The sequence below is a fragment of the Sceloporus occidentalis genome, unplaced genomic scaffold, assembly GCF_023333645.1.
Source record: "Sceloporus occidentalis isolate IW3139 unplaced genomic scaffold, rSceOcc1.0.p SCAF_66, whole genome shotgun sequence".
In the NCBI taxonomy this organism is placed as follows: domain Eukaryota; kingdom Metazoa; phylum Chordata; class Lepidosauria; order Squamata; family Phrynosomatidae; genus Sceloporus; species Sceloporus occidentalis.
Genome location: NW_028317046.1, coordinates 4,212,651 through 4,337,735, shown reverse-complemented (window position 1 = coordinate 4,337,735; position 125,085 = coordinate 4,212,651). Strand labels below are relative to the sequence as shown.

At 43.6% G+C, this 125,085-nt stretch overlaps 1 protein-coding gene across 1 annotated transcript; it reads right to left on the bottom strand.

The window, feature by feature from the left end:
* Nucleotides 1–4,361: 4,361 nt before the first annotated feature.
* On the bottom strand, nt 4,362–86,908 carry LOC149286926 (opioid-binding protein/cell adhesion molecule homolog). Its single transcript, XM_089493615.1, has 9 exons — nt 86,899–86,908; nt 85,457–85,541; nt 23,219–23,451; nt 14,034–14,159; nt 9,778–9,912; nt 8,262–8,382; nt 5,413–5,564; nt 4,508–4,510; nt 4,362–4,459 (listed from the first exon to the last, which is right to left on the bottom strand). The coding sequence occupies exons 2-9, from the start codon at nt 85,498–85,500 to the stop codon at nt 4,362–4,364; spliced, it is 912 nt and encodes a 303-aa protein (XP_089349741.1). The 5' UTR covers nt 85,501–85,541; nt 86,899–86,908.
* Nucleotides 86,909–125,085: the final 38,177 nt, after the last annotated feature.

Genomic DNA, 125,085 nt, shown 5'->3' with positions numbered 1-125,085 from the left:
GTGAAGAAACAAGAATTCTTTGTATATGAATCCCGTTATGGTGGTCGGTGGTCTGGATCGGGTTGGCTCTTCGAGGGTTTGAAGGATCTCACGCTATAAAGTGATTTGGTGTAGAACCCGACACATCTGTACCCAAAAATGAAATTGATTTGAGTCAGAGAAGGTAATTTATTTCTGTTATTGATATAATTTAATCAAACCCATTAACTCTCAGAGTTCCACATTGTACCTCAGGGTTTCCAATTCTAGTCGTTGAGGTTCACACACTCTGGTGTCCAGGACCAAGCTCAGCACTTTACTCACCGACACCCAACCTTATCGTTAACCTGTCATTTCCTAGAATTCTTTTTGGATTCCGGGTGTTGGGGCCGGAGCTTGACGTTCTTTGAGTGGACTCGGCCAAAACACTGAGGTCAGACCTGTAAGTGTCTTGTCTGAGCGGGTCCAGCATTATAAATTCTTAATAAAGGGTTAACCATACAACGATTCATCTCCCACTCATTGATTTGTGAAATAAACCCAAATTGTGAAAACCTGTTTTAGAAATATTTGGTAGAAAGCTTTATCTTCAGGACCCGCGATTCCGGGAACATTTTGATGCAGTCTATCCCCATGCAGTCGCGGACGTGGCCTACTTTGGGTCCATATTCTATGGTCTACTCTTCCCGTACGGCAGGGAGTCCTGGTGGCAGGGGGTAGCCACCGCTGGCTGAGTAGCTGCTGCTGAACTCCTATGACCCTCAGCCATAGTACAGCAACTGATAATTGTCAGATTTGATGTTTAACGGCTGGAGTCACAGGCGACCAGGAGGTCTTTCCTACAGCGAGATGGCGGGAAGCTTTTTACTTTGGTTCTCTGTCGTTCTGTAAAAGTTAATGGCCATATACACAGAGAGCGATTCTGGAACAGACGGCTATTTCTGGAGCATTCAACAGGAACGTTCAATTAGTTTCCATGGTGACTGATTCCCTTTTAGAACTTTGTCCCGAATTTTATCTTTATAAGGTTTTGTTGAATTGGGTGGGCCGGTCTCTGGGGTGAGGACCCCCAAAACATTCAAGCAACAGATTTAACTTAGCAAAGTTTACCCCGTCTGTGGAATTCCCTTCCTCGTTCCGTCGGATGTTCTCCCTCTTTTCTCCCTCTTTTCTCTCTCCGCTTTCCAAACCTCTCTGAAAACCCAACTTTTACGAGAAGCGTAAACCTTTGTCACCTTTTGTACCAGTTTGTTATTTTGTGTGATTTAAAATTATTCCACTGATTGTGGCAGCGCTACGGAATCTGCTGGCGCTATATAAATAAATATAATAAAAAAAACCCATTCTCTAGAATAATACCTCAAATGGAGAGAAAAGGCTACAGATTATCACGCATTAGTACATTTCCCAGCCGCAAAATACATCGGCCCCTGGCTTGCTGTCTTCAAACTCTCCATTAGCTTGGACTGAATAATTGTATTTATTGTTGGCGTTATATTTTAATAGTATTGTTTTTTTTAAACGAATTCGGTTTTACTCGGCTCCCGCAATGTTCCCATGGCGACAAATCCCAATTGTCATGTCAACTAAGACAGGGAGACATTCTAGAATGTAACCACCCTGCATGTTCTCCATCTCCCTCCATGATACTCCGGACCTGCTGCCCCCGAGCATCTGGGGGATCACTTGAGTTGAGTTCAGGCACTTTATGTTTTGGTGTTACCCGGAGGGGGGCTTCTTGCCCTAAGCTGGGCAGGCAGTTTAAATCTACATCTTTGCATAGAAGAAGGAGGCCTGTTTATTGCCCCCCTGATGCTTCGGTCCATGAGAGCGGTATAGCAGTTGTAGTCATCACAAAGAGCTGCGTCCAGAGAGCGTGGTACTCGATGGAGAACCCCAGAGATCTTTTTTTTTTTTACTCTTCCCGATCGCAGCTAAACCGATTCCTTTCTTGTTTAATTTAATAAGCGCAATAAAAATCTCCTTCAAATATCATCTGTTTTATTAACACGCGATGATCTTGTTAAGTACTTCCCCGAGAATTTCTTAATTTAATCTTCTAATCTAAACTTTATGAATTTTCTTCTCCTAAAGTGACGTTTGTGTAATGTGGCAAAGAGAGACACTCTGCCTGCCGCAGGGCCCGAGCGCCACATCCACGCACGCAGCGCTGATCTGCAGCCCAACCGCGCATGCAACGCAGGAGAGTCACACGAGCCACGCATACAGTACGCTGCCCACCCATGCAGGGCATGCGACTGGAGTCCTTTCCACATGCGCAGAACTGGGAATTAGCGTCTGTTTCGCTTGCTTCTGTAATGCATTGCTTCTCACGTGGCTAGCGGGTTATGTATGTAAAGTGGTTCTAATGCAGTTTAAAAGCCCACCTGCTGATTGGACCACTCCATAGGTTGGTATGGAAACAGCACCGCTTCCAGCACTTTTATACGGAACGTCCTCTATTTCTAATCATAACCCACAGATATCCAGCCCGATACACAATGTGTTTTCACGAGTCATTTTGTAACGACCAGAAGTTTATTTTGTTCTCAAAGCAAACGGCCATGAGCGGTAATTACAAATATCCGATTTTATTGACACATCACAGGATTACAACCATCTCACTGTCCTGGCCTAGAAAACTTTACAAACTCTGTGTAACATGCAGCAATCTGGCTGTGGTTTCTAACACGGAAATCAACACGCCGGCCTTCTAGGATTCCGAACAGAACAAAGAAAATATTCCATAACTTAACTGCTTCACAAAAATTCAAACGTGCTTCCCCCTTTCAGAGCAGATCAAGGGTCCGAGGACTCGAAATCCTCGACAGAGACCCGCGGTAAACTTTTAACACCTCTTTGCACCGTTTACCCCCCGATTCTGTTGTATCTGGAAACGTCAGACCCCCGTCGGGAGACACAGACCCCTAACGTGATTTTCTTTGTTAACACAGAGCCATTCTCAGCCCACAATTCCCCCTTAAACGTTGTAACGTTCTGCAGGTTTCCTTTGGTGTAGGAGTCTGACTCATTCTGTACTTTCATCTCTAAAAAGGATACAATCAGAGGCAAAAACTCAAAGGGTAGGTGGGTTTCTGCGAAAACTTGGTACGCTTTTCAAAGCAGCAAAAAGCCTGAACCATCACACAATCTGCTCCTGGCTTGGGCGCCCAGCTGACATTCTCTGCGTTTGGTTGAATGTATCAACTCTTTAATTATACGGGACAAACCATATTGGATACTTTGTATGCGCTATACAATATATAGGTTCCGTAACGTTTCAGGATTACGGCATCATACACATTGACTTTCAGTCTCGAGCTGTGTGTTGGCTGCTGGATCATCGGTGACTTCACAAACCAAACTCTCCACTGGGTCTGTAGGCTTTAACCACCTTGAGCGACCCACCTACCTACATACCTACCACCATATTCATATCTCAGAAAGGACTACAGGAAAAAAAAATGACTTCCATTATTGTACAGCACACCGAACCAAAACATATGTGCATTCGATATTACGACTTTTATGAAGAATGATTCAACGGTGCTATAATATCCACAGGATCTAGAGGAAGGAGAGGGAAGGTCTGTAGAGAAGAGTAACCCGCTGGATAAACAGAAAATCCACAAGGTGTTGTAACTGGTTGAATGGAGGTCCACTGTTGGTTCCGTGAGTTGGAGACCAATGTTCTTTTGTAGGAATGAGTTGAAGATCACATGGTCATCTACTTAACAGAACGAAGGGACACCAGGCTGATAGATAAGCTGTGGAATTAGTACTCTTGCTATAAGCAGGTCATCTGCAAATTATTTTTGACCGGTTGAACATGAATCCATTGACTGTATTATGAGACAGGTTTTACTACATCCCGAAGATATCTTTTCTCATGTAAAAATCTCCCGGCTCCGTCTGGGCCATTAACTGTGCTTTCCCCCTTTATGGCTTCCACAGACGAGGTGAAGCCATTAAAAGGGGCTAAAATAATGTTCATTGTTTTCATCAATGGTGGTCACAATCCTGTTTAAAGGTCAGTTAGGCGTCCTCCCACCTTACCCTCTGGCATCCATAAAGACCTTCAGTGCATCACACAGGGAGTTACGAAGACACCAACACAAGAAACCAACCCCAGGGCTCCCCTGGGCTCTGCATTCGAGAACCAGACAGAAGATAATAGGGATAACCAGGGCGACCTTGTTTTCACCAATAAATGTTAAAATCCAGTAGAACGTCAAAGCCCAAGGGAGTGCGGGGTTATGGGAAGGAGACATCTCCTCCAGTTTTTGTGAAGTCGTTCCGGCAGAGGTGGGGAGATAGAGAATCCGTTGCATCCAAGCATTATTGAGCATCACCCAGCACCGCTACCACGGTCATCTGCTTCATCAAAACATGGTGAGTGAGTAAAGAATTGAACACCAGAGGCAAGTGGCAGCCAAGGCTGCCGACGCTGAGCTGCTTCTGTTATGTACGGCTCCGGGACCTGCCGAGAGAAAACGCTCATTAAAAACACAGCCCAGGAAAGCGCGACCGGCTCGTCAACAAACCAGAGCATCTTTTACAAAAGAAGACTCCTCCAAAAACAAGGGAATTGTAATTTAATGCCTCGGGGAGTAAAACAACTTCCAGCAGAGAAACATGTTTCTAAATTAAAATACATCTCTAAACAAAGGGATGCGGTCGAAAGCCGGAGGGATATCGAGTTTGGTGAAAAAGTTTTAATTTGCATAAAAATATACAAAAAGTAAGTTCCTAGTGACTGTAGGAAGACAAGAACTCAGATTATTGGGGGGGATCCAAAAAGCGGCCGAGAGATCGTTTATAATTACTGATGAGATTTATTAAGCCACGCGGTCAAAACGGTATAAATAATTTGCTGTATGCTTTAATAACTAAACTCTACACGGGAGACACGGACGCCATAATACTTTCATTAGAAAGTATAATTTCCCAAAAAGCACCTGACTGTCACATTCTGATTGGCTATCACTCTAATATCTTTTTAATACATTGCAACTTTTTTAAACTGGTGCTGGAATAAGAAGCAAAGAGCGAGAAGGGTCATTCGATCTCTGCCACGGAAGCCACGCTAGTAACCAGGCAGGAAGAAATACTCCATTTAAAAGGGAACGTCTGATCTCAGCGCTGAAAACCCTTAATCTATTTACGCTATTTCTATGAGTTTTGATTTTTTTTTAGGTTATTCAGCTTCCTGGTTTCCGGCTCCGATATCAAATCTGCCGCCAAATCTGGGCTATTGTATGCAAATTCCCCCTTCATTTCCCATGATCCCCCTGTACAGATTACTCTGGAGTTGTAGCCCGTTTCCTGGACCGCGCATGAGCCTATATCATATTTTTTTTGTTTATATTGTCAGTTGAAGTATTTTTTCTGATGGTAAATAATTTTAACATCATCTAAAGTTTCATCGCCCACCGTATAATATGACGCTGGCGTTACTGTTTCCCAGTTTGTTTGAGGCGACACAGGTGTAATTTCCATAATCTTTCTCCGATACATTGAAGAAGGTCAGGATGGACATGTGCTCTTTGCTCTCGATCCGCACCCCGTCCAACCCATTGGCCAACCTGAAAAAAGGAAAAAAGTAAGACAACCAATCAGAAATCCCACATAAAAGCAAAGGATTAACCCTGCCAGGTCAGAGTTATATTACTGAAGGATTTTAATAACTAAAAACAAGTTGATTTGCCTCCTTCTGGCTAGAGGCAGAGACATGCGCCATCTACTACATTAAGAGGCATCTGTCGGCGTGTCCGTCCCTCGGGTGGGACTCGCTAGCACTTTTAACAAACGGGAAGGTGGCTTTGTGGTGACAGCCAATTCCCTAACAGATGTGGACAGAGGTGCTTTTCACTTAGAGCAACAAATATATCATCAAACCTTCAGTATCCGTCAGACGCCGGGGACCGCGAGCAGACAGCGGACCTCTAAGGAACATTCAGCTTACCTTCTGAAGCACAAACTTTAATTCTCGTCCCGTGTATAACTCTCAATCAAAGCTACGTTTATATTTGCTACTGAAGGGTTACTCAGAAAATAGCAGCCAGGCTATCCACTAACACTTCCGCTGGGAGGCCGTTCCATATGCCTACCTTATGCATGTTTAATTCTACTAAAAAAATTACATTATACCAAAAAAATAACAAACGGAAAATGAGACACATTCAAGATGTCCAATATACGAGAAAGAAAAGGCTAAGGGAAGCAGACAATAACCGCCGCCAAGTCCTGGACCGGTTTATCGGACTGACGGGTTCACTCGCACCGGTATATTACTATCTATTAACCGGGGAGGGCAGCCTGGTTACGCCATGAATAATATTAGTTAATATGTTACTCAGGCAGAGTAAATAAAGACCAGAGAATGATTCAGATGGAAGGCTGGTGGGACTAGAAGATGGAGATGTGTCAATCACAGCATAAAGGGGTTATTTCGGGCGTTTAGAATATGGACTTGTCACCATGGAAGGTTGGTGGACCAGAGCAAGCTAGTCAACTAAGCAGAAGAGCAAGTCAGAGCCAAGTCCTGGCTTAGCGAATAACCCCTGAATGCGATCGCTCCGCTGTCATTGTCCTAACAAAGTGCAAATGTTAAAAACACAATCCTATCCAATAAAAAGATAAAATGCACATCGGCCTGTGTGCTGTAGAAATGCAAACGTTCTAAAAATGTTTACAAAGTTATCTTTTGAATGCAAATTAGCTGCAGAGACCAAAAATAAAGCTATAAATCTACTATTTATATCCCACCCGGCTCTGGTCACGAACCGATTTAGTGTTAAACTTTAATTTCCCCTTCCTTACAACTCCAACACAAAGATGGAAATTCACAGAGCGCGGCAGCTACAAAGTGAACATACTGAAATGTGTAATTATACTCCCTGCATTAGTGTCAGAAAATAGCAGGGAACTAGAATCGGGTGGTATAGAAATATTAGCGGAAGGAGCAGCTCACTGTGCACCCAAAACAACCCCAAGGAGCACTCAAAGGAATAATGGGCTACGGGAAAGGCAGGTGTGTCTCAAATGACCTCGATACAAAGTAACTAGAAATGTATAAAATATACCGTATTGGCTCGAATATAGGCCGCACTTTTTTCCCCCACTTTAAGTCTTTAAAGTGGGGGTGCGGCCTATATTCGGGGTCTAGCGCCCGACGCCCGGGACATGCAGTCCCGGGCGCCGGGCAGGCAGCGGGGTTAGGATACAGATCCCCCGCAGCGGTGCAGGGGACCCGCATCCTACTCCCCGATACGCTCAGACAGCCTCCCCTGCCAGCACTTCCCACGGGGGGGGGGTGCCGGCACAGGAGGTTGTCTAAGTGCATCGTGCGGATGGTCCCCGGCTGCGGAGGTTGTTTACCCGCATCGCCGCAGCCGGTGACCGTCCGCACGATGCGTTTTACCTCTGCGCCCAAGACTTACCAGAGGAGACTCCCGGGTGTCTTGCGGGGCCGGCGGGGGACATCTACGCAATACGTGTACACAACTTCCGGTGGCGGCACATCAGCTGAGTGCTGGCAACGGAAGTTGTATACGCGTATTGCGTAGATGTCTACGCCGGCCCCGCAAGACACCCGGGAGTCTCCTCTGGTAAGTCGGGGGGGGGGCAGAGTGGCAGCATATCTCGGGGGGGGAGGGGGACAGTGGTAGCATATCTCGGGGGGGGAGGACAGTGGCAGCATATCTCGGGGGGGGACAGTGGCAGCATATCTCGGGGGGGGACAGAGTGGCAGCATATCTCGGTGGGGAGAGTGGCAGCATATCTCGGGGGGGAGGACAGTGGCAGCATATCTCGGGGGGGGACAGTGGCAGCATATCTCGGGGGGGAGGACAGTGGCAGCATATCTCGGGGGGGGACAGTGGCAGCATATCTCGGGGGGGGACAGAGTGGCAGCATATCTCGGGGGGGGACAGTGGCAGCATATCTCGGGGGGGACAGTGGCAGCATATCTCGGGGGGGAGGACAGTGGCAGCATGTCTTCGGGGGGGAGACAGAGTGGCAGCATGTTTTTTTGGTGCTTTTTTAAAGAAAAAAACTTTTTCTTTAAAAAAGCACCAAACTTTTAGGGTGCGGCCTATATACGGGGGCGGCCTATATCCGAGCCAATCCGGTAATATCTTTTCAAAAATAATTGGCGTTGTTTAATTACCACCACAAATTAGGGTAAAGAATGCATAATAAATTTAGCCAACTGAGAGCAAATAAAAAGAGAGCGTTTCCCAACGAGATATCACGGATATCCTAGGAAGTTTATTCCCTACCTGGTGTCTTCTTTGTACCATTGGAACTCCGCCAATGGAACGGCCAACGCCGAACAGCGCAGAGTCCCCTTCTGTCCTACAGAAGCTCCGGTGTTTCTAGTATCAGAGATGTATGGAGGATCTAAAAGGAGGGGAAGAAAAGCTAAGAATGAGCAGCGAGACTAAAGTATTATCTAAACGAACTGAATAAATGGTTAGAAGACATGGAAGACATAAAGACTTGGAGGCAGAATGTTCTTAATAAAAATAATATTAATCTGTGCATGGACGAGATGGATAATTGTCTGGTCGTGTTATACCCCGTCAGACTGTCTGCATGTTTTACGTATCAATATCTCTTCTTTAAGATATTATGAAGGTTTGTGTTTATAGATTAAGGTGTTTTGAGCACCCAGCAGGTGGAAGGCGAACGTCTCGCACATACAAGTCTTTGGACAGCCAGGTGTCCACCTTCCAAACATAAGATCGTCTGAAGAGACGCAAAGACATCCTTCAGATTTCCAGGCAGAGATGGGAGAGACAGACGTATTTAACACCCCGTCAACTGCACGGAAATAGAAACCTTTCAAAGTCTGAGTTTCTGAAGATTTTTACTAAATATAAACCCTCAGATTATAACACGTCTGGAATCTGTTAAATTTGCCGCACGGATCCCGACATCTGATATTCCTGCTATTTGCATAATTTCATTATTTGAAGAGTGGTGGGGAAGTCTGTGGCCATAAACTGCACGGCCTTGTTTTGCCCCCTTAGTGTTTGAGAGGCGTCTCTGAAAGGTTGGTTTATTCCTGTTACGCCATCGTATTGTCCTATACTAAGACTTGGCAAACCAAGCGGTTTATGAACAGCCCGGTAACAGAAGGTACGGATATCAAAGGGCTGTGTTTCTCTTTGAAAAAGTCGCTTTTTGGGTAAAGTTTAAAGCTTTGGAAGCTGGTGGAACATCTGAGATTGTGTCAGCGTTCCGCGGAGATGTTGAAGATTCTGATTCATCTTCTGTTAATAAGAGGTCACTGGTTGTGGCAAGGCCTCCTCTAAAGCCCTTCTGAAAGCAGCTGGGATTGTGGGGAGACCGGGGGGGTAAAAAAGGAGGCTGAAGCTATAACACGCTGCAGATACCCATTTAACTACCTGAGAGAAGCCTAGGGGGTTTTTAATTATTTTTATAGGATGCAACATCCTCAGCCAAACACAGAACATCCTCCTCAATATTATTTTCCCAAAATGCGGGGAGATTAAGGCAGACAAATCATTTTCTTCGACAGAATCAAACTTTGTGTATAGAACAGAGAAGAACAGGCAAGAAGGAAGCCTTTCCGTCAAAGATTTCCCACCGAAGGTCTGGAAATCCTCTTGCTTCATTAAGTGCTACCAGGGACCTGTTGATCTACTCATTCCCTTGTCACCATCCATCACATGCGCAGAACCCGACGTAAATGAGAGATCCTTAGCTTAGGTTTGTGATAAATCCTGGACCTCGAGTCCAAAAACACACACAGATCTCAAGGGTTCTTACAGTTGACGGTAACTTTGACTCTTCTGACGTCTGGGGTCGATACATCGTTGGCAGCGCTGCATTCATATTCCCCCGACTGTTCCTTGGTGATCTTTGTAATTTCCAAATATTCATCTTCGCTGACTACTCTGTGAGCTGAAACAAAGTAACAAGTTCAGGATCCGTTTCACAGAGCGACGGGAACATGATGTTAATTTAATCTTAATCAACAAACTAATATTATTACTGAAGATTTGCCCCCAATCAGCCCTGGCGCGGAAGAGAGCCTCTGAAACAATACTTTGCATAAACGAGGTGACCACTTACTCAGATCAAGAGGATCATAAACACAACAGAAATGCCAAATTTATTCCCAGCGATTTCACAAGCGATGGGGAGAGACGTGAAGGTTCATTAGAAAACATTTCATTAGGATATTCCCTTTTTTATAAACCCAACACCTCCTCCTCAATATTCACTTTTTTAACAATTCAAACTATAACACAAACCTCAGAAGTGCCATAAATCATAATTATTATTATTATTGTTATTAATAATAACAACAATGACAATATTAATATTAATTAGCAGTAATTCCAAAGACATGTTTATAACTATAATAGTGCACTTTATATCTATTGGCTGTTAATTCTCTTAAGCAGTAAACTCCTTATTTAAATAATATTTTTAAATGTTCATTGCTTTATTATTATATCATTACATAGCGGGGTTAACATACACACAAATACATAAGAAGCTCCTATAATGTATTTGGTGATGTGCCCATGCAGGTCTGCACTACAGCGCCCTAGCGATCGCCGCGGTTGTATGGAGATAGCTCCTTTTTTTTTGCGAAAATAACCCTTTATTCTAAATGTTAGCAGCCAGAGATATATTTTTACATTTCCCGGAGTTTGCATGTTGCTTTTTCAGAGAAAAACAGTTAATTTTCTTGGTAACGTTTTGTTGGCACCGTGTTAACTTTTCGCATTATCTCAGTATCTGCGGCGTACGAAGTCAGTCACGGTGCCTGTAATGTGTGTCTGAGACGCACTAAATGTCGGTAAAAAGCTTAACGCTTTAGTGCCGCTTGTCTGCTTTCTGCCTTTATATATAAATAGCGCCGTGGCTTTGTTCAGGAATCGCAGTAATGCCGGGCGTAAGCGCGATGAGGAGGGCGACGCGCAGTCACGCGGTTCTGGAGCGGGGTCATAACCAAAGAATCCTACGAATGGGTTCGGTTTCCAAGGCTTTCCACTATCCGGTGTACGGGAGAGAACGTTATCCGCATCGGACAGTATGGAATACAATTCATTCTCTGCAAACCGTTGGAAAGTGGTTTTGTTACCATGCCAACCAATGGAATAATCCCATCAACAAAAACATTCCATTGGTTACTACTATGATAACATTACTTCTTGAACTCTGATATATAATAATATAAGTAATAAAAAAGCTACAAAACATATAATACAAATAAAATATGTATAGAAATTCAAGTCTCATAAAAAAAGAATTTTGTTAAACACATTTTAGGGCGCTTGAGCTTAAAGAGCGAGATGATAGAAACATTTATATAAATAAAGGGATTTAACAAAGAACGGGAGAGAAGACCAGAATAGGTGAACCCGTTCATTTTGGACGGACGCCGCTGTGTGTTATTGATCTGTTTTTTTAAGGGTGTGAGTCGGGGGCTCTCTGAATTCATTTCACGTGCGGTCGCCGCGTCTAACACTGTTCTTCATTACTAATTATTTATTAATTAAAGAATCGTTGTTCATGTCGCTGCAGAGTCTAGCATTACATGTGACCTTAACATCCAATATAAAATCTTTGCGGTGTTTTCTTATAACAGGGAGTCTTAATGATTAATAAAGGTGCCGGCGCCAACGCAGAATGTCTCCGGTACCGGCTGCCTGCCCTCCCCAATGGCCGTACGGACGTAACGCACCCCGGCTGAGCTGCTCGGTCTTGGTGTTTGTTCTCGGAGCAGCTGTGCGCCTCTGGCCTGTTATTCCAGCATCAAACAGCCGCCTGTCTCTCTAAATAATGCACCGAAGACGGCAGCGGAGAGGTGCGAAGGTTTTCACAGCTTCCAAGCCGCTCCGCAGCGATTCGTGGCCCCCATGGAGCTGCGAATGCTGAGCTGGGAATACATCTCTAGAACAATTATCTGCATATAAATAGCTCCCTCGTTCCTTGGAGGAATCCAGCGCACGGACCGGGGGACGCTCCCCCATTTCCTTGGGGGCTGCTTGTTTGGTGCAGCATCGAGGCGTCTCCTTCACATCTATCTCAGGGCTCATTAGCGACCACAGTCGCTCCAACCTGACCATTGCGGGGGGCTCTGGGGGTCTGAATTCTTTCTCCATCCTCCCTTCCCCACCTCCTTGACTTCAGAAACATGTCATTTTTTTAAATACTTTTTTAATTCCTTCGCTCTCCTCTTTCTTACTTCTAATACCACATTTCTGTTTTTAGTTCTTTATCTCCTTGTCTCTCCTCTTCATGCCTGTTTGAGTTTAACCTCCTAGCTGTCGGTTTCTCTCCTGTTCACAGAGGCTGCTGGGAATGTTGTAAAATAAAATATGTAGATTTTTGTTTTCTCGGATATTTTGTACTCAGAACCTCTCGTACAACACCCTCCCCTCCTTTACATTTTGGCCAGGGTCTCTCCACTCCTTCCTCCTTAAACCTCTCGTCTTTTTTGCTTTCCTCCTGACTTGAGCAAGTGACAGAATGGGGACAACAGACACAGTTTTTTTTTTTTTTAATGCCAGCCGCTCAAGGGAACTTGCGGAGAAAAGATTGGGAAGTAGAACTGTGTAGAGTTTTAATTAGATCTTACACTTAATATGCAAATGTGCGTGTCCTTTTCAGGTTGTGTAAAATGAGAGTTTTATTTAAATGTGAGCCGGGTTTAGAGGAGCTAATTAAGCAGCAGATCAGAGACAGAAAGTGCAGCCTTGAAATCCTTTTAGAGTATTGTGTTACAACCCACATGTTCTTTCTTTTTTTATCCACGACTCCGACGCTCTATAAAACATACGCGATGCTGACTTTGGGACAATATTTCAAGATGGGATTATATCAGACCTTTTACAAATGCCTGATGCATGTAAAAGCAAAGCTTGACATTCACAGGAGTAAAGAACAAAAACCAACAAGTACGAGTGAAAAGCTCTAGATCGCTTCTAAATACTGGGAGTGAAATGTGAAAAGCCAACGAGCCACGGATGTTGGGCTTTGAATTCTATTCACAAACATTAACGATGGATACAATGTTTCCCATAAATATTTTTTGGGAGAGGGTCTCAAAGATCCTTCACCCCAATATCTTAGCTGTGAGGGTGTGGGGAGACTCGCTTCTTACTTGGAATCATTTTTTCTTTCTTTGGAATGACAACCCCCATAGCTCCGCTCTCCCTCTACGACTCGGTCTCTTGTTAGCTGACCTTGCTGTGAAGTTTCCTTGGCATAATTACCAAGATTAAATATTATGCTCCAATTAAAACCTGCCACCAAGGGAGACCGGAGAGAAGTACGTGTGAATCTTCACACGGAGTCAGTTCTTTATCAAATCAACCCTTTTATATCTCTTCTCCCACCAGCAGAGCCGTCGGGGGCACAGACTCACCTCCCTCCTGCGCAGGCCCTTTGGGGATATAATGCTCTCCCCACTTTACCTTCTCTGCTCATGAACATTGGAAATCATAACGGTTTAACTATTCTAAAGACATCATTCACATATCTCAGCACAAGAAATGGGTGACCCAACGCCATTCTCTAGACTCGGCGTATGAGATGCAGACACATGCACTACAATCGGAGAGATTTAAAGCCCTCGATATGCGTGTCTTAATGCAGATAGATACACGGTTAATTAGTGTGGCACTAAATGCTCATCCTTTAAACCAGTGATCCTCTAACTATGGAGTCCACCAGGGGACCTTCATGGAGATACCTAACGCACATGTGCCTTTGGAAACATTTTTACCATTTCACTTGGATTTCCTGGGTTTTATTGGTTGATTATTGGAAATAAGACAGTGGGAGAGAAGTCAACAGGTTGAAAGAACTTTACAGAAATACATTTGGTAGCAGCCATTTAGCTCAAGGCACCCGGGACATGCATAATGTATGTGCCTGTCTGCCTATTCAGAAGAAGACTTCTTGACACGCTGATTGTATCACCTGCCAAGTGGCTCAGAATGAAACTCTCCGCACATCAGATTAAGAACCTTCCAGTTGTCGCTAGTCAGAAATAAAATACTTACACTTCCCAGACAAATGCTTCCATGTCACCGTTGGCTCGGGTCTGCCAATGGCCAAACACTGAAGGTCGACTGTGCTTCCTTCATTCACTGTCACATCGGATGAGATATTCAAGATCCTAGGAGGAACTGGAAACAGAACAATACAGAAACAGGTTAGGATGTCCACGGAAATCTAAAAGAACCCTAAGAAATAAGACACAAAAAGTACAAAACTGCTGTGAATAAAAGAAAATCACACTGTAACTAACGAGCTGTACCCCGGAATGTGTATATTTAAAATTTATAAATTTAATTAAACCAAAACTGGACTTAACAGCCAGATCATTACTATCCAGAAACGTTAAGCAACGCTTAATAGTACGGCTTAAGCTTCTTCAACTTCATTTATTTCACAAAAATAAGGAATACAAATGATTGATTTTGAATGACCTTGGATGTTGAATGTAATAAGCTCATACATGTCACAGCAGCTATTTCATTTCTGACCCTGCATTGACACTGGGAAGCTATTCTAGGTATCTACCACACTTTACACACATACTTTAGACTTACATGGCCCAGCGCCGAATATTTATCTGTTGACTTCAGCAAAACCATCACTCATCACTAGACGTCACCCATAGGCTTTTAATAAATGATTCCCGTTGTATATTATAATAAAGGCAGGAATCAGCGAGAAGGAAAAACATTGAATCTGCAGGGATTCCCTTGGAAGTGAAGAACTCAGAAACCAGTATGGAGTCTCATCCAGCAGGGAGGAAGATGGCTTCTATCACAACACGCAGAGATATAATGTATTACCCACCCTCGGCAGAGCTGTGGTGCAGGCTGTCCTATTAACATCTCGTTAGATGCTTTAATCAGAGTCCCGGGAGCATCATTAACTATCCCTGGGGTATTTGACAACCGACATCTAAGAACTATACAATTGTACCTGTCTCCAGGTAGAGGTGGCAAATCAGCCACGGTGTCTACAGAGCTGAATGGCCTGGAATTTATTGGACAACATGAACATTTCACTTAGGAGATCAGCGTTTGGTCTGGAAGTCTTATCTCCAGAAAGAAACGAGAGACATTTAGGGAAGTGCAAGATACAAAGTATCAGTGAAAAGACCTCAACATGTAACAAAGGGCGATTCCAGCTGGCAGATGACAAAATAGCACTCAGCAACAACTATGGGGTCAGTGAGATTCACTTTCACATGAAGGAGAAGATCCCAGGGGGTGAGTAAAAGCAGATGGACCCACCTGGGTGTAAAGATCTGCCTGATTCTGACTTCAAGCCATACTCAGATGCATGTAGCCATGAAGACCAACCTCACGGCGTCCATGTAGACATGGCAATTCCTAGCCCCATCCCATGGCATCTCAAATGTTATGAGGATTAAAAGACCCCTTTAGGCACCTAATACAAAACCTGGGTAACACACAACTTATCACCACGGCTAATGGAATTGACCAAAGACAAATAGGTCTTTCCAAACCAAGTGAGGACCACAGCAAATCAGTTAGCGGCTGCTTCATCATACAGCGCAGGTTTATAATCACAATTTAGGGCAGAATTATCAATATTAAACAGAACAGAATGCGCGGCACGAGCTGCTATTGTTAATTGTTCCAAATGAGTATTTGAAGAGGGCAGCTTCAGATAAGTTGAATTCAATTCCGTTTCCGCATAACGCCAGTCTCCTGTCTGCACCGCTAAACAGCGGGATCCGGTCTGATCTCAGGAGAGGTTACAGTGTCCTCTGGTCTAGGCTTTATATTTTATTTGTTTGCAACCATGCTGCAAAATGACAACTTCTACTTAAATATGAATTATTACAAGGCCAATGAGAGGGTGTATGTATATATATATATATATATATATATAATATACAATATATATAAAATCTTCGAATTGAACAGTTTGATTACCTGAACATCATGCTGACTCCCAACTGCTGCGTTTTCTGCAGGACAGTCCTGATGCTCAGCGCTGTACCGCTGTCCTTTTGCAGCTCCCTACCTATGTGAACCTGATTGCCGCTCTTCGGGGGAGGGTTGCCAGACAGTCCAGCCCCTGGCCCTGCCTCCAGCCTCACTCTGCCCGCCAACAGCCCCGCCCCTCTCCGCCTTCAGCCAACTCCTTTCCTTCCACAAAGATGTCTCAGTTCGGACACTGAAAATGTTGTGGGGTATAAGTTAGGCCATGGCTATGCTTGGCACTATAATAAATGCCTTTTTAATAAAAAAAATACATAAGTAATAAAAAAAAAAATGCACTAGGGCCTGATCATGTTAATGTGTTGCTTCTGTACCTGTTATTATTTTATTATTGTTTCTGTCATTATCACAATTATATTGTATTGTTGCAGCCCGCTGGCAGTTGTGCAGCTCGCCCCTGATCCCATAATATAATCCACTAAGTATTTTAGGAATTGAGTAAAATTCTAAACCCCTGATCCCATAATATAATCCACTAAGTATTTTAGGAATTGAGTAAAATTCTGTCTAAGATGATTTCAAACTGATTATAGCATCTAGTAATTTCCTGGAAATCATGGAATTCTAGGTTATTATTTTGTGCATTAATAGTTATTTGTTTAAAAAAACGTTTATTAAACCCCAGTGCCCAGGAAACTATAGCTCTGGAAGAAAAACTTAATTGATGAATCCTTTATGTAAAGGGTTAACTAATTGATGAATGCTTTACAAATAGAGTCGCCTTTAGTATCTTTTATTTTGATTTTAACCCCGTAGAGTGTGAATTTGGTCTCTTGATTGAAAGGCCAAGCAGGGTGTATGTTCCTGAGCGGGGTGATTATTTCACACACAGCCCGCTAGTCAATATATCGAGGGGCAGAATAATTCTGGCTAATTTCGTTCTCCTCGTGTAATTTAAAGGCACGGCGCCGTCCGCCGCGTTCTGCCAGCTTCCCATCATAAGAAATAAACAACAGGCTCAGAAAACAATTGGCAGAAACTATTGTCTGAATTCAATAGTGATCCGCGCGGCCGGGATAAACATGCCTTCATTTGTCACACTGATGTAGGCCCAAACTGTTGATCCCGAGACTCTGATGTCATTTTAATTTAAATTATAAAGAGAGCCAAACAATTTATTTTGCTGCTGCAGCTCTCCGTGAAAGCGGCTTGTAATTCGAAAAAGCATATTTCAAAGTGAATCCGGAAAAAACGGAGCGCCATGTAAAGCGACTTTTTTTTTGTGGTCAGCGTTGGGCCGGCACCACTGGAAACGGCGGAATCCTGACATTTCGGCAATTTAAAGGGAAAGTGTGCAGAAAAACTAAAAGGTGAAAGAAATGTCAAATCAGTCACTAATAATGTTGATGATGCAATTATGAGCCAGTAATGTGATAAACTTGTTTCAGTGGGAATCAGTAACTTTTTTTTTTTAAGGGTTAATCTGCATCTACAAAGCCAAAGCCAGTTGGTACCTTACTGAGAGAGTGGTAGATAAATGGAATGGCCACCCAGCAGAAGTGGTAGAGGGTAATACAGTGCGGGTATTAAACATGCATGGGATAGACATACGGCTCCTGAATCTAAGACGAGACCAACGACCGATTAAGGTTTAAATCTTAACTCGTATAAATCACGTATTCCCATTTCTTTGCTCCTTTTTCGGTAGGTAAGCAAAAGGCGGCATTTTCATTGCAAAAAAAGTGCATTCAATTAGCATCAGATAATCAATTGCTTTTAATTAGCATTATCCTGAGATCTTGGGGTCCGGGGTTTGGCCGTCCTTTAATAGCAGATGTTCCGCGCTGGGAATTATTTATTGTAAAATGAATAAGCAGCTTGTTTAAGATAAATAATGTATCACCTCCTCGGCGTCTTCATTAACCACGGATGTAAAGGCTAATTTCACCCAATTATTATTAAAGGGCCCCGTAAATCACCTTTCATGATTGCAGTCAGTGAGGTGTATGAGGTTGTGTTATCTCATGGCTACAAGCGCTACACGTAACTGAACGTATGACATCATCATGAAAGTGACTGCCGTTGTAAGCTGCAACTCACTAAAAACACAGCTTTCTTGTACCGTTTTTCACCAAAAACACATTTCTGCAAAAACAACCATCATTTTCTAATCATCTCTATGTATGTATCAGAATTCCACAGGTCAGTGGCTCAGAAAAGAAGAAAGCAAAACAAGGTTGTCTAAGTAATTAGAACAACAATTTTACTCAACAAAGTATCACCTTTTTTTAGATATTTCACAACAGCTTTAAATTAACAATTCTATCCCCAAAACAGAGATTCCTGTATAGCGCAAGGGGCGTACTTTCTGTTCTACGGACACATTCCTTATCTGCAAAATATTAAACTCCCCTCATCCTCTGCCAGCCTGTATGGCAATGATATAGTTAAATAATCCTGCAAATATCTCCCCAATCAGTTTCCATGCACACGGGTACAGCGAGCAGTAAGATAATAACACTAATTAGGTGGGCACAAAGCAGCAGGTGATTGCTATAATGAGCCATATTTAACCCTTTCTGATTAAGCAGTACCCGCGCAGTGCGTATCTTGCCTAAATTAGCAGAAGAAAGATGGCAATCACATTCTAGCTGCCCTCTTGTTACCCCTGTGAGGTTTGTTACCCCCAGTATTTGCGAGGATCTGATAACTAAAGATATACAGAGATTCTTTAATGTTTCACGTCAAAATTATATATTTTTATCAGTCAAAACTTCCTCCATTTTTTGGACAAACATGTCATTCGCTTGCAGTTTTTATAACACCCTATAAAGCAGACAATGATCGCAGGATTGGTTTTCTAGAATTTCTAAGTCGGTCTTCCTTATTAAGGGATGTCGGCAATTTTTTTTACGAAAAAAAAAACAGATTCAGCCAATAAGATGGAAATCCAGAAGATGCAAAACACCCCACATAGAAGTGATTTCAAATTGGGCCTCAAAAAGGAGTAAAATTCCTACTTGACTCAAAAATGGCTTCTGATTTCTCCCCAATAAACAAACTGTAACTAATCCCGTCCTTATAACCCGTTATACCCTGCATATTCCTCATATTACATATTATATACTCTCCGGCCGTATAACTAATCCCGTCCTTATAACCCGTTATATCCCTGTATATTCCTCATATTATATATTATATACTCTCCGGCCGTATAACTAATCCCGTCCTTATAACCCGTTATATCCTGTATATTCCTCATATTATATATTATATACTCTCCGGCCGTATAACTAATCCCATCCTTATAACCCGTTATATCCCTGTATATTCCTCATATTATATATTATATACTCTCCGGCCGTATAACTAATCCCGTCCTTATAACCCGTTGTATCCTGTATATTCCTCATATTATATGTTATATACTCTCCGGCTGTATAACTAATCCTGTCCTTATAACCCGTTATATCCCTGTATATTCCTCATATTATATATTATATACTCTCCGGCCGTATAACTAATCCTGTCCTTATAACCCGTTATATCCCTGTATATTCCTCATATTATATATTATATACTCTCCGGCCGTATAACTAATCCCGTCCTTATAACCCGTTATATCCTGTATATTCCTCATATTATATATTATATACTCTCCGGCCGTATAACTAATCCCGTCCTTATAACCTGTTATATCCTGTATATTCCTCATATTATATATTATATACTCTCCCCCCGTATATAACTAATCCCGTCCTTATAACCCGTTATATCCCTGTATATTCCTCATATTATATATTATATACTCTCCGGCCGTATAACTAATCCCGTCCTTATAACCCGTTATATCCTGTATATTCCTCATATTATATATTATATACTCTCCCCCCCGTATAACTAATCCTGTCCTTATAACCCGTTATATCCCTGTATATTCCTCATATTATATATTATATACTCTCCAGCCGTATAACTAATCCCGTCCTTATAACCCGTTATATCCTGTATATTCCTCATATTATATATTATATACTCTCCGGCCGTATAACTAATCCCATCCTTATAACCCGTTATATCCCTGTATATTCCTCATATTATATATTATATACTCTCCGGCCGTATAACTAATCCTGTCCTTATAACCCGTTATATCCCTGTATATTCCTCATATTATATATTATATACTCTCCCCCCGTATAACTAATCCCGTCCTTATAATCCGTTATATCCTGTATATTCCTCATATTATATATCATATACTCTCTGGCCGTATAACTAATCCCGTCCTTATTGGTTGGCATTTAAAGGCATCTATCGGATCTGACAGCGCAGTCTCTGTGGGGAGCAGATTTCACATCTTTACGGCTCTTACTGTAAAGAACTCTTTTTGCTTCTTTGAGTGAAATTCTTACATTCTGAATGGATGAGCTCTTGTTCTTTGTCATCTCAATGAGCAGGTCCTCAGAGAACGGCCGGTAATGTCCCCGTGTGACCCCCCCATGATCATTTATCATTTAGTTTTTTTTTTTATAACTCATACGGTGACCTCCTACTCTAGTGCCCTCCGTCACTCAGGTCCCGGGTTTATTTCTGTGCCGTCAGAGATCTATGGAGCGGGTTAATATTATTTGCTTTTATCCCATAGCCAGTAGGTCCCCTGCTGCAAAGAGACGCGCTTTGCCTGCTTGTGCCGCAGACAGACGTCTTGGTTTTAAATAGAACTTTGCTGATTGATGTATCCAAGCAGCAGGAATGAGGTCTTCTCTGACCATTCAGACGCTCATTAAATGAGAATTATCATCTTATTACAAGTTATGTTAATTAAATGGTGCATGCTAAGAAACTGACCGTGACGTGTCCCTGGGATGGAAATGAAATGTACGCCGGATACGGCATTTTCTTTGTTGTTGCTAGAAGCTGTAGGCGACTGCGGTCACAAGCAGGGCACCGGGAGCACAGCGACGCTTTACTGCTGCCGAAAAGGTGCAATGCGGCCCGCAGGCTCCCACCTGAAACTATGCAGGGTAAGGAGTGTAATCTCCTTGATTGTAGAGAGACTTTCATCATCTTGACATGTGCAGCATTAATACATTTACAGTTTTATGCTTTTCAATTAGTGGGGCCTCGCCAGCCACCATGTAACAAGTCCAACGCTCCACTGATACACGCAGCGGGATGGGGTGCTTAAACTGGCCTGGCCCTTTAAACTTCGACTACAATCCAGAAAGAAAGAAAAAGCAAGACTCCAGGAGCTGAGCCGCCCCATGACCTCTTACATCCACTCCAAGAAATGCCTAACGGCCTAAGATCCCCTCCCTGCGCTCAAACCTTAACTACGAAATCACACGGCCCCATGTCATTAACTTTGCTTTTCCTGTCGGTCTGACAATTAATAAAGGACAGGAGGGAATTTATTTCAGAGCAGGAGAAAAGTTACAACAAGAGACCGGAATCTAACACTACAGGGTCAGGGGCTGAGAGGGTGGTAGATAAGGGGTACAGCCTCCCAGCAGAAATAATAGCGGCCGGCTAATACAGTGAGGGAAGCCTGGACATCAGGTAACCCAGAATACTTTATCCAGATCATTCGGTTGAAAAGCAATAGAAAATCCTGTTTTTTAATGTGATTTCATTTTTAATTTTAACCCATTAATTCACCTTTTTCTGCCCTCTCTCCATCCAGCTCTCTCCATTCCTTTTTTTCCTTCATTCTCCGACCCGGAGAAATTTTATTGAAATTTTACCAAATTGACTCAATATTTCATTATTCCCGGCAGCATTTGCAGGAACACAAATCTATTTATTTTTCTACAAAAGCAGTCGTCGTACTTTTCTGGCTAATTGCTTTTTTTACAATAAGCTGATCTCTGACGTAAATTAACAGGGTTTTTTTGGTTTTTTTTTGCCGAAGACCCTCACATAAGATGAGCTTTGTGATCATACAGCGCTGCGCTTTTCAACAGCCTGGCGTTTGCTAAAAAGATCTCCTTTTTAAGATAATGCTCAGCTTCTCAGAATATATATATATATATATATATATATATATATATATACACTGAGCTGATGCTTTATGGCAATGCTAATGAAGTCCATTCCTCCATAGACTTTCATTAGTCAGAGAGTCCCACAGGTTGATTAAGACTAAGCCATACTATTGTTTACCACATGCAGTATGCTAATTGTCTAAGTACTAGTGGAAAATGGTAAATTTTCAGCAATCGGCCCACAACGTACATGTTACCCCTTACCTGTCCATGAATGGATTGTTGGATCCCTCCAATGAGAAAACATAAGCACATTTCTTGTGTTAGGCTGAAGATATTTTGTAAAGTCTGTTTTTTTAACCATGTTCTGCGTTTTTTATCGTGCAGGATGGTGAACCAACTAATCCATGAGCTCCCAGCCATGTTTTTATATTGGATTAAACACATCGCCTTCTTAGTGGGGAATGGTTTTGTTCTAACTTTCTCCTTCAATGAACTGGAGACTGCCGAGCCCCGTTTGTTCCATTTAAATCCCCAGAAAGTTAAGAGCAAAAATTAAATTACCACGGGATATTCACTACACCGCGTCTCAGCGGCTCAACCAAACAAATCTTTCCTGAGAGGATTAGAAAACTTTCATTACCTTCCTGCAAACCTGACCTGACCTCAGATCAAAAATTACCCAAGAACCTGGACAATGAAATCAGCGACAGAGAGAGAGAGAGAGAGAGAGAGAGAGAGAGAGAGAGAGAGACGTGCGGATGAAGGATGGCTAAGATCTCAGGAAGATGGGATATAGATTAAAACTTTATTTACGACACCCCGAGGATTTTTTTTTTTTGCCGCGGTGATTAAATTAGATGTATCCATCCCGCCGCGATCAGGTGAGCTGTTAAACCTGAAATGATGCCATGCGGAAATTCTGTTTGCAATGGGTAAATTGGCAGAAGTAACTGGAACTCTAAAAAAAAAGTCCCGCTTCACTCTACCACGTTAATCATGCGATAGAGACCACTTGACCATGAAAAGCCCACCAGTTTCTACCAACCTAACCCTCACTCCACCTGATCTCTATGGGAATAATCCAAGAGCATTCTCATTTATGGCGGCTGGTAATAAAGTATCAGGTTGGGGTAGATAACCTAAGGCTCTCCAGGTGTTGTTGAATTACCATCCTTGGAGAGACAGTGGAACGGATTGACAAAGTCCAGATAGACACAGCCTGAATTCAAAGACATCAAGATAAAAGCGTCCAGAAACGCAAAGCCTTACCCAGGACGATGAGATGTACGCGGGATGTTTTCGGCTGATTGTCCGTCTGCACAGAGCAGGTATAAGGTCCATCGTCGTAAATGTTGACATTCTGGATCTCGATGCTGTACTGGCTCTGTGTGTTGGCCAGAAGCACCACGCGAGGGTCTATTGACCACTTGTCGTTGCCGGTGTACAATATGGTGCTGCGGTTCAGCCAAGCCACCCGCGTCACTCTGCTGTCCACTGTGCATCTGCGGAGACAGAAAGGAGAAGAAATCCCAGTAAATTGGAGTTAGAAAGACAAACAAGGAACGAAGAACATCATTAAACATCTTGCATTCTTATCACATCCTCACCCATCCATCTGAGAACCTAAATAAGAGTCTGCAGAATGCCGGAGCTCTCAGCAGCTTCTTCTACCACCTCATATTCCTGAACCGATCGCTTCTCTACTCTCTTAGAGCCATTGCTGGGAATGTGATTATTCTTAGAATGTAGAATCATTCTGGGCAGTTTCTATGAGAGTCTTCAACACGCGTGAGAGAGGGACCTACATTGTTCCTTGGGTTCTACACAATCAAGTATAAGACTTGGCAAATCAAGTGGATTTCAGGCATTTTTTATATCAGAAATAGGCTTTTTTGTGCGGGTTAAGATTATCTTCCCCGTAGTCACCTGCCACCTGTTTTTAGAGGCAAAATGAGTGGATTAGAGGTTGGTCCGTGGACGAGCGGCAGGCTCCTAATCGTCTCCATAGATAAAGAACCTCGTTAGACCCAACAAACTAAATAGGATTTTCAGCACAGATAATTTCAGATATTAAATGCAATTACTAGAGTTATATTTAAACAAAGTAACGAGGGGATGAGCGGCATGTCCTTCAATCCCTTTAGATAAAAAAACAAAAACAAATTAAGAGATCGTAACCACCAAATCCGACGAAAGCTTTCAGTGACTTCGTCTATGGAGAAGAGGACGTTCTTTTCAGTGAGAATTCTAAGTTATTATTCGCGTTCTATTGCTATTTATGGCCAATTTATTAAAGGGATGTGATCATGAAAAGATGTTTCGTATCGTTAACCTGTTGCTGCTTGTTTGACCGGCTGACGGAATGGATCCGTTGGCATATTCTGGGTTTATCAGCAGGGTTATCAGGAATTCCCCTCCAGCTCCCGTGATTCCTGCACCAGTTCGGTTGGAAAGATTTTAAAAAGGTGCAAAGGGAGAAGCCAATCAGAAAGCGTGACAGGTGACAACATTGTAAATAAAATGTAAGTATCTCGCCTGTCCCCCGAGGGCCGTTAGGACATCTTTCCAATGAAGAGCACGACGCTGGGTTATGTGTATAAAAAGACCGTGAAGTTTTATCTTTTTTAGAAATTTCTCTGAGATTCCATTTCTCGCCATCAGGAACCGACGGAGAACAATAAGGTTTGACAAATCATCACATTTCCCAGATGGTGCAAAAAACTCCCGACAGCCAGAACAGTAACGGCAAGACGGCAACACAGGCAGGGCAGGCGGCAATGGAAACAGCGCAGGCGGCAACGGAATCAGCACAGGCGGCAACGCTAAATGACCCGGCTTTTTTCCTCTCAAATTAATTCGGAATTTGGGTTCAAAATATCTAGAATCGGTTCATGATTGGAATATTTTTTTTTAGACAAAACAAGAGAAAACAAAATCCGGAATTAAGCGTCGGCTCAAGGACTAATCAAACGACTCCGGGGATTGCGAGCGGCGCAGCAGGACGGCTGGTAGACAACTCGCTAAGTGCAACACCCCACGTGGGCGACTGATGGATCGCGGCCCCTCACAAGGATGAAAGAGATTGAGGTGAAATAATTACGGAATAATTGTGTTCTTTGTGTCCTGCTGGAGAGGCCAAGAAGTAACTTTGTATCCTTTTGGCACAAACGTGATTTCTGTGATTTCCGTAGTGCTCGACGAGGAGGAATAACAGCATATATATGTGGATACATCGTTACCGGGACAATATCATAGAAAGCTGTGTTTCTATATAATTTGTGTATATAATAGAAACCCAGAACCTGATCGGCCCCCATTCGGCCCCCGTCTAGTCGCCCGTTTCTCCTGCTGTAGAGACTCAAACCTTAATCAGTCGTTGGTCTCGTCTTAGATTCAGGAGCCGTATGTCTATCCCATGCATGTTTAATACCCTCACTGTATTACCCTCTACCATTTCTGCTGGGTGGCTGTTCCACTTATGTACCACTCTTTCAGTAAAGTCAACCCTTACATTCCATCTCAGCCTCTGACTTAAGTAAATTAATTTTAAGTAAAATCCTTGCAATTAAAATATATAAATTAATAACAAAACTCCGAATCTGCAGATGATGACGGGGTTAATAGGCAGCGCTCAAAATATGTCTCCATAATGAAGCATAAAAATGTTCTGGGCATCGATGAACATGTGAAGAGGAACACAATCCGGCTGATTACACGCTACACGTCACGGCGACACGCCACTAATTTCATTATGGGGGAGAGGGAGCTTTGGGCTTCATTCGGGGATTCGGGGCTGTTAGGTGTTGTGGCAGAGAGGGGCGGCAGGCGCTGGGTGCCAGGCGGCTAAATTACGGCTTGTGGCTGTCAATTCCCTGGGCAGGGAGCCAGCAACGGCCGCCTCTCACTCCGCATCAACAGCCACATCTGCTGGGATGACGGACCGGCGAGCGGCTGCCAACACCACGCAGAATCATCGTATTCATCATTTCAACAACACCTTCCGCTCCCCGCGCGCTCCGTCCGCCCGCACTAAGGCACCTCTTACCTCTCACGCCGGGGGTGGCAGCCGTCGGGGAAAAATGTGTTTTAACACCTGATTGAGCAGAAGGTTTCCGCATCACATAGACACTGGATCCATGTGAAGAAGAGACCTCTGAGGTTCTGAAAGCGTATGCATTTCTTCTAGGTTGGACCAATAAAAGGCATCATAAAGACTCGATGTTTTCTGGAGACGATTCAGCGATACCCACTTTCCCCAAACGAGAAGAAGAGGGTTATTGTTGCATTTTAATAAACGGATACAATTTATTACATTACAAAAGGTATCTTTCTTCCCTACTTTTTGTTGTCCCGTGATGCTGGGACTTGCTGCTGGGTAACAGGGTTACAGATCCAGGAGTCAGTGAACTCCCACATCAGAAAAAGGGGGTGCAATTACCAGAATGCCACAGAAATACCCCCCCCCAGTACCTCCTATACTCAGAGAGACATTTATATGCATAAAGGGTTAATAAAGGACGGGAGGGAGGGAATTTATTTCAAAGGAGGAGAAAAATTACAACAAGAGACCGGTATCTAACACTAGAGGGTCAGAGACTGAGATGGAACGGAAGGAAGTTTTACTTTTACTGAGGGGGTAGATAAGTGGAGCAGCCTCCCAGCAGAAGTGGTTGAGGGTAATACAGTGAGGGTATTAAACATGCATGGGATAGACATACGGCTCCTGAATCTAAGACGAGACCAACGACTGATTAAGGTTTGAGTCTTTACAGCAGGAGAAGTGGGCGACTAGACGGGGGCCGGATGGGGCCGATCTGCCGGCAGGTTCTGTGTTTCTAAACATCTCTCGGCATTAATATTCCTTTAAGGCTTATGTTTGCTTTAATGAAACACAATGCTGAACAGGCGCTGCAACATCTGGCGCGGCGATACAATTCTGTACATAGAAAAAAAAGAAGGGATTAATCTAAAGCCAATTAAAATAAAAAAGACATTTTTGAACCTTTTTGGCCATTTTTTAAATAACTAATATTCCTGCTGCAAACTGCTATTTTTGAAGATGTTACAAAGACTGTGTTTTGTACTTTAAGACCAGTCGTTGGTCTCGTCTTAGATTCAGGAGCCGTACGTCTGTCCCATGCATGTTTAATACCCTCACTGTATTACCCTCTACCACCTCTGCTGGGAGGCTGTTCCACTTATCTACCACCCTCTCAATAAAGTAAAAGTGCTGCTCTGAGCGAGAATCCAATTTGTTGCGTTTGGCGTCATCACCATAATTAATTACAGACCTAATCGTCAGCTGATTGTAAAGAACGTAAAGAATCCATTCCAGAGTATTCAAGCAGCGCTTCGTGTTAACGTTCTGCCATGTACCTGATGTAAAGCAGGTCACATTACACGGTGATGTTCAATCAGCTTCTGTGTCAATAATCAAGAGACCACACCTGTTCCTGGAACCCCATGTAACGGAGGATGCCGGCGATACATTCCCTGCCCCCCAGGATAGCGCACGCCACGGAGGGAGCGCGGGTGCCGTTGAGGATTGCGGAAGGCAGAGGGATTTGTGCTCAGATCGCAGCTCTGCTCACACGTCTCTGACACGCGTGTTTATTCAGTTGTTACACGTTTTGGGGAGATGAGTTTCTGATTAATTGCTTATAGGTTTTCTCTGTAATTTCCCCGGCATGCGCAGATGTCTGCCTACTGCAAGATCGCGGCGGCGGGCAGCTACCTGGGGCAGAGGAAAAGTCCCCCAAAATCAGGCGCATGCATCATTCCTTTCACTGCTTTTTGAAGGAATCTTTCAGTCTTAAAAAAATGACATTTTATAGCAAATGCTTCTTCTCCTTTTTTTTTTTCTTTTTTTTACAGAGATTGTGGTAGATAAGTAGAACATCCTCCCAGCAGAGGTGGTACAGGGTGATACAGTGAGGGGATTAAACATGCATGGGATAGACGTACAGCTCCTGAATCTTAGACGAGACCAACAACTGATTAAGGTTTGAGTCTTTACTGCAGGAGAAACGGGCGACTAGACGGGGGCCGAATGGGGCCGATCTGCCGGCAGGTTCTGTGTTAATTTTGTGAACAAAGGTAGATAAAAAAAAAGTCAAAGTAAAATCTCTGGCTTTATAGAATTAAAGAACACGCGTGTAAAGTCACCGTTATACCCGGCAACACGGAGCCATCTGGCGACTAAACTTGGACTCCAGGAGCTTATTATGAGGTCATAACCCAGAAAATCCGTCTCTAACAGAACGCAGATCCAATCAGAGGCACCTGCTACCAACTAATGTGTCGCGTCCTTCAAATCAGGATCTCGCCATCCGCTGCAAGCTGAGTGCCCCGGAATGGCAGGCAGAGGGCAGGAAGGCTCTGGGGATTACCCTCAGATTAGTCATTTAGCAGGTTGGCACCTAACCTACACACGATCAAAAGTTTGGGGTCACTCGGCTCTTTTAATGTAAAACAAGGACATTTCTGGCTGTAACATAATTACAAAAAATGTTTTCTAACCATCAATTATCCTTTAAAACCTAAACTTGGATCAGCGAACACAACGTGCCATTGGGACACAGGAGTGATGGGAGTGATAAAGGGCCATTGGAACACAGGAGTGATGGGAGTGATAAAGGGCCATTGGGACACAGGAGTGATGGGAGTGATAAAGGGCCATTGGAACACAGGAGTGGTGGGAGTGATAAAGGGCCATTGGGACACAGGAGTGATGGGAGTGATAAAGGGCCATTGGAACATGGAAGTGATGGGAGTGATAAAGGGCCATTGGGACACAGGAGTGATGGGAGTGATAAAGGGCCATTGGGACACAGGAGTGATGGGAGTGATAAAGGGCCATTGGAACACAGGAGTGATGGGAGTGATAAAGGGCCATTGGGACACAGGAGTGATGGGAGTGATAAAGGGCCATTGGAACACAGGAGTGATGGGAGTGATAAAGGGCCATTGGGACACAGGAGTGATGGGAGTGATAAAGGGCCATTGGAACACAGGAGTGATGGGAGTGATAAAGGGCCATTGGGACACAGGAGTGATGGGAGTGATAAAGGGCCATTGGAACATGGAAGTGATGGGAGTGATAAAGGGCCATTGGAACACAGGAGTGATGGGAGTGATAAAGGGCCATTGTAACACAGGAGTGATGGGAGTGATAAAGGGCCATTGGAACATGGAAGTGATGGGAGTGATAAAGGGCCATTGGAACACAGGAGTGATGGGAGTGATAAAGGGCCATTGGGACACAGGAGTGATGGGAGTGATAAAGGGCCATTGGAACACAGGAGTGATGGGAGTGATAAAGGGCCATTGGGACACAGGAGTGATGGGAGTGATAAAGGGCCATTGGAACACAGGAGTGATGGGAGTGATAAAGGGCCATTGGGACACAGGAGTGATGGGAGTGATAAAGGGCCATTGGAACATGGAAGTGATGGGAGTGATAAAGGGCCATTGGAACACAGGAGTGATGGGAGTGATAAAGGGCCATTGGGACACAGGAGTGATGGGAGTGATAAAGGGCCATTGGAACATGGAAGTGATGGGAGTGATAAAGGGCCATTGGAACACAGGAGTGATGGGAGTGATAAAGGGCCATTGGAACACAGGAGTGATGGGAGTGATAAAGGGCCATTGGAACATGGAAGTGATGGGAGTGATAAAGGGCCATTGGAACACAGGAGTGATGGGAGTGATAAAGGGCCATTGGGACACAGGAGTGATGGGAGTGATAAAGGGCCATTGGAACACAGGAGTGATGGGAGTGATAAAGGGCCATTGGGACACAGGAGTGATGGGAGTCATAAAGGGCCATTGGGACACAGGAGTGATGGGAGCGATAAAGGGCCATTGGGACACAGGAGTGATGGGAGTGATAAAGGGCCATTGGGACACAGGAGTGATGGGAGTGATAAAGGGCCATTGGAACACAGGAGTGATGGGAGTGATAAAGGGCCATTGGGACACAGGAGTGATAGGAGTGATAAAGGGCCATTGGGACACAGGAGTGATGGGAGTGATAAAGGGCCATTGGGACACAGGAGTGATGGGAGTGATAGAGCCCCCCAGAGCTCGATGGTACTCCGGCAGGGGCTTTGGGGGCTTCCCTTACATTACCCTGCATACGTAAGACTTCTCCCCCATATCTTTGGCTGGACTGGCACAGGCGCTGAGGCAGCAGCGATACCCTCCTACCCTCCACGGGGGTTATTCCTCAGAGGGGCCACCGAAGGCTCCAGGAGTAACTTAACGTAAATCATCGCATCCCCTCCAGAGACCGCGGCCGGCGAGGATTCACTTAATCATTCATCAAATTAATGTCACGAAGCTCGTTTAGTCCCCGGCTTTCTCGCCTCCTCCTGACACCCTCTTTTACCCTAAGAAAGGACGGCATTAACCCTTCTCCCGCTGGAGTCTTATGACTTCTTCGGTTGTTTCTTATTACAGGTGCATTGACTCTTTCAGTGCCAGAGTTAGCGTAATATGTTCCTACCCTTTTTCTTTTATATCTTATTTACCCAAAGAAGCCAGAACCTTTTATATTAAACCCATTGAGAGCCAAGAAGGATTCGCCCTTCGAATCGGAGGCATCTGTCAGGAAATAGTTAATTAAAGGCATCCGGATAAAACCCAAAGCGTTGCATTCTCTGCTCCGTCAGCTTTTAATGTAGATGAAAAAAGAAAAAGCCGTCAGGATCCCCCGCGCCTGATTTTAATAAGTTGGATTCCGAGTTGCGGTTTTAAATTGGGATGGGAGTTAAAAGCCCGGCCCGGCCGAGGCGTTGTTTTAAAGAGGAGGAATGTCACTGATCTGGCATTTTAATTCATTCGCAGAAACTCCATGCTGGGCGCGGGGCGAGTCACGGCTTTTTATGGGGCGCCAAGTGGCAGATTTAACAGATGTGACCAGGAGACATTTTCTGATACATTGGCAGGAATCGCAAGAACCACTAATCTCTGATTTATCTATACATTATACAGGGGGCCGGTCACTGATTTATCTATACATTATACAGGGGGCCGGCTCACTGATTTATCTATACATTATACAGGGGCCGGTCACTGATTTATCTATACATTATACAGGGGGCGGTCACTGATTTATCTATACATTATACAGGGGCCGGTCACTGATTTATCTATACATTATACAGGGGGCCGGTCACTGATTTATCTATACATTATACAGGGGGCCGGTCACTGATTTATCTATACATTATACAGGGGCCGGTCACTGATTTATCTATACATTATACAGGGGGCGGTCACTGATTTATCTATACATTATACAGGGGCCGGTCACTGATTTATCTATACATTATACACAGGGCTGGTCACTGATTTATCTATACATTATACAGGGGCCGGTCGCTGATTTATCTATACATTATACAGGGGCCGGTCACTGATTTATCTATACATTATACAGGGGGCGGTCACTGATTTATCTATACATTATACAGGGGCCGGTCACTGATTTATCTATACATTATACAGGGGCCGGTCACTGATTTATCTATACATTATACAGGGGGCCGGTCACTGATTTATCTATACATTATACAGGGGGCCGGCTCACTGATTTATCTATACATTATACGGGGGGCGGCTCACTGATTTAACTATACATTATACAGGGGCTGGCTCACTGATTTATCTATACATTATACAGGGGGCGGCTCACTGATTTAACTATACATTATACAGGGGGCCGGCTCACTGCTTTATCTATACATTATACAGGGGGCCGGCTCACTGCTTTATCTATACATTATACAGGGGGCCGGCTCACTGATTTATCTATACATTATACAGGGGGCGGCTCACTGATTTAACTATACATTATACACGGGGGCCGGCTCACTGCTTTATCTATACATTATACAGGGGGCGGCTCACTGATTTATCTATACATTATACAGGGCACCTCACTCATTCAGCTATACATGTTTAAGATACATTATACAGGGCTTACACTATATAATGGGAGTGTATCAGAGCAGGCGAATCTAAAAACAATCATCTGGCAACGAGCAGGATAATATATAGATTACGACATGCGGGTTATACCCAGGAACGCGCGCATCCAATCACGCAGCGTCTTTGCTGTTTTTTCAGAGAAAAAATGTTTTCTAAACCTGGCCTACTGTTGTATTAATTATCTGCAGAACAGCTGGACGGCGGGATAAAGTCGCAGCGCGGGGGATAAGCGCAGCCAATTAATGTTTGATTTCATGGAAACCGCATAGAAACAAAATGATCTGCCAGACCCCCCCCTTATGAGGGTAAATAACGATGGAGAGAGAAGATACGGAGACGGGGAAACGCGGGTCTCGCATCAACGCTCAACTCAGTGACTTCACCCAGAGAGTAGGAGACGTCATTCATACACCAGCAACTCATTTGCATATGGGGCCCTTTAATTACCATTCTTCTAAATGGGGTTGTTCTTTCTGCATGATTTACAAAAGAAGTAGAGATATATACGTTTTGAGGACCTCAGAGGTCTCTTCTTCAGTTAATTCCTTATCCATTAAATTATTACTCCATTGTGCAAATTATTTGGAGTTGTGGCCTTGAGAAGGGCAATTATTTATTCAATAATAATATTACCCCCAACCCTGCCCCTGTCCGATTATCCTGCCCCAGGAGTAATATGCAAAATGCACACCAAGAAAGGGTTAATAGCCTCGGGGACTCCTGCGCAGAGTTTCATCCAATTAGAACTTGATATTGGTTTGATTTATCCAGAGAGCGGCCCCCTCCCTGCGTCTGTCTGATTTACTCCCCGGCATATCGGAGCAATTAACCTCTCGCACAGCGAAGAACACGCGACTCGGTTACCCCCTCCGTAAAAAAAGAAACTACCCCCCCATTTAACTCTATTCCCGCTAGCAAGTCTGGAGTAACGTCTCCAAGCGAGATCTATGATGTCATAACGGCTTCAAGACTCAGCTTCATTCTCTTTTACATCCCAAATTAATATGATTTGAAATGATGTTGCGGCTTTAAGCAGAATTACCTTTTTTTGATAGGTAATATCGGGGTTACTTTGTTGACCGGTCAGGGGCTCAATCTACTGTAATCTATCAATTTTCTGTCCTGACTGTCTCGTTCTCGTCCCCCATCCTTACAAAGACTGCCTGCAACATAGGTGTGACTTTGTGCTCTATTGCGGGGTATTTGTGTAACCGAGTGGGGCATTCAGAAGAATAATGAGGTTTATTTACCCCGTTTAATTTATAAAGCCGTTCCCTGCTGTTTCTATACACATTATCGGGGCTTTTAGGGCTGTAGAACCCTGCGATACCCTCATACCCAGCAAACATTCTGACCTCCTAGAAAAGAGGGGGGGCATCAGGGGGGAGAGAGGGACTGGCCAAGCTTAAAAGGGACATTTGGCACAGGTGTCTGTATTGTGTTGATCACCTTTTTGGCATTCCGAAACTAGAATACGGATAATATTGTACCAAATAACATCATCCGATCCAAATACCATCAGGTTGATAACATTCCACGTAAGATCAGCAGCTGTTGGACTCCGAGAACAGATGGAAGCCCCTATATCCCTCCATCTACTTATAATGGGCGTTGGAAATAAGCTGTGAATGAGACTTTTGGCCGCTTGGCTCACCGCGCAGGTTTACTTTACGCTCAGCGGCTGGAACTCCCACCGGAATATCACATGTGCAAACATCCGCGCGCCCGTGAAAATAACAATTCCTGGTGGGAAATACCAAACGCTGCTGATTCTGCTCCCCGGCGGGTGACGTCTCTGCAAGCTGAGAAAATTCACGGCAAATGAAGACGCTGCTTTCTTAACGATCAGAAACAGCCATTTCTAAACTGCGCTGATTAAAGCCCAAAAAATAACCAAAAAGGGAAACGTAAAAAAGGTCATCCCAAAAAAATAGTATGGTATTTATTCTGTAAAACAATAAATAAATATAATAATAATATCGCCTCAGAGGCGGATTCTGCGCATGGACACCTTCTTATAACACGCGGCTCGCCTGAATCCCCTTCCCAGAATCCCCTTTGGCTGCGCAGGATTAGCAGCTAAAGCAGTTTTTTGGGGGGACACTAATTAGCTTTTTAAAACTCCAGAAATGAGAATAATTCTTCTGAAATATCAGGCAGCTAACCTTCTTCCAAACTCTGAAACTCTAAATAAAATCGTTCCATGACCCGGCTGCTAGAAGCGCCTGCAAACCACTAAATTAAAGGTTACTGGGGAGGAAAAAAAAGTACAAACTTAATTCACAATTCCTATTAAATGTGAGATTTTTATGTCCGTGCCCAATTATGTGAGAGAAATGAATGAAACTATTTCTCACAAAGCATCCTTTTTAACAAGTTTGTAATTTTGTATCTTTGTGACGTTTATCTGATTTGCATAGAATTATAGCGAATTTAAACACGCGCGGGACAGACATCCGGCTCCTGAATCTAAGACGAGACCAACGACTGATTAAGGTTTGAGTCGTTACAGCAGGAGAAACGGCGACTAGACGGGGGCCACATGGGGCCGATCTACAGGTTCTATGTTTATAAACTTCCTAGAAGCGTAATGAGTGAACTGTTTGCCCCCCGAGTTCTTGGGTTCCATGGATAGAATCTGTAAAATAGAAAATAGAATAAATCTGCCCATTAACGACAACTTCCCCGAGTTTCTGGAGTCATTCCCGCTGTAGCTGCCTGGACACCCACGGTTACTGCAAAGTCCTGCTATCTGAGCATCACAATGAAACTGATAACCGGCCACCCTGCGAAGTCTCAGCTCTAAGGCAGTAAGCGAGGGGGTCTTTCATCTGTCTGAAGAATTTATTTATCGGCCGCCAGAGGAAAGTCGAGCTGCTTAAATCCTGTTTGTATCTGGAAGCCGCCGGACGCGACTTTCACTTTTTGCTGGAGAAGAATGTGGCTTACGTTGTCTGCATCGTTTTAAGTCTGTTTGCTGGAAGACACGCGGTCCGCACGATGCACGATTATTCAGCAGATGAGTAAATCAGACATGGCGGTGAATGCGGGTTTTGCAGTCATTGGGCCGGTTATTTGTCTTATCTGCGGCTAACATGACTAACACAGGTTCTGGCCAAGAAGCCTCAAACGCTCCCAGTACCAGGACGTCTGGGACAGGAATACCCAACAATAACAAGAATCCAACTCTATAAAGGGAGTATTTATTAAAACTAGAATCGGATTAAAAATACATTTTTGGCCCCATAATATAATGTTCTCAGGCAGCTGCATATCAGCCGTTTGTATGATTCTCGCTCTGTTATCTGACCCCCGATCTACTAAACTCCTTATCATACTGCCTGTGGGGAACAATAGAATGACTCAGTCTCAGTCACCCAGTCAGACTCTCTGACTAATGAAAGTCTATGGAAGTCTATAACTGTATACAGCGCTGGGGGGTTATATTACTGTATACAGCGCTGGGGGTTATATTACTGTATACAGCGCTGGGGGTTATATTACTGTATACAGCGCTGGGGTTATATTACTGTATACAGCGCTGGGGGGTTATATTACTGTATACAGCGCTGGGGGTTATATTACTGTATACAGCGCTGGGGGTTATATTACTGTATACAGCGCTGGGGGTTATATTACTGTATACAGCACTGGGGTTATATTACTGTATACAGCGCTGGGGGTTATATTACTGTATACAGCGCTGGGGGTTATATTACTGTATACAGCGCTGGGGGTTATATTACTGTATACAGCGCTGGGGGTTATATTACTGTATACAGCGCTGGGGGGGTATATTACTGTATACAGCGCTGGGGGTTATATTACTGTATACAGCGCTGGGGGTTATATTACTGTATACAGCGCTGGGGGGGTATATTACTGTATACAGCGCTGGGGGTTATATTACTGTATACAGCGCTGGGGGGTTATATTACTGTATACAGTGCTGGGGTTATATTACTGTATACAGCGCTGGGGGTTATATTACTGTATACAGCGCTGGGGGTTATATTACTGTATACAGCGCTGGGGGTTATATTACTGTATACAGCACTGGGGTTATATTACTGTATACAGCGCTGGGGGTTATATTACTGTATACAGCGCTGGGGGGGTTATATTACTGTATACAGCGCTGGGGGTTATATTACTTTATACAGTGCTGGGGGTTATATTACCGTATACAGCGCTGGGGGTTATATTACCGTATACAGCGCTGGGGGGGTATATTACTGTATACAGCGCTGGGGGGTAATATTACTGTATACAGCGCTGGGGGTTATATTACTGTATACAGCGCTGGGGGTTATATTACTGTATACAGCACTGGGGGTTATATTACTGTATACAGCGCTGGGGGTTATATTACTGTATACAGTGCTGGGGTTATATTACTGTATACAGCGCTGGGGGGTTATATTACTGTATACAGCGCTGGTGGTTATATTACTGTATACAGCGCTGAGGGGTTATATTACTGTATACAGCACTGGGGTTATATTACTGTATACAGCGCTGGGGGTTATATTTCTGTATACAGCGCTGGGGGTTATATTACTGTATACAGCGCTGGGGGGGTTATATTACTGTATACAGCGCTGGGGGTTATATTACTGTATACAGCACTGGTGTTATATTACTGTATACAGCGCTGGGGGTTATATTACTGTATACAGCGCTGGGGGGGTTATATTACTGTATACAGCGCTGGGGGTTATATTACTTTATACAGTGCTGGGGGTTATATTACCGTATACAGCGCTGGGGGTTATATTACCGTATACAGCGCTGGGGGGTAATATTACTGTATATAGTGCTGGGGGGTAATATTACTGTATACAGCGCTGGGGGGTAATATTACTGTATACAGCGCTGGGGGTTATATTACTGTATACAGCGCTGGGGGTTATATTACTGTATACAGCACTGGGGGTTATATTACTGTATACAGCGCTGGGGGTTATATTACTGTATACAGTGCTGGGGTTATATTACTGTATACAGCGCTGGGGGGTTATATTACTGTATACAGCGCTGGGGGTTATATTACTGTATACAGCGCTGGGGGGTTATATTACTGTATACAACGCTGGGGGTTATATTACTGTATACAGCGCTGGGGGTTATATTACCGTATACAGCGCTGGGGGTTATATTACCGTATACAGCGCTGGGTGGTTATATTACTGTATACAGCGCTGGGGGGTTATATTACTGTATACAGTGCTGGGGGTTATATTACTGTATACAGCGCTGGGGGTTATATTACTTTATACAGCGCTGGGGGTTATATTACCGTATACAGCGCTGGGGGTTATATTACCGTATACAGCGCTGGGGGGTTATATTACTGTATACAGCGCTGGGGGGTTATATCACTGTATACAGCGCTGGGGGTTATATTACTGTATACAGCGCTGGGGGGTTATATTACTGTATACAGCGCTGGGGGTTATATTACTGTATACAGCGCTGGAGGTTATATTACTGTATACAGCGCTGGGGGTTTATATTACTGTATACAGCGCTGGGGGGTTATATCACTGTATACAGCGCTGGGGGTTCGTTTTTTTCGTGGGACTTTCCCTTTAGTCGCTGTTACGGGGCTGCTCTCCGTGGTGCTGAGAGTAACAGACATTATTATTTAGTGCAATCAGCTCATTAAGGTTTTAAAGGAAATAAGACAAAGAAGTCTTGTCAAAAATGAAAGAAACAAACGCTCTTTCACTGGATAGAAATGATGCGTTGTGAGTTACATTGTATAAAGCATTAGGTTTAATAGATTCAGCTGTCATGTTAGCAGATTAACCCTTCACATGCTACTCTTCTGTGCTTCACCAAACCCTCTATATTCCGTATATTCACATTTTTAAACATACAGGATGGTTTCATTTCACAAGAATGTTCCATAAACACCGAGAGATTTAAAGAGCTTTTAAAATAATGTTTGTCCTCTTTTACTGAAATGTTAGAAATGTTCTCAGCCTGTCTGGCCATCCTGAAAAACATGTATTTTCTTTTCTTCCAAAAAGTGTACCTTAAAAAATGTTTTTAATAATTAATATAAACTATTCAGATATAAGAAAAAGGCTTTTATTAAAAAAACAAGGCTTTGTGGCTCCCTACATTATTATTTCTTACATCTCCTCATCAATCGAGAATAATGCAGGATCTCGTATGGTCGGCGAATGTTGGGTTCTAAACACAGAACATGAGAAGCGTCGCTCCTACCAACTCTCCGCGCCATTCAAAGTCATTGTGATTGTCACATGTCATTGCTGGAAGAATGGCGGCGGGGGGGGGGTAATACATATTTATACGCTTCCCACTGCAGGGTACAGTTAGCACAAGATCTCCCTGACACAATGTATCAAAAACATCCAATTACGCTTTTTGTATTCCATTGGCTATTAAAAGGTTAATATCGTGGGCTGGTGGTAAGAGTGGGTATGAATATATATATATATATATATGCCCCTTCCTTGCCACATGTCAGTGTGAGTGGGTAGTCTCTGTAGGGGGCATTAGGGTCTCAGGCGGCTTGTTACCCCGGTGGGAAGTTTCTGCACAGAAAACATCGCAGACACCAAGAACAGCAAAGAAAAGAAGGTGAGAACCAGCAGAGATGACAGACAGCGCAGAGTTAATTTATAGCAAGGTGCAGACAATAGGAGTGTGAGCACAAATTGCTATAAAAATGCTATAATTAAACCAATTATATGCAATGTGATTTGTGAGCGACATCTGTGAGTGTGATGTAAGACTCGTGATCTCAGAAGGGGTGAAGCCGCAGTATGCGTGGAATACGGATCTAGTAACTGAACGCCGGACCTCTGGTACTCTCAGAGCTCCGGGCTTTCACTTTCTCTCCAGATCCTTTAATTGCAATTCGGAGGAAACCCCTCACCCATCGCAAAACATTTTATCAAGACTGCAGCGCCTGTGTCGACGCTCTGCAGATTTGGAGCTACAATGCTCTGCAGAATCTTCTCGTCGGGTTTCTGGCGCTAGGTGTTTTTCAATCTGCTCCTCGGCTGAGCGTGAAATTCAAACAAAATGAAAAAAAAGCCAATTTTGATCGGCTTTACTTCCAGATTCCGAACAAACGCAAGATTCCGAATCTCAAAACAAATTCCTCTTTTCTGCCGCCCCAAAAAAACATGTTTCTGTTTTAAGGGAAAAAATATATAAATATGAATCCGAGCGACTCAATAGTTCAAGCGAAACTAACTCCGTAACTCCGAATATACATTATGAAGGCGTTCGTAACATGAAATCAGATCCCGCGTGACCGCATTATTATTAGCTGCCAGCAGGACCCCCCATGGAAAGCCAGAGGAATCCGAGACCCCCTTCCCCTCTATGGACTTCGACCAAACCACCCCAACAGAGCAAATGCAAAACACTCTGATATCAACATTATTTCAAGGGAAAAATCCAACAGAAAACATTTGATTCATTTATAGCTGAAAATAAATCAAAAGGTTAAATACCGGTTATCACCGATATTTAAAGTTTTTTATTATTATTGGTGACATCACTATCTGCTTCGTATGCAAATGACCCGGTCCAGTCCGAGGATCCATTGAGGATGGGTGTTAGTTTTTATTGCCACTTTGGGCCGTGGGAACTAAGCAGCAGTTCTGTTGATATGAGTCTGCTGGTCATGTGACCGTCGTCGTATTTTTGGAAACCAAAGTATTATTAGATATATATTTGGAAAAACAAACATTTTGTCGCCAAGTATTCGCCAAGCAACCGAATTAACTCTGTTCCTGGAACAGCCGGGGGTCTCGCCACGAGATACCCGGGGATAAGACTGATTTATAATCTGTTGTGATTTTATTGTATGACTTTTGCTGGCCTTGTATATGGACGGAATGAAGTCATACAGTATTCCCTTCTTTAAGATATATCGCCGCGCATGTCCGGTATTCTGGGAGAAGACGTGTCCTCAGTGCCTTTGCGCAGAGTAATGAGAAACAGAATTAGTATATACAGGGCTCAGAGCTCATTCGTAATGAAATACTACAAGCACATGACGAAGGTGACAGATTCCGGGCGTTCTGTTATTACACGGAAGCGAATGGTGTCACTTTCATGTTCTGTCACTTGGAATCTCACGGTGAAGACGTTCGGCTCCGGAGCAGCTGCCTCGGAGTGTAATTCCCTTTCGAATATAACATGTAATAATGAAATCATTCCGCCAGATTCCATATAGAATCCTATAGGCTGTAGACTCCGGAGACGGACAGGGAATTAGAATCATATTTATTACTTTACAGTGATGGAAAAAAATGTATTCCGTTCATAATTTATAATTAATTATGTTACTCATTTATACTTAATAATGTTTCTGAATGCATGGTTTGGAGCTTTTTAACAATTCTAAACTTCCCATCATGCACTTGGCTTCTCCTTCCTGATTGGCTCCATTCTCAAACCTTTCTAACAAGCTCTATAAATGGTCCAACAAGGAGGTCTGATTAGCGGCACATGGGCCATTAGACAGGTTCATTGAGATATGATTTACTAATGATTATATTACACCGATCGAGCCATCGGGCACCCTGACCGCGAGCGGAATGCCGCGTATGTACAGAGTCCGCTGGCGGATTGGCGATAAGGCGGGAGCCCCCCCCTTCACCCTGTTACATTTTGTTTTAACGCAGGTTGCTTTCCAACAAAGGTTACAAAGTGACAATTCAGAAAAATTTTAATCTGTGCCAACTCCATGCTTGGACTCGTATTGATAAATAAGCCCTTCAGCCGCCTGCATTGAGTCTGCTGTCTTTTCTATATGTAAGAGAGCCTGTTGTGGCGGCGTTGGGCTCTACACGCATTTCCCATAGAGAGCGCAGGCAGCAGACATCGCAGAAGGATCACTTCCAGTCTCTTGGTGTCTTTTCATGCAGATGGTGACGGCACGACTCGATTCTGGACCTCTGGGCCGTTTGCCCCCTGCTGCTAAGCGCACGTTCCTATTCTCAGCTCAGCTGTATCTGATAAATGGCGAGGGATGGGGTAACAAGAGCCCGGCGTTTGTATAAAAATAGTCTCAGGGCACGTTTTAGCGCTAAGCGGCAGAAATAGTTTATTTATGCAGGAACGAGCGTGGGCTTTCAAGATTTCTGTCTCCTCTTGGGAACATTCAGCAGAAATAAAAGCCGATGGATGGGGACGGGGAGAGGATCTGGGTAGCGATTCTGTGCGCTCACACGAAGCGACCCCGTCAGTTTATTTACCGGCGAGCTCCGTGCCCCCCAAACACAAGAACTGCGCCTTTAAACTTAGAGGTCATTCCGAAAGATGAGCGAAAGGTCTCATAACATTGTACGGGTGTCAAGAAATGTCCTTTTGGGAGTGATGCTATTTCATTTCCGTTTCACAGATACATTGTAAGAATTTATTTTTTTACATAAATAATGTCTCATTGATAATGTTTCTTCTCCCAAATGTTCCTGTCTAGTTTAGCCAGTCCTTCTCTGGGCTCCCCCCCCCCAGTGACCATCTTCTTTCCTCCCCTGATACCCCACTTTCCTCCCAGATGTCCCTCTTTCCTCCCCTGTGGCCCCCCTTTTCTAGGAGGTCAGAATGTTTGCTGGGTATGAGAAGATCGTAGGGTTCTACAGCCCTAAAAGTAACAATAATTTGTTTATAAACGGCAGGAGATGTGTTTATAAATGAGATAAATATAAATATTAATAAATGCCTCACTCAGTTACATGAAGAAATATCCAAAAATACTAAATCCATTAAAAGACGGACCAGTAACGACACTCCTTACACAGAGTATCGCCCTTTGGGGGAAGTAATACGGTTTTGTTGGAGCTGTTTGTTGTAGCATTAAACACATAATTATTTTTGCGTATTTAATCACTGATGTGTTGGTGACGGACCCGGATTCCTGGGAATTTGTGATAAAAGACTCGCGTGTTCCTATATTTTGCCGAGTTGTAATTTTGTATCTTTCTATACCCTGCATCACGTTAAGGGGCAGTAATAGATGTATAATTTATTTAGTAACGTCATTAGGAAGCGATGCATGAATTTCCTTTAATGAGCTTGTAATTTATCGAGCAGCCGCCCCATGCATTCTCATATTAATCATTTCAGAGGTTTCTAGAAATATAGCCCGGAATAGCGAATACGATTGATTAAAATAGCATATTCCTTCACAGAATTATTAAGGCACAGTTTCTTAATACGGCTGGGACAATATCACGGTAATAGTTATACAGAAATGTGTGAGAAGCGGCATGTTCTATCAATTAACACAACCGCAGGGTGACATTCTAGCGGGTAATAATAAGAAAAAATAATAAAAACATAATAATAGATGCCTAAATATATTACAGAGAACAAGGGGACCCCCCCCCCCACACACTTCCCGTATGCCGGACCCCATAAAATACATTGGCAGTCCTCGATGAGATGATGCGGCCGGAATCTGACGGATAAACCTCTGAGGAACATTCAGCTGTAAAGACTCAAACCTTAATCAGTCGTTGGTCTCGTCTTAGATTCAGGAGCCGTATGTCTATCCCATGCATGTTTATTACCCTCTACCACTTCTGCTGGGAGGCTGTTCCACTTATCCACCACCCTCTCCGTAAAGTAAAACTTCCTTCCATTCCGTCTCAGCCTTTGACCCTCTAGTGTTAGATTCCGGTCTCTTGCAGAAACTTTTCTTCTCCTTTCCTTTGTTAAATCCCTTTTAATGTTTCTATCTCCCAGGACTGACTTTACATGACAGGGAAATGTTTGTACAGAACTATATATCGGTAATGATATAAATCGTATATCACACTCCGAATGGAGGTGGGGAGGATAACAAATAAGAGATCGTTTTTGTTACTCTAGAACATCAGGTATCCTCTAAGCTGCACCGAGCCAATAACCTTCTTCTACCCCGAAACTCATTCAATAATTTATATTTTTTCTTTATTGTAGCCAAAAGTCCAATAATTTTCCAATTCCCGACTCAGATCGTCCGGTCATTCCCGATTTATACGCCGTTACTTCAAGTGCTGAACCTTCTCTGGGATGCGACATTCCGGCAGCTCGACTTCCGACGTATAAACTCTCGTTTTTTTTGTTCCGCCCGAGATTTTGTTTCCAAGCAGGAGAAAGTTTCATGAAATCTGACAATGGTTTGGCTGCGTCTGCAGAGATTTACAGTCTGATTCAGGGTGAGATAAGGACAAGCATTGAATTTCTTCCGTAACCAAGAGCGACCAACAGCCTTCCAAATATTTTTTTTATCTGCGATGAAGGTTTGCATTCTGTCTATAGTTTTATCGAGAGGGACTTGATGGGAAATTTGCTGCCGCACGGACTCGGCTGTGAATTTAAGACTGGAAAAGTTATATAGCCTCAGAGCTCTGCTATTCCTGCATCTGGAATGATTAATAACGCTCTAGCGCAGAGTCCTGAGCCTTCTACGCAATCCTATTTCTGCATCTGCGCTGGTTGATGCAGCTCTACCACGGCCCCCGGGTCTTCCTCCAATGTCTCTACTATTCCTTTGCCTATACCCATAAACACAACTGTGCCAAGTGCAGAGGAGCCGGAGGTGAATCACCCCACCCGGGGTATCAAAAGATACTATTCCGGTGACTATACCAACATACAACTGCGCCTGCAACACGGCACTCGCCTAATTCACATTGAACCATAGAACCTGCCGGCAGATCGGCCCCATCCGGCCCCCGTCTAGTCGCCGTTTCTCCTGCTGTAAAAACTCAAACCTTAATCAGTCGTTGGTCTCGTCTTAGATTCAGGAGCCGTATGTCTATCCCATGCATGTTTAATACCCTCACTGTATTACCCTCTACCACCTCTGCTGGTACTCAGGAAAGCGCTCACTCAGCACAGCCTGCGTCTCATTGATCTCCCAATAAGTAAATGTGTTTTAGGATATTCACAGCGCTTTGTTACCGACACACAGGCTTCTCCTGGGCCTCCGCTTACCTCTGCATCATCCCGAGAGCTAATAAATAACTCCTCGGCGCTCTGGAAAGCTGCCAGGACTGTAATGGTACAATAAACTGCTCCTAATCACGGCGCAGCTTCAATGCACGGATCTGTCTGTGTCACTATGTCGCCTCGCAAGGACAGGGAGAGCGGGCAGGCACCTCTTGGCATGTCGCGTAAACTTAATTTAACAAATAAAAACCCCTACACGGGGCAGATGGGGGGTGAGAGACGCGTAGACCTTTACCAAAGGACTATAAGTGAAGACAAACGCAGGAGGCACACAACATTCCTGCATTAATAATCATGCACATACATGTCCCCCCCCCATCACACGTCAGTTGGGTGATGTCTGGATACCGTTGTTACTGTATCATTCTACAGGATGTGTCTGTGAAACGAGCTGTGAGACAGGATCATAAATCATTCCTCCTCACACACTTGGCGGCTCTGGGATCATGAGTGTCAGCTCTGTGACGAGTGCCTGACTCAGCTGAGACATGCTTAGGATGCAGAGAGTGACAGGCGGGGAAGGAATCAGAACTGGGGGTAGGAGGGACTCCTGAATTCATTAATCTTTTTATCCTTGAGAACATCATTTTACAGCAAAAGTGGATTTTGATATTTTTTTCCGCCCCTGGCGAGGTCTGCAATCGCCAGCCGTAATTATAGAAGCAAAAACTGAGCATTTCTGGAGCAAAGGGTTAAAATTTCTGTACAAACCAATAGAACATTCCTGAAAATAACTTCAGAATTCTCACCACTGGGGTTCATGATGTATAAAGGGGGGTTTTGGTGCAAAGGGAAGAAATGTTGAGCAGTTACTATGACAACAGGCTGTATGTCCTGCTAGAACAGGGGCATCCTTTCCTGCTTTGAAAAATAATAATAATAATAATAATAATAAATCACATATTTAGGGGACGTTGGCCAGGATGTATGAATGGAGGTTGGATTTGGACAGAGAGCGACACCACATTCCACGAATCCATATTGAAACCATAAGAGAATATGGCAATTAGGCTTTAGATCCTGTTCCAACGGGGGCTCGTTAAGGCGCCCGGTAACCGAGGTGCCCAGGGGGTCATGGAACACATTTTACATGACCCTGCAGTAGTAGGATAACAGCTCACATGAAGCACGGTTTAAACATGAGTGTGTGTTAATATGTGGTGTCAGCATGTGTGTACGGTGTTAGTGTGGGTGCGTCAGTGTACGGTGTTAATGTGGGTGTGTGTCAGCGCACGGTGTTAGTGTGGGTGTGTGTCAGCGTACGGTGTTAGTGTGGGTGTGTGTCAGCGCACGGTGTTAGTGTGAGTGTGTGTCAGTGTACGGTGTTAGTGTGAGTGTGTGTCAGTGTACGGTGTTAGTGTGAGTGTGTGTCAGCGCACGGTGTTAGTGTGGGTGTGTGTCAGCGCACGGTGTTAGTGTGAGTGTGTGTCAGTGCATGGTGTTAGTGTGAGTGTGTGTCAGTGCACGGTGTTAGTGTGAGTGTGTGTCAGTGTACGGTGTTAGTGTGAGTGTGTGTCAGTGTACGGTGTTAGTGTGAGTGTGTGTCAGCGCACGGTGTTAGTGTGAGTGTGTGTCAGCGCACGGTGTTAGTGTGAGTGTGTGTCAGCGCACGGTGTTAGTGTGGGTGTGTGTCAGCGCACGGTGTTAGTGTGGGTGTGTGTCAGCGCACGGTGTTAGTGTGAGTGTGTGTCAGTGTACGGTGTTATAGTGTCAGTGGTGAGCTTAAGGTTAGTGGTGCAGGGGAGATGAAGGAGAGAGATAATGTACGTGCTACATGTGTGGTGTGAGAGTGAGTTTGCGTGTTAGTATGTGTTTTAATTATAAGCTCGGAGGATGCTGAAGAAATACTGAACCAAGGAGCCACTAACACTAGGCTCACCGTTGCGTTCTGATGGCATAAAAGATGACCCTGAGTTTTACTTTAGAAATGTGATTGTCGCATGAAAGGGTTAAGTAGTAGAAGACGGCGGGCATATAAATCTGTTTGTTTGTTGGAGTTCGAGGAGCCGGAATCCAGGTGACGGTAAACGAGGTTATTCTGAACACTGCTTTGTGTTAAAATGGGAAGCAATCATCCAACGCTACAAACCGCACTCAATACTTCAGGGTCCTCTTCCATTTGAAATATAACCTGTGTGCTCAGAAATATCAAATCAGCCGCAAAGCAAACGTAAAATATGCATTTGACAAAAATAGCAGCTCTCAACGCATAAAAACGGAAAATTTGTGTTCTTCCGCCACTAGAAAACAATGCTTTATGAGACGACACGGATCGCTCTTCTGACCCGTGGGCAATTTTGCATAGACTGGCACACGTCTGATACATTTAAATGTGGATTTAAATCTGTGTAGTAAACTGTTTAGATGATGTGGCCCTACCACAGAGGGTGGTAGACAAATGGAACAGCCTCCCAGCAGAAGTGGTAGAGGGTAATACACTGAGGGTATTAAACATGCATGGGATAGACATACGGCTCCTGAATCTAAGACTGAGTCTTTACAGCAGGAGAAACAGGCGACTCGACGGGGGCCGTGACTTTCCGCAACATGAAAATAATAAATAAAAAAAGGGGGGGGTTTGCAAGCAGATTGAAAAAAACATAATTCCGGTAAAATTACTTCATTTAAAAGCCGACTTGCAGAAATATTTATTATTAAACCTATTGAAACCACTGCTGGGGGGTCTGGCTAATTCTTAAATATAATATTATAGTAAAAAAAGCAAATATTTTCCCCCAAAAACACTCCCTGTTTGCCAGTAAGAGTTGTTATGAAATAGCAGCAGCTTTCGTTCCTTTGTTATACAAAATGCAGGAATTCTCTTAATTATTTAATTTTACGCTCGTAATAAAGATCAATTTTTTAATTTATACATTGCTTTAAAATGCAAAGAAAAAGTCATTTGAAAAGCATTTATTGCTGACCTTTGACCCAGCGGAATGTACGTTAATCTCATTGTGAAAATTATATAATGTCATTAAATCTGTCAAATGACACATTTAGGTTTATATAAAAAATAAAAATCTACCTGCCCCCCCCCACACCTCTAAATGCCCCGGGGTATAGGAAGGGGTGAGGAGGGGCAAAAATAATTGGCTACACCATTAAGCTCTGGGACCAGGAGAAAAATGTTTATATTTATTTATCAAAAACACTGAAAACATAAAACAAAAATAAAATTAATTAATAAGGAGGAGAAGAATTCCAGATCTAAAACTGAAGTAGGATGGCAGTAGCAGTAAATATATTACAAATATAAATATATAGAGAATTTAGGATACTGTGTGCTTGGTTGATGATGATGATGATGATGATGATGATGTCATAGATTGCCTATGAGCTGCTTAGTCTAGTCAGCAAGTTCCTTCCTTCCTCAAATCTCTGGGGTTAGAAGGGGTTAAAAGTTACTGGGTTTTTTTCGCAGCTTTCCTTGCCGACCGTCGTGCCGGTGGGGCCGAGGCAGAAGAACGCGTCGGGGGCTGTAGGTGGATAAACGCTTCCCAGCTCAGCAGTCTGGTTCATTCTGGTGATTTATCCATTCCTGTCGGCTCCTTATTGGCTCCAACTCAAGATGAACTCACTTCTTTTAAATTTTATTCCAACTCAAATTGATTTTCTTTTTGTCCAGATCACTTCAAATGATCATCTCTACTTTTCGATAGATGGGGTTTTTTTTTTTTTAATTAAACTAGAAACGTTTTCTTCACTATTTTAAGAATTTTAACCCATTCACTGAAAAAGAAAAGCAACCCCCAAGGATAAAAAAAACAGAAAAACATTACATTAAAAAAAAATGAATAACTGTGTAATCCCCCCCCCCCCCCGATTCTTTGAAGTCTGTGCATGTGCGTGATTTCCGTACTTTTAATTCAGTAACAGCAGCAGAGCGACTGATTGGGTAACGCTCATCCATACCACGCCCAAAGAAGCCGCTAATGTTTTTTATGTATGGATCAAACATAAAAAATTTGCTTGCTGAGTTCATAATGTAAAACTAGAGGGTCAGAGATTTAGATGTACTATGCTAACAGGGTGTAAGATAAATGGAATGGCCTCCCAGCAAAAGTGGTAGAGGGTAATACAGTGAGGGGATTAAACATGCATGGGATAGGTATATGGCTCCTGAATCTAAGAAGGAGACCAACGACTGATTAAGGTTTGAGTCTTTACAGCAGGAGAAACGGGCGACTAGACGGGGGCCGGATGGGGCCGATCTGCCGGCAGGTTCTGTGTTTCTTCCACCACAATTATTTCTTTAAGCCCGACACCTTTCAGCACCTGTCGCCTTTGTCCCATTATAACCATCATCGCCTGACCTTCCATCCTAGAATAAAGAGCTCGGATCTTCCTCGCACCGTATTTATACCCTCGGGCCATCTGAGAATCTCCATCATGTCAGCCGTTACAAAACAAAGACAGAATGGAGGACAGAAGAAAAATGAGCCGGCCGGGCAATCCTTCGAACCTTTCCTGTTATAGCAGGAGTTACGCCTACAGCGACCTCTTGTGGCCGTTTCTCACGAGCAAGCGAGCGAAACGCGTGGGCCCTGCGCATACTTTGCATTATAAACGAACTCAACCACAGCAAGAGCTCCCGGGATGGAATCACTTATAAAATATAAATCAAGAAATGAAGCAAAATGTATTTAATGGGAAAAATGTAGTCGGGTTCTTGATTTCCACAGAATGTTTGATTGAGGGACAAACTGATCACTTCCATTGTTCTTAATTAGAATTCTTTTATATATCATTAGGAAACCACATGATCTCTGTGCGCAGGAAAAGCAATGTTTTATACGGCGCCCCCTGTAGCACTGGCTGACTGCTTACACGTATTGGAGGAACCGGGTCTCCTGGTGTAATAATACTGCATGATTATTATATATATGGAGTGGTGAATATTAAAAGTCTTGATATAAATTAGTATGTGGTTCTGGTCTATTAAGCAACTTTAAATATTATTTCTTATTTATTATCTTTGATATTAATTGTTTTTTATTATTTATTTTACTTAGAGTTTAATTTAGTCATTTTCTGCTGTTTTTATACATATTATCGGGGCTTTTAGGGCTGTAGAACCCTGCGATCCCCTCATACCCAGCAAACATTCTGACCTCCTAGAAAAGAGGGGCATCGGTATAGAAAAGGGGACACACGGGGACTTGAGGGACTGATCATCCTAATCAGGGATAGTTGGGTAGTATGAGTTAGGGTATTTCAAATTGGCAAATACATTCCAATATGCCATATGTGGGTATATGTTATAAACTGTAACCGGCAGAGGATTTGGGGCATTGTAGTTGCTGCCGCGCTGTACCCGGATCGTGGTGCGTAATGCATTTTCTATACACAATGCTAAAAAAGAACACGGATTATGACAGAATGGCTAAATTATTAACAATTTCACCCCCAGGCGAGTAAATGGAGTGGGTTTGAAGACTGGGGGCTGTCGCCTCTATTTAAAGATTCGAGGCAGATGGGTCTGTCTAGCTCTGCCCACAAATTTCTTTTCTAATATGTTTTCGGCGAGTAGTTGGGATAAGTGCGGTCATCTGATAAGTGGATTTTAGGGTAGGAGCCGTGCCGAGTCTCAGGAAATCGAACACCCAGCGGGGAGAAAAAAAGGCACAACTCGTTTAAGACTGAGAGCAACACGGCACTTAGCAAAGGTCAGAGCAGTGGGACGGCGCGCAAAACGCTCTACAGACGCAGAGCCTCGTCCCCCCCCAAACACCATACCTGACAAGGAGATAACATGACCGAAAAAAGCCTAAAATCACAAGAAAAAGGCAGTCTGAAACAGAAGTCATCTGCAGATAACTCTACAACTCCCAGTGTTCTCAGTCAGCCACATACTTTGCACCGGAGCCATGAAGGGTTCCCCCTTTTTGATGCACAGCTGGATTTGTGTTTTTTTTTTTTCCTTCTTCTGCATCAACAGCGGGGTGGAACTCAACGTAAATTACTATAATACTCCTGGATGAGCATAATGGGAGTTGTATCTCCACAACAGATGAAGCGTTTTGGGCTATTTGTGTATATTATGTAGTCCTGGTAAATAAGAAGGGTGTGAGGAATGGGGGGGGGGTTTAGCCAGTTTTAAAATGTTTTATAAACCGGAATGTTTTGGGGTTCTTAATAATTTTATTTCTGAACGGCGGGAGGCAGAGACGCCACTCTGGATATCACGTAACGCAAACTGGACGATGCTTTGGAGGGTGGAATCTTCAGGAGGGAATTAAAAAGAGGTTTTAAACGTCTCTGGTCGCATTCTCAGACCTTTAACATTATAACGGTACGAAGATTCGGTAACGCGGTTCTGGGCCGGCCAGCTGGAGGACAAATTCTTGCTTCTAATCTCAAAGGACGACATAAAGCAGCACAAAGCCCGGGGGGTGAAAGGTCCTTGGAGGAGGCGCTCACATCGATCGCAAACATCTTGGTCCAGTAACCTTATCTCCCCGTAGAAAAGAAATAATGGACCTTTCATCAAAGCGACCTTCTTATTATAGACAACTGTGTCTGTCGGCTACATGACATCATCACGAGCCGCTTTCCCGATCTTCTCTAGATTAATACAGAGAACTTTGTGCTAAATCTGTAGTGACTGCGATGATTCGTTTGGATTCAGCAAATGATCGTTCCGATGACGTTAAGAGCAAAACGACACAATTTGGAACGATTTCTACTGCAAAAAAATGCAGACAGCCCTAGAGCCCTACAGATCGGCCCCATTTCTGCCCCTTTTCTCCTGCTGTAAAGACTTAAACCTTAATCAGTCGTCGGTCTTGTCTTAGATTCAGGAGCCGTATGTCTATCCCATGCATGTTTAATACCCTCACTGTATTACCCTCTACCACTTCTGCTGGGAGGCTGTTCCACTTATCCACTACCTCTGAGTGAGACTATGGTTAGTGGCACCTGGGTTCCATATTTATTCAGCACCCACACAGGTACCTGCCCCCTCTGCAACACACAAACTGATACACACAATCTCCAACACCATCTACTCACACACTAACACCATACACCAACCATACACTTATACACACATTCATTCTAACACCATACACTTATACACACATTCATTCTAACACCATACACTTATACACACATTCATTCTAACACCATACAGTAACAGACACTCTAACACCATACACTTATATAACCCAATTATTCTAAGTCTCTCTCTCTCTCTACCTCCCTCCACTCAGCATTTCCGTTACCGTTGGGTTCCTGAGTACCTGCATGATCTTAACATTGTTAACTTTGTTCCAAAATCCTTTCTCCCGCAGGCGCACCGATAATAACACCCCATCTTCCTACATAACAGACTCACATTAGCTGAATTTGGCGCTCATTCCAACACGGGTCACATTCTGCCCCAAAGAAATTCTGTTCCGTGCACATAAATACACTAAATAAACCCATGTTTGTATGTTCAACCAAGCCATGTACTGTATACATGTATGAAAACCCATATATATATGTCGTATGAGCAGTCTCAAGATTGGAATGATTATTCCTCCCCATTAATTTGCTGTTGTTAGGTTGTTGCTTATTGCTGATTGTTTCAGGCAGCCATTGTAAGGGGGAGAGGAAGAGGACGGGAAATTTAGATAATTCACATAATTCTGGCCCTGCCACAGGTTGCCACAAATCTCACCTTTTCTAGGGTAGACTTTAACCTAAATATTTCCAAAATGATCCCAATTGACAAGCTTTTTTTCCTCTTAATCTATAAATTATGCCAAAAGCTGCGACGGAATTTTATGTAAAATGATCCCATCGCCAAGAATCGGGTTATTTAAAGCGACGGCGTCACGAAAGGCACGGCTGGATCAGTGTGAAGTATCAGGATCGTTACCGCGTAGAGATTTCTCTTTGGGCTGCGTTCTAACGAATCCCCCATTCATTGTTTCCGTCGGCGACCCTGCCTGACGGCGCTGAATGCAGCCGCGGAGATAGGAGTGTGATAAAGAAAGGCTTGATGCGCTGGAACTGTAAAGAGCGATTTGTACTGCGGAGAGCGGATCTGAGAGTAATAAATGTCATTTTTATGAACAACTCCGCTTTTCTATTCCCTAGTAAAATAGCTCTTCAAGGTCAAGGGAGCAAACCGTCCCTCCGGCTGCCTCGCGTCTGATGAGAGAAAACCAGCAAAATCTCCAGCTTCCCCAGCCTGGAGAGGGACGTGGGGTGCAGATAATTGGGGTCAACACATCCAGATACCTGGGGGGTAGGTGGGTGGAAACAGCAAACTCTCTGGACCCCAACAAAGTGTTTGCCTCGACCGCTAGAGAATACAGAGATCTTTCATCCCGACTCTCGGGACTTGCTGAAAAATCCCGCTGAATTAAGAAACCCTCATATATATATATATATATATATATATATATATATATATATATATATATCTATATCTATCTCACCCCACTGGCATTTGGACACATTTACAAGAGGGGATTCAGCACAGAAAGGATCCAGTTTTCATGTAAGGCTTCCTAACATCCTCACTTTAACCCCCTGGTGGCTGTCTGTGGAACTGACAGTAAAACACAAAGCAAAAGATTATAAGCACATCAGCACACTGGGGAAATCAGGAAGAAAGGGATGACTAGATGGACCAAATGGTTCTTATCTGCCAACAAATTCTATGTTTCTAGGAAATTGCCCCCCTGACCCCCTTGCACCCCCCCCCCCTGGGCACCTCTCTTGCGAAATGGCCATTAGTCGCTGAAAACGCTGGTCCCTAGAGCCCTGGTGGCTAAACAGTCCTAGAGGAATCGGGCACGGCGAAGGTACCTGCGGCCGTATATTTAAACGCACGCACAGGACTTCTGTATTATATATCTTTTTCCCTTTGAGTGAGGAGGTCAGACGGACAGACGGACGCTCGGCACGCGGCTTATCATCCGAGAGGCATCTGTAAAAGCCTAAGAGATTTGCAATGTAAGTGGCGCGGCATGTATGACCTTGAGCTAAAGAAGATGCGAGAAGGAGCTGATAATCCTGGACATGCATGGTCTGTGTACCTCGGCCAAAAGCACCGGGGCAAAGGAGCGAAACCAGATCTGCAGTAACGCTCCATCTGCTCCCGCCGCAGGCCGCCGTATAACCATTTACCGGGGGGGGGGGGGAACCCGAGTTATGCCATTTTAACGGTTTCATTACCACCTTAAGCCGTGTTATACGGGCGCCATCTGTTCTCCCTTCGCGCCACGTGAACCTCGCTTAAAACAAAGGCGACTCCGCCGCAGCGATGCATTTACCCCTCGCTGCTGGTGAGAATTGAACGGTTCTTTCGGTTTCTCTGTGCAGGAGAAGCGCGTTCAGCGGATTCTGTGAAGTCCTTTTCAGAGATTAATGCCGTTATCTCGCAGCCCATCCTGCAGCTGCGGAGCGGCTTCATATGTGTGAATTACTGGCTTTATTCAATTATTTGCAGCCAAAGGAACGCCAAAGCGCTTTCTCTCTGTAAAGTGAGCAGCACCAACAAAAGGCAACAGTAACTCTTCTGGACATGATGATGATGATGATGACGAAGAACGGTCCTCGTTGGCTGATGTGGAGGTGTCCAGCTGTACTCTTCCAGATGTTGCTAGACTCAAATTCCTTAAATTCGGAATGTTAGCCCAACAATAACCTGACGCCCCTCATTAAGCCTTCAGATTGTGCCTCTGCATAACCCTTCTGTGTGGTTTTGTCCATCCAGCAGGACAGTGTCAGGAAGCTGCTGATAAAGCCTGAGTTTCACATCATTCATGGAATACAGAATTTGCCCAGCTTGTTGCTCTTTCATTCTTAACAACACCACAAGAATACATGAAGAGTACATATAAACTAATACCCCATTTATCTACATGCACCAGTTCAAATGGTATCTCAGAAACATAGAATCTTTTGGAAAGTTGGCCCCATTCGGCCCCCATCTAGTCGCCCGTTTCAAACCTTAATCAGTTGTTGGTCTCATCTTAGATTCAGGAGCCATATGTCTATCCCATGCCTCTGCTGGGAGGCTGTTCCGCTTATCTATCACCCTGTTAGTAAAGTAGACGTTAGACTTACAGTAGATTTTTACTCTCTACATAAGAACTTGAATGAAGTAGCGTCTAGTTTTCGGACCCTCTTTACAAATAAAACAAGAGACACTTCTTTATTTCAAAAATTTTATTAAACGTCAGATATGGAATTATTTGTCCGCGGTGCGGACTAAAATAACTTCAGCACCGTGACACTCAACCTTTATTAATGTTACAAAGTGTCAAATATTATTAACACACAAATTTGACACAATATATATCAATAATTTATTGTAAAATGAAAGCAAACATAACCAATTGTAACCATTTAATAACCACTTAATAACCAAATTAGTAACCAAATAAGTAACCTGCTGGTATGGGCGTAACCACCTGTATCCCTGCTGGAACTGCCGGCATCCCCCAGCGCGGCAGTCACATGACCCTACGATTCACGGGGCGCCTGCCCCCGGAGTGTCCTGCACTTACACCTCTGTGCACCACAAGTAACCGCACCTAGAGGGTTAACCCCTGCACCGTACCAGCTTAAAAACCAGAGTGCCCGGCAAATGCCAAAATTAGGGGAGGGATGGGCGGGAACATTCTCTTTAAAATAATTGCCCCTATAGGACAAGACCCTTCCTTATATACCCCCCAGGGAGGGTAATTACCCCCTCCCCTCTGGCCCTGCACGTGCCACCAATACTTAACGCTTTCAGTGCCAAAAGTTCTGCTTAGTCATGCCTTAACCCCTTAAACAGGCTTGACCATGGGTACCTCGTCCGCACTACATTCATGGGGCCCCTCTGTCCAATTCTTTCCCTCCGGGGCTGTTCTGAAATGTAGGGGTTAGCCGGTCCCTGCGCCCGCTCTGCAGACTTGTAAACCGTTGCGGGCAATAAAAAGAAAGCGATCGGCTGTTCAGAAAGCCTAAACCTCTCGGATTACTAACCGTGTCTTCAAAAACACCAGAATATTCATTTATGTTGCAGTGTTTTGTAATTATTTTCTTGTGCTATTAGCGCTTTTACACAACATTAACTCCTTCAGTGTATCACTAAATTCTTTTCATCCTCGATGCAATTAATAACCCATAGCACACAGCATGGAACTATAAAATAAACCATTTTACCGATCGTAACGCTGCTTCTCCCTGTGCCTGCGCCTCCGTCTCGCCCTCCCTGCCAGCCGCTTACCTTCTCATCCTACCTTTCTTTGGGATATGTTGTCAAAAAAGAGAAGAAGAAGCCGGCGGGGAGACAGAATCGCCAGTTTCACCGCTCGAGATTCAGTCAATCAAACATAAAAAGTTCCAGAATATAGAAATCTCGCATTTTGTTTCAAACTAGACATTTTTGGTAGCTTAACAAGTGCCCCTCGGAACTGTGTGGGAACCTGGCACCAACCAGCTCATTCTTTCCGTTGGCACCAATTATCGGAGTATGTCGGCCCATAATTGCACCCATCCTTTTCGCTGCCCGAAAGGACAGGGCGCTCGAGTGATTTATCCGTAATATATAAAAAAAAAATATGCAAAGCGGCCAAAAGTGATTTACATCGAACGAGCCAAAGAAATTGGGCTCAATCTGTTCCCGGCTTATGCGATCAATTGGCGGAGATTGTTTAGAGTGACAGGACGGTCAGAATGCCATTTAGGTGTTTGCCAAAATTCTTTAACTGGTAACAGAGCTTCACAAGTTCCAGGGAATATTTTAAGCAGAATTATATGAATCTGCCTCACCCCTCTGTTCCATGGATAATATTTTAAAAGGTAAAAAATACCCCCCCCTCAAAACTTCAGGTATATTGGGATTGTGGCCAGAAGCAGGGAGGAGCAGTTTTTGGCATAGAAGTGGGTGGAGTCAAAGGTGTGGCTAATTAGCCACCTCCCCAGAGGAGCCACCTTGTGGCACATAGTCGCATACTATATATAGTATTATTTCAATAAAAACATTAAAAAGAAAACCATTATTTTTTCACACAAGTGCATTAAAACAAAACAGCACATTTTTTGTAATATTCACAGTTGATAGATTAATAATCAGATTATTATTAAATGGACATTTTAAACACGAATAAGAAAATCTTACGCTGAGTGTTTATTGATATGATCCGGAAGCGACTTATCGGCTAAAGGCAGACATTCTGGTTCAAATCTGAATTGGGCAACCATTCCAAATATATTATAGAGCCGGAAAAATTGTCAAGAACTAAACGGCTCTTTAATAGGTAATCATAGGCTTTTGAAGCGGCAGAAACCATGGGGAATTTCGAATGCATTTTATTGGCCTTCTGATAAATTAAATTAGTCTTATTGAGTGCATTGAATTTCTGAACACAAATGTAATCTTTAAAAGCCCCGGCGGACGCTTATAATACAATAATTAGATAATGCGATGCATGTGTGTGTTACGTGTTGGCTACAACCTAAACCGAGTTACATGGAGTATCCATACAAGTTAATTAAAGATAAGAGACACGGAACTGATGGACATGCAGGGACCGTCATTTGTTTAAATGAGTCATTTTAATGCGTTATTAGTTCAGGTATATAGCTCCAACATATACTGTGGCGCTGAGTTAAGGGGTTTTATTAACTGCAGAGGAGGTGCTAATTTATTATCATTTACACAGCACAGGCACATTCTGCTGTAGTCAGCGGACAATGATTACAGAGTATTCGACGGAAGGAATAAAAGGATATTCCATTAAATTTGGATTCGGAAAAAATGGGGGTTAATGCGATAAAGTGCCGAAGGGGTAACTGTCTTCCAGCAGAGCTGGCAAAACACTGCTTAGTGCCGAGAAAAAAAAATGTGTACGCGTGATACCCCCCAAAAATAAGCAATTATTCTTATTTAGTTCATTGTTTAGTTAATTAACTAAATTTTATTAGATATGATAAATAATCTGTACTGACAAAGCCTCGCGACAACCAATTTATCCATTTTAAAGCAAGAGACCTCCAATGGATCCTTCAGCATATCACCCAGGCATCCCTGTTCATAAAGGACAGTCCCTCTTTTAGATCCAAATCCTTCTTTCTTCTACTGATGAGTGTCTTTTTTTCCCTTTTTCCCCTGTGCCCCTCTCTCCTCCCCTGGTGCCCCTTTTTCCTCTCCTGATGCCCCTCTTTTCTAGGCGATGAGGATGTTTGCTGGGTATGAGGGTATCGCAGGGTTCTACAGCCCTAAAACCCTGATAACGTGTATAAAAACAGCAGAAAAGAGTTTTCTATTTGTCATGAGATTTGCGTGCAGGTCGAATGCCCCTCACTGGTCCATGTCCTGGAACCTTTAATGTTTAGGTTAAAGTGACATCGCTACAGTTGATGGAATATGAAGGTTATGCTTTAAAAGACCTAAATGACTTACATTTACTTAAATGACTTATTTCTGGAAATGTAGGCAATAAGTTAATCTCTCCTCATTAAATGATGACAAAGCATAAGATATACAGAATAGAGAAATTACATTAAAAAAAAAGGCTTGAAGAAAACTCAATCGAGGACCAGCAGCGACATAACAGCCTGGGGGGCCATATTATACCAAATGCATGCGATATGATAATGTGGAATGTATTTAATATAATTATCAATGAAAAACATCGACAGATGGAATCCATGTTTCTGGCCAATATCAGGGTCCCTGTTGGATTTATTCACAAATAAATGAATTATATTATTATATCATATTATATGTTATAAATAATATTATGTTATTATAATAAATTATATATAATTAAACAATTACCCTGGAGGCAGAGGGGCTTCCAAATTATAAGGCTGAGCTGATACTTTGTATTCTCCTCTATAAACTATTCCTTTTCTTTGGAAATGTTCTGCCTCTGAATAAAATATATTTTATGTCCTTATTTCACAGAATTATATCTCAAAGATGAGTCTGCTCCGTTAACCCTATCCCTGCACACCCAGCACCCACCCCTGCAATATCTGCCATTTCTTTTTATAGCTGCGTTCCAACTGCAGTCCAAAGTGTGAAAATCTAATTAAGAGGCAGAAATCTGAAGTTTGAGACATTTCTTCAACTAATAAACTGTATTTCGTGATGTAAGATCTTCGTATTACTTGGCCCTGCTGGTGAGAATGCTGATGGAGTCATGATACAAGCATTTTCTCGGGAAAAGCCTCATTAAATATAATTACACGAGGTAGCGGTGGTTTGCTTATTCCTCCCCTGAATGTAAATAATGGGGGTGGGGGGGTAGAACCTTAATAAAAAAAATCCTGACACCAAGGAAGATTCTCTCACCAGCTGTGACAAGTGTGTTCTGATTATGCGAAGAGATTACTCGTGATAATTATCATACATTTTTCATGAGCTGCTAACATGCGCTGTACACTGTAATAGAAGATGGGTATTCACAAGAGCTTGCAATCCAGGTACAAGGCGATGGTGTCAGATTTGTATAAGGAGGGATTGGGAAACTCTGACCCTCCAGCCAGGACGGGGTTACAATATCACGTACATGATGAGAGTTTTGAGTGCCATTAATTTACCTTTTAACATAAATGCCACTTAAGTGGTTTTTTTTTAAGTTGTGATTCTATACTTTTTTGTGTATTAATGCATTTATTTGAGTGAAAACGTTATATTTTTTTTCTGGCTGTGATATTTTTGGAAAAAAGCTGTTTGGTGGACGAGATAAGAATTCTCATGGAGGTTTCACAACAGTTAAGAAAAAGGGCGTCCTGGTACCCCGTCTGTTATGCCCCTTCCTGGAAATAGTTCTTTAGTCATTTAGAATTTCTGCTGGGAATGTTTAATTGTCATGTGACACAAAAAGCAGGCATTGATAGGCTGTTGCCATAGACTGAAAAAAGTTTCTTAAACATTTCTTATTGTAGTTTTTTTGGGGGGGTGATTACACCTCCAAAGTTATACATAAGTTTATGTTTACGATAGCAGCGTGGCGATTCCTTTTTTCTGCCTCAGGGGGGATTCTTAAATATGTTCTTAATCATTGGAGTCCCCTTTATTTAACGAAAAACATTTTGCCAGACCCAGGGCACCCCCTAACCAAGATATGGGAGAGGATAATGGGGCGATAGTATAGTGGGAGAGGATTATGGGTATCCGAAAAAAATCCTCCTTTTTCTTAGGTGGCAGAGGCCATCATGCTCCTTTAACATATTAAGATCGGTGAAATGAAAAGGTTATCCGTGGACAGGGATGTTCTGCGGCCACCATATCGGATTCTCCAGAAATGATAATTAATAAAGAATATTTGTGCAGTTGATGCTTATTACCGAAGCGTGGAAATGCCATCTACATCGCGATCACAGAACACAATTTGGTGGCTAATGAACACTGAAAAGCTCAATGATTTCATTAAATCAAAATTAGGAGGTTCGAAAAGGTTTGGGGACCTTGATCTGCAGAAGAGAGACTGTTATGTGTTGAGCGAGGCAATAATTAGTCCTGGGTCATCTGAAATATCCAATCATATCATTAGTCTATAATTAACCGCGCGTCTTATTTCCTGCGTGTGAATTATATAATGTCTGCTAAATTGTCCTTGTTGTAATGGGCACAAAAAAACTTAAATACTGGAGTTTCAGACGCAATCTAAAGAGAATTATGACCATGAATCACCTCCGGACCCAGCCGGCTACCTTTAATTGGAGTAGCTACATTTAATTACAGGTAAATAAAAACAGACAGCAATTTAGCCGATATAGCCCCATTTAACCAAATGCTCCGGAATGAGACTTGCTTGGTTCAAACGTGGCCCTTGAGATAGCAGACGGCCATCGAGACAGAAGTCCAGCTGTAGACACCGTCCAGAATGAATACGGACTTATAATGGCTGTAAAACGGCAAATGTATTTTCAGACAGACTGCAGGAACAAGATCATCCAAGCTGGGACCTCCAACTAAAATATATTTTTTAACAGAACATGAAGCTTTTGGCCATCAGACGTTGTGTTGGCCCCCATGACCGGTGCCAAAAGGTTGTCCTTGGACTATAAGCCAAAAGAGGTGAGATGGTTTGAGTTCTAAATGGAACTCCATGGTGGGATATGGACCTCGGAACCATCATGTTGCTACAATGTATTCTAAGAAGTTAATAGACCTATATATACCGTATAATCATGTATTTTATATAGCGATATATATATATATATATATATATATATATATATATATATATATATATGCTATATAAAATACATGATTTCTCAGGATTTACTAACATATACACAGGCATCCTATATTTTTTGCAAGGAATTATTATTAAGTAATACAGGTTCATATGTAACCATTTTGCAGCAAATTTGCCTCTCGGAAATAGGCAATTACAGCCTCCCAGGGCCAGTAACAGCAGATCCGCAGGCAAACATTCAGGTTTATTAGTATTATAAATTCTGCTAATTAAATGGAGAGTTGGGAGGGGGGGCATTTACCCCGATCTGCCACCGGAACCAAGGTCAAATTCACCAGAAGCCATCTTTTCTTGTGAAATTTTGAAAGCAATAACCTATTGTTTGTTTGTTTATTTATTTATTTTTTTTAAAAAGGGATTTTGTGCAGAAAACCAGATGAGGGAAACATACAAGTGATTGTGATCAGATAAACATATCTCATAATCGGCTGATCGCAAAGTGTTTCCGTCATAAGACCCCACGGCTGACGCTGCCACTCGGTGGGCACGGCTGAGCATATATGCTAGAGTACGGGCGCTCAACTCCCAGTAACATCATACAAAAGGAATTAGCCGGCTAGGCAGACATACCTCTCAGGTTTTATGTTTCTATGGTAACAAATATTTTCCAACATTCTGATTCTGGGCAATTAATCACTTGATTCCCTAACGGGGGTATGAGGAATTAGGTGTAAGAGTTATGTCTGTACCGTGCAGAGGGAATATAGATTTTAAACACAATATTAAAAAACACGGATAGACAAATGTTAACAGACGTTTACGAGCCAGCAAATATTTTTTTTCATATGCTACATTTCACAGCTCCATATACTGCTAAACTGTTTATATTTATATTTACAGATTAAAATAAGAACCAGATATAAGTTAGAAATCCAACTTCTCTGTAAAGCACAGGAGCAGTCAACTTAACTGCTCTAAAAAGTCTGCATGAAAGAAAAAAAAAAATATGTATAAAAAAATAAAATAAAAAGCAGAGGAAACGGGCAGAGCTTATGTAAAGTGGGTCATTAGCCCATATGCTTCAGTGACTCTCGCGCATGCATTTGATCTGCGTTTTAATTACCAATTTAAAGGCCACGCAAAGTGCTGTTTGAAGCCGATTCACTGTGATGGAGAAACCATCATCCCCGCAACACACTAACAGCTCATTTTTTGCTTCTCCTGGAACGCCGAGCGGCTGATTTACACGGTTCATTAGGTAATAATAAAGCTAAGAGCCATTTTAACTAATATAACGGAAAGTCAATATATAGACAGCAACAGGCAAACTATAAATATACATAGGATTGTCTGTAGAAAAGAAAACACGGTCTGGAGTTGTGTGCCGGTGTTCTAAATTAGAATGTCACTCAGCCAATAGGAGAGCAGCAGAGCAGAGATTCCATCTCTCATTGGCCGGATAGTGATCACTACACTTTATACCTAGTCAGTATGGTAAGGACCCCTATATCAGTGAAGACCCTCTGTAATTTAGTGAAGACCGAAGACCCCTGCAACATACTGAAGACCCCCTGTAACATACTGAAGACCCCCTGTAACATGGTAAATAAAGAGAAGTTATATATCAAAGCGATGCTTTCTAATAAGTTGGTGCAAATACTGATATCATACCTGAAAACTGGTATATGGCCAGGCATGGGTAGACCATCATTAAACCGCTAGGCATTAGCAGGCCCTGGTCTTCCCCAGTCTGGCCCTGGGCATTAGTCAGGCAAAATCTGCTTTATGTGTCAGATAATTAGCAACATTCATTACATTCTATTCATTTATATAGCGCCAGTAGATACCATAGTGCTGTTACAACAGGTGGCAGTGAAATTGTTAACAAAGAATTTAAATGTGAAAATAACTTTATTAGGGTGAGAAGCGCAGACAGTATTTTGTTTTTTGTATACATTGTACAGCCAACACACTGTATTTGCAGCGCTCACACTGTTTGGTAGGCCTCATATTATACATTTGTATTATTTGAGCCTGAGACTAGCTTAGCGCACCGACATTTTTTCTTTTCCCTGTTTGAAAATAACATTAACATACAGACAAGAGGGTCCTGTTCTTGTGAGCTTACAATCAAAGCGTTAAATGTTTTCCGAGCCAATCTCAAAAGAAACAACAACACCCCCCCCCCCCCCCAGTCGCAAGCCCCTCTCCTCCAATCCACAGAGATTTCACATTTGAGATATAAATTCCAGGAAAGGGATAACATTTAAGAACCAGCAAACATGTTTGTTTATCACTAATGATATTTGCATAATTAATCTGTCAACATTATGATACATAAACATTAATAATGGATTCCGTAAATCCTTCTGCAAGTGGGAAAGGGAGTCACAGTCCCAGCTCGGAAATCCAGCGCAGACGGGGTTAATGTTGTAAATGACTATTGTAGCTGGAAACAGCTGGTTTTTAATGGAATCTCTTCATAGGCGTACAGAGCCCCTTTATCACTCCCATCACTCCTGTGTTCCAATGGCCCTTTATCACTCCCATCACTCCTGTGTTCCAATGGCCCTTTATCACTCCCATCACTCCTGTGTTCCAATGGCCCTTTATCACTCCCATCACTCCCGTGTCCCAATAGCACGTTGTGTTCGCTGATGCAAGTTTAAAAGACAAATTGATCGTTAGAAAACCCTTTTGCAATTATGTTACAGCCAGAAATGTCCTTATTTTCTGGACAGCTGAGTGACCCCAAACTTTTGATCAGTTTCGTAAATATACACACAATATACATACATTTTTGCCCAATAAGTCCTGAACTCAGCAGCATTCCTTGGAGGTGAAGAAAAGTGCCTACGAATCTGTATTCTGGCCCAGCTGAGCTGCTCTTCAGAGGAGAAATATTAGAAAAAGAAGCCATGATCTAAAACTAGAGGGTCAGAGGGTTATATGGAAGCTTTACTTTTCAGAGAGGGTGGTTGATAAGTGGAACAGCCTCCAAACAGAAGCGGTAGAGGATAATACAGGAGATTTAAACACACATGGGATAGACATACGGCTCCTGCATCTAAGGCAAGACCAACTGATTAAGGTTTGAGTCTTTACAGCGGGAGAAACGGGCGACTAGACGGGGGCCGAATGGGGCCGATCTGCCTGCAGGTTCTATGTTTCTCTGCCTAAGTGTATAGAATTTAATTTTGAAGAGATGGAATGACTCGTGGGGGACATAATCCAGAAATGATTTAACCTCTGATGAGCATCCAGACGGCGATTCTATTTACCCAGCGACCCCCGGGGGGGATTACCGTTCCTTTTATTCTTTGACACACAACAAACGGCTGTCATTTCCCAAACATACAGAGCGTGTTTACTGTCTGCTAATTAAACGGCCATTATCTGACTTTTAAGGGAGAAGAAAACACGACGCTTTGATTCGCTTTCTTTATCTTGAAACTTCTTTTGGGGAATTACATGTATAATTAGCAAGTATTTGACGCTTGTTCTATCGGGGATGGGAGGGCTAATAAAGAAATTAAATTTTAGGAACGGCGGAACGTCAGACCATCTCCAACTCTCCTAAACGGAGATCCGGACCTGGAGCGTCACAATCATGATTTGGTGCTGAGTCGTGTCGTTTCAGAGAAATGTTTCAAGAGGCCATAATCATGAAAACTGGAGTGTCAGGGGTTTAGTTGGAATGTACAGAAGATTTACTTTACTGAGAGGATTGTTGATGAGTGGAACAGCCTCCCAGCAGAGGTGGTAGAGGGTAATACAGTGAGGGTATTAAACATGCATGGGATAGACATACGGCTCCTGAATCTAAGACGAGACCAAGGTTAAGGTTTGAGTCGTTACAGTAGGAGAAATGGGCTGATCGGCCGGCAGATTCTTTGTTTCTAATTGATGAAGGATCACGGAATGCGGGTGAAAGGATGGAGTTGCGGTTGAGACGCACATAACGAGTGCTTCCAATTAACATCATTTTATCTCTCAGCCCATCCATGACACCCTTAATGGAAAGTCAACACTCAGTCTTGGTTGGAGACGCCTCCACTGGCGCAGCCATCAATATCTTCATCTGGTCACTGGTGATTTTATTAATGGAGCCCCCAGCAGACGAAGAGGATTAACCGCATTACACAGCGGTGCCCATCGCCCCTGAGAATGTAAGGGGCAGATATTCTAGGGCTGTGAATTTCCACCGGGTTCCTCCTACACCTCGAATTAATACGCTACGGGGAGAGATAATTCCTTGTCCTGCCAAAGGATCTGCGAAATCTTAATCCGGCTTTGGCACCCTCAGTGACCCGCCATATGTTTAAAACCAGCGCCGGGCTGTCATCGTGGAGTTTTCGGAGAAGAAATGTGTCTGATACGAAAAGGGAAAATCGCAGGACTTTTTTAATATGGAAGATGTTATTTTGTGATGAAAGGAGGAGAAACGTTAGAACAAGAGGCCAGAATCCAAAACCGGAGGCTCAGCGGCCGAGATGGAACAGAAGGAAGATGAAAATGCCGGCAGTTTCTATGTTTGAAAGATAATGGCTGACACACACACACACACACACACATTTATACACACACATTTATACACACACACATACATATACACATTTATACACACACATACATATACACATTTATACACACACACACACACACACATTTATACACACACATTTATACACACACACATACATATACACATTTATACACACACACACAGGAACCCTTGCAATTAGATGGAAACCTTCGCAGCTTTATGATTTTACGGACCCCAGTATGTTTCATGTAAGATTAACACACATTACAAACACCACATCGGATCCTAATGTATATATATATATATATATATATATATATATATATATATACACACACATATATACACTGCTTAAAATAATAAAGGGAACACTTAAACAACACAATGTAACTCGAAGTCAATCACACTTCTGTGAAATCTCACTTTCCTCTCAGGAAGCAACACTGATGGACAATCTATTTCACACGCTGCTGTGCAAACGGAACAGACAACAGGTGGAGATTATAGGCAATTAGCAAGACCCCCCCAATAAAGGAGAGGTTCTGCAGGTGGTGACCACAGACCACGTCTCAGTTCCTATGCTTCCTGGCTGATGTTGTGGTCTCTTTTGAACGCTGGCGGTGCTTTCACTCTCGTGGTCGCATGAGACGGAGTCTACAACCCACACAAGTGGCTCAGGTAGTGCAGCTCATCCAGGATGGCTCATCAATGCGAGCTGTGGCAAGAAGGTTTGCTGTGTCTCTCAGCGTAGTGTCCAGAGCATGGAGGCGCTACCAGGAGACAGGCCGGTACATCAGGAGACGTGGAGGAGGCCGTAGGAGGGCAACAGCCCAGCAGCAGGACCGCTACCTCCACCTTTGTGCAAGGAGCAGCGGGAGGAGCAAATGCGCATGTGTCCACTCAAACGGTCAGACACAGACTCCATGAGGGTGGTATGAGGGCCCGACGTCCCCAGGTGGGGGTTGTGCTTACAGCCCAACACTGTGCAGGACATTTGGCATTTGCCAGAGAACACCAGGATTGGCATATTTGCCACTGGCACCCTGTACTCTTCACAGATGAAAGCAGGTTCACACTGAGCACGTGTGACAGACGTGACAGAGTCTGGAGACACCGCGGAGAACGTTCTGCTGCCTGCAACATCCTCCAGCGTGACCGGTTTGGCGGTGGGTCAGTAATGGTGTGGGGTTTCTTTGGGGGGCCACACAGCCCTCCATGTGCTTGCCAGAGGTAGCCTGCTGGTGCGGTTGTCCCTGGGTTCCTCCTAATGCAAGACAATGCTAGACCTCATGTGGCTGGAGTGTCAGCAGTTCCTGTAGGAGGAAGGCATTGATGCGATGGACCGGCCGCCCGTTCCCCAGACCTGAATCCGATTGAGCACATCTGGGACATCATGTCTCGCTCCATCCACCAACGCCACGTTGCACCACAGACTGTCCAGGAGTTGGCGGATGCTTTTGTCCAGGTCTGGAAGGACATCCCTCAGGAGACCATCAGCAACCTCATCAGGAGCATGCCCAGGCGTTGTAGGGAGGTCATACGGCACGTGGAGGCCACACTCACTACTGAGCCTCATTGCGACTTGTTGTAAGGACATTACATCAACGTTGGATCAGCCTGTAGTGTGGTTTTCCATTTTGATTTTGAGTGCGACTCCATATCCAGACCTCCATGGGTTGATACATTTGATTTCCATTGAGAATTTTTGTGTGATTTTGTTGTCAGCACATTCAGCTATGTAAAGACGCAATTATGTCATACGATTAGTTCATTCATTCAGATCTATGATGTGTAATCTTAGTGTTCCCTTTATTATTTTGAGCAGTGTATATATATATATATATATATATATATATATATATATATATATATATACATACATACATACATATACACACACACAAACCCCCCCCCCCCCGCTAATGCAGAACACCGTCTCGGAAATGCACTGAGCGCCTCGCTCTTTGGGTCATTTCCTGGGATTTCAGAGCACATCATATCATTGTTTTTCTCGAAATCATTGTTTTTCCCCATCTCATCATAACTTCTGCTCAGATCAGCATCAGGTGGAGCAGGCATGAGGGGAACGGTTGGCTTGCGAGCTGTGAAACCATGCGCAGGCAAAGCGCTTCCCCCCGGGGTCATCAGAGGCAGGGGCCGGTAATGAATAGGAAGAGGTCTGACACGCAATTAGTGGAAGTGGGAAGGTGTCTCGCCCGGCAGCTTCTTTTCCAGGAGATCTCTGTAATTACCCAACTAGCGGCTGGAGTGAAGTGTCTGATAACAGCCCTGCGCATCCCTAATGGACTCTAATGTGTGACGAGACCTTTCGTGCTGACCAACCCTGAGCGTGGAGAGCGAGGGCCTTTAACTCTTCCCCCTGTCCTCCCTGAGATCCGCTGAGAGAAGATCAGCACCTTGGACAGCAACAAATCCGCCAGCAACAAATCCGCCAGCAACAAATCCGCCAACAACAAATCCGCCAGCAACAAATCTGCCAGCAACAAATCCGCCAGCAACAATGTTACCAAAGACACAGACTTCACTTTAAGACTTAATGGGACGTTCAGGGAAAAGAGATCCCATTTCACCAAAGCTGCCATTCCCTCGTAACTCCACCATCACTCCTATCACTCTCATCACACCCATTCTTACTGTAGATGGTACTACACGGTGGATCCCAATGCAGGTTTAGATTAAAGGCTTTCATAATCTAACATTTTCTTATATCTAATGCCCACTGGCTGGCTGAGGATGATTGGTGGTATGTTCTTATCTGAAAGACAGCAGCCTACCCCCTAGTGTTGTTACTCCTTGGACACAGTTTGTCTTTATTTAACATTAATTTTTTTTATGTTTTTTTGACAATCGCAGTATCTCTAACTCCAGAGGTCTGGACATACAACCATCATCCGTGTCTCGGGGGGGGATGGGCATGTGAGACTCCGCAAAGGACAGGCATGCCCGGCGGGGAGGAATAAATAATCCTGGATTTTATATTAATTTGCAGGTTTGGAGACAGAGTGGTCTGTTCTGCTGGCGGACAATGCGTACCTCTCTATATTAACGGTGGCTATAGAGTGATTTTATTAAGTGCTTGGTTCACGCGGCGTAATCTTCCCCTATGCACAGTATAATTTATCTAATGGTAACCTATACCACGTAGTGCCTCCTCGCCATTCGATTCTTATTACACAGCGGGATCAGACTTCCACGTAAAAATGAAAACGGTTAGCAGGGGGCAGCCGACACCGAGAGGGCAAAGTACAAATCAGGATTTAGGACGAGGCAGAACAGGTGATTAGACGGTCACGTTTCTCCCGGGGCGTCTATTAAGACGGCTTTTTATGTTTCGCAGGCGTTTTTAGAAGAAATCTATATTTTTCCATCTGCTCTGAATGCGGAATTTAACACTTTTATAACCCGAAAGCAGCATTGCAGACAAATCCATCCCAAAAACAATAATCTAATCATGCGGAATTGTGTCCTTATTTGTCATTTATTGGGGATTGCTTAATTGTCACATGACAGTTTGTTGCTATGGAAACTGAAACAGATTTCTCTGTATGAGATTAAACCTGTTACAGGGTCACCGTACCCAAGGCTGGGTACCCCTGTTTGAGGGCTGAGGAATCACCAGTCAGTCCCTCATACGGATCGCACTCAGCTATCCACGGATCATCCAGACCACCATTCGTAGTAAACCAAGAAGAACTCTCTTTATTACAAACACACAGAACTTTATACAATCTCAATGCAATGTGCACCGAACCCAACCCCCACTCCCATCAGCCACATCCCATCAGAAATCCCATCAGTATACAGGGGATGTATCAGGTGAGGGGATTACAGAATACAATGGGTTCCCCCACCTGTGTTATCCCCCCTGTAGTGCGGGGGCCGTCTGGGCAGACAGGGCTGTGTTGGCTGATTAAGAGCCCCCGCCAGATTATAGGATCGTCTCTTTGAAGGCTGGGGCTGAATCCACATCAGTCTCTGGGCCGGTTACACAATAAACACAATATAATATATTACCGGGTCACGGTATACAGAACCGGACACAAAAGTGCTCCGTGACCCGGCTAAACTTCATATGACACATGAGCCAGCTAGCCTGGCCCTGTCACAGATCTCCCCCTTGACCAACGGTCCGGCAGACCAGGCAGATCCTCACGGGTCTGCTGCAGGCTGTCCGAGTGGACAAAGTTCAAAGGTGCAGGCCTTAGTTCATGGCGCCCTTTGTCAGAATCATCCATTGAAGGTGGGCCAGGGCCCTGGTTGCCCAAAAGGATAGTCAGTAGTCCTCTGTGAATTGGAGGACGGTCCCAGCTCAGCCGGGGGCACATGGCTATCCCCCTCACCGGGGTAACAGGGGCACGTGGAGACTCTTGCTCCCTAGTCTTGGGAATTGAGTCTGGGGCAGCTGCCAGGCCAGGGTGGTTGCATGGAAGGAAAACCCTGCTGATCGGGCCGGGGGCACTCGGGGAACCAGGGAAACACGTAGAGGTAGTAAGCGAGGCCTCTACCGGGACACTGGAGTGACCTAGGGGACACTCTGGGACAGGAACAGGTGCCCTTACAGGGTTATTGGGCGAGCTAAGCAGCTCTGCGGGGTACTCAGGGGACCCAGGGGAATACTCCGGGGCAGGGACAGGTGCCAATACTGGACCACCGGGAGGGTTAAGCAGACCCTCGATCTTCCTCTCTGGGACAGGTGCCTCTGCCTGGGCACGGAGAGAGTCAGAGGAACACTCTGGGACAGTGACCTGGGCTTCTAGGAGGACACTTGGGGAACCAGGGATCACTTCGGAGAACACAGGGATAGGAACCAGGGCCTGCGCCAGGCTACTGAAAGGACCCAGGGAACTCGGCAGCCCCTCTGGCGCCCTCGCTAGGTCGGGGAACGGTGCCTCTACCGGGTCACTGGGGACTTTATAGGGAACCTCTGGGGCAGTGACCCGGGCTTCTTCCAGGACACTCGGGCAATCAGGGGGACAGTCTGGGGCACTGGCTTCTACGGGCATAGCTAGGGGTTTGGTGAGGGGGATTGTGCCACTTACTCGGGAGGTGGGGACAGTCATCTCTTCTGCCGGGGTAGAGCAGCCAGGGTTGTTGGTGGGGACATGGGTCGATGCTTTTGGCTTCCTCCTCCGCTTCTTTTTGCTGGCGAGGACCTCGGTTCTTCTCGCCAGGGCAGGGGCCGAGGAGTAGGTGAAGAGGACCTCGGTCCCACTCCCGCAAGTTGTAGTACCATGCTCCCAGTCTCCTTGTAACTCCTGGAGCTCCACTCTCCGCAGCAATTCTTTATAGTCCCTCTCGAGCTGCCATTCCTCTTGGACCAGGCAATCCATAACAGCCTCCAGCTCGGGGGGAATAGCATAAACCAGGACTTCTGCACGGTTGTCCCAGATTGTATCCCTGCGGTACTGGCAGGGGCTTCCGAAGGACGAGTCAAATTGGAAGGCATCATATATCAGTCCTGGGTCGACGGGGCAATACAGCATCAGAGGGTCGCTGTGGTCTTCACCTGCTAACTGCTGGGAGAATCCCTGGTAGCAGCTCTGGAGGTCGAGCTCTGCATATATGAGACCCCTCAATTCGTCTTCCCACTCCGGCAACGGGTTCTCCCCCAGGAGTGGAACTCGTATATCCCACATTGTCCAGTACTGTCCCCAGTACGTTTCAAAGTGGGGATGGGAGAAATCATCCCTCCAGTCTGCAGGCGCAGACTCTAACTGCCTCTGCTGGTGTTCCAGCTCACACACCTCGGCTGTAACCCGGTCTGTCTCGTCCTCGGGTTCTCGGAAGGGTTGGATATCCTGGTATGATATTTTGGTGGTCTGTTCCCCTAGTCTGGGAGATACAGACCCACACTGGCTCAGTTCCTGGTGACACATTTCAATCACCGCCGTCACTTGCTCCGATGTAGCCCCTCCTGGGTACAGGGATAAGTGCCATAGAATGTTCTTTTGTAGAGCACTCAGTCCGAGGCTCTCCTCTGGGGCATCCTGGTGCCGGTCCATCTCTCTGCAGTCCGCAATCAGAGTAGCCTTTCCTTTGCTACAAACCTCCAGGAGCTCTCTCGGTGTCTCTCGTCTGCAATCCCAGTTGGTGGTTTGGATTTCACCCAAGTCGTGGGATTCTTCCCACCGCTGCCAACCAATGTTACAGGGTCACCGTACCCAAGGCTGGGTCCCCTGTTTGAGGGCTGAGGAATCACCAGTCAGTCCCTTATACGGATAGCACTCAGCTATCCACGGATCATCCAGACCACCATTCGTAGCAAACCAAGAAGAACTCTCTTTATTACAAACACACAGAACTTATCTACAATCTCAATGCAATGTGTACCGAACCCAATCCCATCAGCCACATCCCATCACAAATCCCATCAGTATACAGGGGATGTATCAGGTGAGGGGATTACAGAATACAATGGGTTCCCCCACCTGTGTTATCCCCCCTGTAGTGCGGGTGCCGTCTGGGCAGACAGGGCTGTGCTGGCTGATTAAGAGCCCCCGCCAGATTATAGGATCGTCTCTTTGAAGGCTGGGGCTGAATCCACATCAGTCTCTGGGCCGGTTACACAATAAACACAATATAATATATAATATATAATATATAAACTTCATATGACACATGAGCCAGCTAGCCTGGCCCTGTCACAAAACCTTCACAAGAAAGGGGGAAAAAAAACGTGACGGATCTGCTAAGATTTACTTAAAGAGAGAAATTATGTTTTTGGAGCAAAGAGGGCCGAGAGGGTGACGGCCAGCGGGATGGCACTGGGCGGCAGATGCTGTTTAGACAGCCGGAGATTACCGGAGCGACCAGCAGCTCTTGTTCTGTTGCAGGAATCACTTTCTCCAGCGCGTCTCTGTCTGACAAGTCCCTATTAAGTATTTACACCGGGAAGTCGCTGTCTTTTATCTTCCATTGTATTTCGCTGCGGAAAACGCTGGCGTCTTATAAATAAACAGTATTAATAATAATGGGGAGAAAGGGCTCGGCGGAGGCGGGGGGAGGGGGGCGCGATAAAGAGATGTTTATAGGACGACGGATGATGACAGATATTAATCTCCTGTTTTGCTGATAAAATCGACTGCTCTCTCGCAGCACAACGGATGCCTTTTTATTAGGTGTTGGCATCACGGGAGGCGATATTCGGCAGCGCGCGTCGTAGACGTTTCCCACTTGTGCCGATACCAGACGGAAGACAAAAAAAAGGAAGAGGAACGTGCTTTATACATTTCACCGGGGGGACACCGGCAAGCGCAACCTCTCCTGGGGTGTCTGAAGGCATCTCAGGACCTTCTGCAGCTTGTGGTGAAACATGGAACCCGCCGGCAGGATTTGCGTCATTTGATAAAAATAAAATGCAAGAAAAGACTTGGTAGCTTTGCATTATCTTCACATCCTATTGAGAAAAAGCTAATCATCTCACAATGAGAGTCGAGACAAGCGAGAGGTTTGTAGATACCTGATACAAAATATTAATCTGCTTGATCACGGAGTCACTTCAACTTATCACAAGAGAGAGTCTCCTTATCACAATATATCTCAGCTCGCCGGAGCAGACAATAATCTCTGCTAACGAGCCTGCGATTGGAAAGTAATGATTCAGGAGAAGTGACGGCTAACGAGGCAGATCCCAGACTTTTTCTGGCAAATCTGCCAGCTTTGGGCAAAACTTCCAGAAGGGGAGGTTGGAGAGGGTTAGCCAAAAGAATCCAGATGGAGGGAAGCATTACGGACACGAGCGAGGGCACAGAAATCATAGAAAAGAAGAAAGTGAGGACAGATCCCATCAGCGGGTATAATGTGGATCCAGATAAAGCCAGAAAGGGGATCGAGACCTGAAATCTCACAATGAAAGGAATAGGTGGACAGGATTCTCCCAAAGAGAATAACGAAATCTAAATCTGCTTCCAGAACTTCAACAATTTGTACGATCGTCAGACACGAGACTCAACTGAACACGATAATAAAATAAAACATTTTTAATGGTGTTTTCCCCACTTAATATTAGAAACACCATCACTGGCATGATTGAACGCCTGAACCGGGTCCAGAAATAATTCTTCAATCATGTAAAATTTAGCCTCGTTCATTATTTTTCAGGGAATGCCTAAATGTCATGTGACACAAAAGCAGGCGCCGATTGGTTGCTGCCACCAAAACAGAACAAACTTTGTCCCTATAAGATTAAAACTTTATATTCATGATTTGTCTAACTGATACATGAACCCCAAGCCATATAATTAATTAGAATCTTAAATATATTTTGGGGAGGTTTTATAGTTTATGTGCCGCTTGCTGCCCCACGTTGTTTGTTTTATTAACACCTCGACTGATTGTCCCCTTTTAATGTAAAAAGAATTCAGTTCATAGATACAGATATTCTGGGGTTTTCTGCCGATTTGGAGAACAGCCAATTCTATTTTTAATCAGACCCAACCGATCAATATTATCGACCAATCAGTATTGTTATATCCTGAAGATTAATGTGCCGATAAACAGGTGATTGCTGAGCTATAATTATCTCCAAAAAGGATAAGAACTTCTATTCTGGGAATGGAGTCAAGTGATTGCCCGGAACGCGGTAGAAACGGCCACCTAAATGACTGCCCCTATCGCGCCCAAACAGAACGCACAACAATCGGAATCGTCGGTCTTGCTATCGCTTCATTTATTTTCCTCCACTCTTCTCTCCGCACCCTCGCTGTCTCTATATAAATATAAACCCGAAGACATCTGGCCCTCGGAGGTTCTCGGAGTGACTCATTTTCTGCCAATTAGCATCATATTGAAAGGGGGGATGGCGCGTCGATATCGGAAATGTAAACATCTAGAGGGGGAAAGAATCCAGTGGGTGGAAGGAATACATTAGCAATTCAGAGAGATATGGGGGTGCGGCGTGAAGGAGATGTGTAGGTATATATATATATATATTATATGGGGAGGGACGGGGAGAGGGGTACACTAACCTCACCTGATATTCTAGAGACTATGGTGCCTTACTGTCTGCGTATAAGGGGTCTCTCTATATGATAGCTGTCGTGATGCTTCTCCTACAAGAAGGTCAGGGCTGCATCCTGTATAGTTAATAATGGAGCCCCTTCTTCAGGAAGGAGCACAGAAGTTCCTGGACCCGGTTGGACACGTGGTTGACGATGCAGTTAGATGGACACCTTCGCATGGGGGTCCCTTGGAGCCTCTCGTCTGCCCAGGCAATCTCTGCCAGTCGCTATCGTAGGAAGCGTCCTCTCCCTCCCCTGCTGAGATATTAACAGGGAGAACAAACAGCTCGTAATGCGGCTCGTGCGAAGCAATGACGTGGTTTCAGAATTGACGCAGCTTTGCATCTTGAAGGAGCCTGCAGCTTTGTTGCATATTTCAAACAAACTGAAGTGCTTGTATCCCTTTAGAAACCGCATTCTATTCTTCAATAGCAGCTGCATTAAAGTGTGGAGTATCCGCTCCCCCAACCCAAAACCCATTCCCCATCAACCTCCTAACAGATTGTAAGCTCATAGGAGCAGTTGCAATGTCATTGGTAATTCTGTATTCTCCACTGTAATAGCGCTAGGAAACCTGTTGGAATTCTATACATTTCACTGTAAAGTAGATAAAAAAAATAAATATGAATTGTATCTGTGGATGGATGAGATGGGGTCAAGGACAGGATGGTGGGTCGTTACTGCTGATCCAAACTGGATGGGGGATGGGGTAGGTTCTATGCCTGGGCTCAGGAGGGTCTTTCAGCACCAGAGATGGCACTCAGTTGGGAAGCAACTTGGCCACCTTAGATTTTATAGTTCAGCTTGAAAACTCCAGAAGGTCTCCTAAATCTCTTCTGGCCTGCTCCAAAGTCCTAACTCACATGGCCGGGTGTGTCAGGTTTATGCCCCACGGGTCCCTCGGCTTCCACGTCACAGATTTGGGAATACGAAGCTTTTTATGCTGCCTCTACGACCCCAATACAGAAACAATACTCATGGGTGGCTGGAGCTCTTCTAAAGATGTCACTATATACACAAAGTAACTCATTACTCCTTAACAGCCAAATACATTGTAGCCAATCCTTCTGAACTAGAACCAAATACATTTTTAATGCCGCATGTACTTAACCCATCGGCTTCAGCAGTAAACTAATCTGACATTTATATTCAATACATCTGCGCAGATATAGCTTGTTTACCCCAAACCATCATGATATCTCAGTTTCATTTCATCAGCCATCTGCGACCTTGATTTGTTTATGTGGAAGCCTTAAGTGCTGCGTTTGGGGTCACCGAGTAATTCAGCGAAGATAACGTTTCTAGAATCGCTCAAACATAAGAAAGCCAAGGATCTTTGTATTCAATTTACATTTTCTCCTAACCCTTCGCATTAATTGCTCGGCCCTCTGCCACTCAAACAGATTTTTGGTGATTTCCGCTGAGCGTGAACATGAAATGTACATATAGAAAAGAAGAAGGTCTGGCCAGGTCCTCATCAGCTGGATATAACAAGATTCATTCGGAACGTGAGGCGTCTTTTATAAGGTCTATTATTTATTAAAGTCTTGTGGCCCAAACAGAACAGCAATAATGTAGAGAGAGGTCCTAGACGTAATCAAGCTTTCATTTTCTTTATAAGATCCGCCAGAAGATCCTGGACAATAAGACAATGGATACCTTAAAACAGGGGTGCTGCAGATGACTCAAGTGTTTAAGGTCCTAACTTTATATGCCAGGTGCTTTTAGCTTGAATTCCTTAACAGACAACTACTGTGATTCATTCAATCCATTACTTAACCTTTTAAAGGAATGTAAGCACGTTTTACTTTACTGAGAGGGTGGTAGATACATGGAACAGCCTCCCAGCAGAAGTGGTTGAGGGTAATACAGCGAGGGGATTAAACATGCATGGGATAGACATACGGCTCCTGAATCTAAGACGAGACCAACGACTGATTAAGGTCTGAGTCTCTACAGCAGGAGAAACGGGCGACTAGACGGGGGCCGGATGGAAGATTAATAAAATGTTTTGAACTCAGGATGTATAAACATGCCGCATATAACGTGGTTGAGGAACATCTTCGTGTCGGATAAAGTGTTTTTCTAGAAATAAAACATGTTTAAAATGTCTGATACATAATGATATCCGGATACTTAGCAAACGGAGCAGCTTCTGGGATCTCAGGTGTCTAAAACTACACAGGGTGGCAATTCATAGCTCTCTACATACATTCAGGGTAAAGAAAAAGAGACATGAAATAACAATTTACCCCTCTAGGGGGGCAGTGATTTAATTAAAGCATGAGCCGTGCATCGTGTGCTGGTGTGACCATAAAGCTTGGATATTTCTAAAGGGCACCCAAATCTTAATCGGGGAAACAAAGACTTTGGAGACAGGAGACCCCCAGAGCCGTGCCTTCCCCGACCCTAATTAAATCCTACATTATTGCACGGACGGGAAAACTTCCAGAAGGTAATTATAAAGCTAAACATCGCAATTTACAAGAATGCAAAGCGATCCACCGAGACCCAAAACGACATAAAGTGTGCGACGGAGAGAGAATTAGTTGATGAATGTTTGAGAGCAAGAAAAAAGAACAGAGAGCCGGAAAACGTTCCTTAAATAAATCAGAAATCGGTTCTGTTTTGAGTACACACTGTTTGTTGTAATAACATATTCTGGTGTCAAATCCTTCATTAGGTAGCTAATCTTGGAAACTAAAGTCACACTAATGCAGTATTTTGAAAGACTCTACATTCCAAGAACCGGCTGGATTTTGGTGGCTCCCAATAACTCGCTTTACGAACTGGATATGTCGGTGACCCTGGGCTCGAAATGATTTATTTTGATGTCATTTACCTCCCCATTTAGGTAGCCAACTAGTCGCACTTCATCGCCATTGATAAATCACAAGTATCGAATAATTTAATGAGCGGTTAGATGAAGATGGATCTCTTATCAGTTGGGTCCAGAAACTCACCATTTAAAGAGTATGTCTCGGGATTTTTCAGGTTCTTAATGTAACAAAATGTATTTAATGTGATACAATGTATTTAACAGAAATAATATTTATAAATGTAACGTAACATTCCAATATAGTTTGAATACCCAAACCATATCACTGGCTTACCAATAATGAATTTGTCTCGGTAACATATTCTAGCCGATGTAGTGGGTGGAAGGTGCGTGGGGGGGGGGAAGCCCCTGTGCCGCATTTCCGGAGGCAGGTCACCCTAATGAGTTATTTGGATCCCCAGGGCGCTGCTGCTCAATGGGACGCTTGGGGACCCTCAAAGATCCTTCTAAAGAGGAGCGCAGGTACATGACGCCACGTCCAGGAGTTAATAGAGAGGAGTAACACTCTACTCCAGGTAGTTCCTAAACATACCACGGATTCAGAGTCATAATCAGGGCTCTTGGGACCCGGGGCCGGATCAGCGATCCCACTCAGCTATCATCATATCCGCTTCCGAAATAGAAACTGAGAGCATTGCCTCCGGGCAGCTCAAGCACACCCTCACGTGTCAGAGCCTGGGGCAGCTGCCCCTCTTGCCCCATGGAAGTTCTGTCCCTCCACTAATTAGCCTCTCGTGTTAGAAATGCGAAAGTTTCAGGGCCACATCTCAGATAAGAGAGGATCTGACATGAGCTGCACGAGGCAGCACAATCTGTCTCTCTCTCGGCTGTCGACTTTAATTCCCACGATGCAGCGTCAGCCTCCGAGGATGGTGGGACTGAAGGTGCCAGAAGCTGTTTATTACTGGCGAATGAATCTGGATTTATACATGTAGATAGACGCGTCTTCTCTGCAGCCATGGAATAGTTCGCGGGAGCTGTCAGCTCTGCAGGGGGAACATCAAAGTTATTTTTTTGACTGCCGCTTCGGGTTAAAATGGCAGCTGCAGTGCCCCACTGGGTGGTATATTACTCCTATACAAGACCCCCCGCGGAATTAATTCCATGGATTTCAAAGCAACACGGGTCATTTTAGTTGGAAACATCTGTTTGCACATATTTATTTTTGAGCCTGTTCTTTTGCATTATATTTAAATACATGTATTTTTTTTGCCTCCTGCAGACTTCCCACCCCAGCTCCCCGGTGGATTTACACGTTAGACATAAAGCTTGTTCAGCTAATGAAAAAAATGGGGGCACGCAATTTATTTCTGCTTAGTTTGCACTTTTAGACGTTACTGATGAGATAAGGTAATTTTCTGCAAAAGCACAAAACAGAAACAATTTCAGATGGAAATAATTATGAAAACATGCGTGTAACTAGCGGCATACGTGTGCTCTGTATAGTACAGATCTCTCCGAAATAAATAAAAGTCTTTAACCCTTTGGCTTCTAAAGAAAGTGAGTGCTGTTCAATAAGGGGACTAAACAGCTGCTTGTAATTCCGTTTGCACATCATATATATTAAATATATATATATACACACACACATATATATATATATAAATGGAATTACAAGCAATTGTATAGGATAAAAGAAAAATAAGCCATTACGTGCATTTTTTTCCCACTCACGGGTAATTTGCATATGGGGCTGCAAAAAAGAACTCAAAAAATATAAAGCTTCTTTCTTGAAAAATGTTTTTACATTTCCTATAAACAAGACATTTAACCCTTGTGATGAGCAAGAAGCTGGCTCCTCGCCCTATTCTACCCCCCCGCCCTCCTCTTTCCCACCCCCGAGGACTCGCAGAGGAAGATAACATGAAACTTAAGATAAATCGATATTCCTTATAAAGAAACAGCCCTTAACGATGTGTATCTAATAGCGTGTTAAAGCCACGCGTGGCCTCCTCGCAGCCTCTGGGGAGGCAGGACCGCAATGCCTCCTTTTCCAGCTGCAGGTGTGAGGATAACGCGTCGGCGGCTCATCTTCCCAAAGGGTTTGGTCTCAGCCGAATCCATCGCGTTCCCCAAGAAGCTGAGTCCTGGGAGATTAAACTAATGAGCTCCCCGCAGGTAGGGTTTGCTTTACACTCGCTTTTCAGCAGTTTGATCGTGGAGAGTATATCAGACTTTTTTGGGGTTGGTTGGCGCATGGGGTGTAATAACTCGCTCGATAACTTCAGATCAATCCGCCACCATCTCACCCACCAGTAATCGAGAGACGCAGACATGGTCTCTGCCTATAAAACTATAGAAAGCGGGGCTTGTGGGGACCTGAAGTCTCCTATGCTCTGCTATTACAGTGTGTGGCCCCCAGAACCACCATTTGGTTGGGAAGAATCAGCTTCACTCCATCTACGTGGCTTTTCTTACCATGAAATAAAACCCTGCATGGAACAGAAGTCTCCTTTGCGTTGGGAGCCGGCTTACCGAGAAGCCTCAGTAAGGTTGTGAGGAGCAAATGGCTTTGTGCCTGTGGACCCTGCGGCCCCAGGGGCTCTTCACACGCCAATCGCTGGGATCGTGGGCCATGGCCCTGCGTACGACGCCACCCGCCCCCAGTAACCGAGGCGTTTTAATGGAAAGTCTCCATTTAATTTGTGTTCAGCTAAATACCCCACACACCGGCCCCTGCTCCGACCATTCTGGTTTATCAGCTTCTTTTCTGCGATTGCTTATTGTTCTTGCGACCTATTTCTTTTCATAATGCTGCCAAAATACCAGCATTAATCTCATTCTCTCTCTCTGCCTGAAGGGGAACGGAGTAATTGGATTTATCTGCTTTTAGAAAGTGTTAGATTTAAGAGAAAGAAGATTTCCGCGCATGTTTTTCTTCCTCCAGCAGGTAACAGGTTGGGGAGCATTGAATACCCCAATCAAATAACCCCATTAATATGCGAGTTTAAAGGGATGAGGCTTCTCTGCTACTCTATTGTCATTTGAACGGGTTCTTACACTGACGCTGATTGAGGGGGTACTACTTCATGCCCTCCTCACTATTCCCGTGAATGAGTCTAATTCTCATTTAAATAGAACACAGTATAACCTAGAAACATAGAACCTGCCAGCAGATCAGATCCATTCGACATGTACACAGTCACACCAACACCATACACTAACCCTGAACTAACACACACTATCACGCTTACACCTTACACTAACATACACACATTCACTCTAACACCATATGGTAACAGACACATGCGTGTTTAAATCACCTCACCATATTTGCCTCTACCACTTCTGCTGGGAGACTCTAGTGTTAGATTCTGGTCTCTTGTTGTGATTTTTCGCCCCTTTTGAAATAAATTCCCTCCTGTACTTTGTTAAATCCCTTTATGTATTTAAAAGTCTCTCTCTCCCGTCCTCTCTTACAATATCTGACCTTCTACCACCTTCCCGAGGAACAACTCATCAATACCCTCCCTGACTGGGGCAAAAAGGATGGGAATGGACCTTCCTACAGGTAAAGATTTTCTTCTAAATGCCTTTAACATCCGTGAAAGAAGAAATGTTCATAGCGGGGGAGGGGCTGCAAATTATATGTTAGAAGCAACCAGTTACACCGTTGCGGTAAAGCAGCACCTTACTGTAGTAAATATATCGGGGAAAGGAGGAAATCTCGCTCTTCATTCACGATGAACTATAAACACAAGCAGTTTCCATGTACTGATGGAGCGCCAGCAGATTCCGTAGCGGTGTAACAAAAGTGAAAACTAACAACAACATGAAAACGAACAATATAAAGAACGGAGAATGCGATTAAACGCCTTAAAACGGACGGAAGGAGAAGTCGCTCTGAACGTTACTGCAGAATTCTCTTATAGTTACAGGTTTCTGGAACGGCCACGAGCCACGTGAAACATGAACTGCCTCCCTGCGACTCGTCCGCCCCTGCTGGCTCGCAGAAAGCCCTTCGTCGGTGTAATGAGCGGTAATTATTTGCCCCCCTGCTAATTCTGACTAATATATCACATTCAGGGCTGGGAGACAAAACTTTCATATCAGATTCCGTGTAAATCACGTGATTAGTACCTGTGCACAGATCTGCCAGGTTTCACAGCAAACAGTAACACGTTGGAATCATTTGCATCCTTTTAGAGATCCTGTTTACAAAACAAATAATTTGCGTGGGGGGGGCAATGGAATTTTTAAGAGTAATTTCAAGACGGAGCATTGGGAAGCGCGAGCGTTCGCTCCGAAACTATCGCTGGAAACGCTTGGATACCAAGAGCCTGAGTGCTGGAGATCCCTGATCCCAGAATCACTCATTAGGTTTAAAGACACCAACCAAGATTCAATGATGAAATCAGATAAGAACAATGGGTGCAGAAGAATTAGCCCAAAAGAAAATGAAGTCTTTAGTCAAAATTCATCACTATTACTGGGCCAACGTAGAAAAGGATGCAAAGTTCCCTAACCTTTAGGACCTCATAGGGCTCTTCTTTAGATGGTAAGGCTTTTTGCAGCTTCATATATTTTTTATGACCCAATAATAGGTGAAGTTACATAAATGTTCGGAACCTCAAAGATGGGCTCCAAAGGGTTAAATCAATGACATTTTCATCCAGCAAATAGCGTGTCAAATACTGCGGCGGCCGCCGAGGCCAAGAAACCGATACGTCGGGAACACAACATGAAACGCATTACAGAGCAGCCGAGGACAAAAGACTTTTGGGTTTTTGGGTAATTGAGGTTTGCGAGGCCGCCGGCAGCCGATGAACCCCCGAGACGGATCCGGTAACAGTTTCTGTATCAGAGCCCTCTGCGTGGCGCTGAAGCAGTTAAAGGAAAAAAGGACTGATTCTAAAAGTTGGCGGCGGGCACATGCCACGAACACCGACGGCCTCCCAACCCGCTGGGGGGTCTCTGGGGGGGGTTTAATTACAACCATCAATTTGATGAGTTAAACATCAGCCGTCGGCGAGGGTTCCATTATCTGCTCAGCGAGCCACGTGCCAGAGCGGCGAGGGAGCCGTACAATTACCGAAAATCCGGGGCCTCCCTCCCCGGCCCGCACGCTGCGCCCGTCCCTCCCGCGTTGCGCCTGGCCCGCCCCCACGCTGCGCCCGTCCCTCCCGCGCTGCGCCTGGCCCGCCCCCACGCTGCGCCCGTCCCTCCCGCGCAGGCTGCAGCCAGAATGCAGTAACTCCCCGGCTGACGTGTGCAATAAATGCATTACTATTTGCTCAGAGCCCCCTTAATACAGGTGTTCCCATTATGGCTTCGATCAGCCATGCGAGTTGGTGGTGATTGTCAGCTCTGTGTACCAGTAGGTTCTGTAGCATTCCCTTGCAAAAGAAGATTAGTGAGTTGGTGGTTTTTTTTGCACCAGGGCAACTGTTTTGATGATACCTGTGCGGACTACTGATTAAGAAGGCCCCTGATGCTACTTAAGAGGTAATGAAACCCAACAGGAGTGGCCCCGACTTCCACGGGGCAAGTGGGGCAGGTACCCCAGGAGCTGGAAAGTGAGGAGGGCCCCAGACACCAGTTACAGCCGAGCCCAACGGGTTACGTAGAACGCACCCTAGAACCAAACGGCCTTTATACCATCTTTGTGACATCACCAGCCCGCTATCTATGAATGTGGAATATTCACAAAAAATAATTTAAAAAAAACGAACGGATTCAAATTAAACTGAATATTTATTAATCAGCATAATGGGCTGTATTAACTAAGCAGCGCTGCGCAGGCATACACTCCTGGCTGGACGCTTATATACCCAGTAAGAGAGTTCCTGACATTCTTACTTAAAGCAGCAAAGTGCGGATTTAGTGTCTGTATCACGATGCAAATATCCGCGCATGCATATGCAAAGAGCCCGCAGCGTCTTAAAAAGGGGGTTTGTGTCACATAAAGAAGCAAAGAAATTGCAGTCAGTAAAAAGATTACTCGGGATCCCAGGTGGCTTCAGATAAAAAGGAACGGCTTGTAGAGCCTAACATGTGATTTGGAGGCGAGGTGCATGAATAAACACTCCACAGACTTATTTAAGGGAGGAAAAAAACTGATTCATTCTCAAAAAGCAAAAGTAATGAACTCTTTAAATCCAAAAAAATAAAATGTGAATCTGATTTCTGACTCATTCTGATTCATTTTAAGGTCAACAATCCTGTTCCTTTAGTTTAGAGGAAAGAATATTTTTGCAGGAAGGGCGGTGAAGATGCGGAATCCACTGGCAAATGTAATACCAATGCATATAACTCATACACAACAATAACAAAGCAAAAGGGTGCAGATACTATTTTGGGGGGAGGGGGTTATTATTACTAATATTATTATTTTTTATTACAGATTAAGCTCCAACATAGTCCGCGGTGCCGTACAATTTAGATATGGCGTGGTTAACAAATACATAACAAAGATGCATTTACAGATCCGGCAGGAGGTGAGGACTCCGCGTTTAACATCTCGGCCGTCATTAAACATTTCTTAGGGGTCCTGGCTTGTGAGCTTACAATCTATAAGGAAAGAGTTAAGCACAGATACTCAGTACTGATCTTCTGTAGTTCCAAAACATAGGATTTTCTGAATAGAATTTGGAAAATATGTATATTTTGCTGGGAAATAAATATAAAACTGACAATTTGAAGAATTTATATAAAAATACATAATAAAGAAAGTGTGAGGTATGTTATCTGAGCATTATTTAGTCTTCAGTGATTGGCTGGTTCGTTCGGAGGCGTGCCCAATCATTCCCCTCTTCATCACTGAAGGGGAGGGGCATTTTATTTATAAGACTTTACAGGACGTCTTATGAGCCGTTCAGCTCCGAAGCCTCGGGTGAGCGGAGTCTGTGCTGTATATTTATTTCTAAATAACGAACTGTTTAAATGCCCATAATGTTTGTTTCTTGTAGTGAATTTTTTTTTAGAATAAAAGTTTTATACTGTTTATGCAAAGTAAGAAGGGCGCGATCTCGTGTTTATCTGTATTTGAGTTTTAGCTGTATTGAGCAGTATTTTGTTTAATTCTGTGCATTTTGTTAATTTTTTTTTTTTTATTTTTTTTTAGATGAATGATCACGGATGGTGCAGTATAGTATGTAACGTGTTCAGTTCCTGGCCTGGTGCATGCGCGATGCATGCCTTACAAAATATAGGGCCAAAAATACATGTGGAAGGAAATGCAGCAATCGCCCAGTGATCTGCCAGGGCTGGTACTGCCCTCTACTGGCTGCAGGAACTCATGACATGTTCATAAAAAGTCACAGGGGAGTAAGAGAGATTCCAACATGCGCAATGGGGTTTATTCACTAAAGAGGTGAGTTTGTGAACAAGTTACAGGTCACTGACTTCACTTTAAATTACGAAGGACTGAACCCAGTGAGCTTCTGCTCTAAAAACAGCTTGGATGGCCCTGTACAGAGCATTTTTAAATATGGGGATATCTTGAACCTCACTGATTTATCTAAGCATTGCGCTGGGCAAGCCCTTCAGGCAGAGAAATGTGCCCTGTGTCATGCATAGTGAATTCAGGGAGCTGAAACCACAAACTGCTCCCTGTTTAGTGAATAAAGGCCTGGGAGGGAAGCGTGGGTGGTCAGTCCATTCAATAGCAGAAAACTGTAACTTGATGAAATTAGAGCTATAATTTATAGTCAATGCTGCTTTATTACATCATTCAATGTGAATATTATCCATTTGCTGCCAGAACTGAACTTAATGAACTATAAAAAGTCACTATGGTAATATAAGGGTTAATTCAGACATGGACGCCCATTCCTGTGCGTGGAGCAGACATTAGTTTGATGAATACACCAAAGGCAGCCGGAGTTATGCGTACAGAACAATTCTGCTGTAAAAGCAGGAGAAATAAAAAAAGTAAATTCCAAATAGTTTCCATGGCAACTGCCCCAAATGTACAGCTTTTCATCAGAATTGCATTTTTTCATAATTTCCCACTGAATTAAAGGATCCCCGCTTCCGAGTGACTCTTTATATCCAGTCCCAACTCAGTTTTCACTGACCTTTGTGTTTCCGGTTAACCCTTTATTTATACAGGTTGATTTAAATAAAAAAATGACCCCTCTCTGGCAGTGCCCAGCTGGTACAGCGTTACTGTGCTGGGGCATCGCTCTCAGCAGGACTGTGTAGATGTGTTACACGCGTGTTACCCACGGGCACCCATGTGTATAACATTCCATTTCATAATGGGGTTAACCCATTACATTTATAGATATAGCACCAGCAGATTCTGTAGCGCTGTTACAATAGGGGACGCTATATATAAAATATTTACAATTGACAGTAAGATTGATACAAGTGAAGGCATATCGTTGCAGAATGCGGAGAGGGCCCTGGTCTCAGGAGCTTACAATCAGATGTCAGAGGGATAACCCCTCACCGTATGCAGTGCATTCATATTATTATTATTATTATTTTATAATTTTAGACGGATGAGCCCGTTGGCAGGTCTCGGTTTGCATGGTTTGGGTGCATTTCATAAACTCATTTTGTTTTAAATTTTGCATAGAGGAAAATCATCAACCAAGGGGTATTTGTTGGGGTAATTATTATCCATCAGTATCCTGCACACATTCTCCTTACCTCAGTGTAATTAGGAGGCTCCTTTAGCATCTGGATTCAGACAGAAGGAAAGCATCACAAACTTCACACATTTCATTAATTACCCCCTAGACAGGAGCCCCCCCAAATGGCATGAAAGCTCAAGTATTTTTTGCACTCACCCCGATCACATAGCTCATCGGGTTTTGGGGTACCCGGCTTCACCGCAAATCTATAACCCACCGTGACCCCGCAAAACCGGTACAAGAAACAATGTAACACAGTTATTAACCCCTGCATCCCCACACTCACCCACAGGGGCTCCTGTGTAACTTTACGAAGCGCAGAGACCCCCGAGTTGCCGCCCAACTGCCCCCAGCGAACCCAGAGGAAAAGAAAGTTGCCCCTTACCTGAGGATGGCGCTGTCCCCCTGCCGAACCGTGACGTTGTCCATGGCTTTGGAGAAGCCGGCATCCCCGCTGCGCACCGGCACTCCTGCGGGCACAAGGAAGAGCAGCCTGAGACCCAGGGCGAGCAGCCACCGCCAGGGGGCGACCCCCATCCTGCCCCCGACACACTCACACACTACCCCGGGGCTCTCTGCTACATGCCCCCCGGGAGATCCCCACAGAACCGGAGCTGCCTGGGACCCGCTGCCCGTCTGCCCGAGCTCTCTCTGCCTCTCTCTCTCGGTCTCGCCCCCTTTCTCTCCCCTCCCCACTCGTGTTCAAACTCCCCTCCCCACGCGTGTTCATGGCACTGCTCTCACATCATTCTGTCTCTGGCTGTCTCCGATCTCACTGTCTCTTTCACTCTTTTCTCTCCCTCTCTCCTCCCAAGTCTCTGCTTTCCCTCCAACTCTCCCTTACACCCCCTATTCCATAATTCTGCCCCTTTCCTACCCTCTCACGGTCTGGATAACCCCCCAGGTGCTCCTAAAACCTCTGTGCCCCATTATCCTGATCTCGGGGGTATGTCTCTCCTGTGATCTCTCTGAACGGCCCCGTTCTGTATATATTTGCCTGTGGTGTTTAGCTGCCCTGATCTTCCACTAATACCCCCTATGAATGCTCATTTTAACTGGGGGATGAATCACGCGCACTCATTCAGACACCCCACAACATTCTAAGCATTTCAGATAAAAAGCACAAACATTGTATCAAATACATGGCTGGGGGGGCAGGGGGCAGATATTGGGGCAAACAGGAATATCCAGAACCCGCGTTCTGTCAATGAGACTCAATGGATGCCTAAGAAAGTGATTGTCAGAGTTTGATGCCCGTCTGACCCGTACACGGGTAATGTACCTACGCAGAGCAGCATGTATGGAATATAACCGCCTGTACGTGAAGGCGCAGGAAGTTTTACTAATGTGTGGGAGATAAAAAGAACCGCCTCCCAGCAGAAGTGGTAAAGGGTAATACAGTGAGGGGATTAAACATGCAAGGGATAGACATACGGCTCCTGAATCTAAGACGAGACCAACAACTGATTAAGGTTTGAGTCTTTACAGCAGGAAATCCAGGTGATTAGATGGGGGCCGAATGGGGCCGATCTCCGGGCAGGTCGGTGGGTTTGTTATGAGCTCTGCTGTGATCAGGAAAACCGGGATGCTTTGTAGCGATAAACATTATGATAAAGTGGCTCGTTCCCTTATGAATATTTAATAATTACACCAGTTTTTGCCCCTGTGGGGGTAACTTAATATTGACCTTTATTAGTTGATTCAGTCTGTCTTGAGATGCACTAAAATAGGCTCCGCTTTGGCCTCCAGCAGCTGATTTATTGTTTAAGGATAAGATCAGCTTTATAGTGATTATCGCATGATTTCCCGCCCTGTCCTTATCTACACCAGGCAAGAAAATTAACCACTTGAGAACCTGGGGGGCTAAAAAGAATCATAAAAGAACAATGCACCATGAAGCCCTCAGACACGCAAAGGGTTAAGTGTCAGGCCACTAGCGTCTGGCAGGGATTACTGTTCGTTATATACATCTATAAAGCTCCAACGTATTCAGCGGCTTAGTACAAAACCGCCTGACCTGCTCTATATGCACGTGGGGAAGGGCAACACAAGGTTAGCTTCTGCTGGGAATCTGTTCAACTTATCCACCACCCTCTCATTAAAGTAAAACTTCCTTCCATTCCATCTCAGCCTCTGACCCTCTAGTGTTAGATTCGGGTCTCTTGTTGTAACGTTTCTCTTCTTTTGAAATAAATTCCCTCCTGTACTTTGGTAAAACATCTTGGAAGAAGATAAGATATCGTCCAGAATCACGTGTGCAACGCGAGCGTTATACAGCCACAGGCTCGGGCCATCGAGCAAACGCTCAAACACGTGACTACGGAAGAACTAGCATGGGCTACTTTAAGGCTGAATATTCTCCCCCGATATCATCACATAGCGTTGGGGGGCGTAAGGGGGTATTTCATGCAGCCTGCTCTATGCTTTAAGGCATCTGTAACCATAAAATATATCAGAATTAATGACCTTCATACAACATTCCACCAGCCATTTATATATAGCTGCTTAATAATAATAATAACAGCAACAACAACGATAACATTAATAATAATAATAAAAACAATAATAACATCATTATTATTTTATTATTATTATTATTATTATTATTTGTGCTCAGACTTTCTTTATTAACAATTTGAGACATGCAAACAAATCCTAAACTGTAGCGCCCTCTCCTGGAGAAACAGCACCCAGCGCAGCCCTGCGGAGAGGGACCTGTCGTTGCGTTTCACATCACGGCACCTGAATTCTGCCTGAAACGGATCATCCAATGATGTCTGCTGCAAGAAATGTGCTGTCTTTGGGTTTTGCACCTTCTTGCCACATGCCGACCTCCTTTTACCCCACCAATGCCACCCTAAGGGCTTTGCTTTTTGACTGAGAGACAGCAGACGGGGCTTTTGATTCTAAAATGTAACATTTTGTATCAGAGTCTGCCGTGGCGTTTTAACGTTGGGCACGTTGAGCCAGAGCAGCCGGACCCCACCAGTCCGGATGCCCTCCTGCTGGATCTGCTGCCCACCCATTTCCCTGGACGTGGCTCGCCGGCGCTTGTAAAGGTTAGTTTTTCATAAGCCCAGCGGGCTGCACGAGTCGGCGAGTCCTGTCACTACACATCTCAGGGCAGCGGGGACAATACCAGACGGACTAGAGGGAGCACAGAGATTGATGAAAGGCTTTTAGAGCTGTCTCAGCAGGGCTCTAGAATACTAGGAAACGCACCTGAGACGGAGCAGACGGGGAAAGGGCAGCCAATGACCCTTCAAACAAGCAGAGGGGACGATATTGTGTTACCCCCTTGGCGCTCCAGGCTGCAAATGGGGCAAAGTGGCAGGAAAAACCATCCCAAGAGCTGTGTATCAGAAATGACATCATCAGAACATCGGGGTCCGAAATATCCCAGTGCTGCCTCGAAAATATACCCCAAAGAAATTCCAGATTTAGTAAATGTAATACATTCCTTGCACTTTAAGGCCAGCGGCTTCGCGCTGCACATGGGTGGCCGCACATGGCGGTTGTATACTCACACAGCGTGCCGCCGCACGTATCCAAATCACTAAAATCACTAAAAAAAACTATTACAACTTTAGGAAAAAACTTAAAGATAATACATTTATTGTTATTATTATTATTGTTACTATTATTACTATTAGTATTGTTGCTATTGTTATTGTTGTGATTATTACAATTATCATTATTATGATTTGACTTTGACCTTGCGAGAAACCTTTTCCTAGCTGATCTCAGGACCAAAAAAATGCCTGAGATTTATGCTTCAAAAGCAGGAAGAGGATTCCAAATATAAATCCGTATTTCTTCAAATAGAAGGCGAGCAATTAGTCCGTCAATAAAAAAAAGAAATGCTGCTTTGGGATAGTAAATTAGGAACGACTCCATAGGTCCTACCACACACCACGTTAACCACAGCCCCGCTATAAATATATCTCAGCAGCAGCAAGAAAGCGACTACAATGCCCTCCATCCGTGATTTAACTGGACAGTAGTCAACGCAGTCCTGGAGGATCACAAAGTAGCCAAAGTTTCAAAATGTCTCTCGATACAAATGAAATGATTATTGGACCCATTGAGGATTGGAGTCCGATATCTCTGGGTCAAAGCCGGATTAGCCGCAAGGCATTCCAGGACACGGTCTATGGATCCCAGCGAAGGGGCTCAGTCTGGATCTAGAGAGGCTTCCTGGAGATCTCAGAGGGATATTTTAGCCACCGTATGCTCTTTAGCATATATGATCGCTGTGTCCCTTTAAAACAGGTTTTGTGTCCTTGAGAATGCATGGAGGGGTTTATCAGAATCCCCTCCTGTGCATTTGCACCCCCCCCTAGCCCGTTAGCTGGCAGGCGGTGTATTTGGTACTCTATACTTTTTGAGCCACAGATCCTGGGCTGCTGGGGTTTGTTGGGCGTCCTAAAGGCTGCTTAACAGAGACTGCAGAGGACCAATAATCATTCTATAGAGGGGCATCTGTTCCGAAAAAGCGAAAATTCTTAGGAAGCTGTTGGCAGAGAAAAAGCTGCCTCATAATCTTAAACAGTTTAAATTTAGCATAACCCCCCCAATGCTGTATACAGTAATATAACCCCCAGTGCTGTATACAGTAATATAACCCCAGCGCTGTATACAGTAATATAACCCCCAGCGCTGTATACAGTAATATACCCCACAGCGCTGTATACAGTAATATAACCCCCCAGCGCTGTATACAGTAATATAACCCCCAGTGCTGTATACAGTAATATAACCCCCAGCGCTGTATACAGTAATATAACCCCCAGTGCTGTATACAGTAATATAACCCCAGTGCTGTATACAGTAATATAACCCCCAGTGCTGTATACAGTAATATAACCCCAGCGCTGTATACAGTAATATAACCCCCAGCGCTGTATACAGTAATATACCCCACAGCGCTGTATACAGTAATATAACCCCCCAGCGCTGTATACAGTAATATAACCCCCAGTGCTGTATACAGTAATATAACCCCCAGCGCTGTATACAGTAATATAACCCCCAGTGCTGTATACAGTAATATAACCCCAGTGCTGTATACAGTAATATAACCCCCAGTGCTGTATACAGTAATATAACCCCAGCGCTGTATACAGTAATATAACCCCCCAGTGCTGTATACAGTAATATAACCCCAGTGCTGTATACAGTAATATAACCCCCCAGCTCTGTATACAGTAATAACCCCCCTCCCCCCCGCTGTATACAGTAATATAACCCCCAGCTCTGTATACAGTAATAACCCCCCTCCCCCCCGCTGTATACAGTAATATAACCCTCAGCTCTGTATACAGTAATAACCCCCCTCCCCCCCGCTGTATACAGTAATGTCAGTAGGTGACAAAAGCCTGGTTTTATCTCATTTTGTCCCAATGTCTGCAGACCTGGAGCCGCCGTTGCTGTCAGTCATGTGATATTTTGGGTGACTTTCCCGGCTCAAACACCACACTGAGCTGATGCTTTATGGCAATTCTAATGAAGTCCGTTCCTCCGGAGACTTCCGTTAGTCAGAGAGTCTGGCTGGGTGATTAAGACTATTAGAGTCATTCTATTGTTTTCCACAGGCAGTATGATAAGGAGTCGGGGTGTTTTGTAGATTGGGGATCAGCTGCCTGAACACATTATATTATGGGGCAAAAACTACAACTGGGGTAATAAAGAACAGGTAGATATTTTTTAAAAATTTATTTTTAATCTTATATGAGGAGTAAAAAAATGGTGGGAGATCAACTTTAATATCTGTTGCTAAGCCTTCTGCCCATTTTATAAACATTTTATTTGTATTTAGGGTTTTCTCTCAGTGGTCTCCATAGTTTGTTTCCAGCATTCTGTCCGGACATTCATCCAGCGATAAGGGCAATGAAAGACAATTTTGCCCCAAAGGAAAACAGATCCATACCCCAGCCAAGACTTTAAGGGATAGATAGCCAGTTGATTCGCGCAGGATGAATGCGAACGACAAATGATAGGCAGTCAGGATAAAACACAAGACCCCCTCCTTCTGGTGAAAGGAATTAGAGAGTGGGGGGCCGATGCGTTTCGCTGGAAGTGGGAGTAGAGCGACACTTCTCCTGGTATAATGGCATTACCCTGGGCTGTCGCTGCCACTTATCACGTTAAACAGCTGTTTGCCACATGAAGGGAACGTGTCACTCTGTGTGACATTCAACAAACTCTGACATTTTGCCTCTTAATGCTGCAGGGGGGTCACTCTTACTCATTGTCCCTCCAACAGCTTGAGGATCAAAAGAAAGAAAAAACCCACGGACATGCTGACAGCTGCTCTCTGAGAAAAAGGTGCGCTGTCCATGCGCGTGTACACGCTGTCACAAACAGGACGGGATTTAACCCTGTGAAAGCCGCAGGGAGTAGAAAGGTATTCTCTAACAAACAAATATACAATCAGAGTGGCGCAGAATCACTGAAATACTGAAATCAAACAGATAAAAATAATAAAAACTAAAAATAAAATAATTATCTGTCAAATAATAGTTAATGGGGCAAAGGCCAGTTTCCAGGTGCACATATTTTTTTTCTGTTAAAAGTCTGATAATTTGAGATATAACAGCTGGACCTATTACTTTACTAAGAGGGGTTTAGATACGCGGAACAGCGTCCCAGCAGAAGTGGTAGATGCTAATACAGTGAGGGGATTTAAACATGCATGGGATAGGCGTATGGCTCCTGAATCCAAAACAACTGATTAAGGTTTGAGCCTTTAAACGGGCAGACTGGATGGGGCCGAATGGGGCCGATCTGCCGGCAGGTTCTACGTTTCTACATTTTTCGTTCAGTTCTACCTTGGGAAAGGCAAAGGATTGGCATTAACTCTTAGAGTGCTGAAGATGCGGTAGCACGTTCCTCCACCTGTCATTCGAAGGGTTAAGCGTCCTTTGGCGCAGGCTGTCTGCTCATTACTGCGGGTGACTCTGTTCATGCAGACGGCTGGAGATTCTGCTGTTCAATTATGTGTCTGATCTATAATCCCCGGAGTTTATCATTAAATCACAATTCACTTTCCTATAATAGAATCACTTCGGGAACATTCGGATTTTTTTGTCTCAAGCTCTCCACTTGCTCTCTCAACTCGAGGCTACGGATAATTCTGGCCTTTGTTCTGGACTGACCAGGGGTTCAAAAAATGCCCCATGTTGTCTTCTCGGGGTTTAAGACCTGTAATAGCAGGATTAGGGACCTGAATGAGGCATCACATCTCTGTCTCTATCACAAACCTGAAGATTTTCTCACGAGTTCCACATCGGATGAGGCAGAGAAAAGACGCCATCGCCAGAAAACTAATACCAAGAAACCTCTACCAGATTGCAAGCTCTTTAGCCTCTATTGATCAAACAGATTTGAGGCCCTACCAATTCTGTCCTAAAGAGCTAACAATCACTTTAGGTAGCCATCACATATCTGTGATTAATGGGACACTGAGGTGCAAGCAGTGCCAGGTCGGATGGCCATCGGTAAAGGAGCACCTGATTGTGGAGGGGTTAACTGCATTAACAGGAAGGAAAACGCGTTTAGCGAATGAATTAGCGATTTGAATCAATCTGTTTTGTGTCCGTTTGGCCTGGGAAGATTCCAGCAGGGTCAATAGTTATGAGATCTGAAGAGGTCGCATCATCAGCGCCTTCCCCGCGAATGCAAATCCCCATTAATAGAAATTGGGAATAATCCCGTGGAGGCAGAGTAGAGGGGGAATGGGACCCCTTCATCTAAGTGCTGTAAACGTTCCATGAATGACAGTGTGTTGTATCTTGTGAATTCGTTACATTGTAACATTGAGGTTAGGAGGAGCCGCTAAACCTCGAACGACAACTGCTGCAATTGGACGGCAGCTCTTGGCCGTAACGCTCATGTCTCTGATGGTCGGCACTGATTAGCTGGGTGGACAGAGCTGCACTGATGACCCCGACGCTGCGCACGTTCTAGGTCTAATGAAGTGGCGATGGTGTTGTTGACGTGCATGGTCTGTGGAAGGTAGAGTAACATCCAACACGACAGACACGTTCTACTTATCTTATTGTAAACATGGCCGCCAGAACACTATCTGCAAATGCGGACTCAGTGTTCGGTGGGTTGGTGTCTGTCCATGCGCGTGCAGCCCACATGGCAGCCATATTAGTAGCTTTTATATGTATGCAGTGACAGACATAAAGAAGGCTCCGCAAAGCCCAGGTAAAAGGTTGCCGTGGCTACTAGGATTTGTATCCCGGCTCTCCTGTTGGACACACAGACGAGTTCTATACAGAGCCGATCAATATCTTCAGTGACTCCACACAGAGCCAACCGATCTCCATGGGCAGAGGTGGGGGCTGCGCTGAGCGACGTCACAATGTATTCTGCGGCTGCCTCCTTGTGAAACCCTGACACAGGGGCTCAGAGTTTTAATGTAAAATTAACTTTGCAGTGTGTGAAGCTAGGAGTGAGCACTCAGCGAGGTCCCAGGCCAGGAGTGAGCACTCAGCAAGGTGCCAGGCCAAGAGTGAGCACTCTGCGAGGAATGAAGCTAGAAGAGAGAAATAGTGTCCTGAGTGGATACATTTCTCTTATGCCTCTATAGAAAGCTCTGTCTCGGCTGCTGTGTATACTCTGGCCTCCCGTTGGCCCCTAATGATCACGGTTGACCACCAGTGCTTGACAGCGGCACTAAAGTAACTACAGCATGGCAGAAATCCAGCAAAACGCACCTAACAGAAGGTGTCCCGTCTCGAGGCGTGAGAGATGAAAGCTAATGGGATTGTGTTGTGCTCAGAAAGCTGTCATGAAATCACAGCAGAGCCGCATTTTAAAAAGCTCCGATTGGCCGTCGTGCGAAACCCAGAACCTGCAGCAAACTCTGCTTAGCGGCCAATCAGATTGTTCAAAAACCAGCGAAAACATGAAGCCAAATAACACAAAACAATAGAGCCCCTTAACAAGCAGAGAGACCCCTTCTTTCTGAACTTAAAGCAGAACCTCACCGAATGATCGGATTAAAAATACATTTACAAAAATCATGTTTTGTTTACTTTTTTTACCCAGGTTGTAGTTTTTGCTCCATAATATAATGTTTTCACGCAGCTGCATGTCAGCCATTTGTATGATTCTCGCTATCTGACCCCCACTATACCCCCACTATGCTAAACCCTCCGAGTCCTTATCATACTGCCTGTGGGAAACAATAGAATGGCTCGGTCTTAATTACCCAGTCAGATGCTCTGACTAATGAATGAATTGACAATAATGAGGAATGGACTTCATTAGCATTTCCAAAAAGTATCAGCTCAGTGTGGTGTTTGAGCCGGGAAAGTCACCCAAAATATTACATGACTGACAGCAACGGCGGCTCCAGGTCTGCAGATAAAGGGAGTTTATTGGGACAAAATTATATAAAACCAGGTCAACACCGACTGATATTACTGTATACAGCGCTGGGGGTTATATTACTGTATACAGCGCTGGGGGTTATATTACTGTATACAGCACTGGGGGGGTTATATTACTGTATACAGCGCTGGGGGTTATATGACTGTATACAGCACTGGGGGGGTTATATTACTGTATACAGCGCTGGGGGTTATATTACTGTATACAGCACTGGGGGGGTTATATTACTGTATACAGTGCTGGGGGTTATATTACTGTATACAGCGCTGGGGGTTATATTACTGTATACAGTGCTGGGGGTTATATTACTGTATACAGCGCTGGGGGGTTATTACTGTATACAGCACTGGGGGGGGTTATATTACTGTATACAGCGCTGGGGGTTATATTACTGTATACAGCGCTGGGGGGTTATTACTGTATACAGCGCTGGGGGGTTATATTACTGTATACAGCACTGGGGGGTTATATTACTGTATACAGTGCTGGGGGGTTATTACTGTATACAGTGCTGGGGGTTATATTACTGTATACAGGGCTGGGGGGTTATTACTGTATACAGCGCTGGGGGGTTATATTACTGTATACAGTGCTGGGGGGTTATATTACTGTATACAGCGCTGGGGGTTATATTACTGTATACAGGGCTGGGGGGTTATTACTGTATACAGCACTGGGGGGTTATATTACTGCATACAGCGCTGGGGGTTATTTATTACTGTATACAGCGCTGGGGGTTATATTACTGTATACAGGGCTGGGGGGTTATTACTGTATACAGCGCTGGGGGGGTTATTATTACTGTATACAGCGCTGGGGGTATTACTGTATACAGCGCTGGGGGTTATATTACTGTATACAGCGCTGGGGGTTATATTACTGTATACAGCGCTGGGGGGTTATATTACTGTATACAGCGCTGGGGGTTATATTACTGTATACAGTGCTGGGGGTTATATTACTGTATACAGTGCTGGGGGTTATATTACTGTATACAGCGCTGAGGGTTATATTACTGTATACAGCGCTGGGGGTTATATTACTGTATACAGTGCTGGGGGTTATATTACTGTATACAATGCTGGGGGTTATATTACTGTATACAGCGCTGGGGGTTATTATTACTGTATACAGCGCTGGGGGTTATATTACTGTATACAGTGCTGGGGGTTATATTACTGTATACAGCGCTGGGGGTTATATTACTGTATACAGCGCTGGGGGTTATATTACTGTATAAAGCGCTCGGGGTTATATTACTGTATACAGCGCTGGGGGTTATATTACTGTATACAGCGCTGGGGGTTATATTACTGTATACAGTGCTGGGGGTTATATTACTGTATACTGCGCTGGGGGTTATATTACTGTATACAGCGCTGGGGGTTATATTACTGTATACAGTGCTGGGGGTTATATTACTGTATACAGCGCTGGGGGTTATTTTTGTGTACAGTGCGTAGCCCCTCCGGTGTCCAGGTGAAGCTTTGTAACCATTGACTGCGGCTCTGAAGTTGCCCCCCATGAGGGGAATTTGTAACCTGCCCTCTCCTAGAAAGAGTTAAAAATCAATATCCAAATCTCCAGGGGCCACCTCCACCGGGACCTCGCGCGCGGCGTGGGATAGATGCGAGGGTCTTATCTGTGCGATTCGGCTGCGCGGTGCAGATTCGGAGCTCTTATCGTTGCTGTTCAGTTTTTATCTCCGGAATGCAGACAAAGTCCCGGCAGATTACTCTATTAATTCACTAATGAACCTGTCGGTGAGATGGATTCACTACATGATCTGCCCCTGACAACATTCTCCACGCTCTATTAAAACCGACCCTTACATGCCTGGCCAATCCCCCAGGGGCAAATACATTGTATCAAAAGAACATGCCAAGGGGCAACGCAACCCACCGAGTGCCGGGCATTGTAACAACTCCTCAAACGTCGATGCAACAAGTTATACAAACAAGAGACGGAGCCGATGTCAACATCTCGAGACGCGGCCCAACTGAAACCATGGAGCTACCGCTGGACTCTCACTCCCACAATCCTCTACCGTAACGCAGCGGCTGCTTCCGTGCATTCAGTGTATGGCGCTGAGCACACTTACTGCCAGCTGTCAAATAGCCTTGATAAATTCATAGATCAGGTAAAGTAAAGGAAGTTTTACTTTACTGAGAGGGTGGTAGATAAGTGGAACAGCCTCCCAGCAGAAGTGGTAGAGGGTAATACAGTGAGGGTATTAAACATGCATGGGATAGACATACGGCTCCTGAATCTAAGACGAGACCAACAACTGATTAAGGTTTGAGTCGTTACAGCAGGAGAAACAGGCGACGGGGGCCGGATGGGGCCGATCTGCCAGCAGGTCCTGTGTTACTGTGATGGAATAAAGTTTTATAGATTCATGCTAATGATAAGTATTTCTTGTAGCCGCGTTCCACGTAACAGTAAATAGTGCTGTAATTGCAGAGTCCTGGCACGGAGCCGCAGACAATCTCAAGCAGATCCTAACGTAGCAGAAGATTTCTCAGCCCATCTCATCCTCGAAGACGTCTGCGGAATTATGAAACCGCGCATGCATTTTTAGAGTGACACAGACCGTTTATTTTTAAGAGAGCTGTCAAAGTAAAATAATGATTTATGTCCCTTTACCGAATACACTGCACTGGGCTGATTTGTTGCTCTGCATGAGGAAATAAACATGCAACGTGAACATCTTTACATGAAGCATGCGCTACTGCTGATGCAATTATAAGGCTCTTGTTAAAATAATTATTCCTGCGCCGCCCCGTGCTGCTCATTACTACTCCCTATTTATACAGAAGCAACACGGATACCAGATCAGCACCGTGCATGCGGACAGCTCCGGTATTACCAACACTGACACGCCTAAAGGAGAAGTATCAGCGCTGTATACAGTAATATAACCCCCAGCGCTGTATACAGTAATATAACCCCAGCGCTGTATACAGTAATATAACCCCAGCGCTGTATACAGTAATAATACCCCCCCGCGCTGTATACAGTAATATAACCCCCAGCGCTGTATACAGTAATATAACCCCAGCGCTGTATACAGTAATATAACCCCCCAGCGCTGTATACAGTAATATAACCCCCAGCGCTGTATACAGTAATATAACCCCAGTACTGTATACATTAATATAACCCCCCAGTGCTGTATACAGTAATATAACCCCCCCAGTGCTGTATACAGTAATATAACCCCCAGCGCTGTATACAGTAATATAACCCCCCCAGCGCTGTATACAGTAATATAACCCCCAGCGCTGTATACAGTAATATAACCCCAGTGCTGTATACAGTAATAATACCCCCCCGCGCTGTATACAGTAATATAACCCCCAGCGCTGTATACAGTAATATAACCCCAGCGCTGTATACAGTAATATAACCCCCCAGCGCTGTATACAGTAATATAACCCCCAGCGCTGTATACAGTAATATAACCCCAGTACTGTATACATTAATATAACCCCCCAGTGCTGTATACAGTAATATAACCCCCCCAGTGCTGTATACAGTAATATAACCCCCAGCGCTGTATACAGTAATATAACCCCCCCAGCGCTGTATACAGTAATATAACCCCCAGCGCTGTATACAGTAATATAACCCCCCAGCGCTGTATACATTAATAATTTAGATTGTAGGCTCTTCAGGCTAGCAATCCTTTAATTGCATTTTTTAAATGAGTTTGCCAGCACTCCCTACATGATCCGGACTGCTCTGTCTGTTACAGGCTACGGCAGCGCATGCTCTGGCCCCCCGATAAGGCAGATAATAGACCGTGCCTCTCACTTCGGCATTAGAAGTCGGGGTTTGGTATTTGAATGTAAAGGTTAATTAACTTTGGCTGCCAGTCTGAGGTCTGTAATCAATTATCAGCCGGACCGTCTCTGGCAGTCAATTTGTAATTATCTTCATTTGTGATTGGTGAAGAGAATGCGCGATGGCTGCGGCAGTAGTGAGGGGGGGCGTCGCATCTTCATTTTGGTGCAAATCCTCATTATAAAAAAACAACAATAATAAAATATCCAATTAATTGGCATAACTGTACCCCCGGGAACGGGTTGCCTCGGCGACGGGCAGCGACAGAGTTAAGTAATCAAGGGTGTAAGAAAATTAAATTTTTTACGAATGCGCGTGAATTACAGCGTACAGTAAAATGTGGAGACATATCGAGTTTTTCCTCTGGTTAATTTTTAATCTAAATTTATGATCTAATTTTCTGAAACAGCAGGAAAAAAATCAGTTTGTAAAATCAAAAGCAACTTGAGTCTCACGCCGTTCAGTTAATAAGGGCTCGTTAAGCCAGACTTTACCAGCCTTGTTGGTACTAGAGATATATTTACAGATAACGGCCTCCGAGTTACTAAAACAATGAATAAAATATTATAATGCAGCTTTTCTATCAATTTCTCCAGTTTCATGTGCGCTTCCGGTTTGTTTGCCGTGCAAATCCCAGGCGATACTTATTTACATAAATCATCCACGTTACACGCGGCGCATCACGCGTGTAGTGGCTTTATCACCATAGCAACTGACGTTATGCTCATACCTGAGAACTTCCCAGGTTAGTCTACCTGAAACTCTTCCCCTTTGGGGCAGGAGGGGGGGTGGCTTAGGAAAGAGGTGGGGCTCACATGGGTAAGGTTACTTGCCAATAGGGGGGGAGATGTCCTTAGATACCTTGGACTTTTATGGGAATGGGAGGAAAATTGGGCGGTTAGTGGGTGTGGCTAAACAACGTTCCACGAGAAAAGAACGAGAAAGAGTGACCTGGAGAGCCAAGGAAGCCTACGTCCATTGGTTGCTATGGTAACAAGACAATTTGTGATCTAAATGGAGGTGGACAAACTTATAAAAGTAAAAAAGTAATTTTAATAAATGAAGTATTAGAACAAAAGAAATATGCTTGCAAAAATAAAGCATACAGTCCCCAATCCAGTCGGAATATAAGCAAAAATAACACCAAAAAAACCAGCAAAATAAATAAATGTAAAAAAAAATACAAAGTGAGAAGAGAGCTGTTCTGCGGAGACGCATCCAGCGTTCTCGGAGACTTTTTTCCCCCAGTTTTTTGTTTTTGCTGTTTTTTTCAGCGTTATTTTTGTTTGCATTCTGATTGCATTTGGGATTATATGCTTTATTTTTTGCAAGTATATTGTTTTTGTTTTAATACTTGATTTGATTTCTTGATTAAAATAACTTTTTTTTTGCTTTTATAAGTTTGTACACCGCTACTTGAATTATTTCTGTCTATGTTGCTTGAGAGTGTTGCATGTCATATAATTAGTTTTGTACTTTTTTGCTCTAGGTGAGCCTCTCTATACTTTGGTTGTAGTTTTAATAAGACAATTTTTGCTCTGAAGGCAGAAATTGTGTTATTTTAGCTCACATGCGATCTTCGGTGACATTTTATACTGATTTATTATCCCGTTTCTCATAAAATCATTACAATCTTGAGGTTTCTTGCCAGTGTTCTTTTTTCGGTCGTTGGCAAATAACGTGTTTATTCACAGCCGTTTAATAAAAAAAAAAAAGACAGCTTTTCCAATAAAACACGCAAACAGCCGTCTCAAACATGTTTAAGGTCTGACCCTTTGATTTTGTTCCAATCAGATTCCTGGGCGGTAAATACGCAGAGATTGATTGGTTGTTTGCTGGATATACCGGGGGAGGGGGTATTTAAAATTTACGAGGGGTAAAATATCAGAGATAGATAAGGCACTCAAAGGGTTAAAATCATCCAGGGATGTTAAAATATGCAGCTATAGGAATATAACATTTGTATAGGGGAGAAAAGATACGGCAAATAAATCATAATAATCGCTTGCAGAGGAACGTCGTTAAAAACTGGATTTTTATTCATTGTAATAATTAATTATTGGCTGAATCGACATATAAAACAATACAGCCCTAACTTTTAAAATTAGCATTTAAACAATTTCAACAGCTGGGGTGTAAAACTTGGCCTGCGATGTTTTAGGAATTCGCTAATTAGTATGTGATCAGAAATGCGCGTCAATGACTAATGTGTAAAACACGATCAAAGAAAATACTGATGTGTGCGCAACCCTCAGGAATTGAGGTTTAACATCTCTGCTTTAATGTTTCACCGAGAAAACATATTTTGTATAATTTTTATTGTTTGAACAGTGTCTGCCTCACCAAGAGGCAGGTAGATAAGTGGAACAGCCTCCCAGCAGAGGTGGTAGAGGGTAATACAGTAAGGGTATTAAACATGCATGGGACAGACATACGGCTCCTGAATCTAAGACGAGACCAACGACTGATTAGGGTTTGAGTCTTTACAGCAGGAGAAGCGGGCGAGTAGACGGGGGCCGAATGGGGGCTGATCTGCTACAAGAGGTACCCATAACGGTCATTTTCCTTCTATAATTAATTGGCCCCTAAGTAGATGTGATTAGGTGTACAGATGATCAGGCATTACCTATGTTTTGGGTAGAGAGTCAGTCGGTTCCTCGGCAGGAAATAAGATAAGAGTTCTTAATAAGATGAGTCAGTAGAACATTTTTTAATAGACAAATTATAAGCCAACTGACATATTAATTAAACTGAAAAGTATCAAACGCTTCCGAGTCTATGTACAACGTAAAAAGGATCATAAAGTGTGATATAGATTACGATTTGGAGAATAGTTTGACATTTTAAGAGGAGAAGGCAGAGAGTGGTTAAAGATCTAGGAATGAAAAGGGATCGGAAAGGCCAGAGGTGAGAAGACACTCAGTAGATGGACACATCTTGGTGTTATCTCGGAGAGAAAGGCATAGGGTCTATGGCAATCTCGGCTAGGGTTGCCATGTAGTTGGGCTGTGGTGTCGGGTGAGACCATGGGTACAGTTTTACAAATAGGAGCTATAATGCTTGGTTTAGTAGAGAGAAAGGTGAGAGAGAGAAAAGAAAGAAAAAAAGAAAGAAAAACAGAGAGAAAAGAGATTAGAAAGGAGGGAAAAAGAAAAAGGCAGAAGAGAGAAAGACTTCCCGTGTTGAACTACTTCTTGGACACTCCTTATGAGGATGTGGCCTTGGGTCAGATAAGAACAAAAATGTAGGCCCCTGGGAATCAGCGTAGCTAAATGGACAGGGAGCATGTATGTGTGTGGGTGAGTGCATGCTCAGGGCATGTCTGTGTTTTGATTGGGGTATGTTAATTGAGGGGTGGGAGACCCTAGGTGATATAAGGTGCCCTCTGGGTGACCCCGGTCACTGTCCTTTTTTACAGACACGGCCAACAGTCTTACCTGCTTCCCACCCACCCTCCCTCCCTATTTCTTGTGTACTAACTTTCTTTCTTTTGTCACAGCTGGCGGTTTGCGTGTCCTTGCCGGTCTGGTTTGGTAAGTGATGGAGTTTGGATGCTGGTGGAATGGAAGGCTCAGTCCTCCCCTAACCTCTGGTGTTTATTGGACGTGCCCACCGAGCTTGTTGGACGGCTGGTGGTTAGCATTGGTGGTGGGACAGCGAAAGGTAGCTGTCATCTTTGTTTGGACGAGGGGGGAGGTGAGTACCTGTGGTCTGGATTGTGCAGTGTGAGAGGCCGGCAAGGACGGGGTTAATTCGGTTCCTGTGTTGGTTATGTTTTGAATATGTTACGGTAATGTGTTATGTATATTTGTATATTTGTATTTATTATTTATCGGTATTGTATATTCTTGTTATTGGTTTATGGTGTTTTGGGCCAACACAGTGTTTTATGGTTTATAATAAAATTGTGCTGTGGCCTGCTTTATCCAATCTCAGTCTCCGTGTGGTTATTTGGTGGGTTAAATGGTATCGGGTTCACAATGCACGGTACACACTACCTACATACATGGATTTAGTAGAAGGAGAGGACAAACAAGAAAAGTGAGAAATGAAAGGAGTGAAAGTAGAGAGAAAGGCTTCCCATGTTCACATCTCTTGGACACTCTTCGAAAGGCTACATCTGCGAGGTGGGTCCATGGGCCAGATGGCAGCAAAAATGTTTTGTTTCATGGATCTCCCCTTGGTTTGGTTGCTAATAGTAGAGGACTAATAGTTTGGAATTATCTCCTGAGATTGAAGATGTCTATCTCGGCTTGGGCCCTGGATCACAAAGTTTGCCTTACTGATATAAGAGTTCTCTCTGTTGACAACTCTGATACTTGGATGTTTTACCACCATCCTACCTCTGCTCCTTATCTTTCTGTTTGGGCATGATAGGAATAATAGTCCAAAGCTGCGGACATGCATCCCCTATCCTTCCTGTCTTATATGTTGAGTTCCAACACCAGGTCACTGTCAAAATCCGCAATACGGCAAAAAATAAAAAAAAATAAAAATATTTGCAACAAGTTGTGTCTGCATATTTTTATCCCACATTGTGACTTGTGTTAATTAGCTGCGCTGTGTGAGAATAAAGTTTAATTAGTTTGGCACTGAGCGCAGCTTCGTCATTTACAAAATCAGAAACACCAACAAATGCGTGCTCTGTGGTTCCTGCTCGGTTCTCGGGAACATCGCATGAAGTTTAGGAGAGACTGCGCAGATGATGTCCCGCTGAAGAGTGAAGGTGAGACTGTTTCCAGCTGCCTGCGGCTCATCAGCTGCCCGCTGGAAGGCTACGGGAGATCACGGAGCAGCAACGAGGTCAACGGCCAAAAAACTTTTTTTGTATAAGAAGGATGGATACAATCCCTTAGGGTTCTATCATCTATTGAAGAACTATTCAAAGTAAACTATGCACAAAAGGCAATAAAATTAAAAAAAATATATAAAAGAACCCACAATTTATGGTTACTTTGGGCTAATTACTGTATCTTTATCAGCTCATCTCCATAACCTTAGATGACCCATTTCTGGCTTCACTTAGCCAACATTAGAAGGACAGCGAAGAGCCTGAATTACCGCTCGTGTCCGGAGCCTTGATATATCTATAGGGATGGGCTGATCGGTATGAATAACTGTGTGTGTGCATTAGCAACGTTGAGGTCGGCAGAGTCCTGGGTGTGTTTGTATTGGTCGCTCACCGGCCGGGGATCGATACGACGCTCGGCTAATCACCCTCTGTCCCAAACACATCACTCATCGGGCCACGGCGGACACTGAGTAATCACACTCATTATACACTGGATCAGAGGCAGATACCAAGGGCACTTGGAGGATACTCTGCTGCCTCCCGCAACACAACCTTAACTAAAACCCAACTCTTGACTTTTTTTCCATGGCTTTTCTCTAACCTTCAAATCCTTTCTCCTCTCTCTCTCTTTTCTCCTTTTGGTTTCTCCTGCTGATTCCTTATAATATAATTCGTTGCACCCTCCTCGTCGATTCCATCAGAATCTATTCCTGAGGCTCATCTAAAGATTTCAGAACAAAGATGCCTCGAGCTGTTAAATGGGGCTGAAAATGCAGATCAGTCAAAAGAGTGTTATCGAGCTTATTAAAAACAGCAGTAGTTCATCCTCCATCTAAACACAGGGTCATTTTCCACATCCGCGGAACGCACACTTCAATCTGAGCCGAGAGTCAATGTTATCGGAAAATGCCATGCATTAGTCTAGCCCCGTTGTCTCAAGAAATCTGAATGTAAGCTTGTTTAGAAAGGACTCTAAAAATCGTTTTTGGTCTAAAAAGCTGTAACTCTTGATCCAACCATAACCGGTGTAATGAAAGCCCTTAATTGCCCCAGAGATGTCATTAAAAGAGCACTCCAGCCCTATTTTCATGTCCTCTTTGCATGGACTCCAGTGCATTTTACTGCATGCAAATCGGTGCAGGCATTCTTTAGTTATTGGATCTTTTGTCTCATTAGGCTCCTCCCCCTGCTGCCTCTAGAGAAAGCAGGGAGCATACAGAGGTATGCTTATTGCACATGCTCAGTAGAACTCCTATTCTAGTCAATGGGAGCTGAGAAACAGCAGCCAATCACGTTTTATGCTATCTGAAAACTGATGTTTTACTAGAATACATGTGATTGGCTGCTGCTTAAGCAGAGCATGAAGCTTACATATTAACACTTCCCAGTTTCAATAGAGACAGCTGGCAGAGGGGGGGGGATAACTAAACAATGCCTGCTTTGAGTTGCATGCGATAAAATGCATTGGAGTCCAAGCAAAATGCTTTCAAACCTGCAAATGTTTTTGTTTTTTTTTAAATACAATTTTGGGGACTAAAGTGTTCCGTAAAGCAAGAGACGGCGCTCAGGGTGGTTATTTGGCTTTCTTGGAGCATCACCCGCGTTATTGCCGTTGCTCGCTCTCACACAGCCGTAAATCTATCGGTAATTCGCCTGTTTCTTGAATGTTTCTTATTATTTTTATTTTAATATGCAAACAGGTGCAGTTCTCGGTGAGATAGAAACACACATAAACGCCACGGTTTTGCGGTAATAAATCTGACATTTTGGTGCCATTTAGAACAAAACTCGTCTGGGGCTGTTTATAACCCTGTTGGAGCTGAAAACCCCCCGTGGTAATTTAGCAGACACGTGTAAGCGGGATTTTACACGGATACAGAGTGTAGAACGTGGCTCCATAAATCCTAGTTTGTTTTTAACCCCTTGAGTACCAGAGGGGCGATTGGCACAATGCTTGGCCAAGCTCGGTATAGAGAGTAAATAAATAAAGCACAAGTGGAGCGGGTGTTTGCGATGGACAGCGATGGTGGGACGATAACTGATAGAAGGGCCATAAAAATCCAAGAATACTAACTCACCACTGACCCCGATCTCACTAATACCCACCCTGACTGCACAAGAGTTGTGAATGTGCAGCTAATACAACAGGGGTCCAGAAAGGATAGGGTAGCCACTGACGGGACTGTCCAATTGCACTGGGACAGTTGTCAGCTATGCTGTTCCATCTTATATTGGCCAGCACCAGTGAGGTTTTCAAAGGAGAAAGTGGTCCAAACAACCATGTGATATCTTTAAATGATCCATTCATAGTGTAAGATGTGGGGCTGCATAAACTTCTCAAGGACTCAGAGGTCTCTTCACATCTAAAGAATGTTTTATGTGTATTCAAAAAAACAAATAAATAACATTCTGCATCACCGATCAATTAATCCCCAAGGACTTCGGGATAGGACCGCTAAATGTTACTTTAGGTCCCCACTTCTGACTTCCATAAAGGCCCCCCTAGGAGCTCCTGGAAGATAAGGCTTCCTATAATGATATTCAGATTGCGTGCCGGCGTCTCACGTGGCTGCGCTCAGGTGCTGCGTGATTGAGTCGGTTTATTTATTTTTGGTTGTTATTTTTAAGTGTCTTCTGTCTGAAAAGAACATTCCCTTCAATACTCTGAGCCCAGAAATGGCAGTAGTCAGACTAAATGAGTCCCCCCGCTGCCAGACGCGCGCTAGCTGCTGCGATGGCATCTCTAGGATTAAATGAAAATTACATCTGAAATACAAGTGTCGGCCGCAACGTCTCAGCTGCAGAATTAACCGTTAACATTCCGCAGCGGAAACTGTTGCTGCGTTTATATATTTTACGATGTTTCGGGGCACGGCAGAATATAATAGATACAACGTCACATCCGAGCCGGGAAAAAGACAGAATGTGGCACGGACAGCCATTTGAAATGATTCCGATTGAGAGGGTGGTGGATAGCAGAGGCTAATACAGTGCATGGGATAGTATATCGACGAGACCTTTCGTTTGGTGCTTTTCACTGGGAAGAGACATTAAACTGCATCCAAGCAGAGTGCATGCGCTGTCCAAGGTGCCGGCATTCAGCCTCACGCTGCTCCTCCGCTCTCTTCCTTTCTAGTAGAGAGACAATTAAAACTGGGTCGAAAACAGGTAGCCGAGCTTCTGCTAGAATCTCCAATATTAGTCATTTATTTTAAATGCTATCCCTCCTCCCACATCTTCTGCCGCCTTCCTTTCAGTTCCCCTTAATCTCCTGTTCTTCTGTAATAAACATGACATTTTGGTGCCATTTAAAGATGGAACAAACCTGGGACCTCAGAAACCTTCTTAGTGCTGGAGATAACGGACGAGTCCTCGTGATCGCTCGCCAGATATGAGTAAACGTCCGCAGACTTGCTGTATATCTGTATGTAACGTGTACCGTGTGATTTGTTAACGTTCAGGTACATGCTGAGAACACATGTAATGGCACCTATTGTCTATTATTATTATTATTATTAGTATTAGTATTATTATTATTATTATCATTAGTTTCAACCTAAGAAAGAAATGTATACATTCTCTTATACCTACAATTTAATAGCGTTATAGTCAGGATAACCCTTTGCCTCTCCCATGCTAATTTAAGTATCCTAAGTGGATTAACCTAGATTGCCCCAGCTGGAAGGCTACTCCACGTATCTACTAAACGACTAAAGTAATACTTATTCATGCTACACATAGGTTTCTGATGTTCTTACAAATACCGTGTTTTATGAGACCCAATTGGACAAACAGGAACAAACCAAAACCATCTGTGCTTCTGATCTTGAGTGAACATTTTTAATCCTGAGGGATATTTACCCCTAATGTGCCAGACACCTCGCCATGATAAATAATCACAATGCAGGGTTCTTTATTAAATTGTGATATAATACTGCCACCTAGTGGTATTATGGTAATGGTGAACTTACAACTGAATAATACGTAAACAAAACCGTACATAGAACATTCCGGCGGATAATATGCAAAGCAGCCTTTCATTAAACACGTTTCTGGACTTTAGATGCCGCGTCCCTCTCTGTTTATCCACCACCTGCTCTGATGTTACGTTTAACTTTTGGAATCATTAAGTACCGGTATATAGTAATGCATGTGTGTTAGCATGTAACTGTGTGCTATTATGTGTAAGGGTGTGAGTTTGTAAATGTAGGTGTATGTAATTGTGTATATGTTAGTGTGTATGTGGAGGTTAGTGTGTCTGTGTGTGTATATGTGTGTGTGTCTGTTTGCATGTAAGTGTGTGTTAAAGTAAGTATGTAAATGTGTGTTCGCTAGTGTGTATGGTAGTTACTAAGGGGAAGTTAAAATAGGCTAGGAGGCCACTAGGCTGTACTTGCCCCCCCAGGCCAGAAGGTCCCAGCCCTCCTCTGCACACAGTAATTGCAGAGCCGGATACCCCTTTGTGTTTTAGAAGGTTCAGATGGGTGTCCAAAGTCCTCGAAGTAGAAACGTTTCATTGCAAATATCGGAAAACTCGCCTCACAAACCTTAACACAACATTTAGCAGATCTTTCACTTTATTCTTATCTCTGAAGCTTTTATCACATAAAACCAAACGGAAACTTTTAAGAAGCCTTTTCCGTTTGTATGGCAACAAGCCCCGTGTGTCACACCACAAATGTTCCCGGCAAAAATACTGAATGAGACAAAATGCTACACAACTAAAAAACCTATTTCTAGGCAGGACTAGGAATGATGTTTCTAATGATACATTCAGATTTCAAATTCTGCAGAGTAGATGGAACGGCAGCTTTAATAGGAAGCAGGAGTGTTTGTGCATCTGGTCCAAAACGCACTAAAAATGCTTAAAACAAACGCCACAGAAAGAATCATCGGCGGAACATGTTGGTGGAAACCTCGAAATATTATCATTGTTTTATATAGCGCCATCATATTCCACAGCGTTGTACAATATCTGCGCTCTACAATCCAAACCACCCAAGGGTCGTGGCCAACCTGTCCCTCTTACTAGCCAACAACTCAAAGAGCCTTAAAGCTTAAACAAAAGGAATCTCTGAAATTCCGCTAATTTTACACTGGAAATGGACTGGTTTGCGTAGCGAGCGTTGGCCAGAAATCCACACGGCAGCGAAACGCCCGATAATGAATTAGAACCGGAGGGAAAATCACCTTCCAAATTTGTCTTAGTTTAAAAAAGTTAAATCCAAAAAAGAAATGGTGGGGTTTGTTTGAGCCGTAATAACGGACGGCCATCGGGGAGGTCTTTAGCCGAGAAATTTGCTCACATATGGGCAGCCTGGAGCGGATTCTCGCCTATCACGGCTTTTAGTAATCGTATTTAATGAGCTTTGCAATCGTTTTTGACAGTAACTGAAAATTACTAAACTATAAAACAAAATAATGATTATAAATGTAAAATACGGATCTCTGTGTCTTTTTCCACCACGCAGGAGAGAGATCAGGATTTCATTCTCTGTCGGGTCTAAAGAAATAGTGTTGGCGCGGAATATAAATTAGAATTGGGGCAGCTGGACACTCGTGTCTCCTTAAGGACAAGTAATGTTTCTTTCCAGAGCCGCAGAAACAAAATATCTCATTTCTCTTGTTCACTTTTTTTAAATAGAATCCTACTTTTTTCAGTTTTATGCAGTAAATAAACCCACGTAATAAAGCATTAGAAGCCCATCCTCCACATTTACCACGGGAGAAGCCGTCCTAACTTTCTGTTCCCAGGATCTGCATGATTATTCCTCTTCATTGTTAAGTTAAATCATCTCTCCCCTATTGTTAAGTTGCTGATTGTTGCTGATTGGTTCTCTCAGCCTTTGCAAGGGTGGGCGAGGCAGGAAGAGAACTCGAGGACAGGAAGTTGATCAGATAATGCTGGCTCTGCCACAGGCTGCTGCCGATCTCCGCTTCCTTACATAGTCCTTTACTAACTAAACATTACAAACGATTAAACTGATGGAAAATACACATTATGCATGTTTTAATGAATTAATTAATTTAAATTACTATGGCCAGTCTGTCCACTTTTATATTCACAGATCTAGCTTTTGACATGTTTCCAGAAAATGTTGACGTACCACAGTCGCAGTTTTGCGTCTTTACCCCATTTTTTAGCTTTTCTAGTTTTATAAATAAAACCCAAATGTGTATTTTCTATTTGCTTTTTCAAAAGTTTTAATGCTAATGATACATTTTGAACATAGAATTATATCAGAAGCACATGTGATATATAATCATACGTGACATGGGGCCGTTAAAGGATCCATTTTCAGCACGTGCCTGAAATCTTCCATGCGTGGGCTGCGGGCCACCACGAAACTCTCGCAAACAAAAACAATAAAAAGGAGCATCTCTGCTAAGTTATGCAAATCTATAACTAATTTACTTTGACATTTAGAGAGCGGAGAGGGATAAGCTTCATATTACCTGGGGCTCCTGAATCACAAATTTACCTCTCATTACTGAGTGTTACCGGGGAGACATGGCTGTTAGACGCCATCCAAGGCCAGCCTGATTAACATGGATTTGCATAATAATTAAGTTTGCAGCACGCAAGGCACTCGTGTCTTTGAAAGATGCAAAACTTTCAAAGTCACAACCGGCATGAGCGCCAAGTGGGGAGAACAGATGTCTGTGCTTCCCCAGGACAGCCGTCTGATGGAGACTTCCCTCTATGGAAATTATCTCTAAAAGTGCCCCTGTCACTATTACATGCCCCTGATGGGTGCAGAGAGTGTGTTACTGACATACAAATCCACAGCGGCAGATTGGTTTTCAACATCTTGCCACTAGGGGGCAGCCTACACTTATTCTTCCTGGCCTCCGCTCAGCCCTCGTACCCCCTCTCCACTCCAGTGCACAGTATGGAAACCAGTACATAAAATCACGCACATCTGCCTAATCACAGGAAAAAACAGCTAGCACGCAGACTCATCCCTATAGGTATACATTATGATAACTGGAACCCCCGGACCTTTCTAGGCTTTAGTGGTAAGAAAGGGTTTTGTCCATAACACAAACAGTGCGGAGAAGAGAAGACAATTAATGATGGTTTGAGGTTTGAGGAGGTGGCCCGGGGTCCAGGTTAACCTTCAAGTCCAGTCTAATGAAACATTTAAGTGGCTTTTCAGGTAATACCCCTTCCCCTAGCTGTGCCCATAGGCACTGTCTTTGTGACCAGCCAACTAACCATCGCCCACTGTTGGGTCAGAGGGGCATTATCTGCAGCCCCAAGGGCAGTGGGAAAGCAGGGCAAAACCTGTGGATTAGAGACAGGGGCAACTTCAGCCAAAAAAGGACTTCATACAAACCATATGCTCACAGAGGGAATGTTCTTATGTCTCTTCAGTAATTGAGATGCAAAGCCCCTTTACAGTGTACTGCTTACCCTTCTGTTTCTTTAAAATGTTATGTATTAAAATATTCTAGTGCATAGTTAGAAAGCTATCTGATCACCATAGCAACCAACGAAAAGGTCCAATAAACACAGACCTTTCAAATGCTATAGGTTGCTATAGGAGTATCGCTTGAGGTTGATCATTGATCCCAAAACTCAAGAAGAAGGGGACGCCTGCGCTGCGGGTTTATTAGATTATTTATCAAGATCTCTATAGGTTCTCTGTCAGCTCGATCCCAAGATGAGGGTTAATTCCTGGAAAACAACATTTAAGAGCAACAGGGTCTAAAATAAACTCATACATGCGCCACTTAAACATAAACATATTATAGCACAACTGTGCGTTCAAACGGCCTTTTCTCGGTATCATTCGCCTCGTAGCTTCCAGCTGGTAAAGAGCTTTTCAAAAAGAGCCCTTAAAACTAATTAGAGCAAACCTAAGCTCAACAATGCTATAAAAATATGAAGAGCGTCACAAATAAAGACTGTTTAATATCAGGAACTACCATTTATTACCCCACTAAATTACAGAATAAAACTGCTTCGCACAAGAAACCTTTTTATTTTTTGGTCTACATTGGGTTTTTTTAAAGAAAAACTTGGAATTAAAGGCGCGTCCCAACAGAAAACAGTATTTTGACCAAAACAGTTCTCTGATCATGAAAAAATATTGAATGTTGGGTTTTTTTAAACCCACCAGTGTTCAGATCTTTCTCATCCTACTAAAAAAGCCTTTTAAATCTTATCGGACTTGTAAGTCTTATAGATATAATCAGCTCTGCTTTTGTAGTAAATTCTGAGTTCCAGCCTGAAACCTTGACCTTTGTCTCCAACCTCTGCAAAACACCTCAAAGAAAGAGCTTTACTAGCTAGCGTTAGCTGAAAGGAAGCACCGGTCACATGGGTGGTCAAAAGAGGATTGTAACACAAAGAAGATACATTATAGAATGTTTGTTGCAATTCTAATGTTTTATTCTATAAACTATAAGTGTAACAATACCTTTGCTTTATGCGTCTATCAGAGACGAGAATGGGGCTTCCTAGGAGGCAATTAATGTTCTAAACTCTGAGAATATAATGTGGTTGGAAAACACCATTTTTTTTTGTGTGGCTGTTGGGGACACTTATTGTAGTTATTAAAAATTTATCCTACATGTAACCTGATATTTAGTCAATTAAGTCTTCTGATCTTCTTTTTTAAGTCACCTTTTAAGCAATACACCAGCTGGTAGGGCAGACTGCTGCAAGTTTACTTTCAAGTGCCTTCCCCATTACTTCACATCTCCAGATTGTAGACGGAATTTGCGATGACAGCCTCGTCCTTGTAACTCAAGTTCCCTGTGTTTCTTTTAAGTGTCTCCAAGACGTCCTTAAGGTGTTTCCCTGATCATTCCACCTTCTGATGTTGGTGCTTTGCGGTTCTTTTGCTGTATTTTTCCTCCTATTTCACTCTTCTGTTAAGTCTCAAATTGGCTATTTTGGGGCCTTGGGCATCTGGATTATTACTCAGAGAATGAAGCTCGTTCCTGTGTGTGAAGATCCACCACGTTCCGAGGTGTCTCCGGAATACAGAAGTAGCATCCATGCAGCTGGGCCTCGGGCTGCGGAAAACACATTTCTCTCTCTCTATAAACTCATGTTCCAAGCAAGAAAAACTATTATTTTTTTTCCTAAGTTCAAAGTGCCTACATTTTCTACTTATTTAACCCTCTGATTGTCAGCAGACTCAACCCAAGGTTGTTTTTGGTAAACTGACCCAAAAAACTGCCCCGGCTGGCAGAAAAATGTCCAAACCTATAACTAACATTCTGACAATAAAGGGTTACATTTCCCCTCTAAAGTTGCAGTATCTGAAGCAGTATCTTGGGGCAATGATGCCCTTTTTTTTTAGCATGGAATGTTTCAAAAACAATAGTTGTTTAAAAGAAATCCAAAGATTGAGAATGCTTATTATGGCTCCAAAAATAATTTGCACATTTACTTAAAATGTGTATTTTGCCCAATTAGTTTGACAACTTAAGAAATACTCCATGGATGTTTTCCTAACTGATCAAGTTCACTAAACCCAAATTATTCCTTTTATTGCAGATGTTGCTGGTTAGGAATCTGTGACGTTGGCCTGATTTATGGAAACGTAGCCATGTGACTACAGATAGAGGACAATTACATAAATTTTACACAGAAATGCAATGACCTCTGGACTGGAGAAATATTATTATCGGCTACCTATTCTGAGTATAAATCATTAATCATTAGCTGGAAATTAGGCTTGGTCCACCTGTGTCTCTCCAGCATTAAGATTCCAACTATCAAACCAGCCATCTTACCATTATTCTGAACACATGCTGAATTAATAACGTTGGGCTATAATATGCTTATTGTTAAGATGTAAGTAGTTTGACCACAAGGGCCTCCAACAACGCAGGGTAACAAGTTACTATCCAAAATAACCAGGCGGCTCTTTAATTATCACTGATGGAGCTGATCCAGACATGACAACTCAAAAACTTTTGGGGAGCTTCACATCTTATGTAGGTCCAACATCCCATTGGTTGCTATAGTGATAAGACCACTTTTCAAACTTAGCACCAGAATTCCATTATATACATAATTCCCCAAAAGAGTGTTCCAGTCGCCATAACAACTGGAATGTTACTGCTTATTGCTCCACTCTTAACACTTTATACCGGAATTGCCCTTATACATCACCCCGTCTGAAGCACGGGATTTGTCATGATTTCGAGAGGGCCAGACCGGCTTATTATTGTGCATGTCGTCTAATTATGCTAATACAGATCCATAATGTATGCATCACTCTATAAGCTAAACAGAGCAGGTACGCGCTCACCCTGAAGGGTCTGCGTTCCTGCTCAAGGGCCTGGATTCTAAGCCAAACGGCATTAAGATAAATCACTTTGATCTTTCTCCGCAGCAGTATATGGTGGATGGGGGTTGAAACGAGGTGACGTCAGATAGTAAGGATTACAAGCGGGGGGGGGGGGGCTTTCCATTATCTTTTTAAATTCTTTTTTCAGGGTATGAGAAATGTAGGACTTTACAAAATCACAAAGCTTTCAGCTTTCTGGAATAGAAACTATTAAGAACTGCAATAAACAGTTAAATAAAGCCTCTTTAGTAAAATAAAAGTAATATTTTTTTATAATAAGTCCTTTTTCTTTGCTCCGCTAATGCTCAATTTGCACATTTTTTAATACGATAGGACTTGTCCCCCATCTGCCAGTCAATGACCGTAGATTTGGAGATTGTATCAACTGCATGGATTCATAATTAGGTGATAAATGTTTATTTAAATACAATATAATGATTATGAGAAGCAATTTGCTAATTAATATGTAATTATTTATTCATGCACATTTGCATAGTCACTGCAATGATTAGAGATTAGCATTTTTCATTGTTTAGCATCATCTCCCCTTAAGCACCTCTAGGTGTTTAAAAGGTGACTTTTTGACCATGCAGCCCCTTAAAGAGCGGACCCTTATGGACAATATATATTGCAAGGACTGCATTATGTTGTTTTGTTTTCTTCCAGATAAAGGAACTCCTAGGATCCCCAGAGTTTCCAGGCACACATTCTTCGCATTCCCTACAGCATTAAATCATTTTATAGGCGATCAAAACCTAAGATAAATTAAGTATGGACAAGGAAGGAACCTCACATTCAGTCCTTGGTCCACTTATCCAAGGAAACTCAATGGAAATCAAAGCCCAGGAACATCCTAAAAATACACTTGCATTCTCTTTAACTAAGTAACCCAATAGTTTGATGAGGTCCACAGAAACAAAAACTTAAGAGTCTAAATGTGTCTTAATTAAGTTGGTGACCAGTTGACAGCTGCATTGTTTACTAAAGTGAAATTGACACTTAAGGTCAACTCAACTGGCGGCCATAATTGTCTGTTCACAGAAACCTGAGTTTTGCCTTATAGACAGGGTGGATAACATGATTGCTTAAATTCCTTAATGGATTAACCTCTACAAAAAGGACTGATTCACAGACTGACCTTCCAGACTCAACCTCAAAATGGTGTCGTCAACCCAACAACAGTTGACTTGAACTCAACAGCAACTTGACCCAAGTAGAAGAGAGACTCACATTGTGAAAGTGGAACAATTGGCCTGTCCAAACATTCTTACCATAAAAAATAAAACAGAACACTAAGTATTCTCCATATACTCCCTAGTTCACACAGTGTATGCTATTCATATTATCCAATAAACCATCAAATATCCACAATCATGAATGAAAAGTGTTAGCCATGACACCTTTCCTAATGTCACATGATCCAGTGCCAAAAAGTAACTGTTTTATTGCTGGTAATTACTTACTTTGTTACAATTTTTCAGTATGTAGAGAGAGTCATCCCTTTCTTGCTTCTTACCCGCATTCTGGGATATTTCACAAATGGCTCAAGTACTGAACTTGAACCCCTGGGGATTCAGCCGAATGATGCCAGCTAATGTAAAGAGGTAACTGCTGGGCTGATGGACATCATATCATACAGGCAACTTGTTAATGCATCACCTGCTGTGCACAACATCATACCACTTAATGTCCTCCACCAAGCGGTGCTTCCCATCGATGAAGGCGCCATCACATATCTTCTGGAGGTTCCACACAAGTGACCAGAGTGAACTGATCTGGACGCTATCGGAACCCTTACACTTTTGGGGGTTTCTGGACCAATCTGGTGACCATTGTCAATTCTATAAAACTCTGCAAGAACATCTAATTGGTTGCCATGGTGATAAAACCATTTTTTTTTTACACAGCACCAGAATCACAGCAATTCTGGTGTTATTGATGGTATAGTCACCATGGTAACTGTACTACTGTATCAAGTATCCTCTTGTGAGTTTTTTCTTAAGAAAAGCCTTATGCATGTTCTGCCTCCAACTAGATTATAACGTATGAATTTACCCTAAGCAGGAAATTATGTGGCTCATAGCTACCAACCAACAGGCTGTAATTACAGAACTATGTTCAACGCCCTGTTGAATTACGAGTGAAAGGGTTAATGTAATCTAGGCACCTTTTCCACACACTCAGTCCCAGCAGGAAATTTGCTTTCCTTGTTCCTGTCAATTCACATCCTCCTGCCGATGCACCACTTTGAGCCGCTTTCCTTTGAAGTCTCAGCATTTATTCCTTTCAACTCCATAATCCTCTGCCCGTGCTCTCCATACTCAATTTAGAAGCTCGTCCCCAGAGAAGGAGGACCGTTTAGTGGGGAGACGGTTCTTAAAGGTCGCAATTTGTAAATGAGAAATTAGCAGGAATATGATGCCATCAAAGACATGGGGGGGGGTAATGGCAGCTCTCAGATACTCAACCATCCTGCGGAACGGGTCAATGTCTTATTATGGTTCTGGTCTTGTATTTATACAAATTTATATCAAGATAGTATTTGTCTAAAAGTGTTCCAGCGAGCATGTCTTGATGTGGCCAGTCTCCCCAGCTGGCCTATGGCCCCTGACAATGCAAACATGGGCTCCACATCCAATATAGGACCATGGATTAAAGGCACGCTCCAGCCGTCATGTGTTTACTGCATATGATAGGTGCAGGAGATGCATTGGGTGGAATGCCCAAGTAATGTTTTCTATTGATTTCAATGGAAGTACTTTCCTGCCACTGATTGACAGTTTCAAGCAGCCAATCAGTGGCAAGAAATGTCAGATCACGGAGGAAGAAGGAAGATTTAGCAGCATATAAAATCACATAGAGTTAGGGGTACTCACAGATCATTTTAATATGCATGTGGGTGGAGCTTGGCCTGATGTCACAATATGTGTAATGCTGCATAGTATGATGTCATTTCCAATTACTTCTAGAAAGAAAGATTACTTTTAACGTGTATATTTTGTTGGAAACTTGTTGGGGCTCTGAGTATAATTTGACTCTGAAATCGCCAGAAACGACTCCGCAGTTGGAATAAATTCAGCCGCGATGTTTTCATAAGTAATTAAATGTGTAACTGAACCAGAATGGTTTAAAATCTTTTTACGGCCGACTGAAGTAATCAATATATCATTATTTTCACAATTTGTAGAACCAACTATAACAGTAATATACATTCTGAAAAAAATGGAAAACACATCTTACTCAGGGCTACAATTAATTCCCGGACAACCCCAGGCACAGGAATTATAGAGTCTGAGACGTCTGTGCTGTCCACCCAAAAATGCACCAAATGTTTTTTGCGGGAAATGTCACTCTGATCTTACCGCAGGTCTGTAACACTAATTAATAACTCAGTAAACAATTAGATAGAAGAAAAGGCCAAGGGGCAATACGATGGGTCCTGGATGGTCATGGCATTGCTGGAGATACTATGTCCCACGCAAATCACACTTTAACACACACAACACAAAAACAGATTAGTGCAGATTCCTCTACATTCATTAATAATGTCTCACCGCGTAACCACTGGCCTCACAATATGTCTCACCTAATCTACAGCCCGGCCTCTCACACATGCGCAGCCAATGAAGTGCTCATGTGTTAGGACGTTTGACAGGACTGTTGGCAGGTATCACATAACTTCTGGTCAAAATGGTCCCGTTTATATCACGACAACATCAGAAATATAATGTATGAAAACATAAAATAAAAAATATACAATATGGCACAGGGGTGGAAAAAACTAGGCACTTAACTGACCCAAAGTTGCTATCAGCCATTGTATTTCCGGACACTTCCTTGCTGTCAGGGGACTGCCGGTCTCTCCTCAGCAGGGTACCGGCTCCTGCGCAGCCTGTGACTGAATGCAAAACGGCGGGAAAGGCAAGGGAGGGAAGTGAAGCAACAAGGAGTCTGAACAGCCAATCAGAGCACACTCTGTGCCCTAAACCCCTCCCACTCTTCCTGTCTGGGTGCGGATGGCCGCTGGGAGGATGGAGCCGCTCTGACTGCATTAATCCGGTAATCTACCTGCTGTGGTGCGGGGTCTCTTGGCTCCTCACATTACCCCGGTGCTCGGGTAGAGTTTTGGATCTTCATCTAATTTATCCAAACCTGACAGAGCGACGCAATGAAATGGCATCCATTATCGGGCCCACTCGTCTGAAAATAAAAAAGGCTAATCACACTATTTATGGTGACCGATGAAAGGCAGCGTGTGGCTGAAATCCGAAAAAGATCATTCTCGTTGGGTCAAAAATCCCAGAAAATTAAAGGTGATCAGACTTGAAAAGGACAAGCGAATTCAATTTTACACAGGAATCGAGGAATTAAAAAAGAAGATTATTGTTTATTATTATTACATCACTCAAAGGATAAAATATATAGATCTGTCAGATTTCCCAAATCCTACATTTTAAAGTTATATACATTAAATAAAGATATACAGTATATACTACCGTATAATATATATATATATATAAGGTGCCAGCATTGCCTGGGGTTTTTTTTTTAAACTATTTTTAACGTGTTATAATCCACCTATCTTAATTGATTTCTTAAGCTTGGCAGCAAATTGCTACAAAAGTATCATTACAGCTAACCACATGAAAAGTGTTTTGTTGCACAACTTGCTACAATGTATCAATGTTAAACACACGGTGGATTCTCCGATGAAGACATGAGTGACAGGATTCTGGCAAGTGAGTCCTTATAATTGCTGATAATCAATTTTCTTTGCAGTGATACATTGTAGCAAGTTGTAGTAAACATGTAATGAAACCAAACTACTTCTGACTAGATGTGGGTAGCGATGGTGCATGCCACCAAATGCCTGGCAACCAAAGTGCCCGACAGGATCACCGAAAACAGCAGGGGCAGATCAATGATCATGCCATAATGCCCCTTTTAATAATAATAATTACATTATAACTATTATGTTAAATGATGTGTATATCACTTACACACAATTCAATTACTACTCACTCATTACGCAAATCATTGATAACATAAATATGAAAATGATTAGGAATTTAAGGAAGATGTTGGTGACCTAAAACAGACAAGTCCTATTTGTAGCATACAGCGTTAGCAGAATCCGCTCCAGGCAACAAGGGATTTCAGAGCTAGAATTGCCGCATGCGTACCGTCAGGGAACGGCTTAGTGAAATAATACTCCATATTATGTCTCCATCAACGTTGGATTTATGGAGCAATTCCCAAGCCCACGGCATGGGCTGAGTTAAGATTGCCGGGAATCACTGCCTTTTCCATCCTTGTCAATGTATTTTTTCACGGGTGAATGGAAGCTGAACATCTCCAGACTGAATGAGCAGAGCTGGAGTGACAGCCGACAATGCAGCAGCGAGTAGGCAAAGCTCAGTGTGTGGGCGCAGCACAATGCAGAGCCCGCGCTGCGCAGCTTCAGCCTGGCTGTGAATGCTCAACACGCACAGAGCCTCTTCATAGAGAAATCCAGCTAGCATTAACAGTATACGTGCCAGAAGCTTCAGTATCATCATATGGGCAAACGTCACATATATGTTTTATCTATAGTTTTTGCTATTTCTTGCAAAAATGTTAATGATGTCAGCTGGGGCCCTATAGCGCGCATGTTCTTTCAGCCCTCCCCCAGTTACCCACTTGTTGGTGGAAAGCTGGCTTTACTATCTCTTAAAGACAAAATGTCAGCCATTGGGTAGCCCTTTACCCTGTGGACATGAGTCGGCACATATGCATTTAATAAGTACTGCAAATCCTATCAATATTGTTTAAAAACAGACTTGAGGATCCAGATTTGTGCAAACTTTAACATACTTTGGCAATTTTGTGCATTTGTAGAAATCTCCAATAGCGAGGAGGGCCCTAACAAAACGGAAGAAAACAAATGGCAAACAGATTTGTTCATTTGTTTGCCTTCTCTCTCTCTCTCTCTCTCTCTCCCCCTCTCTCTCTCTCTCCCTCTCTCTCCCTCTTACACATTTTCTGGGATGGTTGCAGGTTAACTAGAAGATGTTACTTTTGTGGGGTCAGACATGCTTAAACAGGCTGTGATTGCTAGCATCTTGGCAATGTTCCCAGAAAATGTGGTTAAGGTTTAAAGTAGGTATCCAATATGTGGAAAAACCGTTGGATGATGGTGATAATTTGCGCCCAAAAAGTAATGCAGATTACACAAAATATACCAGTGACATATATATCAGTCGCCGACGTACAACAATCCATCGCGGTGACATTGTTTGTGTCTGAATATTGTGCTAAAATGTTACAAAGTGATAAACGGACCCTCAGATATCAATCAGCATCTAGCCTTCAATTTTTTGACATTATCACTGTCAGTAGGAGGACTCTACAACATCACCTAGTATTGCGAGTAATGAGTACCTTTGCGGCGACGTTAAGCTCCCATCCACCTTATCCAGCCTAAGGAAAATTGTATTCTCACATCCGTATCAATACATATTAAGGGGCAGAATAACCAATTACCCCAAGGGGATTAGAGAGGTCTGAATATTAGAATTCTAGATATTATACTTATAGAATAAAGATAGAAATTTGAACTTTACAGAACTTGCTGATCTATATATTGCTTACAAGATTATTTTAAATGAAATGGCCATGTTGGTGCATTCGTTTTTTTTTTTAAATTAAAGGCAAAAACAAAAAGAATCTTTAATTTAAAAAATAAAATAAAGATTTTTATAAAACCTTTTATTTGAAAAAAAAAAAAAGAAGTTTGCTTGCGCTATATGTTTGGCTCTTACTTTGGTAGTATTTTTAATTACTCAGTAATAAAGGCATTAAATCAAGGTATTTTATCCAATTTTTATTCCCACTCCAGGGACAAAGCGACTCACATCTATGTTTGAAAGCGCACTTCAAGGTCTCCAATCAGCTGCTTAACTTGAAGAATTGAGAGAAGGGGAAAAAAACATCTTTTCATGCGTGTTTTGGAACTTTAGCTCCATATAGAAGACGGGAAGATGCAGGGAAGGTTCATTGATGACTTTCAGAAAGAGAAAAGAAAAGATGAAGAGAAGAGAAGAGAAGGAGGGAGGGAGCTACGCAGGAGGACTCAGACAAGGACTGTTTCCTGAAAGAGAGGTCAGGAGCCGAGCGCTAAAAACAGAGCGGCCCCCAGGGACCCCAAGGAAATATTCCTTCAATGATAAGAATTTCAATGAATGGCCTCCCAGCGGAGCAAGCAGAGATTGGAGAGCTAAAAAAATAGAAATGACATACGTTACCAGAAAGTAACAATATTCTTAAAGCATGAGACGACGGGCAGGTAAAGGACGGCTTCATTACCTCCAGCGGCTACTACTAAAAAAACATGGATAGAAAACTCAAGAAAAGTCAAGTATTGGCGATTCTTTTTCCAAATAAGTGTAGATGTACTAAGCCAGAGAGGTTCCACGCTGGCGAGAGACACTTCCACCGCATCTCCAACGTTCTATTAGACTGAAGGACTTTAACTGTTTTAATGGGTGAGCTGAGACCTATATAATGCAACGCGCTGCTTGTGCCTCTGGCAGTGAAAGGGTGAATATGGTAATGGATTCAAATTTAGTTTTTTTCAGATTTTCAGCTCCGGGGTCGCGTATGAAATGGTTCCCTTGGCTGCGTTTAGTCAGTCAGGGCTGAAGCTTCACTGCTGCTTCATTGTCAGTTAATTCAAACCAGACTCAAGCTGGCTTTCTAAGGGATGAAGAGACCGGAGACGTGGGGCGGATTTACGGCTAAATGATAATCACGTCTCAAGAGGCAGCCCGTGTCTGATTCCCATGTGGTAGTCAAGGTGGAGACAGACAGGGCTGCCATGTCCAGCACATGCCAAGACGCAACAACGAGGCACACAGGGTGTCGCGCATGTCCAGATGAAACCCCCTGCTTTATCCCCACCCTTTTCTCACTTGCTAGTGATTCTTTGGGGTTGAGAGACGCGCATGCCCAAGTAAAGACCCAAACAAAGCTTTAACGTTTCAAGAATGGACCTGTTTCTTCTTTTTAACCCTCGGCACCAACATTTACAGGGGTTACAGCGTTACAAAACCTTCTCCGACTGTACCAACAAATTCTAGAACCGAAACGCTTTACCGCGCCCCTTCTCGTTGCCATTTCTATGACATTTAAAGGGTAAAGGCGATAGGTATTTAAAGGTATCTACCTCCCTTCTTCCAGCCCAGTACAATATTTCCGGAATCAGACTCACCGGCTCGTAATCTGAGTCTGATTTAGTTCACCGGCTGCACATAATGTCAGAGCAAATTGGAACGTCTCAGTTGAAACTCAGTTGAACTTATTACACATTAGAAGAGGGATATTTCAGTACAGAAACACTGGCTCTGTGTAATGTATACACAATAGGTAATAGTCCATAAATCTCACTGATTTCACTATACATTATACAGGGCCAGCCAAGCCCTTCCTGTGCACAAGCATATAGGGGCTGGACTTTTGGAACGTATAGTGAAGTTGGTGAGTTGAATCTGCAACCCTGCTGTAAACATTTCCCCTTCGTGCCCCTTACACTGACATTGTAAAGTGTTTAGTTCACCGGTCCCTTTAAGCCCCCTACGCAGGTTCTCCTCGGTCTCTGCTTTGGAGCAGGAAGCTTCTGTTGCCTCTGCATCGCAATTAATGCCGGGGTGACGGCTGCGTGGGACTCTCCGATGTGGCAGGTTAATGAGGTTTTCCGGGTACTCGCTTCTCTCTGAAGATAACGCAAAAGGAGCAGTTAAATAAGAGACAGCTAAAAAGGGGGATCAGAGCTAAGACAGCGACGGAGGGACAGGCATACGGCTCCTGAATCTAAGACGAGACCAACGACTGATTAAGGTTTGATTCTTTACAGCAGGAGAAACGGGCGAGTAGACGGGGGCCGAATGGGGGCCGATCTGCAGGCAGCTTTGATGTTTTTATGCAATGAAACATCTGCCCAGCACCTCTTACTCTGCAGCTGTCTCTTGGGAGACGGTTCAAAGCATTGGGTCTTGAAACACGACGCACCGTTGCCATTAATTATTACCCATCCTCCAAACAACCAAAAAAAACGCGGCTTCCATATTCCTTTCGGTCAATCAGCTGTTCGCGGACGGCTGAGAGTTTTTGCAATATAAATGTCAGTGGTTATTAAAAGCCTTCGGAGAGAGTGGTTTCTCTCGAGGTGACAAGTTATAACGCAGACCTAAATATAAATAACAGGAAAGACAGAGCAGTCAGCACATGGTCCCCGCGGCCGTGAGGACGATCTATCACTGTCCAACCGCATCCCCGTTATATTATTATTAATATTATACCGGCCCCAAGAACACCAAACACATCCTCCAGATCCATAACCCTTCAAGCCAAGTCAACTGGGGATTTCATTTGCATTTTCCGAGGATCGCGACCATATATTTATTATTATTTTTTTATGTAGCTTAGATTCAGCTGGATTAAGAGGATTTGCCTGATGTACAGACGATACGAGGAAGATATCAATTTCCGTCTTCATCACTGTATTTCTCTCTAACACCATTTAAGCCGTCACTTCTAAGCCGGAGTCTTTTGGCGGTGTGGATATGAATATCGGCAGCTAATTATGAAAGTCTAGGTGATGAACAACAGCCAGAGAGTTGTTCGGAATGCCGGAGCCTTTTTCATCATTCCAAAATTGCTTCTAGTGAAGAAATGTATATATATTTTCTCTCTGTTGTATCATGGACTTTGTTCAACGTATTGATTTCGCTGCCAAGCGCTTATGATGGATGGAGACTGTTTTTTTTTGTTGCAACTTGGGAACAAAATATTGGTAACTGATCTATAGACATAAATTATTAGAAACGTTTAAAGCCGCAGGAGAAAGCAAAAAAAATCCTGCGGAGTCCAGCCAGAATTATTTTCAGGGTGATGTTGGGTTGAAGAAGGCAGAGAATATTCACTAAATATGAACGTTCTAATCCATTTGTCTCATGATCCATTGCGAAGAGCGGATCCCAGCGAGCTTCTCCTACAAGAAGGCCTGAGCCGGCCCTGTATGATGTATAGTTAAATTCAGTGAGCCGGCCCTGTATAATGTATAGTTAAATCAGTTAGCTGGCCCTGTATAATGTATAGTTATATCTCTGAGATGTCCTGTATAATTTAAATAGCGAACCTGGGCAGAAATTCCAAACGTTCTCCCCAAGGAATGAGACTTAAGTCTAGTTTTGTCTTTAAAAGAACTTTCCAAACCCCATTCCCTGGAAACTGATCTCTTGATGTTTCATTAGTTTGATAACCAGTGGTGAATCCGCATTGAAGTTTTTGGGAATAGGTTGTTCTTGATCAGTTGTCTTTTTGTTGTCCCAACAGAGACAACAAAAAACAAACATTTATTAATGGAGACAAAACCTGAGACAAATGATCAAACCTCGAAACAAATCCTACTATGTCCTTTTCACGCCCGTGTCTACATGTCCAGGTCTTGATGGTTGGCCATACTTATTGGACAATTTCAGGAACCTCTATGCTTTCTACCGTCTAGATTTGCCGCAGTCTGCCCCCCAAACATCGTGAAAGCTGCGGAATTTTTATAGATTGAAACTCATCATGCAGGTTTTTTTTCCCGGTGATAACATTGCGTGTAACTTCATTCCATCAAGGTTTTCTTACACCACTTAATATTCAGAATCTAATAAAATCTGTTTCTTTCTCCACGCTGACTCCAGCTGGCTGCAGGCAAATCTGTCGACAGAAAGTCAGGATGAGGAGGACATGCGTGGCCTCTGTTGATTAACATGAAAATCACTCCAGGAAGGAACAAGGTATCTTAATCAGGGGAATTGCAGGTCCATTATTTTAATCGCAACCCGGCGTGTCTCTGTTTGTAGGAAGAAATCTGATTTCAGCTCCGAAAGGAATTTTTATTAGCAATCAGCCACACGGTAATCACCGTGAAATGGGAGCACAAGGGGTTCTGGGTACAAGCGCCGCATGACTTCGTATCATTAAGGAACCCAATCTATTCAGTGCATCTTACTCTGTGAAAGTTGGCAAACTCTTCTCGGGGGCCGATACAGCAATATCCATTTTAATATCGCCACATCAACCTGGACCAAAATAATGTATGGAAATTCTAAACATTTCTATGACATTAGGGCGGAAACTGGTTTTTGAGACACACAATCCTTGGAGAGAATGCTCCTTAATTTTTTCACACCTATCACAGCCTCAGATCAAGATATTACACCGCCAGAAATGTCGTCATAGCAGTTCGTTGAGGACCACCAACGGTCCCGGACTGTCCGTATATCACACTGGACAAATGACCGGCGGCTTGCCGGCCGTCAGCGCCACACAATCACCCAGTCCCTCTCCGGCATCCGGCATCGCTAGTCCGGCACTGGCCACCAAGAAGACTCAATGAAGTAAAATGTATTCAGGAAAACAAACTGTTGGGACGAGCCCTGCGGCTTTCTAATGGTTTAGCTCAGCCTAGGCCTGGCAATGCGGTTCTGTGCGAGCAAAACACTGAAGCTGAATAATTACATTGTTTCCATCACAGTGACAGCGACAAGGTCTCTGGAGCTGCGCTAAAAGGTCTGACCTCGGCCAGACATCTAAACTCCCAACAAAATAATGCTTTACAAACGTCCTCAT

What these genes read in the sequence shown, in the direction of transcription:
- LOC149286926 (XM_089493615.1), bottom strand. Translation starts at nt 85,500, where the DNA reads ATGGACAACGTCACGGTTCGGCAGGGGGACAGCGCCATCCTCAG. An exon ending in CGTACATCTCATCGTCCTGG is followed by an intron (nt 14,160 to 23,218) that starts GTAAGGCTTTGC and finishes TTCTGTTTCCAG; the next exon opens with TTCCTCCTAGGATCTTGAAT. An exon ending in TGGTACAAAGAAGACACCAG is followed by an intron (nt 5,565 to 8,261) that starts GTAGGGAATAAA and finishes TCCTTTTTTCAG; the next exon opens with GTTGGCCAATGGGTTGGACG.